This window comes from Convolutriloba macropyga, chromosome 5 (assembly GCF_964194025.1).
Source record: "Convolutriloba macropyga chromosome 5, txConMacr16.3, whole genome shotgun sequence".
Lineage (NCBI taxonomy): Eukaryota > Metazoa > Xenacoelomorpha > Acoela > Convolutidae > Convolutriloba > Convolutriloba macropyga.
Genome location: NC_134472.1, coordinates 55,449,261 through 55,593,439, shown reverse-complemented (window position 1 = coordinate 55,593,439; position 144,179 = coordinate 55,449,261). Strand labels below are relative to the sequence as shown.

The following is a 144,179-nucleotide window of genomic DNA, read 5'->3' as shown; positions in this document are numbered from 1 at the left end:
CAAAAATGCCTGGCCAAAGGTCCAAAACGATGAGTTGGAGTCATTTAAACTTTTAAAGATAGTTGTGTATTTTTCAGGTCTCTTCGGTCTGGCTGCAGGTTACTTTTCTTTGGGCTCAAAGTCTTTTCCATCTGCTTCTTACGAAGTTTTGGTCCGTTATACAGGATATTTTAACAAAAATTTCAATCTTTTGTTATCCAACCCGGCTATATAAAGCTATATATTTTTTCTGCAGAATGAAAGCATTCAAAGGAATGGAGAATAATGAATCCTTGCCTGGCTTGGTTTTCGGATTTCTTGAATCATCAGTTTCGTCAAATTTAAACCCCACTTTATTCCCAGTCAAGGTTCCCATTCCTAATCGACTTCTCATCAGTCCCAAGTCATTTTACCCAACTGGACTGACGCGACCGAGCAAACATACAAACTATCAAAGTCATCTCAGTATAGGATCCTAGCGTGAAATTTGAAAACATGGATGTTCATGTGACATGTTTAGAATGTAGGGTGGAACAGATACACAAGCTCAGTGATACAGGAGAACATCAGAAACAGACTATTGACGGATGTGACTCAAGTGGACTGGAAGAATGGATACAGTCTCATTGTACCATGGGTAGCTCTAATCCCAGCAGTACTAGCTATCCCCAATGCAGTCATTCTATGTGCCAGAGGGGAGAGGAAATCGGGTTCTGTTCCTCCTCCACAAACAGAAGTGCCTCAATGTCATTAATAAATAATAATGATCAAATTGTAAAAGAAGTAAAAAATAATTTTGATTCATCATTTTTGTTCATGGAGTTCAGAACTCATCAAGTTTTGATAATTACAGATAATTGAGTTATCTTGATAAAATTAGCTTGTGCTTTCAGGACCTTTCGTATCAAAATCCTGTGTTTTCTTTCGGATATGGGAATTTTGAAAGCACAAATGTTGTCGTACTTTTTTTTGCGAATGGTAAATGGAGAATTTAATCCAAATCCTTGGGACAGCGATTAGCGACAATTATTTGGAGTGAAGTCTGTCGAGCTATAGGAAAGATGTCGTCTTGTGGGGAAAATTTAATTTACTAGGAAAATTCTTTTTTGAGATTTTAAGCCAATTTGGGACAGGAATGACAATATTCCGTTAGTATAATTAAATTTACCTCAAGTTTTTCGTTGACTATGAGCGGCATTTACATAAGTTATTATTAACGGTATATTAATAAATACAGTTTTCCAAAATGGTATAGCTAAATTCTGCGTAATAAAAGCATACAGGCCTGAAGAACAGCCGGGTAATCTTGATCCCCTATTTGATGAAAAACCAAACACTGTGATTTTCATATTTGTTACATATTTTTTCATCTAAAAAACTTGCTAATAGAGCAAAGGTTTAGGTGGGCGAGCCAAGCCAGCTCTGATCAGACCATTTAGGGTGGAGCACGGGGGAATTAGACCAACTAGACTGAAATTTTCTCCAACTTTGGTAGCAACTTGGGTAGCACTTGGGTAGCACTTGGGGTTCCCAGACCTACTTGAATCACGCAGTGTGGGTAACCAGGTTAAAATTTTAATCATTGAAGTAGCAATGACAATTAGTATAAGGTATTTTATGTAGAAAAATTGAAATTAGTCTCGCTGTATGTTTTTAGAGTTCGCCATAAACATTTTTTCATTATAAAGAAAGATGTTCAACTCAACAACAGAAAACAATACTTGGTTTTAGCATATTTTTTTAAAAAAAAATCAATGGTTTCCAAAAGCAGTCCACTTGGCAGCTATTTAATACTTCTGTTTTGGGAGACTGGTTTTTTGTGTGGTTCGAACCGTTGGTTCCAATCAGACTATTCAGACTCTGGAATAAGTTGAGATCAGATCGTACAAGTTCTGGAAAAGCGCTGTTCAGATTATCGAGACCACATTCTTGTCTCTGCTCTGATCGAACCCTGCAGACTCTGAATTGAGCCCTGAACGGATTTTCAGACCGTCTGCGGATTTTCAGATGCTGCAGAGTCTGGATGCGGTCCTGATCAGACTTCAGAGAACCAAGACTACCTACTGGATTCTTTCGCCGGGTTGCTCTTTAATCCCATGGGCGCGACCCAAATTGATCTGCTCAAAACTGGCTTGGGTTCCGAACCTCAATTATAGGGTTTTTGTGGTAGTTGGAAAAACTGCTCTGAAACAATTCGCTCTGTTTATTGGCCTCGAAACTAATCAAATTCATTTCCACAATGAGTGAAAACGGAAAAGCGCGTTTGTGCATAAAGCATTTTGCGTAATGATGAAAACCTCCGGGGTTGGAAGAAAGAAAAAAAATGAAAAGAAACTAAAAATTTTGAGAGAATATTTTCTCATTTTTGTCAAAGAAATGTTCGATACAACAGTAGAACTTCAAACAAGTGAGAATTGAGCATTATTTAGCTGAACGTTTAATTAAAATGTAAAATTGAAAACGTAGATGATTTTTTGAATTATAAAAGCATTGTCAAATTGAAGCCCAATAAAAGCCGATTAAAAGTCAAAAGCATTGCAAACCTATGAAAAAATTTAATTGTAAACAAAATATCAACGGCAACCCTTAGAAGCTTGGATCAAACTTAAATATTGTTCTAACACCATTTGTCTGCTTCAAGAAAAATCTCTAAAAGCATTCACCTGGATACAGGGTATTGTATTTTGGCTTGCATTGGAAAGTTTAAAACCGAGACGTGTTGTTTTTACTTTCCTAAATCTGGAAAATTGTTTCCTGTGGAACACAAATATTATGGCTGAAGAAACAGAAAACAGAGCTCAGAAAATTTTTTGGGGTGATTTTGAGGCATTTGAGGCATTTCAGTCATGAACAGTACTGAAACTAGGTATTTTGAGAATAAAAAGTGAATAATAAATTTTTCATAACAATTTTCAACCGTTTCAGTTTTTTAAAACAGTTTTTTCTTCAGAAACAGTGATTACCAATTGTTGAATAGAGATCTGAAAAAAATGAATTGCAAAAGTCCAGTTGGCTTGACAAAACAAAATATACAACTTTTAGAAAATATTTTTAGAAACTATGTATTAGAGCTTCATATCAGGGAGTATACACAGCAATTGTATGTTTAGACATTTCAACTTCAATCACAAAGACAATCAATTTTTTCCTATGTTGAGAGCCTTTACTTCCAAGTATGAGAGTTGTTAGTTTTTTATGGATATTAAAGCTTGAGGGTTTTTGTCGTAGGTACCAGAGTTTGCCATTTTCTCATCGGAAATTTTTTTAAAGAAAAGATAATTAGAGAAAAATACAAAGAAAGAACTGAAATTTTCAAACGAAAATAAGAAAAACTATTGTTTTTCTGATCAAATACAACTCACAAGCAGATAAAATCAGTTTTCAAACAGTGAAAAAAGCAGATATTGTAATTACACAGTTCAACATCTGCAGTTTCTATTACTTATTTCTAAAATTGTTTAGTTTGTGTTTCTAAAACTACTTTTTATAAAAATAAATGATGAGGCGACAAAAGATTTTAAAATTTTATAGTTTGAAATCACTTTAGTCAGCTGTGAAAGCTTTGAAATTTGACATAATGTAGCTAACATTTAGAAACGATATCAGGCATCGGAGAGTTTGGTGAGATCTTCCAAATTGATTGGTCCGTCGGCCACTGTTTTGTGCGAAATTTTGGAAACCGTCAATTCATAGAACCTTTCATGGGAGTTTGAAAAAATTATAATGATTCTTAAAGGTGCAGGAACGTTTTTATCCTATATGGGGGGGTAATCAAATATTTCTTATTTCAACGCATTTTGACAATAAAAAACTAATGAAAAAATAAAATTCTGTCCCGCAGCCTTTCGACTTTTAGATCTCTGTAAAAACCCGACGACAATTAAAACTGTCTGTTTTGACAATTAAAATTGACTGTTAGATTGACGAAAAATCCACCTTCAGCTAATAAAAAAATTCATCGTCTTCGTTTTGCGGCCCTCAAAACTTCCCAAACACTACGCTTGTTTCGTTATCTCACCTATGGTTTTATGTGGTCACGATCACACTTTCTTGTTTCAATCTTTCTTTTTCGATATCTAGTTACCTCGATACCAAGCATAAATTCAGTTTTACACAATGGCTTCATTTAAAAAGATTGTTTATCAATGCAAAAATGTTGACGCCCGGTACGAAGAAAATTGAAACGCAGTAAATAGCGTCGGCTAGTCAACGAATCACTCAGTCTGTCTTATTTTTGCGGAGAAAATTTGTGAAGAAGATTTGAACTTTTTTCGTTCAAAGGCGTTGATATTAAATTAATTAGGAGTTTCTAAGAGTAGATTTTTAGAAATTTTTGTCGTTTCCATTCTCAGATTTTTCATACTTTTGCATTTCCAAGCGTGGAAATTACATATTTTTTGCCTTTGTAAAAACAGTGTCCTATAGGTCTGGAGATTTTAATTTTATATTGAATTATACATAGTGATTGAGTGCTATTGTATTATTTTGGACACGTGACGTATTTCCATTTATCAACCAATAACTTTGTTCCTATATGCATCGTTTAGCGTCGAGAAAGTAATTGTCCATTCTATGTGTAAATCAGTTTCTTATAAATTCAATGTATTCTTTTAATTCCTAAAAATAAAAATAGCGCCTTGCGTTTCAAACGAAGTCTTCGGACACTGTACTCGATCAAGCTAGGGAACGAACATTGGAATTTAAATAAAATTTCTTGAGCTGCAACTCATTGAAAAAGATTTTTGTAATACTATTATTCATTTCCTCACGTCTGTCCTATTTAACGTACCAGATGGCGCTGTCAAACAAAAAAAAAAGAAAAAAAACTGTCAATTTTCAATTTTCAACAATATTTTGTAGCAGTCGAAACACTGGATGTACAACTTCAACCAATCAGCGAATGAGAAGACACTGTTCTCTTTTTATAGCACTATCTGCACTGACCACAGTCAGTCTTTTGAGCAGTTGCATCGTGTGTATACTTCTGACTCCGGTGTAATATTATATTGCCTCAGTATTAATAGAAGTTTATCTTCTCTCTTTCGATTAGTCTGAGAGAATTAGGTAAGCCTACTTTGCGCGTACGAATAAGTAGCCCTACAAGTTTAAACCATAAGGCTGCAAAAAAAGGACCACTTCGTGTCTGCCTTAACTGGGGCGACCAGCGAGGTAACAAACGCTAACCCTAAAAAGAACCCATATAAAACATAAATTTTTCTCTTAAAGAGAAACTTAGAGCTAGCAATTCATAACCTCATATTCTTATATACACCTAATTTTAGGAAAAAAGGAAAATCAGTACCAACAAAATAACTAAATCAAAAATAAGTCACTAATAAAACACTAATTTACTTTAACCAAAATGAGCAACCACAATGAAAAACATCATCTCAGTTGGACACACATTCCGATTAACGTCAGTTGTCTCTTCTCATGCAACAACACAAACATTTAAATGTAGATCTCAAGCCTTTTGAAATCACAAAATTTTGGAATGCGGATGAATTAGGTTTACTTATGAACAGAATACTCCGATTGAAACAGAAACTAATTTAGTATTGAACAACAGCCTCTTCGGTAAGCAACTATTCGGTAAGCAACTCATGAAAGGCACCATTCTTTTTATTTTTGATCCCATCACAGACAGATATAACTCGCTAATTTACGAAACTTTATTTCACCCGTTATCAGGCACACTATTTGATGCCTTAAGAGGGCTGTACGCAGAATTACACATTACTGACCGTTGATGTGCATTTAGGAAATATTCAGTTGAAATCCTAAAACGACTAGCATCAGCAATAAACACTGCTACACCATCAAGAGAACAAAGCGTACACAAAATAGCTAGGCAACAAATATAAGGTTTCAACCACGTCAATGAACACAATTTTACGCGCTGCTCAAGATGCAGACTCACCAGAAGGTGAAAAATTAGATTTTCTTACGCTCTTTATACATCCTTTCTGGAAAAACTTTGTAAGACATTTTTTCTGGCCATAACATCCACAGCAGAATAACCTCAACATTTGATTAATAAACTAACGGAAGTACTCCAATAAGCTTACGATTCAAATTCGATTCCGGAAGATTTTATAGCCATTACAGAAGTAACGTAAAAATTTATACAACGAATCAAAATGGACGATTCGCAAATTGCACTGCGAAATCATAACGCTGAAAACGAAACCTTCTTGTTTATGAATACCACAGAGATGAACAAAAACCCGTCTCTAGAAGCATCATCAACTGAACAAAATTTAGACACAATAAAACACTCACAACCAATGCATACAAATCCAACTTAGATCACTGAAACCGATTATTTTTCAACATTACTAAGTGATGAAACACTATTTCCATCACAAACAATAAACACATTAACACTAACAAACTTCGAAAACAAAAACAAAAATACAATAATAATTATGAAAATTAACAGAATCATCAACCAATTAATTCAAATTAACTAAAACAAATTTAAAACCAACTAAACACTATCCCTCTAATTTTACCTAACTTAAACACTGCTTTACGTTTACTGTAAAGACAAAATCCTTAAATTTCACTACTGAGCAATAACTTAAAAAAATGTACTCAATATTGATTAACAAACAATCAAAATATCCAACTAACGCCACAACATTTATTGTGATGCAAAACTAACGCCACAACTTTGTGATGCAAAACTTTAACTCACAAAAGAATCAACAAATAACAAATGCCCTCGACGAGCCAATAACTTAAAAAAAAATTCACTATTGAGCCGATAACTTAAAAAAATCGACTCAACATTGATTGACAAACAATCAAAATATCCAAATAACGCTACAACATTTATTAAACTTTGTGTTGCAAAACTTTAACTCACAAAATAATCAACAAATAACAAATGCCCTCGACGCCATACAAATAACAAATGCCCGCGTTGCCATACTTTTGTGAACTCACAAAAGAATCAACAAATAACAATTGCCCTCGACGAGCCAATAACTTAAAAAAAATTCACTACTGAGCCAATAACTTAAAAAAAATCTACTCAACATTGATTGACAAACAATCAAAATATCCAACTAACGCTACAACATTTATTAAACATAGTGATGCAAAACTTTAACTCACACAAGAATCAACAAATAACAAATGCCCTCGACACCAAAATTCACAAACAGCGTCAAGACAAACTTGTGTTGATTCACAAGCAGCGTCAACACAAATATCTTCTCCGGCTGTGAGAAGATACTCACAAACAATACATCCTTACTTAGGAGGTTCAGTACCTATGCAACAATCTTTGCGACTGTTTGATGGTACTAACCCAAAATATAATACGGATGAGTTCCTCAATGCTATCACAGCAAATATTGTCATGACAGCATGACCATAGCAAAACGATTCACCATATTTTGAAGCATGGATTCCAAAACAATTCGCTATGATACTAACAGCTTTAATAGGCCCTACAAAACAATGATATTCACACATTCCACTCAAAATTAAAAAAAACTGGCAAAATCTCTGTCGGGAATTCCAAAAACATTTGATTACGAACAATAACAAACTCAAGCAAAATTAGTCTTACAAAGCCTTACACGTCCTTTAAGAGAACACATTAAAACACTAGCACTTTCAATCGAACAAATGGGTAGAAAAGCATATGCTAATAATGCTACTGACATGCGAAATGAACAAATAAAAGACGCACTGATTAGAGCTTTAGATACAAAATTTACACGAATCGCTTTGAAAAAAATAGTTAATGACAAATCGACAGCATTGAAACCACAACTTTTATTCGCACATTTAATAGAAAAGATACAACACGTGGATATCATAAGAACACGTATTGATTGATACAAAATTAGAACAATATCTACCCTTTCATCATCAATTATTAATATGTCCACAGAAATAGATAACCACACAGGAGATTTTATCCAAACTAGGGAACAAAACATAGCTTATGGCAACAATGTAGTACGTCACAAGCATTCAAATGATCCAAACGTTAAGAGAAAACCACTGTTCTTAAAGACTTGCAAAAATGTTCACAATCAGGACACAGTGTATATACTTGCCTGATTTCCAAAAACAGACATTCATTCAAGCAATGAAGGGAAATCAAAATCTCCTAGTTAAACAAATGTCATCAATTAGTTTGACTGGTAAACCGTTACCACTCAACTATCACTCAAAGAGCAGTAGTAGAGATAGCGACTCATATTCCAGCCGCAACTCAAAACCATATTATGGAATTTATAACTTTAAACCACCAAGCAGATCGAAATCACCATACCCCAAAACACAAATTGTTCGAAACAATAAACCAAGATATAATAATAAATACACATGTAACTCCAGAACGCGATTACTTATTTATAGCAGAGGTTCTCAAGAAATTGCATAAAAATTGTGCGAATTTTGATTAACACACTTTAGATCAAGAAAAATTAGACGATAACACGTCTAATGCAAGAGACAATGCAACTCAAAGTGTTTCAGAAGAAGAACTATTAGAACAGCAGTTCAAATATTTAATTTTAGAATTAAATCAAGATACACAAGATGAACAATTTTACTGCCAAGAAGAATGTAATACTGTCGTTGAATAATATATTTTTTCGACCTCATGTAAAAGTACTATTTGAGTGCTACCCTTTACAATATAAACACAACAGTCTGGTTAACATATTGGTACAATATCCCCACCACACGTTGAACTAGACATTCTAGTTGATTCTGGAGCGACACTGAATGTACTGAGCAATGATACTTATTGCAATATTAGAGAATATCACAAATTTCAATTAAAAACACCGACGTCTTTTCTTTCTGCAGCAAAAAAAAAAACTAAATTATCACCGCACGGAGCAGTAAAATTTTATCTATACCCAAATATAATAGAACAACATAAAAGAAATGTTCACATTACCTTTCCATGTTTCGAACACAAATTTTAATTTTCTATGAACACCATTCCCAAAAAATATGTTGAATCGTTAAAATGTCCATCTCATGCACAAGAGACTAACCAAGAATGAAATACGATTTTTGAAATTTTAAGACTCATCGACAAAACGACCTCCATTTTATTCATGGTTATTTCCAGTCCTTGGAGAACACTCTCTATAATTTTAACCATTTGAACCCCGCATTTTAACTTATTCTCTTACGGCCTACGAATGTAAAAGCAGCTATGCAAAGGGACAACCGCTATTTAAAAGAGACTTATCAATTACACCACTACACATGAGTATGTTCCTTTCCATTATGGACATTAATAATCTGGAAAACTCATTTTTAATTTCTCACAAAACTTCTAATCTAACCCAAAATCCTCTAAATCATCTATTTACTCCCAAAAAAGGCCTGATTGTATATGCACAGCAAGATATTTCACTAACTGGTTATCAGACCACAAAACACGGTATCAATGAAAGTATTGAAATCAAGATGCTTTCAATGCAAACTACATAACTTATGCTACGTCTGAAACACTTAAAAGTTATACTGTTTAAGTTTAACAGAATAACAGGAAAGACTAAACAAAGCAAAGCAAAAAACAGTTCAGATAACATTCAAATCATCTAAGCTCACAAAAATAGAGAAAAATATCTTTCTTCAGATGTTTAAATTTGAACACACGAAATTAAACCAAGAACAATTCGAACAATTCGCTCATCTTCTAAAACACTATAAAAGTTGATATGCCACTTCTAAAATTGATGTAGGCAAAATCAAAGTGAAATTAAATCTGCCTCTGACGGCTATAGCAGTCTTCAAGAAACAACGTGGCATACGTATTTCTCTACATCTAATAGAAAGAGTACATTACCTACTCGATGTTCTTACATTTTTCAGTATTATCGCTCCTGTGGACAAAAATCCACTCTCTACGATGCACACATTTATTGACCCTGTAATAACACTTAAAAAGGGGAATCATGAAAAATTACACTACGTGCTCATCATATGATCACTATGAGAGACGAAACAAAATTTAGCCAATAGAATAGCATGTAAAAAGTATATATTACCCCGAATTAAGGGACTGGTTTTCTCAATATTCGATATGAACAGCGCATATAACCAAATGTCACTAGGTAAATCCTAACAAAGGTGAACGAATTGCGTTATTGCAGGACAACAGTACTGCTTTAACGCTTTTTCCATGGTATTTCTATCGACCCAACCGCATTTTCCTCATTTATGAGTAGTGTATTTATTTCTCACTTATGCCAAAATAAAACCATTCCTACAAACTCTTCATAAATATCACCAAAATTTGAAAACCGAAAATATTAAAGCTAGATACATTGTATTTCTTCCTCGGATCAGTAAAATTCTCAAAACACCAAATAAAAAACAACCACATATATCCACTTATTTATTAAAGTGACGGATTTTTAAAACTTCAACAACCAAAACAAAAAGAGATTCAAAATTATGTTAGATTTTCACATTTATCTCCAAAATCATCTATCATTTACAAGTAACTTTACGACCATTCAATCTTCAACTTAAAGAAGCGGTCGATTTCAAATGGACACCGGAATCACAACAAACCCTTGACGAAGTCAAAGAGGAAATAACAGGCGGCACACTACGTCCTGCAATCCATAACGCAGAGAATCCATTTTATATCCTATACAATGTTTCAAACTATCGAATAGGCGCTGCATTACTCCAGAAAGATCAGTTTGAGAAAAAGAAAAAAATATCAGCAAACTCCCGCATTTTCTCAGCAGCAGAATCTCCAATCTGCACTATTTTACAAGAACGCTCTGAAATAATTGATGCACTTTCACAAGAAGAGTTTCTCGTACAAGGGTCACGCCACTCTATCATACTATACTCAGACTACAAACCAATTCTTTTTTTATATAAACATAAAAAAGCAATCACAGATTTTTAAAATTTCAAATTCTTTTAATAAAGTTTCCGAACCTACACGTCGTTTGGGCACAGGCCAAAATTTTTTCACTTCCAGGTTGAATAAGTCGTTCACTGACATCAGCCACACAAAATGAACTTCGCCTATAAGCAATAGAATTGCCAAAATCAATAAAAAATTCCTTGTAACATAACAATAAACCCCCGCCAACACAATAATGCTGTCTCAAAAGAAGACATTACAAGCATCACTACAGAATAAGCGGTGGAATCACCACAATTTCCACAATATATCTGCAAAAAACAGATAATTAATTTAAAGTACAACTTGATAATGAAATCTAAGTTTCTTTCTCTTACACTGAATACCTAACAAAATCACAACCCTTGCAACACGTCCAACGAACTAAACAATCTCAACAAAAGTAACTTTATGCGGAAAAATACCCAAAAAAACAAACCATACAGATATCACGTTAAATAAAAACAAAACAGAACCAATTACGGCTCTTTCACAAATTTCCCGATTTTGCAGAAATAATAAATAGCATAAAGTTCTAACTTCCAGCAATTGAAGATTTTTTAACTAAATCAGCAGAAGTATATGGTTATTTTTACACAGAGAAAACAAGAATAACTGAATTGTTTTCAAGTGAAACACAAAAGGACCCAGTTTAAAGACAAACATTCTCCCGAAACGATATAAAAATCGCCCTTTTACCCCCACACCAGCAATCAGAGCCAACAAGGGACTCTACATTTTTGTAGCTGTTTCAAAAATTTATGTATAAACGAAGCAAATCCATTACTAAACTAGATTCAAGAAACAAGATCACCCAAAGTTTTTCTTCCATTTTCCTTACTTTGGGAAATCTTTTATAAAGGTCACACACATTTCAGGTCACCCGGCCCATGAAAATACTAACGCCACAATCACAGAAGACTAATTTTTTCCTAATATTAGAACGTAGATGGCCATTCTTACATAAGATTGCTTGTACTGTCTGACATGCCAATTCATGCCAAACCTCATAAGGGCCCCTTAACAACCGTTCTTATAAGGTTCACCACACTTCAATGACAGTATCTCAATGAAAACTAAAAGACCTATTAGACCATCCTCAGATAGAAACTCAAACATTCACGTTTTTCTTTTCACACAATGTAATTCTCTACCCTTCACCACGAAATGACGCAGTAAAGGCACAAAACGTATTATTTGACCACTGGATTGTTAAATTTCGAAATCCTTGTGTTTTATCCCCAGAAAAATGAAGTGATTATTTTAACAGTGATTTCACACATTTTTTTTCGCGTATACAACGCTCAATTTGAACTACGTACCTTTTGTGAACCACTGTCAAACGGCCTGGTAGATAATAATAAAAGACAATTAAACAGATTTCGTCTTACTTTGTTGGGCACTCAATATGATACGTGGTCGCAAAATAATTCATCTATCACAATAGAGAATAGTAAAGATTGTAAAGCCACACAACAATATCAGTGCAGTTCTTTACCAAAACAAACCCATACGTATCACTATGGTCATCATTCAGAGATTGAAAAATTACAGAAAATTTTATTTGCGCATTGGTTCATCACTAGAGAAAAAACACACTCAGATGTCTATGACGAATTAGATAACTATTTAAACTAAAAAACACTCCCGATTATTTAACAATCGCCGTTATGGTAAGGCTCATCACTCATTTTATTAGTTGTTTTAATGTATTACTCAATGTATTAGTTGTATATGAAACTCCAGAAGTAGGCGTTTTGAAAAAATACAACAACAAAAAATTGGACAATACAAAATAAAAGATTCTTCTACAACGGTAACACATAGACTGGAATAATTTTCAGGCAATCCAATAGTTTTCCATCGCAGTAATATAGTAATATTTTTTGAAAAATCCCAAAAAAAATTGCACAAGAACAGTTGGAGAAATATTTCTCCGCAACTCTCTCATACGACCTAACCCACAGAAACCAACTCTCACTAGGTCGAATTCGGTCTTGTTTAACCTCGACAAACCAAATCTACCATCAGACACAATTTAAGCCTCCCCAATCATTAAATAATCAGTCTAGACTACCCGATACTTATTAAGAGAACTACAATACTAGAAATGTCCGCTTACAAAAACAGCCTTCAAACGATTAAAGAGTCCTAATACCACAGTCTAAAATATGGGCATCAAGACCAACAAACTAATAATTTATATATACACCACTACAAATGCTTTCAATTTTTCGTCTCTCGCTTTACTTAGTGATATCTATCTTAACATATTTCACAAATTACGCCATAAATATAAACTACACAAAAATTCCGAAGAATACTTCTCCATAACGAGAGGGAAATTTTGGATTGTTCCTTCACCCCTCTCCCTCTCAAAAGAATTACTTATACTGGGAACCTTTAGAAAGCAATTACAGCACAATACCTCTACCCCAGTACTGCTTTTTCACCTGCTACTTTAGAATAAGCACAAAACCCCTTCCATCAGGATATTGAAAGGATGGAAGAACAGGACATTCATCACAGTTACAAAAGAAAGTAAATTAATCATAATTTAAGTTGACAACCAACCCACTGATTAATCAGGGAAAACCCCCAATATCGTTAATTTAACAAGATATGGTTTTTTCTTTGCTAAGAGAAGTTGCAATCAGCCCAAAAAGTATTCACTAAAATCACTTCACAGTCTTTCTTGCTCGACATTCAGTTGTTTCTCATTTCTCTCAAAATCTTATTTGCTCCTGATATAGACAAAAACCTGCAATGCTATCATGTCCACAACCTCTCTCCTTCTCTCAAATTCTTTCAACTCCTTCACAATGTTTTTTAGTGTTTCCCCTAAAATAAACTCATATCACTCTATTCAATTCAAAAACTGTCTCACTTTACAGTCGTTTCTATTTCTACCATGAGTTCATTTTCTGACAAGCATGGTCTCATCCGCCTCCAAACTTGAGCCAACTCTCTCACAATTCTTTTTCAAAGCTGAGTCCTCTTGCTCACAATAGCAATCAACAGAGAACAGTCTGAGAAAAACAAGCAGCTCACAGCAGCCCCTTCTCTACTAAAAAAACTTTTTGAAGTTCACTGCACTGAAGGTTTTCTTTTCCAAAACTTTAACCGGTATGCACATAACGATATTTGTTATACAAAAATTAGGGTTCCATAATGTTTTCTCTAATGTTGAACTCATCTTCTACTCAAACACATGTTGTGAATGGGGTTTATACAAAAGAGATTACAATAATCATCACAGCTCTGTTTTATCTTCCGATCTTTCCATCACAAACAACACCAGAAATCTCAGAGTTACTCTATACTGACATAGTATACAAAATAACGTTGGTTGCTATCCCAGCATAGCTTCCTATGATATTAAATACATCAGAGACCAACTAAAATTTTGTGCAAAACAACAATTCTCAAAACACAGCTGAATACCCTCATACTATGTACTCTTTTTGTAGAAAACGCTAGACAATAGAAGAACTATTAACAATTTTTCCTGCTGATTTTTGTAGTTACCCTCTGCCAACATAATGTTCTTCTACCAGAATCACCCTTTGCAACAATCAGATTCGTATACCCAAATTAAATCTTGTAATAATAGTAATTCCTTCTTTTACTCTTTATAAAAAATTCTGTTGTGATAATTGTCCTACTATGGGACAAAAGTTAACTTCACAATTGCATCCCTTAACTTAAAATCCAACAAAAAAACCAAGTGCTCACCTGGTTACAGAATCAACAAGCTGTTTCTATAGTGACGCTACTAAAAACCCCGAATCATCACATAAACTTTTTAATAAAAAACCACAAGCACACAAGAAACTGAGGAGAACACTTACTCGGTCATTACTACTGCCAAATCTACAGATAGACCTCGTCCTACTGATAATTCCCACCGCTTTTCCCCACAGTCATTAATACTGCACGCAACTACCAGAGTCAAACGCAAGTACACCAAACGCAAACAAAAGAGCCACAAGTTGGCACACAAAATCTATTGCCTTATTCAGGTTTTTTTCCCAATACAGTTTTGCCAAAAACAAAACTCATGCTGTCTCCGCTGCAAGCACCATAGCCAGAACTATTAAAGTAGTCTGGCTAACCACATTCTTCAACTCAACTATTAAATTTTGCAAACACAAGCAAAACTCAAAGCTGAGAACTCCCACAACCTGAGAGGGAAACGCGTGGACACTTAACGCAGTAAAGCAAAATGTATCAAAAGACAGCCTATTTTATGTCAAAAGTCATTAAATCCTAACTGCAACTGCTCGCATCCCCACTCCCGAAAGCTTAGTCACATGAAGTATCAGTGTAATTAACCTCATTATATACAAGCGAAGAATGTAAAAAACAAAAGGTGGACAAGCGCTTCAAACATCAGAGACAACTGATCATATTTTATATATTGGTGAGCGAAAAAAATCAACTTTTGAAGTTTTTGAAACCTATAAGAAAACAATCGCTTAATTTAAAAATCTTAATTGACAATATGCATGCCAGACCTTAATTTCATAATCAGGCAATCTTTTTCAAAGGAAAACACCAGAAGGAAAATGCATGTCCCTGAGCACATCTAGGTGGGTTCAAATGCTGGAAAGATATTTGTGGATTTCAATGAAGCTTCTGGTGCAAGAGACATTGACCTCAAGTTCTTTTCAATTTCCATCTACAGCCCTTTTCTATCTCTTTCTCTAGTCATTCGGTTGTATGAGTTAAATCTGTCCAATTCCGTTTACTTTTTTTCGTAGGGTTAAGATTCTGTTCCTTATTGTCCTTCGGTCCTCGCCATTGTTGATAAGTTCTCTCCACCATTTCAGCAGTCCGTTTTATTTTGAGACTTCAGCGTAGATATGTTCTCTGCTCAAAAAGAATGAATTCCCCTTTCACATATAGTCTCTCAGGCAATGAGCAGACTTGAGGACCAATTCGCTATCAATGGCTTTGTCAGGATCAATGGGTATTGTTCCTGGATTTTTGTTGATGGCTTGTTGTGACATAGTCGCCTTTTTCTGTAAAATTCCAGTTATATGGTTGCTTTTGGTTGTTCGGAGTTTACCTTAAATGTCGGGTGCCCTACCAAATTGCGTGCACTTTGTAAGGTTCGCCTTTACATTTAGGGAGTTTAGTTTTTCTTTATCAGAAGATCTATCATGTTCAAGAGGATTCCTTAGGTCCAACGACACCGCAGACTCGGATACCTGTTTTTAATCTGATTTGTGCTGGAGCTCATGGAGAGAAGGTTTTCTGGCCTGGAGTTTTACCAAAATTGACTTGCATAAGATTTAAGTTGATCTTTTTCATTTCAATGTGTCTGTTTCCCATTACTAGCTTAGATTTCTTTACTTCTTCTTGAACTTTCAGTACTTTGGAGTCAAGCTGCTCAAGTTTTTGAATGATATTCAATTGCTGCATTAGGTCTGGCTGTTCGTCTGTGGAATCATGGCGAACCACATATCTTCGGTTTTTTGCAGTCTGATAAGAACGGCTATTTCCGTTGACAAAAATCCTGTGCATTCTTCGCTCGAATGCAGTTTAGCAGGCAAACATATCAACCGTTACACGCTATATACATGTTTTACAATGCTTTTGCATGCTCCGGTGTTGGTTTATGAGGTTGGATAATTTCATTGGGTTCAACTCAAGTTAGTAAGCCTGATAATATGTGAAGAACTGATTACGAGAAGAACTAATTTCCAGAAGAACCGAATACACGCTCTATCTCTAAGACTCCCATTCAACTATTCTAGAGAGATACAATTTGCAGTCAACCTAATTCCCAAACCAGTCACCCAAGAATTCTGCTGGAAACAAGCTGAGCGCCCCAAAACAAACAATGTTACTTCTACTAATGAATTTTGCGCTTGTTCTTGTGTCCCGGTGCTGCTTTTGGAGCTGTCTTTTTTTGTCATTGAGTTGTCGCCATTTTTGGCGCACAAAACAAACAGCTTGGTCCTATTGTAGCTCCAGATAACGATTAATCAATACCGGGTCTTTTTCTTTTTTGTCCGATAACAAAAGATTTAAGATATGGATCGTCAGGAAATTTTTGCTGAGTTCCTTGAATGTGCTAGGGGCTCCATGCCGTTGGCGTTACACTATTGATCGAACTCTGCAAGACAGCTTCTAGATTTCTTTTAAGAGTTGTTTGGAACTTAAAGGATTTTTTCCTTGAGGAATGATGATTGCGTTGTGCTGAATAATTATCTCGAGGTCGTTTGCTTTCTTCAATTTCTTCAAGAGTTGTACCTGATATTGAATTGTTTTGGTTGCGGAAATTGGTGCTACTCTCAACCAGATATAACCCAGGGATAACCTTAAAGTATTTTCCTTTTTTTTTGAATAGTCATCGTCGAAGCTTTTTCTTTGAATGTGATAGAACTAGCTGCCGAAATAGGTATCATTGGAAAAGGGCCACTACGGCTGCCCTTAACTTCTCAGATTTTTGATACTAAAAAATTTAAGTTGACTTTTTTTCATTTCAATGTGCTTGTTTTTTTATAGCTAGCATAGATTTCTTTACTTCTTCTTGAACTTTCAGTACTTTGTATTCAAGCTGATTGACTTTTTGAGTAAAATTCAATTGCTGAATTAAGGCAGTCTGTTCGTCTGCGCAATCAGGGCGAACATAACTTACATTTTTTTTTGCAGTTTATTGAGAACGGTTATCTCCGTTGACAAAATCTTGGGCAATCTTCGCTTATTGGAGTTTTTGCTGCAAATACACCAGGCAAACATCAACCTTTACACGCTTTATACATGTTTTACAATGCCTTCTCATGCACGGATGTTAGTTCATGCGGTTTAATCATCGTTTGCAACTCAAATTAGTAAACCTCCGAATTTGCGAAGAATTGATTAAGAGAAGAACAAATTTTCAGAAGAACTGGCTACACGCTCTATCTCTAAGACTCCCATTCAATTATTCTAGAGAGATACAATTTGCAGTCAACCTAATTCCCAAACCAGTCACCCAAGAAGTCTGCTGGAAACAAGCTGAGAGCCGGAAACAAACAATGCTACTTCTACTAATGAACTTTGCGCTTGTTCTTGTGTCCCGTTGCTGCTTCTGGAGCTGTCTTTTTTTTTCACGGAGTTGTCGCCTTCTGTTTTTGCGCCCAAAACAAACAGCGTGCTCCTATTGTAGCTCCAGATAACGATTAATCAATGCCGGGTCTTTTTCTTTTCTGTCCGATAACAAAAGATTTAATATATAGATCGTCAGGAAATTTTTGCTGAGTTCCTTGAATGTGCTAGGGGCTCAATGCCGTTTGCGGTAAACTATTGATCGAACTCTGTATTTACTCAGTAACATCTTTTAGCCCGGAAGAAGATTTTGGGATGATTGGACGATGTGCGTACGAGTGCGGAGCGAGGCCGCTGTTGGAACCATACCGGAGCTCGTAAATCCGAGCCGTAGGATAGTTACACTTATGATTGCTCTCTTCAACTATCCAAACTCATTTACTGACCATAAGGAGCTGCCCGGCGGGCGTCTGCCACTTTGATCTACGGTTCAGAGCAGGTAAATACTCCCTGAGCCAACCTAACCAAATCGCATTGGTGTAGTAGTGTGCGCGAATGTACCGTTTAGGATGCTCGAATTCGTCAACATCAATGATTGACGGAGATCCGGTTGGTTGGTTACCAAGTATAAATTGATTGGGTGCTATTGCATCGGGTTGACGCTTACTAGCATTAGCAGACGTGCGTTTAGTGGATATTCAAAAGTAGCTTTCGAAATCTCATCTAAGGAGTTGCATATACCGAGAATTGTATAAAGTAGTCTCTTAAAAGTAAGAAACAACCTATCCCAGATGCCACCTTGATGTTGCCCTCTGGACGAATTGAGCTTCCACTCAAAGCCTTTAAGCAAAATTTCAGTGACAAAATTGAGCGTGTTCCATTCTTCAATGCTTTCGAGGAGCTCTTTCACTGCACCGACGAAGTTCGTACAATTGTCTGACCAAATGATAGCAAGCGTTCTCATGCGTAAGACAAACTGCTCGATTCGCATTACACAGGGACTAGTGTCAATGGACGGAACGACTTCAACATGGACAACACGAGTAGTCAGACTAATGAAGAGAAATCCCCAACTTTTTTCGGTAGTTCAACGAACAGTGACGTAGTATGGTCCAGAGTAATCAACCCCGGTGTTGGTGAAAGGAGGAGACTGGTATGCGAGGTTTTTTGTGAGAAATGTCCTGATTGGTTTAACGGTTGCCGCATGGAATTTCTGAACAAGACGCAATTTGAAGTGATGGTACGCAGTGAAGAACGTAGTTTAAGGATGACATAACGTCAAGGTACCTTTGACCTTAAATAATCATTGCCCTGACTGTGTTTTTTGAGTTAGTCTGCTGCAGGAACAGCTTAAAAATTTCTGATGCGCATCCAGCACGGTAAAATGTTTACTGTGAAAAGCAATTTCCACTAACTTTCGGAGTCAAACAGAAAAACGAATGACACAAAAACGCCCTAGAAGTTGTGTAAACTGAGCAATTCGGTGGCTCTTCTTGACGGATTTGTTGTCAAAAAGATCCTCTTTTTCCGTACTAAAAGACTCTTCTTGAACAAAGGAATGAAGATGACGCCCGGCATCCTCAAGTTCAGCAGGATTCGTTATGATGTCGTCTATGGTACAATATGAGATGGTAGAAGACCGAGTATGTATACCGTAACACAAAGTTGTTTTTTTTTGAATTTATCGAACGATATATGATTAGTGCTTTGTTCCCTTAACGGGCTTGGTTGCTTGTTTCGTGGTTACGACGCCGAGCTTGATCTTATCGACGACGTCAGTGTTTGGCAGCTTCTAGATTTCTTTTAATAGTTGTTTGGAACTAAAAGGATTTTTTTCCTTGACGAATGATGATTGCATTGTGCTCAATAATTATCTCGAGGTCATTTGCTTTCTACAATTTCTTCAAGAGTTGAACCTGATGTTGAACTGTTTTGTTGGGGAGGTTGGCGCTACTCTCTACAAAATGTAACCCACGGAGAGTCCTGAGATTTTTCTTTTTTAAATAAACTTTATCGCACTCCTTGTTGATAGTAGATTTTGCCTCACTGACATTTACGTCGCCCGCCAAGGACTAGTTTTGCATCACAAGAGATTAGGCAGGCAGTCTGCGCTACATCCATCCTTAATGGCTTCCATCCTTAATGGAATTCCTTTGTTTGGATTATATATCGAATATTTTAGGAGTAAAGTGTTATTGCCAGTGACATTAACTGGCTGAAATCCCTCCCCAGGTCGAGGTGGCCAGACCGAAGTGACCCCTGATCAGACGAGTTTCGAGCGCACACATGTTCCCGGTGCGCTCGAATTACATGGTCTGGAAAAGAGTTCGAGCGCACTTTTGACTGGACAATGGTCTGGAACTTGCCAGATCAGAGGCCACTTTGTTCTGGGACGGTCTGATCAGAGGTCACTTTGGTCTGGGACGGTCTGATCAGAGGTCACTTTTGTCTGGGACGGTCTGATCAGAGGCAGTTTCAAGCGCACACAAGTCTGATCAGAGGCCGATTCGAGCGCACACAGTCTGACCAGAGACCAATTCGAGCGACATTTTTTTTCAAGTTTTTTTTTGTTTTCTTACTGACTTTTGTTGTCTCGGGTAAGAGACAACAATAAAACAGCATTCTGATCTCAACTTCATCTGAAAATCTGATGGGTTTGATCAGAACCAAGGGGTCCAGCTGATAACAACTGCCGGTTCCCTCAAGAAAAGATTTTGAATCAAAGTAAATCAAGACGTTTTGATGCAGAGCTGTCTAAGTTCATTTTTTCAGTTAAAAGCATAAAAAAAGGCATACTCAGTAATTTTTTTTGATCATTTTTTTCGATTTACTTTTATTACAATACTTTCAGGATTGGTTTTTTGTTAGTTGAATATAAGATTGATAAAATGATAGATGAAATGAATATATTATAACGATATTGAGAGATTTGTTCATGTTTAAAATCATTCTCTGATCAGACTATTTCGAACGCACTTTAGTCTGGACAATGGTCTGGAACTCGTCTGGACAATGGTCTGGAACTTGTCTGATCAGGGGTCACTTCGGTCTGGAACTCGGCTGATCAGAGGTGGCTTCGAGCGCACTTCGAGCGCACAATGATCTTCGAGCGCATTCTCGTCTGATCAGAGGTCACTTCGGTCTGGGACGGTCTGATCAGAGGTCCCACTTGTCTGGGACGGTCTGATCAGAGGCGATTTCGAGCGCGACCTCAACCTGGGTCCTAAACTGTCCTTATATGAGTTCTTCACTCTCTAGACTTTTCTTTACCGCAACTAAGGCTTCATTGCGTTTCGATCGGTGATTTTTTTCTCGCAACTCTGTTCTTCCAGTAAGTGTTGTACATGGGTTGTAAAAAGGGCTTCTTTTGCTATGGCATCTGCAAGCCAGATTTTGACATAACATAGTTTGTCCTAACTAAGTACAAGCGGGCAGATAGATCGAAGATTTTGGCGTTTGTGGTCCAGTAAACTTTGCAGCTTAGAAGAAAGAAATTTATATGTTATCACTTTCTCTAGTCATCCAGCTGTATGTATAGCTGATAAAACGAGAAAATAATCATTTTATATATTCTTTATTTGTCTTTTTGAGATAAGGCAATTGTAAGCAACGTAAAATTAAAGCAAGAGATCTGTCTGTAAAACTTAGAGAAAAACCAACTGCCCAAAATCCGGCAAATCAATGAGCATTTTTTGACAGGTCTTAATGTAAGATCGATCACCGAGAAATTTTTGTAACCTAAAATTATTAAGCCTAAAATCAGAGCAATTGATTTCTTATACTATTAGCTTGAACAAAAATTATGTTCGTATTTTTTCTGAATTTTTTAGGTATAATAGAACGGATATAAGGTTTTCATGATTAACAAATGACGTAAAAAAACGTTCTCGCTGCTCTTTTATTTAGATAGCGCAATAATCTTTTATTTACTCAGTAACATCTTCTAGCCCAGAAGCAGATATTGGGATGATTGGACGATGTGCGTACGAGTGCGGAGCGAGGCCGCTGTTGGAACCATACCGGAGCTCGTAAACCCGAGCCGTAGGATAGTTACACTTATGATTGCTCTCTTCAACTATCCAAACTCATTTACTGACCATAAGGAGCTGCCCGGCGGGCGTCTGCCACTTTGATCTACGGTTCAGAGCAGGTAAATACTCCCTGAGCCAACCTAACCAAATCGCATTGGTGTAGTAGTGTGCGCGAATGTACCGTTTAGGATGCTCGAATTCGTCAACATCAATGATTGACGGAGATCCGGTTGGTTGGTTACCAAGTATAAATTGATTGGGTGCTATTGCATCGGGTTGACGCTTACTAGCATTAGCAGACGTGCGTTTAGTGGATATTCAAAAGTAGCTTTCGAAATCTCATCTAAGGAGTTGCATATACCGAGAATTATATAAAGTAGTCTCTTAAAAGTAAGAAACAACCTATCCCAGATGCCACCTTGATGTTGCGCTCTGGACAAATTGAGCTTCCACTCAATGCCTTTATGCAAAATTTCAGTGACAAAATTGAGCGTGTTCCATTCTTCAATGCTTTCGAGGAGCTCTTTCACTGCACCGACGAAGTTCGTACAATTGTCTGACCAAATGATAGCAAGCGTTCTCATGCGTAAGACAAACTGCTCGATTCCCATTACAGAGGAACTATTGTCAATGGACGGAACGACTTCAACATGGACAACACGAGTAGTCAGACTAATGAAGAGAAATCCCCAACTTTTTTCGGTAGTTCAACGAACAGTGACGTAGTATGGTCCAGAGTAATCAAACCCGGTGTTGGTGAAAGGAGGAGACTGGTATGCGAGGTTTTTTGTGAGAAATGTCCTGATTGGTTTAACGGTTGCCGCATGGAATTTCTGAACAAGACGCAATTTGAAGTGATGGTACGCAGTGAAGAACGTAGTTTAAGGATGACATAACGTCAAGGTACCTTTGACCTTAAATAATCATTGCCCTGACTGTGTTTTTTGAGTTAGTCTGCTGCAGGAACAGCTTAAAAACTTCTGATGCGCATCCAGCACGGTAAAATGTTTACTGTGAAAAGCAATTTCCACTAACTTTCGGAGTCAAACAGAATAACGAATGACACAATAACGCCCTAGAAGTTGTGTAAACTGAGCAATTCGGTGGCTCTTCTTGACGGATTTGTTGTCAAAAAGATCCTCTTTTTCCGTACTAAAAGACTCTTCTTGAACAAAGGAATGAAGATGACGCCCGGCATCCTCAAGTTCAGCAGGATTCGTTATGATGTCGTCTATGGTACAATATGAGATGGTAGAAGACCGAGTATGTACACCGTAACACAAAGTTGTTTTTTTGAATTTATCGAACGATATATGATTAGTGCTTTGTTCCCTTAACGGGCTTGGTTGCTTGTTTCGTGGTTACGACGCCGAGCTTGATCTTATCGACGACGTCAGTGTTTGGCGCAAAAGGGAATTGATAAGTTCTCAAGAAGTCAGGACGCCTCACACGGTTATCTGACTGCAAACCCTCAGCGGACATACAACGCGTGCTGGCATCTGCCGGGTTAGTGAAATTGGCGACGTGGTCTCATTGGTTGACGCTGGTGTACTCCAGGATTTAGGGTACATGATTTGCAATGAAGATTGAGTGTTTATTGGTTGAGTTTACTGACTTGGTGTTTATCTGTACATATAAACACGTTATTCAGAGTAATGTTTGGTGCCCGACAGATTCTCATTTTTAGACTTGCGGCGAGGAGAGCGGCTTGCAGTTCCAAATTGGAAGCGATCATCACCTTCATCGGTGCCAAGCGGGCTTTGCCCATGACGAATGCAAGCTCTTTTTTTATGTCTCTGGAAGTGCAAGTTACCTGCGCCCAAAAAAACCAGCGGCACTGAAATTTTATTTACGAGTTATCGCCAAACATGCCGAGTTCAAGATGCTGAAAGATGCTGAAATGTAAATTTTTGATATAGTGATCTTAGCCAACTGCGGCAGTTCGATACATCATTTAAGGAATCTAACAACATTGGTTTTTATTAAATCGTCATCCTATTTTTGACCATTTACCTGCCAAATGTCTTCAAAATAAAACGAGCATCTACAGTAAACGGCGCAACAAGACCAACTGGGTCGTATACCTTTGACAGAAAACTTAAGACCTAGCGGTGTGTTAAACTTTTTGCGGTGGTGCTATTAGTGTACCTGCTCACAACCAAAGTGTCATTGTTGTGATCTCATTTGAAACCCGAGCACTTGCATTTGTTTCCCCGTTGATGGAAGATGACCTTCGAATCAGTAGGTTGAGGGGGACACAGCAGTTCGGTCAGGCAGTTCTGGCTTACTGCTTATAAACTTAGTGAGCTTGAAACCACCAAGATGGAGAGGATTCACAAATTCCTTCAACCGAACGGGGGCCGTCTGAGAGATGCAAAGTAGTCGTCCATGTAAAAATTCTCACGGAAAGCTTCTAAGGCTTCCGGATATTGTTTAGCATTATCACGTGCCATGCAGTGTAGTGCATAGTTAGCGCAGGTGGGCGAGTCTTTTGCCCCAAAGATGTGGCCTGTCAAGTGATGTACCACAACATTTGATGTTCAGTTCTCCAGCTACAAATACTGCAACAATGGCGATCAAATAGTAAAACTCCGACTTGAAGGAATATTCACAGGATGTCAGCTGATACGGCAAATGGATCTTGCCTGAACCGTAGGATTACACAGATTAGATTTGTAGTACATCAGGTCCGCTGAATAACGTCTTATTAAGAGATGTTACATGGAACTTTGAAGCCTCATTTAGTGCCCTACGATCATTTCCCGGCTTGTTCGATTTACCAACAGGATGTTGCGGTAGGTACCAATCAAATTCCGAGCAACTTTCTACCCTGTGGGCATCTTTGACCCTAACTACCAAGCCTTTCTCTTAGTTTTCGTCGAACGGTTTCAAACATTTTTCACCTAGAAGCTGGTTTTTTGTTAGCCGCACTTCCAAAGATTTTAATTGGACCAGCGCTGAGAAGTAACTATTGGGCAATTGGATGTTATGTTCAGCTCATATCATTCCAACATCGTGTTTTTCTCCATTATGAACTGTGGTGTTTTCAAGAATTTCTCGCACACGTCCATCAGCGGCAGATCGTGGGTCTAATTGCACAAGTGCACCATACGTCTCCATATCGTACCCAGATTTTACTTGAACAAGAAAATCAAATTTTTGTCACATATTAGCTTTGAAACAACTCGAGATTAAACCTGAAGAACACGTTAAATGCTGCTACTGGCCTGCGAACTGCGAAAGGAAGCACTTCTTGTCGGCTGCAATGTACCCTATTGGACGTATGGCATGATACACATCCTGGCCAGGTATCATCTCAATGTTTCCATTGCAAAATAAAACCATTTCTAGAACTGCTAGGTGCGGATATGTTTCTTGAAGTGCATTAATAGTGATTACTTGGCTCTTACGATCAAATTTCTCTTCACGTAAGGACCTACTAGAAAAAGTTAGAATATTTGTTATTGCGTGGTTTTACAGTCATTTCAACCAATTCGGTCTCAATAACCTTCTCTGTTTTTATACTCTTGACCGTTAGTTTCATTGCTTTGACCTGCCAACCAAGCTCATTTGCAAGACTATTGGACACCCAAGAGATACTGCAGGCGGTATCGCACAAAACCAAGGCCGTGGTATCTTTACCTGATGAATTAGCCAATTACTATACCGTCACCCGAAGGAGACCTTTCACATTACTCACATTTGACATTTAAGTGGTCTTATTCGATGATTGCCCACTAGGATTACTTTGACTTGCTCCAACATTACTAACCTTTTTGCTAATTGAAGGGGAAATTGATGGATCAACCCTCTCAGCTCCATGGAGAAGTGTGTTATGGGAGCTGCTGCAGCCGTCTTTCCTGCGTTTCCCGGAATTTGGGTTCTGCCGGAACACTTGCTTCTCCCTTTAACACGAGAAGCAAAGTTCAAGTTCTGCTTCGGTCATTAAGTTGACTCGCTAATGAGAGACTTTCCCCTTTAATACCCAACGTTTCCAGTTGCGTTGGTTTAATTTATAAACAAGGCAGCAAGTACGGTTGGTATGTGCTTTTTTGCCGTGTGTTGGCAGCCAATATCATTGAGGCGGTCTTGGTCTTCGTTACTAAGTTGGTGTTATCCTCAGTTTTTCCTTTATTGATGTTGGTTTTTTTGAGTCATGTGCTTCGGCTTTTTGTTTCCACCAATCGCTGCAATCCAGGAATATTGGCTTCACCCGATGCTTCTGGACCGTAAATAGTGACCATGACTCATACATATTTGGCGGCAATTTTTGTACTGCTGTTTTAAGTAGCCTGGCGCTTCTCAAGTTAACCTCGTATGAACATTACTTAAAGATACCGACAAGACTTGAAATGTTTGGAGAATAGTTTATAATGTTATCACTATTGTGCATCTTCAGTGGTAGAAAGGAGCTGAGGTCGTCTAAATTTGCGGTGACAACTGCCTCTGGCTGGCGAAGTTTACGTTTAAGTCTCCTAAGTAGATCTTCGGACAGTATTCCGCAGTATGCAAACTCACCGGTAGTGGTCCGTGGTGTTCCAGTTACTACAGTTTTTAAGTAAATCAACTTGACGTCATCAGTCAGTGACTTTGAATCTATGGCGCTTTTAATTTGCCCAAACCATTCTTCCCACTGCAGGGGTCAATTTTGTACTGTGACAGCTTCACTCGAGCAACCGATCGTTCTTCTTATTAGTGTTTGTGTCCACCAACTGTTTCAGTAAATCCCCGGAGTCCAAAGAAGAGGCCGAAGGAGTGGGATGCAGTCGACCACCTCAACACAACGGGTTAGGAACGGTAGCTCCATGCGTTGGAGGAACGATGGGAGACAAATAATTGGACGGTACAAGTGGAAAAACTAAAAAACATGCAGTTGCTTGAAGTTTGATACTACGTTGGTTTGGTATCTTGCTGATGCATGCACATGAAGGGAGGAGCGGAGCGATGTAGAGACAAGAAAGTTGTATAACGTGGCCAGTGGTACTTTGAATAAGTTTGCTAGTGTACCAACAAATAGGATCGAAGAAGCTGGAACGGAAGCCGGGGAGCGCCAGACGATTGGATCCGACAGAGTGAGAACTTTATGATTTGAGGAGACAAAAATTAGGCAGAAATGAGATATTTTAAGCTTGAAACTTTTAATTAATTTTAAAAATTTTCGATTATCGGAAATAATGCCTACTAAAATGACCAAAAAATGGAGAGCGCAAAATGATGAGTGTAGAGGTGCTAATGACTGTGAAGGGGAAGAGGATGGAGATTGTCTGAGACGAACTGCGCCTGAAAAAAAGCCGATGGTACGATTCAGTTCGCAAATTGTGATTTCAGATTTCTAATCTACATGAGTGGATTTCGCGAAAGATGACATATTGAAAGAACAGAATTAACATCTACCCGATGGAGATAAGGAAATTTTTGCTGCCCTAATGAAGTGCGTGCATGACATTACACACCAGATCTAGCCTCAGATTCACAATATGACATACTAAATGATTCTAGAAGACTCGCTCGAATGAATCCTCTAAAGATGCGCATGTTGCCTAAAATGGAATAGTGTCTATAGAGTTTTTGGCTTACAGCGCATTACGTTGAGCCGTTTGACTCAACCAGGGAGAGGTACCATGCTCACACCTTTAGAATGGGAGAAAAATTGACCACCGAATGTACTGATCATACAAATCCACGTGGTACTGATCATACAAATCATGCAAATCCACTTGAATCAACCTCTGCAAAACTGTTTCCCAACTTGCAATCAGAATTGCGATCTAAGATGTAACTTTCTTGAATTATTATAACGCTTGTCGTCTGATTGCAATAGATAGATGCTTTGGGGTTCGACGTTTTTAATAGCTTGAATAGAGATCTGGCTCGAAAACATCAGAAAGTTTTGTCTTCTGTTTGTTACAGCAACCAGAAACTCTTATAGGACCACATCAGACGTTTTATTTGATAAAAAGAATGAAATCTCATTAAGGAACAGCACAGCTTCATCCAATAGCAATGTAAATGTACGGACCGGCCACACTTCCTCTCATGGACATGCTTGAAGATCAAAATTTGACATATAAATGATACGCAGATGACGGTAATGTGACCTGTAGCCTCGATTATTCAGAAAACCAACAGTTTTTTTGGGATAAGATGTTGATGTTCTGAAGGTCAACGAGTTTTGGTTCAGTTATTGGTTCTGATAAAACTTCAACAACTTTCTGAAAGAAAAGTCAATCAACTAATCAAGCATGCTTAAGAAGCTCGCCAAACATAGTAAGGTGTCCCCTCATAACGTTTAGAAATCATTTACAAACGGACTGCAACATAAATTTACTTTGTTTGCTACGACTACTCCAAATTCGGACAGTCCCATGAGGGAAGCCGAAAATAAAAATGATAAAAAATCTTGTATCTTCAATATTGAACCATCTCTTGTAGAATGACAGATACCGGAAAGTTTTTTTCTCTTTCGATTGAAGACTGTGGCCTAAGCATTCTTCATCTTGAAGACAGGGCTGATATATATTAAAGATCTATTTGGATTTGTGAGCCGTTGCAGAACCATAACGCTATAGAGGCAGAGTTTCATCAAGAAAAAATACTTCCGAAAATCAGAAAAAAAACAGGAGCCCCCTCTAGCGAAAACGTTGGCAATCGAAGATCTCATCATGCAAAAGAGATGCATATTCTCTAGATTTGTTTACGGGAAACGTTGTATCAAGCTGGCTAAATTCATTTCCATTGAAAAGATATCATTTTGATTTAACAGAGGGAAAGTTTTGAGATCGAATTGCTCTAGATTTGGATGAGATCCCGTAACTTTGCCATCAACATACAAACGTGGATAAAAATTTTAAATGTAGTTTATGCTCTTCTTTGTCCAAAAGGCGGCTATACGCACAGAAGACAAAAAGATATCCGCGACTTTTTTGCTCAATGAGGCCTGCGATGATGTCGAAGCTGAGTACTGTCTTCAGACGTGGCAAGGGGAAACATTCGCAGTTAGAACTACGACTACTGATGAAAACGCCCGATTAGATATCAAAGCTATTGGCTTCTTCGATTCACTTTTCAGCAGAGCGTTTTTGATGTGAAACTGTTTAATCCGTATGTAAAGCATTGAGCAAGAAGCAAACCTGATTATTACAAATAGCATGAGTCCATCAGGATGCTGAAATACGAGCAAAAGAAAATTGAATTTGAGAAAGCCTCCACTAATCTTCGCATGTACAGGAGCATCTGGTCCGTCAGCATCAAAAGCCATACAGATATTGGCTTCCAGGATCAGCGATAACAAAGAAGCCTCAAGTCTAGCATTGATAAGGATCTCAAATCCCACGTGGTTTATGAACTCAGTTGTAATGGATGCAAATCCATCTAAGTAGGACAGACATGCCGACATATTACCACAAGGGTTGCAGAGCATGCCAAGGAGGACTCAACGATTGGAGTATATGCAATCGGGTGCAACGGTGATAAAACAGCTTTCCAGTGGAAGATATTAGACCAATGCAGCAACCAATCTAAGTTGATGACACTAGAGGCGCTCTATATAAGAACATTAAAACCAGCCATCAACACGCGCGACGAATACCGAACAAGAGAATTCAAACTGAAAGCTTAGTTTGGAGATGAAAATCCAACTTGAAAGACACGTTAAGAAGTGAAAATTTCAACTTTAAATTGAACAAAACCAAAGTAAGTTTAAAGCAGTATATGTAGGTTTTTCAATAAAAAAAACATGTCGATATGCATCTGCTACATCAAGTCGAAAATGTATTTTTACTCAGATGTAAATATTTTGTAGATACGATTGTAGATATGTAAAAATTCTGTTTAAATTTCCTTGAATGATTGATTTTGGTGATTTGCATTTTGTTTTCTGGCTTTTCATTTCAGCATTTTGTATTGTTTATAACCTGACGATAAACTCAGAGTTCGAAAACGTTCGTAAGTTGACAATCCTTTTTTAAATCTATAACAAAGAAGAATCATATTTGGAAGTAAGTGATCACGTACATAGGACAAAAATAATTTTCGCTCTTTTGCGTAGCTCCTTACTCTGCCTGAGTGGCGCACGCTCCATGCGCCGGCGCTATGCAGTAGAAGCGTCATTAGGAAGGAACCATTGCAGAGGAAGGGAGACTGTTATCCCAATTGTTTTTTATATTTTTTCTAATCTTGATTCAAAATCACTTTACCACATACTTTACCACAGACAAATGTAAATACATATTCATTTTATCTTTTAACAATTTGTAAAACAGTTTTAACCTGACGATGAACGTAAAGTTCGAAAACGTTTGTTTTAAGTATTGGAAGTAATTTTAATTTGACAAATTGGTTTCTTTTACATTATTTACTTTGTCAAATATTTTGAAAACAAGGCCTATAGAGGGGCTCATTACATAATACTTTGAGAAGTTTTCACTGTTTTAGTGTTTTAGCGAGTATGAATTTTATAGATTTACCGAGATGGTGCATATTTTGGCTGCAAGTTCGCTTCATCACGCCGTAAATAGTCTCCCATATTCAAGCAAGAAACAGTTTTTAGGGAAAGTAACATCAGTTCCCGGATTCTCCTTCAACAGAAATTCCAGAAACTGGTTCAAGAACGCGAGAAATCTCCTTCAGAAGGGTCATCTGAGCAAGAGGAAGGACTTGGTAGTATGGCACGACCTGGTAAACAACACAATCTCACGTCACAAGTCAAACAACTACCAACCCTGCAGCGTGCCGGAGTTGACATCGTTTCTTAGAACGAACAAAGACCGCTTCTGTGCTATTGTATACTGTCGACGTATAGGCACAGAGGATATTTTTCAGGAGCTGCTGAAGTCCGAGGTACTGGTGCTAAGCGTAACCAAGCACCTGATTTCGAAGAGAAAAAGGAAGACGCAGCCAGGAAAGTATTCTCAGCTGCATCAGGAAGCTGGGCTGTAGATTAAGACCTTGGATACAGTATTACGCCATCAATACAATTTAAGAGGGCTGCTCAAGAACGGAAAAGGCAAGAACTTGGGCAAAAGGCAGAGGAAAGTGAGAGCCAAGGCAAGGAAGGTGCAACAGACACAGACTGAGGAGGAGCTCCTGAACAATCGGGCTTCGTTGCCCCCTGTCCTTGAGCTTCTTTGAGGTATGTGGTTGCTGCTACCGAAGACGTGAATCAGGTATATCAAACTGTTTCAAACTTTATCTTGATTACTTGAAATCTTTAAATAAGGTCACTAGCTGCAATTACCGAATTGAATTTCTAAAACAATGCCTTAACAATGATATAATTCCGGATTTTTTGAGGTTTCGCGCTCCTAAAAATGAAATTTTTTCTGAACAAGCGGTGCACAGTTTTCAATTAAAGCTCCTAAAACAAGAAATAAACCGTGCGGAGAAAGGCCGTAAAGTGTTCAGGGAAAAACTTGAGACAGATAGGAGTAGTTTTAGGGAGAAGTTGAGAGCAGAACTGATGCCATCCGTTGTTAGCTGCATTAAGCGTGAAATGAGGGGTCACTCCGCAATGGTTCAGAACAGACTTAATGGAAAACTTGATAAACTGTCAGAGAGACAGGATAGACCACTGCGGAATGGCTCCCACAGTAATGTTGTGATAATGGATGGCCCGGAACTTCCAAAGTTTGTACTTGACATCCTATCGTTGGGACCTAAACACCCAGTGAGAGACAAGTTTAATGAGGTGCACTTTCTCGCAGATGTAGACAAACTTGTACGTGAGTTACGCGAGAATAACACTGAGGGTGAGAAACTTTGTGAAATTGAGGCGTCCGCAAAATGGTATGCAAAAAATGTACGTGAAACCCCATTGGATAGAGGGGTCAAAAAAGTGCATGATTACCTAAAAGCCAATGATTTGCTGGCGGTACCATTTGACAAAGGTTGCGGGTTCTGTGTGATGAAGAAGTCAACGTACAGGGAAAAACTTGATGAGGTACTGAACTCAGATCAATTTCAAAAAATCGAAGTAGCTAAAGATGAAATTGTGATCAAAAATGAAAAACAGATCAATAACAGCCTGCAAAATTTAATGAAGCAAGGGAAAATTAGTGACAAAATTTATCAAAGACTCAGGTCAACAGGTTCACAACCAGCGAGGCTTTATGGCCTGGCAAAGGTACATAAAAAAGATACACCTCTCCGACCTGTTCTTTCAATACCGGGTAGCAGCTACGAAAACTTGAACAGATTTTTGACACCATTTTTCCAGAAACTACCGGGCGCAAACATTGAAACCAACACGCAAGATGCTAGAAAAGCCTTAGAGTCTCTCACTCTTGAAGATGACGAGCAGATAGTATCTCTTGACGTAAAAAGTTTGTACACCAACGTTCCAGTTGGAGAGGCTATAGAAATTGCTCTAAGAGATCTCTATTCAAGCAACCTAGCTCCAGATATCCCAAGGTCCGCCATGAAAAGTTTGCTAAAGCTTGCGGTGACGAATGTTCATTTCAAATGTAATGGGATCTGGTATGTACAATCAGAGGGACTGGCTATGGGTGCATCACTAGCTGTAATACTAGCAAATGTGTGGATGAAATCGTTTGAGGCATCACTTCAAAAACCAGAGCTCAGTAAAAACTTTTCCAGATGCGACCAAAACGGGAATTGCAAAGACTGTAACCGGAGAGTGACCTACCGAGGAAAAGGAGTGGAATGTGAGTCATGCAAAAACTGGTTTCATGCAAGATGCCAAAAAATATCGAATGAGGAATACGCCAACATGCAGGATGTGGTTTGGATTTGTACTTATTGCAGCAACCAACAGACAGTGGGACACGATAAGGAGATGAAATTGTTTAAAAGGTATGTGGATGATATTATCTGCACGGTTCGTGGTGACCCGGATTAGTATTTAAAATTTGCAAATTCATTACACAACAACCTGCAATTTACCTTAGAAAAAGTGAACATGGATGGGGGTTTGGCTTTTCTTGACATTAACGTAAATGTGAGCAGCAAAAATAATATCACCTGTCATTGGTATCAAAAACCAACTGACACTGGAATAATACTGAATTTTCGCAGCTGTGCACCGCTTCAACATAAGAAAAATGTGATTCAAGGGACGGTTCACAGGGTTTTTAATGCAACCTCTAATTGGTTGGCCTTCGATCAGGCTCTTGAAAAGAACAAATCTTGCTTGACCAAAAATCAATATCCAGAGGAATGGTCTTCAAAAATTGTGAATCAGACTCTAGAAAAAATAATAAGTGGCGGTAAAGACCAATTAAGAACAACACCAAAAGAGCATCAAAAAAGCAAGGTTAAATCTAATGATAAGCCAACTTTTTTTCTACAATACAGAGGCAACCTCACTCAAAACTTCGCAAGCAAATTGAAGAAACTATGCGAATTGCAAGTAGTTTTTACAACGCGAAAATTAAGATCGTGCCTCCCCACCCTGAAATCATCCTTTGATAGAGATCTGAAATCCCACGTGGTATATGAAATTAAATGTAATGGATGCGGATCCATCTATGTTGGGCAAACAAGCCGGCATGTTACCACAAGGATAACAGAACATCAAAAGAAGGATTCACAGGTGGGTCAACATCTAGTTGAATGTCGTGGCGCCACGAATGACATTGAATGGAGAGTTCTGGACGCCTGTCGGTCAGTAGAAAAACTAATGATCATCGAAGCTATATATATCAGCAAGCTGAAGCCGGCACTAAACACACGCGACGAATATAGGGGGAGGGAACTCACGCTAAAATATTAGTTCAAATCATAATTTTGACTAAATGTGAATGCATAGGGCAAAAAACATTTTGTGCATGACAAAACGAAATTTGCAAAACCTCCACAAGAGGGATACTTATGGTTAGGGCAAATTCGGAATAACCCTAAAAATACAAGAACATGGACAAAATCGAAAAATCCGGAATAGGAATATTTTTAAGTAAATTGATAACAGATGTAAATATGTGTTGTAAATAGGCTAAATATTGTATATAAGGAAAAATTTTCGATTGAATTTTTTAGAATGTTTCCTAGAATTGTTTTAATTGTCATCTCAGACAAATGTAAATACATATTCATTTTATCTTTTAACAATTTGTAAAACAGTTTTAACCTGACGATGAACGTAAAGTTCGAAAACGTTTGTTTTAAGTATTGGAAGTAATTTTAATTTGACAAATTGGTTTCTTTTACATATCTATTTTGATTATAATTCTAATGAGTTAATTTCTCTAGGCTTTGCATCTGATGCTTTAATTTCTGACTACTTTGAGGAATTATAAATACACATAGGAGTGTACTTGCTGCCCCCGAGTTGACCGACTACCCTTTTTGGTGAGGGGCTTTCTGGTTATTGACCTTTTCTTAGACAAAAAAATGATAATGCATGCAATTGTTGCTCGGTTGAAATAAAGTTCTGTGTCTTCCTTTTGAAACGTCGTCCTTTTGATCGGCCCCCAGCTGAGCATTTTATGATGTCAGAAAAACGATTTGGTGCTCTACATTTTGTCTTAGGTCCTTATTTTAAGGTCGCGCGTAATTGTCTAGTCTTTAATAGAATTGATGAAGAAGGTCGTTGGTTTAATTATCTACATGTACCTTTTCCTAATTTACCATATTGATCATTTTTGCTGTCCGTTCTTTACCTTTAATACTCTTCATAGATTTCATGATTAAAGTTGGCATTATTTAGATGAATTTAGAAAATGCTTAATGTAACGTAGGGCTAAGAAGACCTCGGATCACCCAATATTCGACCAGTGTTGGGGAGGGGAGTTTTTAATTTTGGCTTTCTTGAATGAGTTAGTTGCGTAGTCAAGAGTTTACATTGCAACTGAAACTACGTGAAACTGTTGATACTTCAATAGTTGTGGAAGAATGGAAGCTGTTAGTTTCACTCTGGTGCCTTGGAGTATATTTACTGTTCATCCGTTACCTCTGTGCATTCTTTTTTAGTTTGTTTAATATGTTCTTTATTGATAAGTTTGAAAGTATGTCAAATGTTTTGAAGATGTAGAGCTGGGAGGACTCCGGACCTGCAACTATTCACCCAATGATGCGGAGGGTGTTTCTTAATTTATTGAGTCTTTTTATTCAGCTTACGTTTTACCTGCGATAAGATTATTTAGGTTTCGTTTACTGATATGATTATTGTTTACTGTTATGGGTATATTCATCGTCTATCCATCCCAGATAGAAAACATACATTTCGCAAATTGCCTTAATGCACCAATTTTTTTTCTAAAATTTCGACAATTAGTTAATTTTGTAATAAGTTCATCCACAGTGTTGGTAAGACTCTGGGGGTGGAAGCTGCAAGCTTTCATATCGGGGCGGCTGCATATAAGCAAATAAATTTGAAATATAGTGTCACTAATTTCATTTGATCTTTTTGTTAGTTGTCATTGGCAAACAAATTAATGAATCGATCAATCGGTTTAACTCTACGTCTTTAGTGTTTGAAGCATGAGTTTTTGGTGCCTCGGTGTCTGAATGTTTAACTAATATTTCAGTCTAGATGTCCTGACTGTCTTCAATACCAATGTAAATTGAAGCTCGTGCTACAGCGATGGAAGGAGAAGATCCCACATTTCAAGAAGTTTACGACCTCGGAAATGTTATTGGAAGGTTTGCAATTACCTTTACCATTTGCCACGGATTTTGCTGGAAAACCAAAGTACGCTTGAATAAGGTTAAACAAAGAGTTTTTATTTTTAGTGGAACTTTCTGCGAAGTTCGTCAATGTGTGCATATAGATTCCGGCCAGTTGTTTTCTGTCAAAATAGTTGATTACGAAAAACTATCAGCAGTGTCATCTTTTAGTTATGAAGGTTTGTAATCATAATCTTTTGCTCAAAAATGACAGCTTCTGCAGTTTGATGCGATTTCAGAATTACGTCGCATATCCAGCCTGTCGCACATGCTCAAACACCCGCACATTGTTGAGCTTCTTGAAACTTACAGCTCTGGGGGAATATTCTACATGGTGTATGAACAGTAAGTTCAACTCAATTACGGAATTATGCTGGTCGGCTCTCTAAAAGTTAACTATGGTTTTTTCAGCATGGGAGGATCTGACTTGTGTCAAGAAATTGTTATTCGAGCTGATGCTGGCTTTGTATATAGTGAAACAGTTATCAGGTTGCGTTTCATTTTCGTGTACTGTATGTTTTTATTTTTTAACCAATTATTAAAATGTAAATGCGTTTTAGCCATTACATGAAACAGATCCTGGAAGCCATCCAATATTGCCATGACTCAAACATCATTCACAGAGACCTCAAAGTGCGCATGAAGTTATTTGTCAATATTTGCCATTTTTTCTGTAGAAGCTTAGAAGCTTCATTCTCGTTGCGTTTTAGCCTCAATGTATTTTACTGGCTTCCAAAGAAAACTCAGCTCCTGTCAAAATTTGTGGCTTCCACGTTGCAACGATGCTACCAGATGCAAGTTTAATCAAAACAGGTACTATTTTCAAGAAAATTCTTCAGTGAATACGTGCACTTTCAAGATTTTGCACCTGCGGTGCTAGAAGCTATTGAATTTTGATTGACATGGCTTTGCAAATATTTGAAGTTTTAAAAAATTGGAATTTAGTTCAGCTACCTAACATACTCACGCAGTGAATTGCCAATATGGTGTATAAAACTTTCAGAACAAGTCGGGACACCTTCCTGTATGTCACCAGAAGTCACAAACGGAGACCTTTATGGAAAGCCATGTGATTTGTGGGGCTGTGGAATTATCCTTTTCACCCTGATTGCGGGGTCGCTGCCTTTCAATGGACCAAAACACAGAGTTACAGAATCTGTCCTATCAGGACGTTACAACATGCGAACGCCTTCCTGGGAAGGCGTGTCATCAGAAGCTGTCGATCTCTGCACAAAGCTATTAAATGTTGAGCAGAGCGTCAGAGTCACAGTTGAAGAAGCTTTGCAGCATCCGTGGATTAAGGTCAGTCCAAATAAATTTTCTTCCCTGTACAACGATAACGCTAGACCTTCGCTTGACCGCGAGGAGCACACGACTCGCGTTTGTTTTGTTTTTTTTTGGTTGTTTTGCATTGCTAACTTGTATGGTGATAACTTTGGTGTCTCACTCTTTTCCAGAAGGTAGCAACTTGGTGTTTAAACGAGGAAATTCCTTAGGATGATGTGTCATGATAGTCAATTTCATTAAATGCTTAGCTGATCTCGCGCGTTTTCCTGCTGTTAAATGGACCCTGCTTCAAGCGTAAGGAAGCTTCTACATTACTGAATTTGCTCTCATTCGATGCTGAGTCATTTGAAATGTAGTTTTTTTTTTGAAATTTTTACCTTTCATCGGCCCTTTGAATTTCAGTTTTTGTGTTAGCTTTTTAATTGTTCTCACACGAAGTTAGTGGCCCCCCTTGTCACCCTCTTCCCCATGCCAGACTTTAGTCGGTTATGCTTATGTCCTTTTGTACAAATTTCATTCATTAAAACTTATGTTATCCGAAAATTAAGATAGATGTAAGAAATATGAGTATGTGGGGAAATGTTTCGGAGATAAGCTTTTATACTTGAAGGTTATCATTCGGAGATAAGCTTTTATACTTGAAGGTTATCATTGAAAGCATTTACAAGTGTCGGCAGCTGAAATCAAGTGGCAGCAGTTGGTACTAAAAGTCAAATGAAAATCGCGCCAAGATTGGAGGTTTCTACTTAGTTTTGTCAGTGGTTGTTGTGGTTTATTATAAGTCTGTAATGAAGTCATTTGAAGCCCTCTTAGGGATTTTAGTACCCCCAACTGAAGCAGACTGCAATGCATTCGAGCTCCCAATAGTAGTTAGAGAGCAATTCTTCCGAAGTTAGTCGGGTATGTTTAACGTTTTTTTTTCGTTTTCTGCTGTTGCTTGTTCCTTGTTCAATGGGCCTTAAATTGATGCTCGTAGATTTTCTTTGATACTGTCAGATGTATCCTGAGATATTTGTATTGGTAATATAACTCAAATAAAAGAATTGTAGTTTTTTTTTGAAAATGCTTGCCATTTTTCCAAGTTTGAAATAATTTTTGTAAAAGCGTACAAGCAATTCTATACAAAATTTTCCCTGGACGTTTTGGTTCTAGAACATCCTTTCGATTTCACTTCTTGACTAAGTTTTTCATGCTTGACTTCTTGGTTTTTGAATGACCTAAATTGCTCTTATTCGGAGACCGATTGTAAGATAAGCTATCACAAGGCCGAGTGGTTAGTGCTTTGGTCTATGAGGCTGTTGTTTGGGTTTTGGTCCCCTCCTTGGTCGGAGATTTTTTGCACTCATAAAAAGCTGTTTTAGTTATTGCCCCTCTGAATTAAAGTGCCCCGCTTGTCATTTGAGAGCAATATGCCCGACATTAATCGGCTTGTTTCTACTTTTAGGGACAATGGAAGATTTCGAAACTTTTACGTGATTTAATGTGTAGATTTTAGCGGCATTTTTTTTTCTAAGGACATTAGCTTGAAGAACTTTCGAATATTTGTAATTTTTGTTTAAGTTTTTGTTTTGTCTCGTGTTTTTTTTAACCGAGTCAGAGACAATTTAAATTTTTATTTTTGAGAAGTTTATTAATTAAAATGTCTTCCTATTTCGCTTTGCATAAAAACCATTATTTTTCAATTTTACATGTTCTGTTATCATGCCTTTTGACATTTTCTTGTTTCATAATAGAATTTTTTTCTTCATGCAGAATCAAAATTGAACTGATTGTCTTCAAGTTTTAAATAGGAAATATCATGATTAGATATCCATGAATTTTTTTTTGCATCGAATCTTTAGTATCTGGTTTTCAAAATGGAAAAAAAATAGTTTTCGTTTTGCATAATTGCTACAAGTTTCAAGTTGCAAGTTTTGTGTAGTATTACATACAATTTTATTGAGCTCGTATGAAAGACCTTCGAAAGCTCGAAAGACAGATTGGTTGCCTGTCAACAATTGCTTTTTGGGTATTTGCTTTGGTTTAAGTGTTTGGTCGGAACCGGCTTTGATCGGTTTTTGGCTGTTCTTTAAGTGCACTGTTCATCAAAACTTACCATATAATTTCAGGTTGAAAATTCCAATTTCGGACCTCTTAATTTCTTTTGTTTCAACGCTAGCCTAGCAGTGCGTGCTTTGCAAAGTTTAAGCTAACGAAAGCCAATGCTGACCCGAGTTTGTTTTTACAATATAAAACATACTGATCATCAGTTAGGGCTGACGTTTGCTGGCAATTTTTTAACCTTGCTGTGAAATTGATCTTTATTTTATGTAAGAAATGTCTGAGTCTGAAAGAGCGGGATTTGAAAAATTAAAATGGTATCATAAAAAAATTTTGAAAGCTGTTTCTTCGAAATTATTGCCTTTTTGCTTAACTTTGAACTAGCTAGACTATTGTGGCCTCTTAGTTCAAACTAAGTTTGATGCTTTGGCTTTTTCATACGTATCGCATATCTTGTGGACACATTTAAACCGGGGCCGTGTCAAAAGCATGACAATATCAAGTAAAGAATACTTTTTTAATATCACTTAATGTTGAGTTATCGATTCTACACTTGGATCTTTTTAGCCTTAGAGCCTTTTTGATCGATTTATTTTCTTTGGAAAATTGGTATTCTGCTATAAATTGGTTGTAGATTACTTTTACTTGGATTGAGCTTTGATGTCGCGGTTTTTAATCAATCTATGAGGTTCTTTAAACTCAAAGTTGATATTTCAAAATATAAACATCGATCTCCAATTTCTGGCCGGTGAATACTCACTCAAAAAGTGGAATCAAAGTTAAAGCTCCAAAACTTGGAGAAATTTTTGATGACAGACCATGTTAAGTTTTGGATTCTCTACGGTTTATTGGACATAATCCGAATGTATATTATCCAAATGTATATTAACTTCGATCGAAATCAGCTAAACGCGAGCTTTATTGTTCCCATTTTTTTGAAAAAAAAAAATTGGCAAAACTTTATGCTAGACCCACTTTTTTTGTTCAGATAATTTTTGATTTTTTAGGGCATCCCAGGATAGCAAATGTGGTAAAACTTTAAAGTTCTTTGCGTGTAGAATTTCACTTCGAAGAGAAGTTTTAGGAATTTTTTTTACCATTTTCTACCGTACAATTTCAGGCAATTTAGACTAATTTTTGATCAGATTTAGCTTAAGTTTCGGTTACAATTCAATTATTTACTGCAACTAGCAGTTTTATCCAAGGTATCTTTGAAAAACAAGAACAATATCGGGTTGAGAATGCCTCAATATTGCACAAAAATAAAGATGTTTTTCAGCCAATTTTTAGACGTTTTTGTAAATTTTTTATCCGTCGCACACCTGCGTTGACCTAACTTTTCATCCAATGTTCAGTTTTTTTAAATCTTAGGGTGAAAATCATTCGAGATCTGTCTATTAATGTTTGATTGTTGGAAAAATTTAGTGGGAAAATTAAAAAAGTTGTTCTCAGCTAACCTAAAATCTAAGAGATTATTTCAGTTATAGTGATAGCATGTGTTGACCTAACACCTGTGTTGACCTAACACCTGTTTTGACCTAACTTTTCATCCAATGTTCAGTTTTTTAATCTTAGGGTGAAAATCATTCTAGATCTGTCTATTATTGGTTGATTGTGGGAAAAATTTAGTGGGAAAATAAAAAGATTTTTCTCAGCTAACCTAAAATCTAAGAGATAATTTCAGTTTAAGCGATAGCATGTCCTTTTTGCGCCTGAAAAATTGACTACACCAATCAGCATTGACTCATTCCGCTTTTTTACGTTTGGACTGTACTGAGAATTGAGAAGAATTCAAATACTATTTTGACACTTTTTTCAAGAAAATTTAATCACCTTTTTTGCCACCAGGATTTTCCGTATTTGTTATTCAATAAAACAAAAACGTTAGAATTATTGATGACAGATCAAATTTTGGATTCTCTACGGTTTATTGGATACAATCCGAATGTATATTATCCAGATGTATTTTAACTTCGATCGAAATCAGCTAAAATCGAGCTTTATTGTTCCCATTTTTTGAAAAAAAATGGGAAAACTTTATGCTAGCCCCACTTTTTTTGTTCAGATAATTTTTGATTTTTTGAGGGCATCCCAAGATAGCAAATGTGGTAAAACTTTAAAGTTCTTTGCGTGTAGAATTTCACTTCGAAGAGAAGTTTTAGGAATTTTTTTTACCATTTTCTACCGTACAATTTCAGGCAATTTAGACTAATATTTGATCAGATTTAGCTTAAGTTTTGGTCACAAATCAATCATTGACCGCAACTAGCAGTTTTGTCCAAGGTATCTTTGAAAAACAAGAACAATATCGGTTTGAGAATGCCTCAATATTGCACAAAAATAAACAAATGTGTTTTTAAGCCAATTTTAAGACGTTTTTTGTAATTTTTTTATCCGTCTCACACCTGTGTTGACCTAACGTTTCATCCAATGTTCAGTTTTTTTAAATCTTAGGCTAAAAATCATTTGAGATCTGTCTTTTAATGGTTGATTGTTGGAAAAATTTGGTGGGAAAATAAAAAACATTGTTCTCAGGTAACCTAAAATCTAAGAGATAATTTCAGTTAAAGTGATAGCATGTGTTGACCGAACACCTGTGTTGACCTAACACCTGTGTTGACCTAACTTTTCATCCAATGTTCAGTATTTTTATATCTTAGGGTGAAAATCATTCGAGATCTGTCTATTAATGTTTGATTGTTGGAAAAATTTAGTGGGAAAATGAAAAAGTTGTTCTCAGCTAACCTAAAATCTAAGAGATTATTTCAGTTATAGTGATAGCATGTGTTGACCTAACACCCGTGTTGACCTAACACCTGTGTTGACCTAACTTTTCATCCAATGTTCAGTTTTTTTAAATCTTAGGGTGAAAATCATTCGAGATCTGTCTATTAATGTTTGATTGTTGGAAAAATTTAGTGGGAAAATAAAAAAGATTGTTCTCAGCTAACCTAAAATCTAAGAGATAATTTCAGTTGTAGTGATAGCATGTGTTGACCTAACACCTGTGTTGACCTAACACCTGTGTTGACCTAACTTTTCATCCAATGTTCAGTTTTTTTATATCTTAGGGTGAAAATCATTCGAGATCTGTCTATTAATGTTTGATTGTCGGAAAAATTTAGTGGGAAAATAAAAAAAGTTGTTCTCAGCTAACCTAAAATCTAAGAGATTATTTCAGTTATAGTGATAGCATGTGTTGACCTAACAGCCGTGTTGACCTAACACCTGTGTTGACCTAACTTTTCATCCAATGTTCAGTTTTTTTAATTTTAGGGTGAAAATCATTCGAGATCTGTCTTTTAATGGTTGATTGTTGGAAAAATTTAGTGGGAAAATAAAAAAACATTGTTCTCAGGTTACCTAAAATCTGAGAGATAATTTCAGTTAAAGTGATAGCATGTGTTGACCTAACACCTGTGTTGACCTAACACCTGTGTTGACCTAATACCTGTGTTGACCTTACACCTGTGTTGACCTAATTTTTCATCCAATGTTCAGTTTTTTTTAAATCTTAGGTTGAAAATCTTTCGAGATCTGTCTATTAATGATTGATTGTTGGAAAAATTTAGTGGGAAAATAAAAAAAGATTTTTCTCAGTTAACCTAAAATCTAAGAGATAATTTTAGGTTTAGTGATAGCATGTCCTTTTTGCGCCTGAAAAATTGACTGCACCAATCAGCATTGACTCATTCTTCATTTTGTACGTTTGGACTATACTGAGAATTGAGAAGAAATCAAATACTTTTTCGGACACTTTTTTTTAAAAAAATTTAATCACCTTTTATGCCACCAGTATTTTTTCCGTGTTTGTGTTATTCAATAATACAAAAAGGTTAGAATTAGTTCCATGTTTTCAGTCTGCTTTTCTTGAGTTCCAACTTCATCTAATTTAGTTTGTTTTTGGGTGCTTTCTTTTTTAAGGAACTGATAATTTTTGAAGATTTTGAGGTCAATTGGAAGTCAATTTTGAAGGTGCAAATCAAGTAGCACAACGGCTGATAACACTGAGGCAGCACAAGTAACAAAAATTATTAAGCTTGAGGAGGTGAAAGGCTATTTCTGAGATGAAAGAGAAATCAGGTTTTTGCGAATCTTTGTTGACTTGCCCTGCTGACTGGTGCTTTTAGTTTTAACCCCTTTTTAGTATCAGATTTCTTCACGACTGTTGTTAAAGTAATAAGTTAATTGTATAAGTGATTTATTACAACTGTGGCAATCACTTTTGATAATTCATTTGATATTATTACAATTTTGATATTATTAATTATTATCCTTATTACAATTCGTATTGAAAAGATTCCTTTTTTTTGCATTCAGACTGATTTCTACTCATGAAGATTACCTGCTTAGAAACTACAGTTTTTTAAAACAACATTTTACTTTGAATTTTTTCTGACATTTTTTCTCCATATTTTTCTGTTTTCCTTGTTGTTGACAGCGTTTATTTAGATTAAAAAATATAAATTAATTGAGACTGCAGTTCTTTTGTCTCTCTATTTTATAATTTAAACGTCGTTTTGTTCGGGAATTAAGTTTAACAACTATTTTCAAAAATTTTCAAAAGCTTTTTTGAATTCAGTTATGTAAGCTACCAAAACTTTTTTTCAGTGTTGTCGGAAAGCTGAGTCCTTCCTTCTTTTAATTGTCTGCTGACAGCTACTTTCTCAAAATTAAGCTTATATGCATTTTTATTCTTTGTTTTTCGTTCTTTTTAAAGCTATCAAAATTAGCACGTTTTGGATTAAGTAAGAAGCCTCCTGTTTTGAAAAGCCGAACAAATTTTAGCCCGCTCTTTTGCTCTCCTTTTTTTGTAACTAGTTTATCAAGTGGTGTGGGTGCGTCATTAGAGTTCTTAGCTCAGCCTGTGTATTAACATGATTTTGATCACTTTTAAGCCACAGCTTCCTTTTTTATATTTAATCTTTCTTCCTCAATTGTGTAACCGCATTCGCAGAACAAGTCAATTGTCATGAAATTAAGCAGGTAGTCTGAATTGGCTTTCGTTGGCTGCATTTGATTAAGGGTTTCTCCTGCTACTTTTTATTGAATTCTACAAGCTTTTTAGTTTCGTCATTTACCAAAGCTGAGCATAGGGAATTGTAGAAATAACTTGAGAAAATTGTGAAAATGTTTTCACGCTGATAATGTAATCCACATAATCGAAATAGTTATGCCATTATTTAAAAAAAAAATATTGTTTCCAGTTTTTTCCATTTCTCAAATGAATTGTTGCGGGTACGAAAAACTTGCGGGTACGAATCAGAAGGTTTTAGCTAAGTAAACATGAGGCTGAGCTGCGCTTTTCTTAATTATTTTTCGGTTCGTTTTCGATTATCTGGATAAAACATGAAAACCGTTTTGTTTTATTAAAAGTGTTGCATTTTCTACAGCTACATTAACCAATTTTCTTTTACCAAAACGTTCTCGCCGAAAAAATTATAGAGTATGGAAAACAGTAATATACCCGACATTAGTCAGCTTGTTTCTACTTTTAGGGAAAATGGAAGCTTCCGGAAACTTTTACGTGATTTCATGTGTAGATTGTAGCGGCATCTTTTTTCTAAGGACATTAGCTTAAAGATTTTTTGAAAATTTATAATTTTTGTTTAAGTTTTTTTTTATCTCTCGGTTTTCTTACCGAATTTTGCTAAAGTTCGTCGCTTTGTAGATCTTCGCTATTAAATCAGAACACAAAATCAAAATAAATTGAATCCTGAATAAAACTATTTTGAGTTGTAGGCTGCGTTCATACTTAGATTTTGGCATTAAGGTTTTGGTTCTAAGAACTTTGAGAACAAGAAAAGAAAACGAGTACTGACTATTTTTTCCTATTTTTCTATAGGAAAACCTATTTTCCTTTACTTTTATAACTGTTTCTTTGTGTGTTTGGTTTGTAATGTTCTATTAGTTGGTCAGTTCAGAGACAATTTAGTTTTTTCATTTTTGGGAGGTTTATAAATTAAAATATTTTCCTATTTCGCTTTGCATATAAACCATTATTTTTCAATTTTACATGTTCTGCTGTTATCATGACTTTTGACATTTCCTTGTTTCATAATAGAATTTTTTTCTTCATGCAGAATCAAAAGATCTTGATCATCAGTTAGGGCTGAACTGTGCTGGCAATTTTTAACCTTGCTGTGAATTTGATCTTTGTTTTATGTAGGAAATGTCTGAGTATGAAAGAGCGGGATTAGAAAATTAAAATTGTATCCTAAAAAAAATTGAAAGCTGTTTTTTCGAAATTTTGCCTTTTTATTTAACTTTCAACTAGCTTGACTATTGTGGCTTCTTTGTTTAAACTAAGTTTGATGCTTTTTCATACGTGTCGCATATCTTGTGAACAAATTTAAACCGAGGCAGTGTCAAAAGCATGACTAAATCAAGTAAAAATACATATTTAATATCACTTCATGTTGAGTTATCGATGCTACACTTGGATCTTTTTAGCCTTAGAGCCTTTTTGATTGATTTATTTTCTTTGGAAAATTGTATTCTGCTATAAATTGGTTGTAGATTACTTTTACTTGGATTGAGTTTTGATGTCACGGTTTTTAATCAATCTATGAGGTTCTTTAAACTCAAAGTTGATATTCCAAAATATAAACATCGATGTCCAATTTCTGGCCGGTGTATACTCTCAAAAAGTGGAATCAAAGTTAAAGCTCCAATACTTGGAGAATTTTTTGATGACAGACCATGTTAAGTTTTGGGTTCTCTACGGTTTATTGGACACAATCCGAATGTATATTATCCAAATGTATATTAACTTCGATCGAAATCAGCTAAACGCGAGCTTTATTGTTCCCATTTTTTTGAAAAAAATGGGAAAACTTTATGCTAGCCCCACTTTTTTTGTTCAGACAATTTTTTTTGAGTTTTTTGAGGGCATCCCAGGATAGCATATGTTGTAAAACTTTAAAGTTCTTTGCGTGTAGAATGTCACTTCGAAGAGAAGTTTTAGGAATTTTTTTTTTCAACCATTTTCTACCGTACAATTTCAGGCAATTTAGACTAAGTTTTGATCAGATTTAGCTTAAGTTTCGGTCACAAATCAATCATGATTTGTTGACTTGCCCTGCTGACTGGTGGTTTTAGTTTTAACCCCTTTTTAGTATCAGATTTCTTCACGACTGTTGTTAAAGTAATAAGTTAATTGTATAAGTGATTTATTACAACTGTGGCAATCACTTTTGATAATTCATTTGATATTATTACAATTTTGATATTATTAATTATTATCCTTATTACAATTCGTATTGAAAAGATTCCTTTTTTTTGCATTCAGACTGATTTCTACTCATGAAGATTACCTGCTTAGAAACTACAGTTTTTTAAAACAACATTTTACTTTGAATTTTTTCTGACATTTTTTCTCCATATTTTTCTGTTTTCCTTGTTGTTGACAGCGTTTATTTAGATTAAAAAATATAAATTAATTGAGACTGCAGTTCTTTTGTCTCTCTATTTTATAATTTAAACGTCGTTTTGTTCGGGAATTAAGTTTAACAACTATTTTCAAAAATTTTCAAAAGCTTTTTTGAATTCAGTTATGTAAGCTACCAAAACTTTTTTTCAGTGTTGTCGGAAAGCTGAGTCCTTCCTTCTTTGAATTGTCTGCTGACAGCTACTTTCTCAAAATTAAGCTTATATGCATTTTTATTCTTTGTTTTTCGTTCTTTTTAAAGCTATCAAAATTAGCACGTTTTGGATTAAGTAAGAAGCCTCCTGTTTTGAAAAGCCGAACAAATTTTAGCCCGCTCTTTTGCTCTCCTTTTTTTGTAACTAGTTTATCAAGTGGTGTGGGTGCGTCATTAGAGTTCTTAGCTCAGCCTGTGTATTAACATGATTTTGATCACTTTTAAGCCACAGCTTCCATTTTTATATTTAATCTTTCTTCCTCAATTGTGTAACCGCATTCGCAGAACAAGTCAATTGTCATGAAATTAAGCAGGTAGTCTGAATTGGCTTTCGTTGGCTGCATTTGATTAAGGGTTTCTCCTGCTACTTTTTATTGAATTCTACAAGCTTTTTAGTTTCGTCATTTACCAAAGCTGAGCATAGGGATTTGTAGAAATAACTTGAGAAAATTGTGAAAATGTTTTCACGCTGATAATGTAATCCACATAATCGAAATAGTTATGCCATTATTTAAAAAAAAATATTGTTTCCAGTTTTTTCCATTTCTCAAATGAATTGTTGCGGGTACGAAAAACTTGCGGGTACGAATTAGAGTATGGAAAACAGTAATATACCCGACATTAGTCAGCTTGTTTCTACTTTTAGGGAAAATGGAAGCTTCCGGAAACTTTTACGTGATTTCATGTGTAGATTGTAGCGGCATCTTTTTTCTAAGGACATTAGCTTAAAGATTTTTTGAAAATTTATAATTTTTGTTTAAGTTTTTTTTTATCTCTCGGTTTTCTTACCGAATTTTGCTAAAGTTCGTCGCTTTGTAGATCTTCGCTATTAAATCAGAACACAAAATCAAAATAAATTGAATCCTGAATAAAACTATTTTGAGTTGTAGGCTGCGTTCATACTTAGATTTTGGCATTAAGGTTTTGGTTCTAAGAACTTTGAGAACAAGAAAAGAAAACGAGTACTGACTATTTTTTCCTATTTTTCTATAGGAAAACCTATTTTCCTTTACTTTTATAACTGTTTCTTTGTGTGTTTGGTTTGTAATGTTCTATTAGTTGGTCAGTTCAGAGACAATTTAGTTTTTTCATTTTTGGGAGGTTTATAAATTAAAATATTTTCCTATTTCGCTTTGCATATAAACCATTATTTTTCAATTTTACATGTTCTGCTGTTATCATGACTTTTGACATTTCCTTGTTTCATAATAGAATTTTTTTCTTCATGCAGAATCAAAAGATCTTGATCATCAGTTAGGGCTGAACTGTGCTGGCAATTTTTAACCTTGCTGTGAATTTGATCTTTATTTTATGTAAGAAATGTCTGAGTATGAAAGAGCGGGATTAGAAAATTAAAATTGTATCCTAAAAAAAATTGAAAGCTGTTTTTTCGAAATTTTTGCCTTTTTATTTAACTTTCAACTAGCTTGACTATTGTGGCTTCTTTGTTTAAACTAAGTTTGATGCTTTTTCATACGTGTCGCATATCTTGTGAACAAATTTAAACCGAGGCAGTGTCAAAAGCATGACTAAATCAAGTAAAAATACATATTTAATATCACTTCATGTTGAGTTATCGATGCTACACTTGGATCTTTTTAGCCTTAGAGCCTTTTTGATTGATTTATTTTCTTTGGAAAATTGTATTCTGCTATAAATTGGTTGTAGATTACTTTTACTTGGATTGAGTTTTGATGTCACGGTTTTTAATCAATCTATGAGGTTCTTTAAACTCAAAGTTGATATTCCAAAATATAAACATCGATGTCCAATTTCTGGCCGGTGTATACTCTCAAAAAGTGGAATCAAAGTTAAAGCTCCAATACTTGGAGAATTTTTTGATGACAGACCATGTTAAGTTTTGGTTCTCTACGGTTTATTGGACACAATCCGAATGTATATTATCCAAATGTATATTAACTTCGATCGAAATCAGCTAAACGCGAGCTTTATTGTTCCCATTTTTTTGAAAAAAATGGGAAAACTTTATGCTAGCCCCACTTTTTTTGTTCAGACAATTTTTTTTGAGTTTTTTGAGGGCATCCCAGGATAGCATATGTTGTAAAACTTTAAAGTTCTTTGCGTGTAGAATGTCACTTCGAAGAGAAGTTTTAGGAATTTTTTTTTCAACCATTTTCTACCGTACAATTTCAGGCAATTTAGACTAATTTTTGATCAGATTTAGCTTAAGTTTCGGTCACAATTCAATCGTTTACTGCAACTAGCAGTTTTATCCAAGGTATCTTTGAAAAACAAGAACAATATCGGTTTGAGAATGCCTCAATATTGCACAAAAATAAAGATGTTTTTCAGCCAATTTTTAGACGTTTTTGTAAATTTTTTATCCGTCGCACACCTGCGTTGACCTAACTTTTCATCCAATGTTCAGTTTTTTTTAATCTTAGAGTGAAAATCATTCGGGATCTGTCTTTTAATGGTTGATTGTTGGAAAAATTTAGTGGGAAAATAAAAAACATTGTTCTCAGGTAACCTAAAATCTAAGAGATAATTTCAGTTAAAGTGATAGCATGTGTTGACCTAACACCTGTGTTGACCTAACACCTGTGTTGACCTAATACCTGTGTTGACCTTACACCTGTGTTGACCTAATTTTTCATCCAATGTTCAGTTTTTTTTAAATCATAGGTTGAAAATCTTTCGAGATCTGTCTATTAATGATTGATTGTTGGAAAAATTTAGTGGGAAAATAAAAAAAGATTTTTCTCAGTTAACCTAAAATCTAAGAGATAATTTTAGGTTTAGTGACAGCACCAATCAGCATTGACTCATTCTTCATTTTGTACGTTTGGACTATACTGAGAATTGAGAAGAAATCAAATACTTTTTCGGACTTTTTTTTAAAAAAATTTAATCACCTTTTATGCCACCAGTATTTTTTCCGTGTTTTTGTTATTCAATAATACAAAAAGGTTAGAATTAGTTCCATGTTTCCAGTCTGCTTTTCTTGAGTTCCAACTTCATCTAATTTAGTTTGTTTTTGGGTGCATTCTTTTTTAAGGAACTGATAATTTTTGAAGATTTTGAGGTCAATTGGAAGTCAATTTTGAAGGTGCAAATCAAGTAGCACAACGGCTGATAACACTGAGGCAGCACAAGTAACAAAAATTATTAAGCTTGAGGAGGTGAAAGGCTATTTCTGAGATGAAAGAGAAATCAGGTTTTTGCGAATCTTTGTTGACTTGCCCTGCTGACTGGTGCTTTTAGTTTTAACCCCTTTTTAGTATCAGATTTCACGACTGTTGTTAAAGTAATAAGTTAATTGTATAAGTGATTTATTACAACTGTGGCAATCACTTTTGATAATTCATTTGATATTATTACAATTTTGATATTATTAATTATTATCCTTATTACAATTCGTATTAAAAAGATTCCTTTTTTTGCATTCAGACTGATTTCTACTCATGAAGATTACCCGCTTAGAAACTACAGTTTTTTAAAACATTTTACTTTGAATTTTTTCTGACATTTTATCTCCATATTTTTCTGTTTTCCTTGTTGTTGACAGCGTTTATTTAGATTAAAAAATATAAATTAATTGAGACTGCAGTTCTTTTGTCTCTCTATTTTATAATTTAAACGTTGTTTTGTTCGGGAATTAAGTTTAACAACTATTTTCAAAAATTTTAACTTAAGTCACATTTGATGAACGTTTCGTATTTCTGTCCTAAACAAAATCAATTAAGGGGTCTGAAATGCTCCCTAATAACTTATACTACCGTCCACATGATCCTTCTTTTATGCTGCCTATGGGTCTATCAAAAGTCATATTATTTTTTAATGTTTTAAAACCCAAACTATAGCATAAAACTTAATATTTTTTTCATTTGGCTCAAAAGGAGCTTTTTTGAATTCAGTTATGTAAGCTACCAAAACTTTTTTTCAGTGTTGTCGGAAAGCTGAGTCCTTCCTTCTTTGAATTGCCTGCTGACAGCTACTTTCTCAAAATTAAGCTTATATGCATTTTTATTCTTTGTTTTTCGTTCTTTTTAAAGCTATCAAAATTAGCACGTTTTGGATTAAGTAAGAAGCCTCCTGTTTTGAAAAGCCGAACAAATTTTAGCCCGCTCTTTTGCTCTCCTTTTTTTGTAACTAGTTTATCAAGTGGTGTGGGTGCGTCATTAGAGTTCTTAGCTCAGCCTGTGTATTAACATGATTTTGATCACTTTTAAGCCACAGCTTCCATTTTTTATATTTAATCTTTCTTCCTCAATTGTGTAACCGCATTCGCAGAACAAGTCAATTGTCATGAAATTAAGCAGGTAGTCTGAATTGACTTTCGTTTGCTGCATTTGAGTAGGGGTTTCTCTTGCTACTTTTTATTGAATTCTACAAGCTTTTTAGTTTCGTCATTTACCAACGCTGAGCATAGGGAATTGTAGAAATAACTTGAGAAAATTGTGAAAATGTTTTCACGCTGATAATGTAATCCACATAATCGAAATAGTTATGCCATTATTTAAAAAAAATATTGTTTCCAGTTTTTTCCATTTCTCAAATGAATTGTTGCGGGTACGAAAAACTTGCGGGTACGAATGAGAAGGTTTTAGCTAAGTAAACATGAGGCTGAGCTGCGCTTTTCTTAATTATTTTTCGGTTCGTTTTCGATTATCTGGATAAAACATGAAAACCGTTTTGTTTTATTAAAAGTGTTGCATTTTCTACAGCTACATTAACCAATTTTCTTTTACCAAAACGTTCTCGCCGAAAAAATTATAGAGTATGGAAAACAGTAATATACCCGACATTAGTCAGCTTGTTTCTACTTTTAGGGAAAATGGAAGATTCCGGAAACTTTTACGTGATTTCATGTGTAGATTGTAGCGGCATCTTTTTTCTAAGGACATTAGCTTAAAGAATTTTTGAAAATTTATAATTTTTGTTTAAGTTTTTGTTTTATCTCTCGGTTTTCTTACCGAATTTTGCTAAAGTTCGTCGCTTTGTAGATCTTCGCTATTAAATCAGAACACAAAATCAAAATAAATTGAATCCTGAATAAAACTATTTTGAGTTGTAGGCTGCGTTCATACTTAGATTTTGGCATTAAGGTTTTGGTTCTAAGAACTTTGAGAACAAGAAAAGAAAACGAGTACTGACTATTTTTTCCTATTTTTCTACAGGAAAACCTATTTTCCTTTACTTTTATAACTGTTTCTTTGTGTGTTTGGTTTGTAATGTTCTATTAGTTGGTCAGTTCAGAGACAATTTAGTTTTTCATTTTTGGGAGGTTTATAAATTAAGATATTTTCCTATTTCGCTTTGCATATAAACCATTATTTTTCAATTTTACATGTTCTGCTGTTATCATGCCTTTTGACATTTCCTTGTTTCATAATAGAATTTTTTTCTTCATGCAGAATCAAAAGATCTTGATCATCAGTTAGGGCTGAACTGTGCTGGCAATTTTTAACCTTGCTGTGAATTTGATCTTTGTTTTATGTAGGAAATGTCTGAGTATGAAAGAGCGGGATTAGAAAATTAAAATTGTATCCTAAAAAAAATTGAAAGCTGTTTCTTCGAAATTTTTGCCTTTTTATTTAACTTTCAACTAGCTTGACTATTGTGGCTTCTTTGTTTAAACTAAGTTTGATGCTTTGACTTTTTCATACGTGTCGCATATCTTGTGAACAAATTTAAACCGAGGCAGTGTCAAAAGCATGACTAAATCAAGTAAAAATACATATTTAATATCACTTCATGTTGAGTTATCGATGCTACACTTGGATCTTTTTAGCCTTAGAGCCTTTTTGATTGATTTATTTTCTTTGGAAAATTGTATTCTGCTATAAATTGGTTGTAGATTACTTTTACTTGGATTGAGTTTTGATGTCACGGTTTTTAATCAATCTATGAGGTTCTTTAAACTCAAAGTTGATATTCCAAAATATAAACATCGATGTCCAATTTCTGGCCGGTGTATACTCTCAAAAAGTGGAATCAAAGTTAATGCTCCAATACTTGGAGAAATTTTTGATGACAGACCATGTTCAGTTTTGGGTTCTCTACGGTTTATTGGACACAATCCGAATGTATATTATCCAAATTTATATTAACTTCGATCGAAATCAGCTAAACGCGAGCTTTATTGTTCCCATTTTTTTGAAAAAAAAATTGGCAAAACTTTATGCTAGACCAACTTTTTTTGTTCAGATAATTTTTGATTTTTTTAGGGCATCCCAGGATAGCAAATGTGGTAAAACTTTAAAGTTCTTCGCGTGTAGAATTTCACTTCGAAGAGAAGTTTTTGGGAATTTTGTTTTTTAAAACCATTTTCTACCATTAACAATATCGGTTTGAGAACGCTTCCATATTGCACAAAAATAAACATGTTTTTCAGCCAATTTTTAGACGTTTTGGTAAATTTTTTATCCGTCGCACACTTGTGTTGACCTAACTTTTCATCCAATGTTCAGTTTTTTTTTAAATCTTAGGGTGAAAATCATTCGAGATCTGTCTATTAATGTTTGATTGTTGGAAAAATTTAGTGGGAAAATAAAAAAGATTGTTCTCAGCTAACCTAAAATCTAAGAGATAATTTCAGTTATAGTGATAGCATGTGTTGACCTAACACCTGTGTTGACCTAACACCTGTGTTGACCTAACACCTGTGTTGACCTAACACCTGTGTTGACCTAACTTTTCATCCAATGTTCAGTTTTTTTTATATCTTAGGGTGAAAATCATTCGAGATCTGTCTATTAATGTTTGAGTGTTGGAAAAATTTAGTGGGAAAATAAAAAAAGTTGTTCTCAGCTAACCTAAAATCTAAGAGATTATTTCAGTTATAGTGATAGCATGTGTTGACCTAACACCCGTGTTGACCTAACACCTGTGTTGACCTAACTTTTCATCCAATGTTTAGTTTTTTTCAATCTTAGGGTGAAAATCATTCGAGATCTGTCTATTATTGGTTGATTGTTGAAAAAATTTAATGGGAAAATAAAAAAAAGATTTTTCTCAGCTAACCTAAAATCTAAGAGATAATTTCAGTTTTAGTGATAGCATGTCCTTTTTGCGCCTGAAAAATTGACTACACCAATCAGCATTGACTCATTCTTCATTTTTTACTTTTGGACTATACTGAGAATTAAGAAGATATCAAATACTTTTTTGGACACTTTTTTTCAAAAAAATTTAAGCACCTTTTATGCCACCAGTATTTTTTCCGTGTTTGTTTTATTCAATAAAACAAAAAGGTTAGAATTAGCGCCATGTTTTCAGTCTGCTTTTATTGAGTTCCAGCTGATCTAGTTTAGTTTGTTTGTGGGTGCATTCTTTTTTAAGGAACTGATAATTTTTGAAGATTTTGAGGTCAATTGGAAGTCAATTTTGTAGGTGCAAATCAAGTAGCACAACGGCTGATAACACTGAGGCAGCACAAGTAACAAAAATCATTAAGCTTGAGGAGGTGAAAGGCTATTTCTGAGATGAAAGAGAAATCAGGTTTTTGCGAATCTTTGTTGACTTGCCATGCTGACTGGTGCTTTTAGTTTTAACCCCCTTTTCAGCATCAGATTTCTTCACGACTGTTGTTAAAGTAATAAGTTAATTGTATGAGTGTTAATTGTAATAAGTGATTTTTTGCAACTGTGGCAATCACTTTTGATAATTCTGATAATTTTTGTGACTTAGAGAATAAAAGAATTGCCTACATTATTTTGAAAAAATTGCCTACATTATTTAATAATAGTTTTATTCATAGTCCTTTTTGGGGGCTTGCCTTATTATCATTTATTATCTTTATTACAATTCGTATTGAAAAGATTCCTTTTTTTTGCATTCAGATTGATTTCTTCTCATGAAGATTACATGCTTAGAAACTACAGTTTTTTAAAACTACTTTTTACTTTGAACTTTTTCTGACATTTTTTCTCCCTATTTTTCTCTGTTTTCCTTGTTGTTGACAGCGTTTATTTTTAGATTAAACAATATAAATTAATTGAGACTGCAATTCTTTCGTCTCTCTATTTTGTAATTTTAACGTCGTTTTGTTCGGGAATTAAGTTTAACAACTATTTTCAAAAATTTTAACTTTTTAATTCACATTTGATGAACGTTTCGTATTTCTGTCCCAAACAAAATCAATTAAGGGGTCTGAAATGAACGGGGTCCCCAATAACTTATATTTCCGTCGACATGATCCTTTTTTTACGCTGCCTATGGGTCTATCAAAAGTCATATTATTTTTTAATGTTTTAAAACCCAAACTATAGCATAAAACTTAATATTTTTTTCATGTGGCAACCCAAACTATAGCATAAAACTTAATATTTTTTTCATGTGGCAACCCAAACTATAGCATAAAAGTTAATATTTTTTTCATGTGGCTCAAAAGGAGCTTTTTTAATTTCAGTTATGTAAGCTACCAAAACTTTTTTTTAGTGTTGTCGGAAAGCTGAGCCCATCTTTCTTTGAATTGCCTGCTGACAGCTACTTTCTGAAAATTAAGCTTATATGCATTTTTATGCTTTGTTTTTCGTTCTTTTTAAAGCTATCAAAATTAGCACGTTTTGGATTAAGTAAGAAGCCTCCTGTTCTGATAAGCCGAACCAATTTTAGCCCGCTCTTTTGCTCTCCTTCTTTGTAACTAGTTTATCAAGTGTGGGTGCGTCATTAGAGTTCTTAGCTCAGCCTGTGTTTTAACATGATTTTGATCACTTTTATGCCACAGCTTCCATTTTTTATATTTAACCTTTCTTCCTCAATTGTGTAACCGCATTCGCAGAACAAGTCAATAGTCATGAAATTAAGCAGGTAGTCTGAATTGGCTTTCGTTGGCTGCATTTGATTAAGGGTTTCTCCTGCTACTTTTTATTGAATTCTACAAGCTTTTTAGTTTCGTCATTTACCAAAGCTGAGCATAGGGAATTTTTGAAATAACTTGAGAAAATTGTGAAAATGTTTTCACGCTGATAATGTAATCCACATAATCGAAATAGTTATGCCATTATTTTAAAAAAATATTGTTTCCAGTTTTTTCCATTTCTCGAATGAATTGTCGCGGGTACGAAAAACTTGCGGGTACGAATGAGAAGGTTTTAGCTGAGTAAACATGAGGCTGAGCTGCGCTTTTCTTAATTATTTTTCGGTTCGTTTTCGATTATCTGGATAAAACATGAAAACCGTTTTGTTTTATTAAAAGTGTTGCACTTTCTACAGCTACATTAACCAATTTTTTTTACCAAAACGTTCTCGCCGAAAAAATTATAGAGTATGGAAAACAGTAATATACCCGACATTAGTCAGCTTGTTTCTACTTTTAGGGAAAATGGAAGCTTTCGGAAACTTTTACGTGATTTCATGTGTAGATTGTAGCGGCATCTTTTTTCTAAGGACATTAGCTTAAAGAATTTTTGAAAATTTATAATTTTTGTTTAAGTTTTTGTTTTATCTCTTGGTTTTCTTACCGTGTTTTGCTAAAGTTCGTCGCTTTGTAGATCTTCGCTATTAAATCAGAACACAAAATCAAAATAAATTGAATCCTGAATAAAACTTTTTTGAGTTGTAGGCTGCGTTCATACTTAGATTTTGGCATTAAGGTTTTGGTTCTAAGAACTTTGTCAACAAGAAAAGAAAACGAGTACTGACTATTTTTTCCTATTTTTCTATAGGAAAACCTATTTTCCTTTACTTTTATAACTGTTTCTTTTTGTGTTTGGTTTGTAATGTTCTATTAGTTGGTCAGGTCAGAGACAATTTAGTTTTTCATTTTTGGGAGGTTTATAAATTAAAATATTTTCCTATTTCGCTTTGCATATAAACCATTATTTTTCAATTTTACATGTTCTGCTGTTATGCCTTTTGACATTTCCTTGTTTCATAATAGAATTTTTTTCTTCATGCAGAATCAAAATTGAACTGATTATCTTCAAGTTTAAATAGGAAATATCATGATTAGATATCCATGAAATTTTTTTTTGCATCGAATCTTTAGTATCTGGTTTTCAAAATGGAAAAAAATTGTTTTCGTTTTGCATAGCTGCTACAAGTTGCAAGTTTTGTGTAGTACTACATACGATTTTGTTGAGTTCGTATGAAAGACCTTCGAAAGCTCGAAAGACAGGTTGGTATTCTGTCAATAATTGCTTTTTGGGTATCAGCTTTGGTTTAAGTATTTGGTCGGAACCGGCTTTGATCGGTTTTTGGCTGGTCTTTAAGTGCACTGTTCATCAAAACTTACCATATAATTTCAGGTTGAAAATTCCAAGTTTGGACCCGATTTTGTTGGCAATACGTCAGAAGATAGTTGGTTTTTACAATATAAAACATACTGATCATCAGTTAGGGCTGAACTATGCTGGCAATTTTTAACCTTGCTGTGAAATTGATCTTTATTCTATGTAAGAAATGTCTGAGTATGAAAGAGCGGGATTAGAAAATTAAAATGGTATCCTAAAGAAATTTTGAAAGCTGTTTCTTCGAAATTATTGCCTTTTTATTTAACTTTGAACTAGCTTGACTATTGTTGCTTCTTTGTTTAAACTAAGTTTGATGCTTTGACTTTTTCATACGTGTCGCATATCTTGTGAACAAATTTAAACCGAGGCAGTGTCAAAATCATGACTGAATCAAGTAAAAATACATATTTAATATCACTTCATGTTGAGTTATCGATGCTACACTTGGATCTTTTTAGCCTTAGAGCCTTTTTGATTGATTTATTTTCTTTGGAAAATTGTATTCTACTATAAATTGGTTGTAGATTACTTTTACTTGGATTGAGTTTTGATGTCACGGTTTTTAATCAATCTATGAGGTTCTTTAAACTCAAAGTTGATATTCCAAAATATAAACATCGATGTCCAATTTCTGGCCGGTGTATACTCTCAAAAAGTGGAATCAAAGTTAAAGCTCCAATACTTGGAGAATTTTTTAATGACAGACCATGTTAAGTTTTGGGTTCTCTACGGTTTATTGGACACAATCCGAATGTATATTATCCAAATGTATATTAACTTCGATCGAAATCAGCTAAACGCGAGCTTTATTGTTCCCATTTTTTTGAAAAAAATGGGAAAACTTTATGCTAGCCCCACTTTTTTTGTTCAGACAATTTTTTTTGCGTTTTTTGAGGGCATCCCAGGATAGCATATGTTGTAAAACTTTAAAGTTCTTTGCGTGTAGAATGTCACTTCGAAGAGAAGTTTTAGGAATTTTGTTTTTTTTAACCATTTTCTACCGTACAATTTCAGGCAATTTAGACTAATTTTTGATCAGATTTAGCTTAAGTTTCGGTCACAATTCAATCGTTTACTGCAACTAGCAGTTTTATCCAAGGTATCTTTGAAAAACAAGAACAATATCGGTTTGAGAATGCCTCAATATTGCACAAAAATAAAGATGTTTTTCAGCCAATTTTTAGACGTTTTTGTAAATTTTTTATCCGTCGCACACCTGCGTTGACCTAACTTATCATCCAATGTTCAGTTTTTTTAATTCTTAGGGTGAAAATCATTCGAGATCTGTCTATTAATGTTTGATTGTTGGAAAAATTTAGTGGGAAAATAAAAAAAGTTGTCCTCAGCTAACCTAAAATCTAAGAGATTATTTCAGTTATAGTGATAGCATGTGTTGACCTAACACCTGTGTTGACCTAACACCTGTGTTGACCTAACTTTTCATCCAATGTTCAGTTTTTTTAATCTTAGGTTGAAAATCATTCGAGATCTGTCTATTATTGGTTGATTATTGGAAAAATTTAGTGGGGAAAATAAAAAAAGATTTTTCTCAGCTAACCTAAAATCTAAGAGATAATTTCAGTTTTAGTGATAGCATGTTCTTTTTGCGCCTGAAAAATTGACTACACCAATCAGCATTGACTCATTCTGCATTTTGTACTTTTGGACTATACTGAGAATTAAGAAGATATCAAATACTTTTTTGGACACTTTTTTTCAAAAAAATTTAAGCACCTTTTATGCCACCAGTATTTTTTTCCGTGTTTGTGTTATTCAATAAAACAAAAAGGTTAGAATTAGCGCCATGTTTTCAGTCTGCTTTTATTGAGTTCCAGCTGATCTAGTTTTGTTTGTTTGTGGGTGCATTCTTTTTTAAGGGACTGATAATTTTTGAAGATTTCGAGGTCAATTTTGAGGTTGCAAATCAAGTAGCACAACGGCTGATAACACTGAGGCGGCACAGGTAACAAAATGCATTAAGCTTGAGGGGGTGAACGTCTATTTCTGAGATGAAAGAGAAGTCAGGTTTTTTACGAATCTTTGTTGACTTGCCATGCTGACTGGTGCTTTTATTTTTAACCCCCTTTTTAGTATCAGATTTCTTCACGACTGTTGTTAAAGTAATAAGTTAATTGTATAAGTGATTTGTTTCAACTGTAGCAATCACTTTTGATAACTCTGATATTTTTTTTGTTTTAGAGAATAAAATAATTGCCTACATTATGTTTTGAAAAAATTGCCTACATTATTTAATAATAGTTTTATTCAGTCCTTTTGGAGGCTTGCCTTATCATCATTTATTATCCTTATTACAATTCGTATTGAAAAGATTCCTTTTTTGCGTTCAGATTGATTTCTACTCATGAAGATTACCTGCTTAGAAACTACAGTTTTTTAAAACAACATTTTACTTTGAATTTTTTTCTGACATTTTTTCTGCCTATTTTTCTCTGTTTTCCTTGTTGTTGACAGCGTTTATTTTCAAATTAAAAAATATAAAGTTCTTGAGACTGCAATTGTTTCGTCTCTCTGTTTTAATAATTTGAACGTCGTTTTGTTCGGGAATTAATTTTAACAACTATGTTTCTCAAAAATTTTTAATTTTCAAAACTTTTTAATTCACATTTGATGAACGTTTCGTATTTCTGTCCTAAACAAAATCAATTAAGGGGTCTGAATTGCTCCCTAATAACTTATATTGCCGTCCACTTGATCCTTCTTTTGCGCTGCCTATGGGTCTATCAAAAGTCATTTTATTTTTTAATGTTTTGAAAACCCAAGCAATAGCATAAAACTTAATATTTTTTTTCAGGTGGCTCAAAAGGAGCTTTTTTTGAATTCACAGTTATGTATGCTACCAAAATTTTTTTCAGTGTTGTCGGAAAGTTGAGCCCTTCTTTGAATTGCCTGCTCACTGCTACTTTCTCAAAATTAAGCTTATATGCATTTTTATGCTTTGTTTTTCGTTCTTTTTAAAGATTTCAAAATTAGCACGTTTTGGATTAAGTAAGAAGCCTCCTGTTTTGAAAAGCCGAACCAATTTTGCCCGCTCTTTCGCTCTCCTTTTTTGGTAACTAGTTTACCAAGTGGTGTGGGTGCGTCATTAGAGTTCTTAGCTCAGCCTGTGTATTAACATGATTTTGATCACTTTTAAGCCACAGCTTCCATTTTTTATATTTAACCTTTCTTCCTCAATCGTGTAACCCCATTCGCAGAACAAGTCAATAGTCATGAAATTAAGCAGGTAGTCTGAATTGACTTTCGTTTGCTGCATTTGATTAAGGGTTTCTCTTGCTACTTTTTTTTTGAATTCTACAAGCTTTTTAGTTTCGTCATTTACCAAAGCTGAGCATAGGGAATTTTAGAAATAACTTGAGAAAATTGTGAAAATGTTTTCATGCTGATAATGTAATCCACATAATCGAAATAGTTATGACCATTATTTAAAAGAAATTATTGTTTCCAGTATTTTGCATTTCTCAAATGAATTGTTGCGGGTACGCAAAACTTGAAATGAGAAGGTTTTAGCTGAGTAAACATGAGGCGGAGCCGCGCTTTCCTTAAATATTTTTCGGTTCGTTTTCGATTATCTAAATAAAATATGAAAACCTTATTGTTTTATTAAAAGTTGCATTTTCTACAGCTACATTTACTAATTTTTTTAATCAAAACGTTCTCGCCGAAAAAATTATAGAGTACGGAAAACAGTTGAGTTAGAATCAAAAGTAATCGATTTGGCTGTTGTACTGTTATAAAAATCTTATTTCTCTTATTAAAATTCTAGAAGAGTTATAGAAAAAGACTGAAAATTTGTCAGTAATGCAAAGGAATTCAACATAATGGCGTCCGTGTCTAATTACAACACGGTTTAGGAAAACTTTTTTGATATTGTTTATCAAAAATTAGTGCAACTAAAACAACTAAGTTTTTCGTAATTGAAAGCTACTCAGTTCTGTTTTCCTTAAAACTCAAGTATTTCCCTATTTTTCCTTTCGAACGTGTGCTGATTAACTTCAGTTTTTCGTAATAGAGTTATAAAATAATGTTTGGTGCTAAAACAACCGTTTCTGAAATATCATTTTGGATAAAATGATAAATGTTTTGCTTGAAACATGTGATGTAGGAACATTCTGTGCCACGTACAGAAAAAAGCCAGACATGTTTATCTCTACCATTCCCATAAGTTTGGCAGAATAATTCCTACCGTTAATTTCTTATTTTCCAATAAGATATTTAGAATCCGCATTGAGTTCTTTTTCTTTTGGATGGCAGAACAAGAGAAAGGAAAGTTTTTATCTGACTTTATTGTATAATTTGGAAAATGAGAGTATATACTTGATTTACTCTAAAAATTGATTTACTCTTAAGAGGCAGGAAAGTTCACTACTTCTTCATTGGTCACATAAGAATTCTTGACCTCGAGATAACAAGTATTCAGAAAAATTATTACATTAATGTTTTATACATGTGCTTCTCAGCCGGCTATTATAGCGCTACTATTTTTTACAATTCAAAGAATTTGAATTGTATTTGGGCGCTGTATTCTCTTTAAGATCTGTTCACACATTTTCATGAGTTTCGAAGTTAAATTGGATTATTGATTTCAGCTAAAGCCGAAACTGGAAGTGGAGCGAAAAAGCGAGTGGCTTTGCGGCGTAAAAATTTTTCACTCTAATTTTTAAGTAGATTGAGAAAACGGTGTTTGAACAAAAATTCACTTTCTCGCTAGTGATTTTTTGTTCACATGCGGCAATTTCATATTGATTTTCACTGATTTTTTAGTTTTGTGAATAGGAGTTTTTCGTTTGAACCAAGTGATTTTTTTGTTGACATTCGGAATTTTTGCTTCGGTTTTCTGTTTTTTTAAACTTTTGATCTGTTTTTTTTGGAACTGGTTTTCCCAATTCACTCTTAGACCGTTCTATGTCTAGTCATTTGTTCAGTCAATGGAAATTCTTTGAATTGTACGTCAGGACATGTCCTGCTATGTTCATTTACTTCGTTTAATAAAAATTTTTTCGCTTTACCTTAGTTCACAACTTGTGCAACATTTTGCGTGAAATCTTTTTGACTGCTCTAGGCTAGTTTCACTCATCTCTCATTCTGCTAAAGGTGTTTCTATACAGCAGACCAAAAGGTTGCAGCTAAATAGGGCAATAGGCGAAAATAATCGGGATTGGTGGTTCGGACCTATGGCATTCAAACGAGGGTTTGTGTTCGAGCCCAGGTTGGGGTGAAAAGAACTCCTAAATTCATTTAAACCTCCTATTCTGCTAAATGATTTTCTTGCAATGTGTTCAGGGGCCTGCTAGTTTTCATGACTTTTGAAGTTAAGTTGGAGTAGTGATTTCAGTCACGCCGAAACAGGAAGTGGAGGGAACAAGCGAGTGGTTTTTCGGCGGGAAATTTTTTCAATCTAATTTTAAAGTAGAGTGAGAAATCGGTGTTTGAACAAAAATTTTGCTTTCTCGCTGATTTTTTGTTCCGATGCAACGATTTCACTTTGATTTTTACTGTTTTTCAATTTTTTGGATCGGATTTTTTCTTGATGGTTTGTGCAATCAAGTCATAGCGCATTCAAGGTGCAATTTTTTTTAGTCAATGAAAATTCTTTCAATTGAAGACCAGGACTTGTTCTGCAATGTTTTTTTTTACTTCGTACTAAATTTTTTTCGCTTTTCCTTAGTTCACGGCTTTTTCATCATTTTGCGCAAAATCTTTTTGACTTCTCTAGGCTAGTTTCAATCTTCTCTCATTCTGCTAAAAGTGTTTTTTGGCAGCAGTTGCTCAGCAAAGCAATTCAAATTGAACAGAGTCATTATCTAAAAACGAAATCAGAAATAGAAACTGGATAAACCCATAAATCCCAATTTTAGATGCCCGTTACTGAATTTTTGTTCTTAGTTACCATCTCTGTTGCTTATTGGTATTGATGCTAGCCCCTGTGTCGTCTCACTTCGAAACAGGAGTAGGTTCAGCTCCCAAATGACATCAAAATAGTTCGCACTTTAAAATTGAATTTTTTTGTACAAAAATCATTTTTTTCATTAGTTTTCCTCTTCTTTCAATCCCAATCTTGGTTATGGGACTCAACGGCGGCTATTTTCCGGCAATCTGCCGGGTGTTGTTTCTCAAGTGAACATTTTTTAAAAAGCTCTGCGCCTCCATATCTCTTCGGGGAAAAATTTCAATCGATTCAGATTTCCCTTAAATGGATCTCTCCTTTTTGCTTCTTGAGTTTGGCACAGCAATATATGCATTTATTGTGTAGCATCAATCTGAAGCAATCAGTTTCTCCTTTCGCTATTTTTTTTAATTAGTCAGCTTTGTTCATTGGCCAAGAAAACGTTCCTTTCGTTTAACTCATGAAGTTCATTTCTGATTGCAGTGGTTTTACATTGGTTGAGCTAGAGGATATACCTTTATTAGTGATTGTAGGCACCACTGTGATTGTTAGAAAATGGTAGCATTTCCGAAGTTGAGTTGACCCTTTTAGGGGATTAAATGTAGGATTACTGAAAGTGTCCAAATTAAGCCTAGATATGCTTAGTGGTGGCTGTTTGCACAATGAAAGCAGAGTATATTATGTCTGAGATTAAAGCAGGGGGTTACAGGAATAAGTTTTCGATAGCTCTGATTAGAAATTGACAGCGTCTGCATGCCTGTCTTCATCCGAGGATTTTTCACTGCTTGAGATTATGAACCATCAAATTTGTTCAATTAATGCTCTATTTGACTTCTTATTACAATCGAGCATTTGAGAGCTCTGGTGCGCAAATGTTAATGAGGCTTCAACTTTCCCCATTTTTGAAAGAAATCTCTCAGTATTAAGGCTACATTTCTATCGATGATTAGTTTTTGTAAATGTGCAAAATTTATCTTTGCAGCGATCACATTTTGTCCTCTAGAAAAAAATTTGCGCCAATTATTGAGTTCAACAATATTTTTCGGCCGGTTGAAATTTGTGGAATTTGATGTTAGCTGAAAAAACACCATTGCTGTAGATGCTTGTCTGAAATATCCGTTTAGTGAAAAGCCTCGTAATTTTTATTTTCAAAACTTACGAGTTGATAATATATTCTAAAATGTTTCTGCAGTTTTTATATTTGGAAAGAGGGCTGTAAATTGACACTAGGGTTTATTTGTATAATGAGTGGCTTAATTAGAGTGTATCGGAGGCAGTTAAGAAATCAAGCAGCGATGGTTGATGTTTGCTTGTCTTTGTCCCCCTGAGCTGCATTGATATGCAAGGGTAGTAAGGAGGAGGAGGAGGAGGAGGAGAAGGGATAATATATGGAAAGAAACATCTGCGTGTCTGAATTGTTGTTGAATCTATTCTCTCTCTAACTCGAGAATTCAATTAGCTTGCAGCGCTCTTTGAATTTGTGTGTGCGTGCTGAAAAACGCTGCTTTTGTGCTTGCAAAACCCGGTCTCCTCCTAGGCTACTATTTGTTACAGCACCCCCCCCCCCCCCACCCCTCAGTCCCTGAACGTCTCACCTTCCCCGTGGTGCCCTTGTAGGGTAGAGGTTGGAGTGTCATGAGAAGTCAGTTGACGTCTGTCATTTTCAATCCCCAGTGTGCTCTCTTGTTTTGTGTTCTATTTTGGTCTCAAGTGCTCTTCACGAGGTTAAAGCTGATGAACTGTGTAGAACAATGTTATTTACCCAACAGAAGCAAACACATGCGTAAAAACTCTTTGACCTCATATTGGGCTGAGTCTATTTTGTGGTCCAAATTAAATATTTAAGTTAATTTATGGTGGGCGTATTTGATGGTTTTTTGCAAATAGAGAATAGGAAATTTGCCTGGTTTGCAGGACAGAAAATTTTACTTCGATTTTTTTGGATAAATCAATATTTCTCTCTGCTATTTTCAGCCAGATCAGTCGTTTTCACCGCTCTATAGGGTATTTTGCGAATGATAATTCTTACTTCATTTAATTCATAACCGATTTTATCCCTTCATCAACCCCACGAAATCATAGCGCCTCTCCTTAATGTATGCTTGCAGTAATTGTAGGCTGGTGTATTCCCTATGCCCACAAAGCGAGGGGATCTAATGTATAATGAGAAAGACCCGTTTTTTCTATAGCCCCAAGAGCGGTCTCTAATTGCTCATGTTAACGTTACAAATTTCTAACTAACATGAATGTTCTAATAAGGCCGCTCCATGAAAAACAGATGAAATTTGCTGACAGACATAGGAATACCACGGGGAAACAAAACCATTTATGAAAAATAATTGCTGGTCTAATTAAAGAAGCCAGAAATTAGAAAAGTAACATGATCTGACATCGAATATGCTTTTTCAGTTCTGACTGTTTCTCTGCTTTCATAGTCCTTCTAAATAACGGGCCAGTTTTGGGCATTACTCTTTAAAACTGTCAATTGAGTCTGGGCCAATAGCTGGGGAGTGATGAAACAGGGAAGCTCCTCTTAATATGACGGATATTAAATCGCAGCTTCACCCTTCCTTTTATACCACTTTCAGAAGGGACTGCGTACCCATAAATTATGCACCCTAAACTGGGAGCACCACCACTACCAAGAGGACAACTGTGTCCTTAGCTACGACTGAATTTGATCTAACCCTTGTTCTCAACTTGGCCAATGCAGCATCATTTCAACTCTTTTGGTGGCAGTGTGAATTAGCAAAAAAGCGAAATGTTGGGTAAAAAATATGAGAATGGTTTTTAAGGGAATGGGTTATTAGCGTGTGAAAAATGGGGGAAATATCTAGTTGGGTAGGCTGGGATGTGTTAACTGGCTTTGTGCGTGTTCAGATGTGGTTACATAATTTTCCAAATTGGCATTGCCGGTTACGTAATTTGATCCCAGCGTTATGCCTTACGCATATACTTCATATTAGTGATTTTCAGTAATTCGAATGTGCGTATGGTTGTTTAAATGAAAAAATATAAACAAATTTTTCAGTAAGTCGTCTTGAAAAGATTGTCGAAACTTTCTCCCTCACTATTCTTTTCATACACACGAGTGACACAAAGCAATGCCCAATTTTGCACTGATTATGATTTACATGGCCTGATAAGAATTGGGATTAAGCGAATACAAGTGCATACCATTAAAAGATGTAAGCATGGCAAATATGACGGGCTACATTTTACGGGAGAATAAGAAACTTAACGATTTGTCATTCGCAATTTTATTGTCGAAAAAAGTGATATTTACATAATATCGCGATGTTTCATTACAGGCCAGCTTTCCTGGCCAACTAGTTGACATAATTCTTCTGCTAAATGCGCAGTTGGGTTTGAATATGTCCAAAGGTTTTTCGACTGGTTTCTCTCTCTCTCTCTCTCTCTCTCTCTCTCTCTCTCTCTTTACTAGGTCCGACCCATTTGTTTAATTTTCAACCACAATTTAGTTGCACCGTTGATCAACTTACACTAGGCTCTATACACATGTGGGATCTGCATATTAGTGTGTGCGTGTGAGGTATTGAGCTTGCTTGCCCTGGTTACTCGCAACACCACAACCGGCACTAGTGGTATTGTTAGTGCGGGAAGAGGTAAAGAGGGCAGTTGGGTGAGGTGAGCTGAGCTGGCAAACCGGCTCTACTTCCATTATCCAATTTTTCACCCTCCATTGTGCCCCTACCTGCCTGCCTGTATGAATGAATGAATGGCCAGCCTTCTAACCCAACATCACTCTCTCTGAATAAGGCATTCGTAACCGTGTGGACACGGTAGAACTCTTTTTGCATGCATCCTTTTCTCTCAGACAGAAGGCGGGTCTTAGATGACGCGTGATGCCTCAAGACATTGTTGACTGTTAGCGCCTCGGCTGGTGTTGTTCAGAGAACTAAGTGTTAAAAATTCTAAGAAATCTTATAGCTCGAAGTCAAGTTCAATCTGTAACTAAGAATGTCTTCTTTTTCAGAGCATGTCCCTAATAGTAGACAAAGCCGGAAAATAAAATCAGGAAATCGTTCAACCCAAACCTGAAAATCATTTGTATTCAAAAAGCCTTTTCTCGTGCAACCTTTTTGGAACCTTTACCCGATAGGCACCGGTTTTATTGAAAAAATGGGGGTGGGATTTAAGGATAAAACTACTTAACTAAAGTATTTAACTTTTTTAAGGAGAGACCCACATAATGTGGTTTGAAATCTGTTGTTTGCGATCTAAAGAATAATGTATAGTGTTGGTTCGATTATCACACGACTATTTAGCAACTGAAAATTTCACATGACTATTTCCATAATTGCAAAAAAGTTCCAATTCTCGAAGATTTGAGTAAACGTTTTGAAAAAATGAGCTGCATGCTCCAATAAGTTTTTTTATTAGTTCGTCCTAATTAAATTGAAATTGATATTAGACAGCTGTGATCATTATTTAGGCAGCTAGTTCATATCCAAATTATCTTTATGAACTTATTAGAGTATCCAGTCTTGCTAATTGGCCGCAGTAGTGTTTTTTAAATTAGGTCTGGTTGAGATTTTCTCGTTTTTTGAATATTCGGACTCTATAGATTTCATGCTGATAGTGCAGTTTTTTTGTAGTGAAGTTTTTTGAATATTCGGACTCCCTATAGACTTCATGCTGATAGTGCAGTTTTTTTGTAGTGGTAAATAGGTTTGATTAGAATAAGTCAGTATATCTGGGGTGATATACTTCTTGGTTTATTTAAAATATGATTAAATGCTCTCAAACGAAGTTTGTATAAATTGTATTAGTCTTGCTGGTCTTTTTCATGCGATTTGTATCAATTTTTCTTCTGGTCGTTTTTTTGTCTGACTATTTGACTTTTCTACTTCAAAAACGGGATAAACATGTAAGAGCCCGGAGGGAATTAACTTCTCTGAGAGCATTGCGGCTCACTAGTCGATAATTATGCGATTCGGGGAAAATGTTAAAGAGGCATAATGGTGCTTCTTATAGTTTGACCCTAAGGGCGGTTCTTTGAGTTTGAGCTCCCCGGTCTCACTACTTCACCCCCATCAAAATATGACGGTTGTTTCTGGCAATAGTCAGTTATGTTTTACTGAGTGCCTTTTTATCAGCCGGTCATATAGAATTGATTATTAGAGTTGAGTAGATCAAGAAAAACTGCAGCCTATTTAATTACAAATGTGTGGTAGTAACAAGAATCCTTTTGTTCAATTGAATACGTTTGCTATTTGTGTTATTTATTGGTGTAGAATTGATTTTTGTAGAAATTATGTTCTTCATGCTGGGATGATTTTTTGTCTGCAACCAATTAATAAACCGATAAGGCCAGAGAGTTATCAATTCAAGCCTAACTGCGCATAATTTATCGTGTAAAATGGCGTTTGAATTTTTTAATTGCTCTTAAACGAAGTTTGTAGCAATTATATTTGTCCTGTCGGTCTTTCTTTTATGCGATTTTTCGCTTGACCAATTTTTCTTCTGACTATTTGACTGTTCTACTTCAAAAATGGGATAAACATGTAAGAGCCCGGAGGGAATTAACTTCTCTGAGAGCATTGCGGCTCACTAGTCGATAAGTATGCGATTCGGGGAAAATGTTAAAGAGGCATAATGGTGCTTCTTAGAGTTTGACCCTAAGGGCGGTTCTTTGAGTTTGAGCTCCTCCGGCCTCACTACTTCACCCCCATCAAAATATGACGGTTGTTTCTGGCAATAGTCAGTTATGTTTTACTGAGTGCCTTTTTATCAGGGGGTCATATAGAATTGATTATTAGAGTTGAGTAGATCAAGAAAAACAGCAGCTTATTTAATCACAAATGTGTGGTAGTAACAAGAATCCTTTTGTTTAATTGAATACGTTTTTTATTTGTGTTATTTATTGGTGTAGAATTGATTTTTGTAGAAATTATGTTCATGCTGGGATGATTTTTTGTCTGCAGCCAATTAGTAAACCGATAAGGCCAGAGAGTTATCAATTCAAGCCTAATTGCGCATAATTTATCGTGTAAAATGGCGTTTGAGTTTTTTAATTGCTCTCAAATGAAGTTTGTAGCAAGTATATTAGTCCTGTCGGTCTTTCTTTTATGCGATTTTTTGCTTGACCAATTTTTCATCTGACGCATTTGACTTTTCGTCCTCAAAAACGGGATAAAAAGGTAGCGCGCAGCGGGCATTAAGTGCTCTTAGAGTCTTTCAGCTCTCAGTTCAAACAGTTTTGGAGGCTCCTACATATGGTGTGAAGGGCGGTTCTTAAAGGTTGAGGACCCCTCAACTGTTGACCCCCCCCCCACTTGCCACACCCCCCCTTGCCACCCCCCCCCCCCCCAACGCATAAGTCAACAAGTTTTAATTCAAAATATGACATCTCAGCCGTTATTTGGAAAAAAATGAAGCTTCTTGCCGTCGGTTTTTTCATATTTTGGAGGCTGTGGTTCTAAGAAGCTTTTGCAGCATTTTTCTTGAAATCTGCCTGCTATGTTGTTAAATGTGAAGTGTTTTAATATGTCACGAGATTTTTTTCTTCTGGCCTTACTTTTTCTTCACTGTCGGAAGCATTCATTTATTTTTCGACCACTATTGATTCATCGTTGGTTAGCTTTCACTAGGTTATATAATATATGGGGTTCGCACATTTGTGTTTGTGGATGTTGGAAGTTCTCAAAGACATTTTTTTTAAAAAAAAGTAATTTGTATCTTTTTTCTTTTGGTCTCTTGATATCCCCATTTCTTTGAATCTGAGCGTGACCCACTAATTGATGTCGAATGAAGTATGAAGCATTTTAATGGTGTAGGTGTCTATTTAAATGTTTGAATGACAATTTCTTTATCCACATCTTCAAAAAGATCACTCCGATTGCTCCCAGTCAAATCAAAATGCGAAAAAGTTGGCATTCTTTCAATTATATCGCTGGTGTTAATAATAAGCATCATAACGTTATTTGATTCCTCTTAGTGAAATTATTACCCTGTCCTTGCTAAAGCAGGCTGCAAAAGAATTATCCCCGCCTGGTTTTTAAGTGTAGTTCATCTAATGTTTGTCGATTATGGATTTTCATTGATTTTGATTTCAAAAATTTTTGCACTCTTTTTGGTTGCATTTGTACGCACCTGATAAATTTTACATGAGATAGTTTTTTTGGAATGAACGGATTCTCATTTTAAGTCTTAATTATTTGGTGTTATGTACCTTAAAGACCTCGTTTGCTTTAGTGTGATCATAAGCTCTGGGTGTAACCAACTAATTCTTCAACACTTCATATATTTAAAAAACATTAAAACTCATCATAGGGAAAATCCTTCTCCGCCCAACAAATGAGATTTTCGACAACATGGTAGAAGGAATGGTTTTGCAATGTCCTTAGTTGAACTTTATTGAGAGCATACTTCGATGCAAGTTTTTGTCTGGGGTAGTTTATCATTTTTGTGGTAAAAGACGGCGGCTTTGTCAATTGTAGCACTTCATGTACCACTCTGACATTATTGTTTTGTTTAAAGGAAAGAAACTATAGTTGCCGCAAAATCAAAAACTGTCTCCAAGTAATGTAACGTACATGTAGTGATAGTAAGCAGTAGTGGAGTCCTAAGTGGGATCGTGGCTTGATTTGCGTGTGGTGCTAGAACGAGTACAGGATTTTATGCCTTTGATCTTTCTCAATTATGGAAAGAGTGTGGAAAATTTAACCAGCTATCAAAGAGGGATTGGGAAACGCCTGATTGCGTATTGCGCTATTGACAAGTGCCTGCTTGAGTGAATAAAGTTAATCAAAACATAACAGCGGCTTAATTATTTTTACGACGCTTCTCGAAAAGACTTGCTTTAAGAGCAACTTAAATGGCTGAAATCATGATTGTAGGCAAATATCCTTAAAGCATGTATAAACGTTATTTTTGGTAAATAATTTTATACAATCCCAGATTCCGCTCTGATGGATTAGTCACGTTGACCTACAATTTCACGGCAAGTATGGAGTGTAAATGAAATGTGGGTTTCTATTTTGACCTTTTTATTATTTGTAATGAAATGCGCAGTGACAAAAGAAGTATTCACTTTGCGTGTGTTAATTGTGCTTGGAATTTATATTCAGTGAAAATATTGAGCAAAAATAGTACCTGGCTTGTTTCCATCGAACTTTGCTCTATAGTACTTTTCGTGTCCTATAGCGCAGACTGATTGAAAATTACTCAGAAACGAGATTTAAGACTTAAATTTAAGTAAGAGCCATGCCGGCGTGATCTTTAAAAATTTGGGATGCTTCGAGAATTTGGAATTCAGAGCTCACAATTCGGCAACAAAGCTAGTGTTTAAATTTGTATCATTTATTTGAAATCATATTTAAACAAAGAATGTAAATTGATTAAGCATTCTGGATATAAGATATCATTTTCCTTTTTATATGTTAGACCATAAAATTTTCGAACGATAATGTGCAGACTTAAATGTTTTCAATCGGTTAATTTAAAAATCCTGCTTCAATTTCTGAGCAAAAATTTTTCCGCTAAGATTGATTTCTTGTTACCAGATTTAAGGGCTAAAATGTCTTCTACTGTCAGATTCTCTATATACTCATGTTTTCTCGATTATATCATTTATTTGTTCTTAACACATTTCTTTAGACTAGTCAGTTTTTAAATTGAACGCTAAACCAACTATAGTAATACAGTGCATTCACAGTAAGCATGAAATTTTCGCGAAGCGATAGAACATTTTTGAGAACTGGTAATGTTTTTATATTGGAGCTCTAGGTGAGTTTAAAAATAAACGCATTCTGAAAAGCCGCAGCTGTGAAAAACGGCCAAAAATGCAATTTGTATTTCGTTGAGAAATTTAAATTATTTACAATTTAAAAACTACGGATTGAGAATACGTGTTACTCTGAAGGATCCAGGCAAAGTTGCGAGAACCGATTGATCATTCAAGTTACAGCGCTGATTCAAAACTAGTTTGAGTAGAAAATTTGATGAGGTGGAAATCTAATGTATGGGGAGCAAATCACGCTGAACATTGGTAACATGGACCTGCATTGGAACCAAACCGGCATATTTGGACTTGCAGTTCTTTTTTGCGTACCATTATATCAACTGTTTTTAATATCTCAAATTTGGGTTTTTTGGCATTAACCAGTCCAACTTGGGTTTTAGCATTAGCCAGTCCAACTTGGGTTTTTAGCATTACTAAACGCTTCGTCCTTTCACTTAACATCATTGTTTCTTCCTTATGATTTTTTGGACATTTGAGTTGTGATAAAATTCATCTTGCTTTATCTATCATTTGTTGAATTTAAGAGCAAATTTTCATTTTTCTCATTGTTCCGAGATTTAATTTTTCTAATCGTGAATTTTGATTTGATTACGCCTTTTCTAGGAACAACGACGGTTTTCATTTTCTCACCATCATTGTTTTTGCGTTTCTAAGTGTTTGCACTAATGCGGGTATATTTAATTTCTTTAATTGCCCTCCAACGAAGTTTGAAGCAATTATATTTCTTTTGTGGGTTTCTTATTCGAGCCTAGAGGGCGTTAGGGTTTATATGGGCCTTACGACTTACTAGCTATTCACCAAAACTGTCTGAGGGACATTTTCATGGTGTGAAGGGCAGTTCTTAATCTTAAAAGATTGACGCAAGACCTGGCTGACTAATAACGAAGCTGAATGCTCGCCTGTCGTTTGAGAGCAATTTGCTCGACCTTAGATATTTACGTTTTTCTCCGGATAGCTACAGAAAATTCTCTTAAAATGGAGCGCTTTGCATCGATGCGATCATGTTTTGGTTAGAAGTTCATCATTTGCACATAGCGTTACAGTGGGCTTAATTTTGAATGCATCTGAGGTATTTTGTTTTTTTTTTTACATTTGCACTCACGCTTTCAGCTTCCAATCTTCAAACTTTTGTCATACAATTAATTTAAATTTTTTATCAGTTGCCATAAACATATTTCCTCATAGGAATTGAACTAGCGTATATGTTAACTGGCTCTCCTGGCTTGCTGCATTAATACACCAACTAGTCTTAATATCTCGAAGAGGTATTTTTAGTGGCTCTTTTGAAGCAATTATTGCACACCTGTGTCTTTTTTCGATATGAAAAATATTTGCTTGACCGTAATTTTTCAGCTAGAATATGTCGAACATTCTTGTTCTCGCTTGAATAATTTAAGTTTAGTTGATAAACAGGCAAAGCTCGAGGGTATTAAGTCTCAGCAGCTTGCAGCTCTCTTTACTGAGCTCAAAGTGTACGGTTCAGCGAAGCTTCTAAGGAATGCTTGAAAAAATAGATATTCGTGGTTCAAAGGGCTGTTGCTTCTCTCCATTTTTAATCCCCCTCACTTTGATAGCAACCCCCCCCCCCGCGAGTTTGTGCTAGCCTCTTCGCTTAAGTTAACTGAAACCAAAGCCAAACCCTCGCCTGTCGTTCGAGGGCAACTCGTCTGACGCTATTCGGCTATGTGTAACCATTTCTGTGTTTCGACACATTCTGTTCGTCAACGCTTCATATTCTGGCCAAATATTCTTTTCACACGCGCGCGAACAGCTTCCCTTTTAAATTATCTATTTTGAACCACAGTGACAACCGCGAGTATCTTAATTCAGTAAATGTACCTACGAAAAAGCCCTGAGTCGTCGGTCGAAGTTAATTAAATGATATTAAACGTCAATTTAGGGCTTCCTGTTATGGCTCTTATGTTCAGCAGAACTCTATATCTTGAAGGATTTATTGTACAAGTTTTAACTAAGGTAAAAAAATCCTAAGTTTACTTTATTGCGAAAGCTAATTATTGTACAAGTTTTAACTAAGGTAAAAAAATCCTAAGTTTACTTTATTGCGAAAGCTAATTAAGTGTGCGCATAGTTTTCTTGACAGTTTTTTTTTCTATCAAACATTAGACCTTAGCTCAAAAGATAGAATACTATGAATGAACAATTGGGTTCTACTTCTTTTCACCCTGATTATGAAATATTTTGACATATCGTTTTTACCCCACATTTTTTTGACCCCCAAAACCCTTTTTTTATCAAACCTCACGAATCTCTAATTTCGAGTGTTCATTATTAAATCGTTTACCCAAAACCTATATATAGTTTATTTTGAAGGCTAACTGTCCAATTATCTAAGTAATTAAAATCGGAGTGAAATGAGGTGGGATAAATGATATTGGGAAATTAATTAGGGATAAAAAGGAGAAAATTGTACAATTTTAGGACAATTAATATCAGATAAACTCCCGTTAAGGTTTCCGTTCTCTCTCTCTCTATTGGCGAAAGTTACTTGATGAATTTTACATTTAGGTGAATATGAAATCCAAAAGTTAATAGTTGACTACTACTGATATTTGGTCATAAACCATCTATTTTGCGACATTTGTCCTACAATCTGCCAGCTGTAGTTCTCTTTCACATTTCTCCATCTTCAAAAGTTATGGAGTTCCTTGAAAAATAATGTGTGTGTATAATTTCTTTTAAATAATGTGTGTGAAATTTTTTGCTACATTTTTAAACCTATAAGCGAGTTTTTGTGTGATTGAACTTCAACATTAGTATTCTCAGTTTCCAAAGCTTATTGGTATAAGTTTTGGAGATTTAGAATTGCTGAGGGAATATTCCCAGCGTTTCGTAACTAAACGTTGAATGAAATTTCAGGGAAAGTTTTTAAGAAGTGGTCTCAACAGTGGTTACGATTCAACACTATGGCAGCAGGTACAGCTGTTTCATGTGTGTGATGTTTTGTGTGGAACTACTCTAGAATGGTGAAGATAAAGCGTGTCTGCACTTTTACTCTCTTTAAAATTATAAACTGCTTTTCAAATGGAAGTTTTCTCAGGTTTCTAGTCAGTTTAATTAGTCCAGTTTAAGCAAAGATTGTTCGAAATAACCGCGACGCAGACAATTTAATGGCCCTTGGCACAATCACGGGTTAAAAATAGAAAATATTCTTGAAGGAAAGGGAAGTTTGGCTTGTTTTGTTTATTCAAAGTATCTGATATATATCTGTAAGGCCTCCCACTACACGCATTGTCAACAATTTTGTTCCAATTTTCATGACTTTGAATTCAACGTGCACTATTTGCACTCACTTAACCTGTATTCGAATCTCCTAAATTTGAGCCATGTGACAAGATTGTCGACCGTGCTTAACCGGGAATCAACTTATTGTGGCTGTTTTCCGCCTAATTGCCACTGTAACCTATAAATCAGAACAGATTTAAAGAAAATGATAGCTATAACTTGATTCGAATTAGAAGTTATTCGGCTATTTAGATCAGTACATTCTATTTGGCTAACGGTTATCTTCAAATTAGTGCACAATCAAGCTGTTTTGGAAGACTGTCTAAAAGCCAGCTTGACACAATTTTTGGGTCTGTTGACCACGTTTGCAGTCTGGAGCCAAATAAATGGATTGTATACGCTGAATAGCTAGCTCCTGACATTTATTTGCAACCCACTTAAAGACCCGTTTTCATGCGCTGCTTTGAATTGATTACGCAGGAGTGTCCTGAAATGTTCTATAATGAGAACTTTATCTGATTTTTTAATAGCCGCGAAGCGTTAGCGGCTATTATTGGGGACATCGTGGTTTTTACAATCCAAGAACTGGATTGTATTGGTGCTCTGTCTTTTTTTGTAAGATGTTTTTAGACATTTTTTCATTACTTTAAGATTTCAAAACTGAATTTTTCGTGTTTTTGTTCGAATTTTTTGTTGAACCAGTCTAAAATTGAGGTTTGTAAGAGTTGATGGAAGTCTTTTGCAAGACATAATTACTTTTTCGACCATTGAATTTTTTCAGCCCTAAGTGTCAAAAAACCTCCTCTAGGGTGTGATAATGGGTTACTGAATAGTTTCTAACGGTATTGGAATGGTTTTCAACATTTTAATATCACAATTTTTAGCAATTTTTTTTTATAAGACTAGCAAATTTTTTCATCTTTTTTAGCATTTGTTTAATTCAAGTTTTTCGGGCCCCATTTGCCTGGAAACCTCCTATTTTTATCTGATAATGGGCTACTGAAAAATTTTTATTGGCCATTGAATGGTTTTCAACATTTTAATATCACATATTTTTTTAGCAGCAATTTTTTTTGATAAAATTGAAATTTTGTCCATGTTTTTGATTTTCCTTTTTTTTTCGGTTTCTCCAGCCTCAGTGCCCAAGTAACCTCCTCTAGTGTTTGATAATAGGTTACTGCATAGTTTCTAGTGGCAATGAAAGAGTTTTCAGCTTTAATATCACGAATTTTAAACCAGCGAGTTTTTCCGGCAGCTTGGGCCCAGAAACCTCCTCCAGGAATTGACAATAATAGCCAAGGAACCTCCTATAGGGTTTGCCAGTATGTTACTGCATAGTTTCTAGTGGTAATAAATTAGTTTTTGTTTTTTATCGCAAATTAAAGTTGTTTTGTTGTTTTTAGAAAGTTTGCAATTTTGGCAAAGTTTTTTGAAAGTGTTCGAAATTTTTCTGGCACCAGGGGACCAGAAACCTCCTGCGTGTCCTGATAATAAGTTACTGCATGGTTGCTAGAGGCAATTGATTGGTTATAAATATTTTACTAACCCAAATTTTAGCAATTTTTAGATAAAATTTAAAATTTTGTTTGTTCTGAAAATTATTGTTGTTCCTAATTCATCAAGCTTTATTAGCCGATGAAACTATTTGAGGCTTGAAACTGGGATACTAGATAGTCTCTGGAGACATTGAAATGGTTCTGAAGCTAATAATGTCACGAATTTTGGCTAGATTTTGTTAAAATTTGTTTCAATTTTTTTCAAATTTGTTGTTATTTTCTCATCTTAACGATCTTCACTGGCCTGCAAAACTTTTTCAAGTCTTGCTGATGCGTTGCATGACAGAACTCCAGAGACAAAAAATGTTTTAAACATTTTTTGAGAGTTAAAAAACTTCGTTAACTTTTGCACTTTTCAGTTTTTTTGAAGCATTTGTCATATTTGTACCTACATATTTCTGTCAGTTTACCTACCTATAGTGGATAATAAATCTCTTTCAAGGCTTGTGCGTGAGTTATTGAGTAAATTGAATCGTATCATAGTTGCCCTTGAGGCTAAAAGTTTCAAGAGTTTTAACAATAATGTTTTTGTTTAGTTTGTTTGATTTTTTTAGTTTCTCATCTTTTATCGAGATTTTGGCTTTTTTGCTGGTACTCTTCAAGTGATCTGCTGGTCAGGTACATTAGTTCCCAGTTTTTCATTCCATTCTTTGGATTGTATTTCAGGATTGTATTTCACTTATAAAAATGACACTCCGAATCTAACTCAAAAATTCTAGTGGTCTCTTAAAGGACTGGTTGGCAATCTCTCTATCTTATTTCTTCAGTTGTTTCAATTCCATGGAAGGCCACAAGCGGATATTTTCCGGCAATCTGCCGGCTATGTTTGAAATACTTGGAAACCTTATTGGAAAAATTTTTGTCGAGTTGGATTGCTTAAATCCTTGGGAGTAAAGACCTCACACGGTATATAACTGAAATTAAATTTTATGCTGTCCCTGCCGTTTTAATTTGGCCAAAACTTTTTTCTTTCGAACATCTAGAGACTAAGAGGATAATCGACTTGATTTGCAGATTTTAACTCCGGCAAATCAGAAGTTTAAACTTAATGCAATCTTCTACTCAAAGTGATAAGTACGTTTGTTACAGGTATGAGCGTTCTCAAGATTTGTTAACTGTCAGCGCTTGCTATTTTTTGGCAGGTAAGTTTTCTGTTTTTTCGTACAACTTCTCTTGTTTGGAGATTTTCCGCTGAGAATGATTTTTCGTCAAGATCTAGACTATAACATAGCAGGTAAACAAAGTCAGTTTTGAGTTGGCAATATTTCTTAATTGATGTGCTCATTTCACGATGCGGGTAAGATTTTGAATTGAAGACATGTCCTCGTAAGCGTAAGCATGCCAGACATTTTCATCGATTGATGTCTAGCAGGGAACTCATTTCACAGAGCGACTGACTGTTATAGAGATATTGAAGTTATCTTGGCTGTTTGTGACGTAGGCAAGTCATCGAATTCGATTAGATGTAGTCTTTTCAATATTTATTTGTATGTTTGTACGTGTGGTTGTATACATCGAGAGAGCGGGAAGCCCCTTGGGATGTAATAAAAGTAGATCTGACATAACACTAAAGGTAGGAGAAAATATACGACGCCATCATATCCTTTTTCTCAATGATGACACAAGGTATCACCAATACCACCCGCCGCCGCAGACGTCTTCGACCTAATATCCAACTAATACTGGGACTGGACAGTAAATCGAAAGGACAGTTCATCGAAAGTAGTAAAATTCGATAAGATAATGACGAAGCTCTATTCTGATTAACTGAAATGCAAGCCCCATTTACGCGCGTCATAATTTTTAAACATGCGAGTAGCTGATGTGGCCATATGTCAGCAGAGTGTGGGACTTGATGAAGCTGTCATAACCAAAAATTACACGACTGAACAATTAGTGCAACCTATTAACGAAATTTCATTTTCATTTTACTGTCACAATGCCATACTTTCGATTTTACAGTCTTTCGATTAATTGCCCTGTCCCCACTAATACCACTGCTGTGCCTAACTACCGTCGTATGGATGAATATCTTTAGCCTCTCTCGCTCTTACCCTCTCTTTCTCTTTGAGGCTGACTAGCTTCCCTACGTGACATAATTGGAATTATTGTATGAAGCGGTCTTTTTGATATTCCGCCATCCTCATATTAGACTTTGACGTCATCAACGGAAAAAGTTCTTGTAAGAAGAGAGGGAGTAAAAATTGCGCAATAGTATGTATGGTGATGTGATGGAAAGGGAAGGGGAGATGGTTTTAATTAAGAGAAAATGAGGGAATGAATTCCAGCGGACAATGAAAGAGGAGGTAATTGAAGTAGAGGTACATCACACATCCACACAGAGCTGGTTTCAGTTGTTTGTACTTGACAACAACAGTAAAGTAAACTTCTCTTCGTCTTGAAAAACTTTTTACACTTTGGTCTGTTGGAGGCCAGAGTTATTGGAAATTTGATTCTATGCTGAAATTTGATTTTAAAGCTGCCCTGCTCCTGAAATTAACTTCTGCCAGAGAAGAAATGGTACGAAGTATTGAGCTTTCTATTTTCTTAGAAATTCGAATATAGAATTTGGACAAGTTATTGCGAGATTGTGTGATTGGAATTATCTGTAATTTTCCTTTTGTGGTAGTGTTTAGAACAATATTGCTTAAGGCAATTTAGAAGGTGTTGTCTCATTTTAGAAGTTTCTCTTTGACTTCCAGACCCAGACAATGTTCCTAAATTGTAAAATTTTACCAGCATTAATAATCAATACACAAGTGTCTCGAAAATGACAAGATAGTCCCAAACAACTACAAGATATTGAATTAATGCAGTTTTAAGCAAAATATAATTGTTCCGACCCACTTTTGTGGGGGAGGAACTATAAACGCAACTTTTTTAGTCAATTTTCGCCGGTCGATATATTCATCGTACATGATTGTGAGTGGTATCATTAGGAAGCTTGTCAAGCGTAGAATTTCAAAATTAAAAAGATTTTTTTTTGAATTTTCGCTTAAATGTTAATCAATTTCTGCTAAAATATGATAAAATTGTTAAAAAATAGTCTCGTTGAATTTACATGTAAAGATAGAAGAGAGTTGATGAATAGTTTGAACCAACTGTTTTGGCAAAATTTTCAGCTAAGTTTTTGAAAACTCAGCGTTTTTTATTAAAAATGGCATCAACTATGCCTATATGTGGTGCAGACATCAAAACTGCGGACATAATATTTTATTCAGATATGTGTTAATTTTGCCTCCGGTTGCTTAGAAAGTTTTCTGGAAATAACGGTTTTGCGGTCTTTTTGCCAAAAATGTATAGTTTATTTTTTGATATACTCAGATTTTGTTTTGCCAAAAAATTTATAACGCAATTTTGTAGAACAAGTGAGTTTTTTAACAGCCGCGCAGCGATAGAAATCTCATTATTGTTTTTTCTCAGTGATAAAAGATTCTAATTGTATTTTGGGTCTGTCAATTTTGAAATATTTTTTCATTTTCATCTCAAAGTTTTTTTTCGTTTCAAGGTGCAATTAGAAAGAGGTTCTTTTATGTTCCAGTAAAGTCCGATGAAAAAATATTGTGTTTTATTAGTAAAGCTCATGGTATCTATGGCTTATTGTTTTTATAAATTTGTTGTTGATTCTTGAGTTTTTCCAGCATTTAATGTTTTTTTCAGTCTTTTGAACTAGTCTAGTTAATCAAATGTCTTATTTGGTATCGAAGGAGCTTTTAAGAAAACTGTCTTATAGCATTGACACAATGTTTTTTTTGGTAATATAACTCAAGTATCAAAAATTCATCCTTTGTTTTTGATAATGCCTTTGTGGTCAAATTTGCTGTTTCGGTAACATTTGGAACAATTTTACTGTACTGGAGAATTAGCAAGAGCAGGACCAGTTTTGGTCTAGTTGTAGAGTTTTATAGTTCAAAAACGAATCGAATTGTAATGGGGCCCTGTATATTTTTTTGAAATACTTTTGCTTTTTGTTTTCCTTTGTTAGATACAGACCAGAATGATTTCAAAGCAAACCTCAATTATTGACAGATCGAATGTACGTACATGGGAAGGCCAATACGTACATGGGAAGGCCAATAAACGTACAATATATTTTCAGCGCAAAGAGTGTTTTTTTTGGCAGCAACACCATCTGCATAAAATTGTTCGTGAAATTTTGAGTTCTTCCTCTATTCAGTGTTAGTGTGTAGTGTGTTGGCTTAGTCTCGCCAGTGACATGCACAATTGGTTCCCTAAGCAGTAAAAAGTTAAATATTTTACCATATTTGAACTGGAAGCTTAAGGTTGTTATGCCTTACGCTTTTAAAACATTTTTTTTTCAAAAAATAATGGCCATTTGAGATTTGAAAATTTCAATCTTTTCCGCGTAGTCTCTGCATAGAGAGAAGTCGCTTTCTTTTTCAAGTGAGTTGTAACGTAGTCTTCTTTGCTGTTTTTTTTTAACGTTGATACTACGAGTTTTCATAAATTATATATTTTTTTGACATTTTCCAATTTTGAGGTTCTATTTTGCTGTCTTGTCCCATCATGACATTATTGACAAGTCGCTAATCAAATTAAGGGTGCTGAAATAAGGCGCAATTGGTTTAATTTAATGTTTTATTGAATAGATTTTTATCTTATAGGCTTTGGAACCGTTTCCTCTTAAATTTGAAGTGACTCTTCGATTTTTGCCTTTATTTGCTCGTTTTGTAGTATGACATTCTGATAAGTGATGCTCGTTGTTTTTATTCAATTTTGTTGTTTGTCTTGTCTCTTACTCTACTTAATGGCAGGTATCTTTGGCACTCTAATGAGTTATTTTTTAATTTGTGTAGTGGAGAGAGCTTAAAGCAATTTTTTAAATGGATACACCAATTATTTTCGAACAGTAAATGATATTTTGAATGTTTTCTGTCTCTTCCTCATTTGGTAGACAATCAAGTCAAAAACTTGATTGAGCGGTGTCGGAACATTATGTGCAGACGCACATTACCGAGACTCCTTGTTTAAGCATATAAAAATTAATTTACTGAAGCAGTTTACTTCAACGCAAAACTGGGTTCTAAATAGAGTAGCAACTCTTATTCTAGTTGACCTTTATATCAAAGAGTCCCTCGTGATGGGTGCCATCAAATGAGCACAATTGTTATTCTGGGCTTTTCATTTTAATATCAAGAAAACAGAACATGAATTTTTGAGTCCCCTGGTTATCTGAGGCAACGCCGATGGCTCATCATACTGGCAGTATTTTTTAAGAATTGGAATATTAGTTTTCGATATCGTATGGAACAAATTGAATTTATCGTAGCCTTTTACCAGATCCAGTTGACATTAATTAAAAAACAAAAATTTTGCCAACCAATGTAAGAGAAAGCATCAGTGACCGATGAAACACGTTGAAACAACCCATGCTGAACAGAGCTTGACAGTAAAATAATCAGCTGGAGTAACCCATCGCCCTTAAAATAATGGCATATTTCTGGCAGCTTTGAAATCTCATAATTAGCTCACACTTTTTGATTGCGCTACAGAAAATAAGAAGACAGAAATTGAGCGTTGCAACCCTACCCTAACCCTGTCTACTGAAATTGAACTACTGGAGCTAGCAAATTATTGGCTCTGCGATGCGACATTTTCAACAGCACCAAACCTGTTTTCATATGTACACAATATAATTCAAGCGCTTGTTGATGGCATCTACTTCCGCCTCGTCTGTTAATGCTATTTCCTGATGGTTAGAGATATCGGGAATTTCAGTTCGCTGCACGAAATAGCAACAAAACGAGTTAATTAATTTTAGTAGAAGAAAATTTTCGCTTGCGACTGTATCCCTTGATTGAATTCCACAGATGAAACAGGAACCAATAGCTGCAATTTAACGTCTGAACTAACGCAAGAGCATTAGTAGGAAAAAAGCAGTGGTAGGTTGATTATATTTTTGTAAAGTTTTTTTGTGAAAAAATGGTGCCACTTAGTTCAATTTGTCGTTTGTTTTTAATTGCCATCGAACGAAGTTTGAAGCCATTATTGTAAACATGTTCTTTTTTATGCTTAATTTGTCGCTTGGGCGTTTTTTGCTTTTGTTCTAATACATTCTTTGACTTCTTGAGTGACTTTTCACAACTTTTGCTTCATTTTTGAGTGATCCAACTTGCTCTCGTCCCGAAGTCAAGTCCGTCTGTTAAAGCGATTGTGAGTGAACGCAAATCAGAGCCATTGTAGCTGAGTGATTAAGATGTCAGATTGTCAACCTAGAGGCGTGGGGTTCGAACCCCTGTGGGGTCGTTATTTGCACCCATAAAAAATTTTCTAAGCTACACCCTTCTAAATTAAATTGCCCCCGCTTGTCGTTAGAGAGAAGATCATCCGACGTTAGTCGGTCTATGTTTCATTATTTTCGGTAAACTTCTTTCATAGAGAGAGCTACATCCTTTTTAAGATCCAGTGAATTTGGGTTGTAATAGCACTTTTGCTTTGTTCATGTTCAGCGATTCGTTTGCTTTTCATTTGTGTTTTTCTTTTCAATTGCTCTTAAACGAAGTTCATAGAAATTATTGTAAACGTATTGGTCTTTTTTATGCAATTTTTTTTGCTTGAACATTTGCGCTTTTCTTCTAGAACATTCTTTGACTTCTCAAGTTACTTTTTCACGCTTTCGTTCTTTATTTTTGAGTGATCTCTATTGCTCTCAATCCGAAGTAAAGCCTGTTGCTAATATAAAGTCGGTTACAGCATAGCAAAAAACAAGATCTCATGGACGAGTGATCAGTCCATGTGGTTATGGATCGGGAGGTCAGTGGTTCCAATCTCGGCGGGGTCAAATGTTTTTCTACCCGCCTGTCGCTCGAGAGCAGTTCTTTCAACATTAGTCGGTTTATGTTTCTTAATGTTCATAAAGGTTTTTAATGATGGCCATATGCTCACTTCCTTAAATTTGAATTACCCGTTATACGTTTTACGGACAAATTTAGGTTTTGCTTTTTTATGAGATTATGAAAAGAGCGTATAATTTCAATTGTTCGATGATTTCTTGATCAATTTTTCGCGGACGTTTTTTTTAATTATTCATTTTATTAGCTGAATGAAAAGTTGTTAACTTCTAAGCAAAAATAGCGTGATTGGTTTAGAAGTTTCACTTCAGAGACAAGGCTTGTTAATTGCTCCCGAAGTGAAGCAATTATTGTAAACGTGTGTGTCTTTTTTCATGCAAAATTTTCTCTTGACCTTTTTTTGACTTTTCGAGTGACTTTTACGCCCTTGACTTTCTGCATTTTGCGTGATCTAAAGCTCTCTCATTGACAATTTCAGGTAGCTGAACCCAATTGGCGGCAATTTAATACTAGAACTTAAATTTAAATCTTAATAGTGGTATATATTGACCTCTAATGAGGTTATTTGAAGCCGCCTAGTGATTTTCTTAGTCCCATTCAGGCTATCGCCCCCACTGAAGCAGGCTGCAATTGATTAGAGCTCCCACTAGTCGTTGGAGAGCAATCGGTTATTTTTTATTGGAAATGTAGTTATTTTTCTAATATTTGACAATTTTTAAATTTTTTTCCTACGTTCTGTTGTTTTTTGAGGCTAATGCTGGGTATTGAGCTTTTTGTTTTACAGCTGCATTCTATTCTTGTTGATTTAATGAATTTGATTACATTAATGAATATGCGTTGATTTTTGGAGCAGCTTAAATCATAGTTAACTAAAGTTAATCAAAGGTTAGTTTTTAAGATAATCAGAAAGAGCTGATAAAGTGCCGCCTTCATTTTGCCAATTGTCGTTCTAGCTAAATTCAATGCGCTGCAGAAAGTCAGAAAGCTCTCTGAATACATGAAATTTTACCTTGATATTTTTCTCATTCTTCACTCTTTTCAAAATTTGAAGTTCGGTTTGATCTTTCGATTTTATTGGTCTTTTTTGTCTCTTTAGTTTTATTGCCCCTGATGTTTAGGGTCAACGTTTATGAGTTTCAATGACTCTTCTGGTGTTGGTCTGTTTAAATTCTGATTATAATAGGTAATGTCAGGTATCCGAGTTCCAAAATTCTTTGTATAGAATTTCAGGACTCTTCCGGCTATTTTTAATAGCTCTCGAGCAAATTTTGAAGCAGCTATTGTAAATATAGACGTCTTTATTGTGTAAAATTTTTTCTTGAACGTTTTGTTATATAATGGTTTTGCGCAATTGAGTGACATCATTTTTTCGGGAAGGAGGCTAGAATTCTATAATTCAATGGAGCCCCCGCCTATCATGATTTAGTTGGTTTGTTTAATAGCCGCCGTCAGCCATTCAAACGGATTTTATTTAGGCGCTATCTTTTTTTTGCAATTCAAGGAATTTGAATTGTATTGCGGAGCTGTCTTTTTTACGACTCGAAGAGGAGTATTTATGAAGTCCTTTTTTTAAATCAATTTTATTGGAGTGAACTTTGAAGCAGGAAATGTAACAAGTAAAAAAATTTGGAGTGATTTTGTTGCTGAAAAAAATGAAGAGTTGAGGGAAAAGAGAATGGTTTTTTTGTTCATATCGCTGTTTTCTAGAGAGCGAGAAATTGATATGAGAAAAAGAAAATTTTGTAAGGGAGCGAAATTTTTTGTTCACGTGCGGCATTTTAAAGCAGTTTTTTTTCGTTTTTTTTTGGTTGAGAGGTTTTGTTATGATTTTGTTTTAATTTTAGGCTGTTTTCGTTAGTGATTTGAAGGTTTCTGGAAATTTATATGAGTTTTATGCTATTTCGGAGGTTTTTAATGTATTTTGCTGATTTTCGGGCTAATTTTTGCGTTTTTTTTACGATTTTTTTTACTTTACTGCCTCAAATGAGTATTGAAAAGACGCCTATGACTTGAGCAAGTTTTGTCAATATGAAGCATTTTTTTGTTGACAAATATGACAAAAAATGTCGAAAATTGAAAGTATTTAATTTGTTTTTTGCAGTTTTTTTCCGGTTTTTAGACAAGTTTATTAGCTTATTATGACTTGCCTATTGTCCCTGACCGAAAGTTGTTGCACCATAAAAGTTTCTCTGGCCTATGCCGCCTTCAACATTGTTTGTCTAGCCAGCCGATCGAGAGCAATTCGTCCGACATTAGTTGGTTCATATTCATTTTTTTTCAAATAAAGAGACGTTGTTTAAGCCTATTACGACTTGCCTATTTTTTTTCAATCATTGATTGATACCATGTGCACGAAAATTTTTTTAATATTTTTTGCTCATTATTTTATTAGGAAATGATGAATTTCTTTATTCTACTGGCCGCTTTTTTGGGAGACAAATCTTGGGGTTGTTTCTGGAATACGTTCAGCATGTTTTTACTCAAATTTTTTGGCTCAATATTTGTCCTATTGTTCCCTTTTTTTCTCTATTGGGAACTGAATATACACTTTATGCCTCTAGCTGGCCGTTTTAATTACCAGCTCATTGCAGTTTTAGTGTTATAGTTTGAGTGTTTATCGAGAATGAATCCCAAATTTTGAAATATTTAAAAATTTTTGTCAGTTTCTTAAGTTTTATTTTATTAATTGCTCCCGAACATGTGTCTTTGTAACATAAATTTTTTGCTTGACCGTTTTTTGTCTAGAAGTTTTTATTCCTCTGGTTGAGTGACTTTCACGCTTGACTTTTGATTTTTGAGTGATTCGAATTTCGCGCATTCAGGAACTATGTTTGTCGCTAAAATAAAAGCTTTTGTGAGAGATCACCGTGCATAGCCCGTTTATCTTATGAGGTTGATGTTGCAGGCTTTTGTCCGAGAGGTTGCGGATTTGAACTCCTTCCCTGACAGACGTTTTTGCACCGTAAAAGTTTTTCTGGCCTATGCCGCCTTCAAAATTGTTTCCCTAGCCAGCCGTTCGAGAGCAATTCGTCCGACATTAGTTGGTTTATGTTCATTTTTTCAAATGAATTTGCTCTGCAGTGCAATCTAAAGGGAACGAGAAGTGAAATCGCAAATGGAAACGGTGTAAACCCATAAAGCCAAGTTTTAGATTCCCCGTGTTTGAGGTTTGTGTTAATTACAAGGTCTAATATTTATTGGTATGGATTCAAATCACTGTATCCATTTTTCACAGTAACCAATTTCTGTTCGGCTTTTTCAATTCCAAGGGGGTTATGGGAATCAGTGACGGCTATTTGCCGGCAATCTGCCGGGTATGTTCAATTGTTGTACGTCCGTATAGTTATGTCGTGCTGTATTATAGGAGCGCGACAAGTGTGCGTCGAAGAGCCATCTCTCCAACTCCGTGGAAGAGCTGAGAAAGTTCAACTCCAGGTGCAAACTAAAGACCAAAAAGTCTACTTCACAAGTTAGTACAACACTACCGCTACTCTTTTTCCCCGTTAAATGTCATTTATTTCTGTTCCACTCATTTTAAATCGAACCCTCAAACGTTCGATTATGTGTTAAAAGCGGGAATTCTGAGACGATGTGGAAATATACCATGGGCACCTAAATTTTCAATCTTTATTATTCTTAATCAAGAGTCTCCTCATGATTACGTCTCAGCGTTTATTTCAACTTTTGTGACTAATATGTTACTCATCACTACTGCTTACTACTGTTGATTCTATTCTTGCTAAAAATTCGCCTGAATGTCTCCATCCTATGTTTACGCTTAGTCTATTCGGCACTTTTAATTTCTTGGCCTCTGAAGCTAAGAGCCGCAAGTTGCCTATATTGACTTTGCTTTGTTCTGAATGCTGAGTTTGATTGCTTAGTCGATTGAGGAGCAGGGCGGACATCGTTTTTATAGGTTGAGAAGATAATTGGCAACAGTTTCCAACTTCTGTTTCAATACTTATGGCACTCTTTTTGTTGGTATTCTTGTTCATAGCACTAATGAAGCCTGTTTTGGTCTTTTGATTGGTCTTTCTCTCCCATTTTAAGTTCAATTGCTGACCAGCTAGACTTTTCAGTTAACTTTTTTTACATCGACTCCCCGTGATCGATAGTGTTCTCATTGAGATAGTTAAGCAACTGAATTCAATTGGCAGCAGTCAAATTCTAAATGTCAAATGAAAATTGCGGCAAATGGAGTTCATTTTCAATCAATCTTATCATGTCCATATTAAGCTTTAATAACCGTATTTTTGTTCTACTTGTTTTCTACCCGATTCATTTAATCAAACATATTGAACCTGTTCAAGCGACACTTTTAAGCCCCGCGGGCATTTTTTTTACCATCACTAAAGCTCACTTCATTACAGCCTCAAAACAGACTGTCGTTGGAGCAATTAGCCGGACGTTAATCGATTGTGTTGACTTGCTGTCTTCAGCTCCTCGCAGATTGCAAGCATTTAATTTTGCTCTTTTTATCATTTGAGAAAAGTTTACCAACTAAAATGAAGCTAGCCGATGTAACACCAATTTTCAAAAAAGGTGATAAATTGGATAGTACAAACTATCGACAATTTCTGTAAATCCGAGTTTTGCAAAAAAAATTTGAGCGCCTCCTTCTGACTCAGATGATGGATTTCATTGATAAGCATAAAGTTATAATAAAGAGCAATTCGGGTTTCAGAAAAAAAGTCAGCAACCGATGCAGTTTTACAACTGGTTGGAACAGTTTTATCTTATTTTGATCAAAGCAAAGAAAATGTGGCTATTTTTCTAGATCTTGCAAAAGCTGTTAATTCCATTTCGCATAACGTTTTTCATTTAAAAAATGAAAAGTATGGGTTTTCCAAGGAAGCGAAAGAATTGCTGTTTTCATTTCTTGCCAACCGCAGACAAAAAGTAAAATTTAATGGCATGTTCTCTGATTGTGAAATTGTGAATCACGATGAGCCATAGAGAACTGTTTTAGGACCTCTCAATTTTGTTTTATATGTGAACGATTTTCATATCTATTATAAACACTACGGAGAAAGTAATTCAATTCGCAGATGACACCGGTATTGTCTGTTGTGGAAAGGAAAATAGCTTACATGGAAAAGTCAAGGAAGTTTTTACAAGAAACAGAAGAATTTGTTGAGATGAACAAACTAACTTTGAATACAAAGAAAAATTTGATTTGGGATCTATTTTTAAAACTTTAGTCTCACAGCACTAAAATGTTGCAGATACCTTTGTATTCAAATTGACAGGAACCTTAATTTCGATGAGCAGCTGAATAAAACCATAAAAAAGATGGCTCATGCTATAAGATCAATATGACTAATAAGGCCTCAAATTCCACTAAACGCGCGCCTTCATCTTCTTAAATCACTTGTTTTCACACATCGTTTTCGGCATTCTTTTTCAAAATTTATCTGCAAAAAACTTAAAACGCCTCAATCGGCAGATTAACTGGGTTATAAAGTGTGCTTTCTACGCAAAACGTATGATAAAGCGAGTGAGCTGCTAATAAAGGAAAAGTGCCTACCAGCTGGGCTAATAATGTCGCCAATCAAATTTCATTGATATAGCCAGGCCAGAAAATTCTGAAATTTTTCACGGGTGTCTGAGTCTTCGTCAAAACACCAGAATTATGTCTTCATCAGAATTATGTTTGGGAAGTTCTGTTCACACATTTTAATGTTTTTTGAAGTGAAATTGAAGTAGTGATTTTGGTCATCGAAAGAGGAAGTGGAGCGAAAAAGCGGGTATTTTTTCGGCGCGACATTTTTTGCTTTAATTTTATAATTGAGCGAGAAAATGGTGTATGAATAAAAAGTTTATTTCTCGCTAGTGGTTTTTTGTTCACATGCGTCATTTTTGCTTTGATTTTTGCTATTTTTTCAATTTGTTTGCTGAGATTTATTCTACGGTTTTCCCAATCAGGCAATAGTACTTTCTATGTCTAGTTTTTTGTTTTGTCTATAAAAATTCTTTGAGTTGTAGGTCAGGACTTGTCCTATGATTTTTTTGGAAAATTTTTTCGACAAATTCTGTTAATTTCTATCGCCTATTTTTTGTTTCAATCCCAATTTGCGTCAAGCGGGTCAACGGCGCCTTTTTTGCGGCAATTTGTTGGCTATGTTTATAAGTTGCAGCTATCGGTTTAATTTTGTAATAGCGTTAAACCGTGGACAGCTATATTGCGTTGGCTTATTGCTTGATTTTTTCAACTCAACGAAGTGTATTAGGATGAATTTTTAGATTAATTTACACTGTTAAATTGCTCTTGAGCGAAGTTGGGAAATAGTTATTATAGTCGTGAATGTATACCGTTTAATGTATTTCTTTGCTCAATTTTTGTTTTTTGTTAATAGTCGCTTCAGCCGGCTGTTATAGCGGTCCTTATTTTTTACTTCGTCGTACTAATTTTTTGCTCTACCTTAGTTCGCAGATTGTTCAACATTTTGCGTGAGATCTTTTTGACTTCTCTAAGAGAACTTTAACAGTATCCCGTTTCTCAAGAAGAAAAATGTATTCAAATAAGCAACAGAAAATTCTGGAAATCTAGACTAGTTTCACTCTTCTCTCATTCTGCTAACAGTGTTTTTAGACAGTAGTTGTTCAGCAAAGCAGATCAAAATGAACAGAGTCAGTATTAAAAAAAAACGAAATCAGAAATAGAAACGGGAAATAGAAACCGATAAAGCCCAACTATGGTTGCCATCTCTAATGCTTATTCGTATTGATACTAGCCCTTGTGTCGTCTCACTATGAAACAGGAGTTTGCTCAACTCCAAAATGACGTCAAAAAAATTCGCGCTTTAAAATTGTTTGTGTACAAAAATCGTTTTATTTTTTTAAATCCCAATCTTGGTTATGGGAATCTACAGCGTCTATTTTCCGGCAATCTGCGGGGTAGATTTCCAGAATTTTCTGTTGCTTATTTGAATACATTTTTCTTCTTGAGAAACGGGATACTGTTAAAGTTCTCTTAGAGTTGAGTTCACCAGATTCATTTTATCTTAACGAAATTGTGAACGAAATTGGTATACTTTTTTTTACTTTTAAAAAAAAATCAAGCTGTCTTCAATTTTGTCTGTTTTGATCTCTTTCAATCCCAGCGTCGGTCCCATTGGGTCAACGGTGACTACTTTCCGGCAATTTGCCAGCCATCTTAATAACTCGGTTTAATTTATTCACGTTAACGATATCAACAGCGTACGAGAGAATGGCGTCGCATCCAGTTCCTCGAAGATATTCTTGAGTCTTTAGTCGGTTATGTCATGATTAATTGCTCTCGAACGAATTATTGAATAATTGGTCTAATATGAATGAGATTGTTAGCTGTTGAGTCTCAAAGCCGTTGTAGCTTTTTGTTTAAGATATTTGACGGCTATCCTGGAGGTCTCGGGTTCAAACCTCTATGAGGTCAGAGTTTTTGCACCCATAAAAGAATATTTAAAGTACACCCCTAAATTAAATAGCCTCCCCCGCCTGTCGTTCTATAGCAATTCATCCGACGTCAGTCTGTTTAAGTTTCTAGTCCTTGTTACTTTATTCATTTATTTTCAGCAAGAAACGCGGCCTCTCCGATTTTGAATCGACTGGCTATTTAACGGCAATTTGATATGTTTTGCCATCCGATTTTTCGTTTGGCAAATTTTTTGTCTGAATCTTTTGACTTTTTGCCCTCAAAAACAGGATGAACAAGTCAATCCCAGGGGAATTAAAATGCTTAGCAACTTTTTGAATTTTTAGTTTTGCTTTTATTTGTTGTACTTATTACTTTTTTTCAATAATGACAGGTAATACAGATTGCTAATGAAGATAATTTTCATGTAAATAATTCTTTCAGTTCATAGCTAAGGCTTTCGTTGATTTTTATACTGTTATTATAAGTCAGCTCTTCAGTTTTTGAGAAAATTGATTTATTGTCTTTTTTAGTCTGATTTTTGACATGTTTCATTAGTTGTTAATGAGAAAAAAAGGGAATCTAATTTGTCAAAGTTTATAGCAGTTATTTTTTTGAAAGTTGATTTTTCAGTCATTTTGTTTTGTTTTTTCCTGTGTTCTTGTCACTCACTCAAAATGCGGTTTTCATCGGCTTTGTAGTGCAGCGCGATATTGGTCACTTTTGAGTCAGTTCTCTTAGCAAACGTTTTTGAGATACCGTTAGTTTTTGAATTGTATAAATAAATTTATCTTGCCTTCATTTTTTGTTGTTTTCTTTTTGGGCCATTGGAACTGCTAACTTATACTTTTGAACATCTAAAGTTTTTGGTTCTCTGTGATTCAGGATTCTAGAGTGTAGTGTTTTGCTTATTTTTGAGTCCATTGATTTTCAAAATTTTCAAATTTCAATTTCTATCTTTTTTTTGCCTTGTCATTGTTTCCCTTGTATTGTGTAATCGCAGTGGTGTATTGTGTAATCGATCTAAGGATGCATGTAGTCAATACTTTCATAACGTGAAATCTTTATGACTATCGCGTGTTATTATTATGGCGCATTTCTCAAAATACTAGATCTTGGAAAGCGAAATTTTCAAATTGTTTCTAGATTTTCTTGTTTTTGCGCATATAGTGTTGAGAGGTTTTTTTTTGCCTGTTTTAGTTTGATGGTGTTGTAGAAATTTTCAATGTCAGGTCGTTAGAGTTTGCAATTCCGTGAGTTGTCATTCAAGAAATGTCCTGCTTTGTTTTTTAATTCGCGTTACCTTTTCATTATGTTTTCGTTTTACATAATTTACAATTTTCACTTTTGACCAGTGACTTGCCTGACTCTGTTTCAACTGACTGTTTTTTATTCTTTTTCAAGCATTGTATTAGTGAATTGCTAGCTGACATTAGTACTAAATTCAGTAGCTTTTAGTTTAGGAGCTGAATTAATTGTAATTTTGGCATATAACTGAAACGGCACACCGAATTAGAACACGTTTTGAAACTTTGGAAAAATTCTGTTAATTTCTATCTCAGGGGGCATTAAAATGCTAAGCAGCTTTCTTAGAGCGTGACGGCTTACTAGTATCCAATTATGGGATTTACCGAAACTGTTTGAAGGTTTGACTCCCAGCAGTTACCCTCCTCTAATTCAACCCCTGGCTGGCTGCTACTGAAGCCAACCGCTCGCCGGTAGTTTGAGATCAATTCGCCGTACGTCAGTCGGTTATGTTTACACGTTCCGTTTTGATCATGTCCGCACAGGCAGGTGATGCATGGCCATGACTCGCGAGACATTGCCAAATGCGCAGTCCTTTCGTTTAAGCTCGCCAACAGAGCTTAGTTGCAGCCAAGAAAAACAATGGGAAATTTTTGATCTTTTGCTACTTGATGGATATTACTTTCTTATTGATAAGTAGTTGAACTCAATAGGCGGCTGTTTACTACTATAAGTCAGTAGAAAAGTACGCTGAAATGGGTTTCATTGTCTTAAATGATTTCAGTGGTTTATAGAAAGCTCTAATCATGGGTGAAATAACGGCAATAAAATTGAACCCTGCCTGTCTTTCCAAAGCCATTTTCTGACATCAATCGGCGATGTTTTGATATACTTCTGCTAAATATGATGGTTTGATGAAGCTTTTCGTCATCATTAATTTTTGTCATTCTTTTTCTATTATATAAAGTTTATATTGTAATTAATTGCTCTCAAACGAAGTTTGTAGCAATTATATTAGTCCTGTCGGTCTTTTTTTTATGCGATTTTTCGCTTGACCAATTTTTCGTCTGACGCTTTTGACTTTTCGTCCTAGAAAACGGGATAAACAGGTAGCGCCCAGCGGGCATGAAGTGCTCTTAGAGCATTTTAGCTCTGTTTCAGCTCAAACAGTTTTGGAGTCTTATACTTATGGTGTGAACAGCGGTTCTTAGAGTTTGAAGACCACCCCCCCCACTGCTGACCCCCCCACTATTGCCCCCCCACCGCCCTGTTGCCCCACCCACCCCCCCCCCACCCGACTGTCGCCACCCCCATCGGCACCCCCGTGCACCCTCCCCCCACCCGTGGATAGCTACTGACGAACAACCGCTAGCTAAAAAATGCAAATTTATACTAATTTTCACAATTTTTTTCAAGATTTTTGAAAATTTTTGTCAGTTTTTTAAGTTTTTTCAGCCCTAGCAGCCCTAGGTGTCACGGAATCCACTCTAGGATTTGATAATAGATTATTGAATAGTTTCTAGTGGTAATAGAATGGTTTCAACATTTCAACACTGCGAATTTTTTGCAATTTTTTTGATAAATTTTGCAAATTTTTTCAATGTTTTTGAAAGTTTTTGTCGTTTTTTAGGTTTATCCAGCCTCAAGAGCCAAGGAACTTCCTCGAGGGTTTAATAATAGGTTACTATGTAGTTTCTTGAAGTAATGGAATCTTTTTCAAGATTTAAACATCACGAATTTTAGCATTTTTTTGACAAAAATTGCTATATTTTTAAAATTTTTTGACATATATTTTCATTATTCAAGATTTTTCAGCCTCAGGGTTCAGACAACCTCCTGAAGGGTTTGATAATACGTTGCTGCATAGTTTCTAGTGGTAATAGAATGTTTTTCAACATTTGAACATCACGATTTTTAGCAATTGTTGGATAAAACTTGAATTTTTTTTCAAATTTTTCGAAGTTTGTCATTATCTAAGTTCTTCCAGCCCCAAGAAACCTCGTATAGGCTTTGATGATAGGTTACTGAACAATTTTTATTGCGATAGAATAGTTTTGAACTTTTTAATATTACAAATTTTATCGATTTTTTAATAAAACTTATGATTTTTTCAATTTTTTTTTTTGAAATTTTTGTCATTTTATTTGCAGTTTTTGAGTCCTTTTTAGAGTTTAACGATTAACACTGGCCAACGAAGCTTTTTAAGTCTTGCAGATGGGTTACATGACAAAAATCCAGAGGCAAAAAATGTTCTTTGAACATTTTCGTCACTGCGAAATGTGGAAAGTTTTCTTCTGAATTTGGCACTTTCAGTTTTTTATATGATTTAGTTACTAACAAGGCTAGAATCTCATCGAAAAAATTTCTAGCTGTCTCCCTTTCTCTCTGTGTGTGTTGGTTGACGTTTCTTTCCTTCTCTTTCTCGCTCACGTTTTACCTCGCACTCTCTCTCTCTCTCCTTAACTCTTTTGTTGACTTCAGCGGCTGTTATGTGGCGTGATAATATCGTCTATTACCCTAGCCTCACGCCTCTTCAATCAAGCGAAAGCTAACCTCACTAAACAGTGGCTAGGTGCTGACAACCGCCCGCCGGTCGTTTAAGAGCAATTCGCCCGACGTTAGTCGGTTATGTTTTATATAAAATAATTGCAATATAAACCAATTGAGAGCTTCAGTATCGGTAGATGATTTACGATGTAACTTTTTTGCTATCTACTCTTCAAGTATACAGCTATGCATTTTGGCAACTTCATCTTTGTTTGATGGACAAGCTGAATTGTTTGCAGGTTATTTTGGTAAAATCTTGTTATTTACTGAAACGTAAGTTATTCTGAGAATAAATTTTTGTAAGCTATACATTACATATTTTCCTAAACAGTATTTTTGTGACGGATTTTCGTCTGGAAAAATTGAATAAACTTGTAGAGATGAGGGCTTTTTGTTAGGAGCTATGTTATAGCTTTACTATTCTCTCAGTTTACATGGCAGTGATATAGTGTAAAATCATAGCGTAGATGGCAATATTTCGGGTTTTTGATCATCCTCCCTCCCCTCCAATTTTTTCGCCCTCCCGTTCTGGCTCGTTTTTTAACGTTTAAGCTGGCTACTGTTAAAGCCAGTGCCCGCAAGTATCATGAGAGCTATTCGTCCGACGGTAGTGGGTCATATTTATCCTATTTTGTCCTTGTTGTTCAGAACTCCTAAACAAAAGCATCAGGACTATAAAATGAAACGAATGGGGTTTTCGAGCTCCTAAATATTTTGCTGAGTTCAACTTTTTTGTTAATTTTAAGGCGCTTTAGTCAGTTTTTTGATTATTTGATTTTGTCGGCACGTAGTCGGGCACAAAACAATGTCAGTCTCTCCTATTAGATTTTGCTATCTCTATTGTAAAGTTTTTAATTTTTTTGAACGTCGAAAAAAATCACAAATTCTGAAAACTAAAATCGAACTTTAAAAACAAATAAAACTTTGGTGTTTTGAAGATGAAGCGGTAAAATTGACTGAACAGCTACCAAAACCAAAACAATGGTTGGGTATAAAAAACTCGTTTTGCAACATGGATTTAAGAAATGTCTTGTAAGTAAAGTCATACAAAAAACATTTTTTGAGATATGTTTGTTTGATTATTTTTTTAAAATTGACTTATTTTTGTTAAACTTTGAAATTTGTTAATTTAGTGTAAAAAGCAAGATTGTGTTGAGAATTATCTACACAAATAATTTTTAATTTTAATTTTTAATAGCCGCCCTCATCTTCTCAGCTGGCTATTATAGTGCTCCTATTTTGTTTTTTACAATTCAAAGAATTTGAATTGTATTGGTGCGCCGTGTTTTTTTTTCAAGATGTGTTCACACATTTTTCAATGACTTTGATCTTTCAAAACGGGATAAACAGGTAACGCCCAGCGGGCATTAAGTTTCATTAGAGCCCCAAAGTGGGCTTTAGTAGTCTTTCAAGTGCTTATGGTGGTGCAGCTACTGGGATGGCCTTAATTTAAGGTTAAAAGGTCATTTTGAGGAGTTTTTGGGCTCAAAATGGTGTAATTTTTCATGTTTGAGTTTTTTGTTTGATTAGTCTTAGGTTGAAGTTTTTAAAAATTGATGAAGGCCTTTTGTGAAACAAAATTGCCTGTTATGACCATTTTATGAGTTATATGTTCTAGTACTACAAACACAAACACACAAAATGATACTAATTTTTTGCAATTTTTTTCAGGTTTTTTGAAAATGTTTGTCATTTTTTGAGTTTTTTTAGCCCTAGGTGTCACGATACCTTCTCTATAATTTAATAAAGGGTTTGATGATAGATTATTGCACAGTTTCTAGTGGTAATGGATCGGTTTTCAACTTTTTGACATCGTGAATTTTAGCATTTTTTTGACAAAGCTTGCAATTTTTTCATATTTTTTTGACATTTATTGTCATTATTCAAGTTGTTTGAGTCCCAGGGGCCAGAAAACCTCATTAGCGGTTGGATGATAAGTTAATGAAAAATTTTTAGTTGCAATGGAATAGGTTTCAACTTTTGAATATCACAAATTTTAGCATTTTTTTTGACAAAATTCGCATTTTTTTGTTTTTGAAAATTTTCATCATTTTTTCGGTTTTTCCAGCTTCAGGGACCAGGTAATCTCCTTTGAGGTTTGTTAATAGGTTACTGCATAGTTTCTAGTAACAACAGAATGGTTTTTAAGATTTTAATTTCTCGAATTTTAGCTTTTTTTGGATAAAATCTGCAATTTTTTAAGGTTTCCTAAAGTTTTTGTCAGTTTTTGATATTCGACCATTCTCAAGTGAATGAAAACCTGTTCCACGTTGTGATAAAAAGTTACTGCATGGTTTTTAGTTTCAATGGATTTGTTTTCAACAATTTAACTTTTCGACTTTTAGAAGTTTTTTGATAGAATTTACAATTTTTTTCATGTTTTTTAAAACATTTATTTCATTTATTTTTTTCATGCCTCAGTAGCTGCGTAACCTCATCCAGGGTTTGATAGTATGTTATTAAATAGTTGCTAGGGAGCTATTGAATGGCTGTCAACAATTAAATAGATCCAATTTCTATTTTTTGAAGTTTGAAATTTCTAAAAAATATTTCCTATTGATCTATGAGCCAATGAGTTTTTAAAGCTTGGAATTGGGTTACTGGATAGTCTCTAGAGGCACAGAAATGATTCTGAAGATGTTTATATCACGATTTTCAGTAGCATTTCCTTATAGTTTGAAGTTGATTTCTTTTTTTTTAAATTTTTGGTCAATTTCGAGTTAATCGATCTTCAAGGGCCAAGAATATTTTTGAGGTCTTGCAGATACAAAATTTCAGACACAAAATTTGGTTTTGAACATATTTTTGAAATAGGTATTTTTAAAGGGAGAAAATTTTACCTTAGGTTTAAAAGCTTCAAGAGTTTTAGCAATGAGTATGTTTTTGTTTAGTTTTGATTCTTTTAGTTTTTCAATTTTTTGAGATAATTTGTGTTCTGGCTGGCATTGTTCAATTGATCGGCTGGTCAGGTAGAGTACGTCTGAGTTTTCCATTCATTTCTTTGAATTGTATTTCAGGACTTGTCCTGCTATGTTTTTTTTACTTCGTCGAATAAAAAAATGTTTCGCTTTACCTCATTTCGCCGCTTTTTCAACATTTTGCGTGATATCTTTTTGACTTCTCTTGGCTAGTTTCTCTCTTCTCTCATTCTGCTCAAAGTCCTTTTAAACAGCAGCTGCTCAGCAAAGCAATTCAAAATGAAGATAGTCATTATAAAAAAAATCAAAGCCCATTTTTAGATGCCCGGTACTTGAACTTTGTTCTCATAAGTTTTATTTACTATCTATAATGCTTATTGGTATTGATACTAGACCCCGTAGCCTCTCACTGAGAGACAGGAGTATGTTCAATTACGAAATGACATCAAAATAAATCACACTTAAAATGTTTTTATACAAAAGTCAATTTTTGTTGATATTTTGTTCTCTTTCAATCCCAATAGAGTTATGGGAATGAACGGCGGCTATTTTCCGGCAATCTGCCGGGTATGTTTTATAAAAGTTTTTATAAAATTTTTTATAAAAGCTTTGATAAATTTAATTTTGATTGTTTTAAATTTTTTTTAACCCTCTTCTTGTTTGCAGATCTTCACATATTTTGATTTAATGTTTTGAAAGAGACTTTATTGGAAAGAGTACTATTAATTTAAAAGAGTATTTTTCTCAATCTTGCTTGGACATTTAAAAGTTTTGTTTTAGTTGAAAGATTACTAAAAAGTTATCGATAAATTATTCATTGCCATTTATTTTAATTGCTCTTGAACGAAGTTCATAGCAATTATTGTAAACGTGTGTGTGTGTTTTTTATGCAAATTTTGACTTATCAAGTGACTTTTTTTACGTTTTCGTTCATCATTTTTGAGTGATCTCTATTGCTCTCACCGAAGTAAAGCTTGTTGCTAATATATAATCGGTTGCAGTTTGGGAAAACAAGTAAATTATTGCGCAGTGGTTAGTGTGGGTGGATATGGATCGGAAGGTCAAAGGTTCGAATCCCGGTGGGGGCAAGGTTTTTTGCACGCATAAAGAAAAATTGATTTAGGCTACAGACCCTTAATGAAATTGCCTCGCCGGTCGTTCAGGAACAATTCTTCCGACATTTGTCGGTTTATGTTCGCTTTCGTTGCTTTTCGAGAGTCTCCATGAATAGAAACCTCAGTTTTTTCTGTTTTTTTTGTGTATTGTGAATAATTTTGACACATCGACCGCTGAACTATGCAGCTAGTAAAATCTTTTTTTGTTTTTCAAATTGTTTTTGGCAGTGCGAGGTGTTTTAGAATGAATTTTTTAATTTGACCGATGTTTTTTGAGCGGCATTTGTTTCGTTTTAAGGATTGCTTTTATTTGATGCTATACCTGAGCGGAGCTTCTCCGTGTTCTGTTTCTTGATATCCGATATTTTTTCAGTTTTCATTCATTCATTTAGTTCTTAGACTTTTTTGTGCGGGACATCCATTTTCACTCCTATTGAGGATAGTATTTTGTACTTGCGATAAATGATTAAATTCAGTGAATAAATGTTTGGTCTGATATTACTGACTTCCCTCTCAATTTTGTGGATAGCTATATTTTCACGTATATTGTAAATGTCTTGTTTTACGCAGATTTTTCGCGTGACCTTTTTTGCGCTTTTCTTCTAGAATAGTCTTTGACTTCTGATGTCTTTTTCACGCACCTCTTCTTGATTTTTGAGTGATTTCAATTGCTCTCACTCCGAAATAAAGTTTGTTCAAACAACACCGATTGTTATAGAGACGATGACAAGGCTGTGATAGCCGAGTGGCAAATACCTCAGCCGAGGTGACGGAATTGAACTCAGGAGCTCGGGGTTAGAACCCTACCTTCGGCTGATGCTTTCGCACCTATAAAGAAAAATTGATCTAGCCTGCAGTCCCTGAATTAAGTTGCCCCGCCTGTCATTCAAGAGCAATTTTCCCGACCATAGTTGGTTTATGTTTTTACTTGTGTTTGAGTGATCTTTAATCGTTTTTTAATGGTGATCCACATACATTACTAGTCTGTTTTGGTCGAGTTTTTTATTTAGTCAATAAAAGTTGGGCAAATGATATTTCACGTCTTTTTGTTTCCTACTGCTTTAAATAAATTGTTATTATATGTTTTTGCCACGTTTTCGACGTTTTGCTTGAAATCTTACAGTCCTTTGGCTCAACCTTTTTAAACAACCGATTGTCAGTAAAGTCCAGTTTTTGTGAGTTCAAACCAATACATATTTTTGAAAACTTTCAATTTACATCATTTGATTGTTTTAAATACGAATTAGATTTGAATTGGAGCTAATGTGTGGCGAGCTGGTTTTTATACTACTGAGTATCTATAAAATGTTTCACGTTTCAAGAAAGTTTGTATTTCGGAATATTTTTTTCGATCATATTTTTATTTGCTTTCAGGTGGCTGAAAAGTTTTAAAGAATTTGTAAAACTTGTGTTCTGAAAACTAAATGCTGTGCAATATCTGCTGGTGGTTCTTATCTGCTTGCATATTGCCTCTTTTTGCTCAAAAATGTTAAATGCACGTTCGGTGTGAAATTGTGATAGTGACAAAAGTGAAATTATTTCCTCTTCTGAAACTTTGAGTTACAGTAGAGTTAATTTTTTTCTAAATGCTCTCAAATAGTGTATGTAATAATTACTTCAGGCGGTTCTGTCTTTTCTATTTGTAGCAATTATTTTAGGTGCTGCAGTCTTTTTAATGCAATTTTTCGCTTGACCGGTTTTTCGTCTGACTTTAAACTTTTTGTCCCAAAACGGGATTAACAGGTAAAACACGGAGGGTCTTAAGTAGCTGAGAAACTTTCTTAGAGCCTGACGCATTACTAGTCTCAAAGTATGCGATTCATTGAAACTTTTTTGACGAGACATTAGTTCATGGTGAGAATAGTGGTTCTTAAGCGAGTTTGACCAACCTCAGTCCCCCAACACCCACGCATCCAGTCTCGTCTACTTGACAGCTTGACTCCCCCTTTCGTTCCGTCCATCATCCCCATGAGAAGTCCTCTCCACTGACCCATAATGCTAGCATCCCTAAGTCGCAGCTGGCAATTACTGACGCCAACTGATCGCTAGTCGTTTTAAAAGTGATTCGCCCGATGTTAGTCGGTTATGTTCTTTGTTTTTCGTGTATTTTTGGAAATAGGAGCCCATAAATTGATAATATGGCAATGATATGGTTCAACTACTATAAGCTTAATCAATTTTTGGGTAGTGAATTTGAAAGTTTTTGGCTATGCTATTGAAATCTGCAGCTAAATGGAAACATTGATGGTTGGTTTTTAAAAATCCAGGTGTATAAATGGTTCAAGCTGAGTTATATTTAATTACAAAAGTGAATTTGAAAATTTTTGGGTATTTTTGGGAAATGAGGTAAAGGTTCCGGTCTAATATGTAAAATTCTTAAAAATAATTTTACTACATCGGAAATGACCAAATGAGAAGCGTTCAAACCCTTCAACTCATGGCAAAAATACTTTTCCGGTGCAATAAGTCAAATCATTTTATGAGGAGCTAATGGAAATGCAGAGAAGCCCTCATTTGTGCCTAGATGGCATTTTTGACATCAAAGTTTTTTCTTAATTTGCTCCTCACAGCTTGGAGGGCCATTTTTTGTGGTCATGTCATCGATGAGAATCGAAATTCTAGCACTCAGACATCAAATTCCCACTTTTTTTGAATTTCTCGATAAATTGGTCAACACTCAGCCAGGAGAAAAATGTTGTTTCTGTCCCCATAGATTTTTCGGTTCATTGTTTTAAATAGAGGGATGCAGAAATGTTTAACCTGAATAGACAAAAAATGACTGCTGCAAGTATTTCCAACGTACGTTTCCCATTTTAGCAATTTACGGCCGGTTCATCTATGGACCGTCTTTCTACAATTATCTGGTGCATCATTTTTTGCATTAAAAAATTGTGAAAGTATTTGGTATCATCTTATTGGTTCAAACGGTGTGAGCAAAAGTAAAACGTTGCTACGACCCAAGCTTGATAACGCCAATGCGAAGCTTTGCAAATTCTTTGAGGAGTGCCACGGTTAACCAAAGCAGTTAAATTTATTTATGTTTGTCACTATTTATTTCCAAAATCATTAATCCAAAATTAATCTGTTTAATGACGTCAACTGTTTTCACCATCTCCGAAATTGAAATTTTTGCCATTTTTGTCATTTTGAAAACTTTTTACAAAAATTTTCCTTCAAAAATATTTTAGAATAATTGCTAACGGTCAGCCGAAATGCTGGTTGTGTTTGAAATCTTATTGAACTTTGGCTCAGCGTTTTTAAAGAGCTGATTCTCTGTAAAGTCCATTTTTAGTGAGTCAGAAAATACATGCTTTTGCAAACTTTCAATTTACATCATTTGATTGTTTTAAATACCCATTAGGTTTCAATCGCAGCTATTATACTGCGGGCTGGTTAGTTTTTACTTCTATGTTTTTTCGTAAGTTATTTTTCGTAAATAGTACTAACTATGTTTCGTAAATAATTTATAATGTTCGTATTTTGGAATATTTTTATCACATTTTTATTTTCATTTGCTTTTAGGCCCCTGAAAAGTTTTTGAAGAATTCCTAAATCTTATGTTTTGAAAACTAAAGGCTGTACAATTTCTGCTGGTGGTTCTCATCTGCTTGCATATTGCCTCTTTTTGAGAGAGGAGCTCAAAAAAGTTAAATACATTCGGTTTTCAATTGCCAAAGGTGAAATTATTCCCTCTTCTGAAACTTTGAATGTTACAGTAGAAATAGTTTTTTCAACTGCTCTCGAATAATTTTTGTAGCCTTTTTTAGGAAATGCTGTTTTTTCTGCTCTCAAACAATGTGGCAATTGTTTTAGGTGCTGCGGTCTTGCTATGCAATTTTTTGTTTGACCGGTTTTTCGTTTGACTTTAAAAATTTTGTATCAAAAACGGCATGAACAGGTGAAGCCTGAAGGGCCTTAAGTAGCTGAGCAGCTTCCTTGGAGACTGACGCATTACAAGTCTCTAAGTATTTGATTCACTGAAACTTTTTTGACGAGATATTAATTCATGGTGTGATTGGGGGTTCTAAACGAGTTTGATCACCCTCAGTCACCCCTTCACCTATCCCTTCCAGCCTTGTCCACTTGATTATTTGACTCTCCTTTCGTCCGGCCCATCACCCCCATGAGAACTTCACTTCACTCGCCCCCTAAAGCTAGCATCCCTAAGCCGCAGTTGTCTACTACCGAAGCCAATTGATTGCTAGTCGTTTGAAATTGAGTCGCCTGATAGTGGATTGTTCTTTGTTTTTCCTCTGTATTTTGGAAAATAAGAGCCCTTAAACCGATAGTATGGCACTGAATTTGTTCAACTACTATAAGCTCAATCAACTTTTGGATATAGAAATTGAATTTTTCGGCTAATGAAATCTGCAGTTAATTTAAAACTGTGCGGTGTTCCGCCTTCAGTTAGTATTGAATTTATGGTATTCGTGGTGCAGTGACCGGACGTCAGAGAATCGAGCTACTCAGCTTGCTTTACTGACGCCACTGTTGGTGGTGTTTCAAAAAGACCCTTGAGTTATATTTCCTTTGATACGATATGCCTGGATTACCCTTTGCCTCCTGGTACAAAAACTTTGATGGTTGGTTTTTAAAATTTAGGTGTATAACTGGTTCAAGCTGGCTGTTCTTTTTAAGTACAAAGTGAATTTGAAAAGTTTTGGGCCAGTAGGTAAGAGGTTTGAACTTTTCTTGTTCTTTCGTCATTTGCTGTTTAATTTGTAAAATTCCTAAAAATGATTTTATACGCCGGAAATGACCAAATGAGAAGCGTTCAAACCCTTCAACTCTTGGCAAAAATAATCTTTTCCGGTGTATTATGTCAATTTTTTTATGAGGCGCTAAATGAAATGCAGCGTAGTCCTCACTTGTGCCAACATGGCATTTTTGGCATCAAAGTTTTTTCTAAATTGGCTCCTCAGATCTAGGAGGGCCATTTTTGCGGCCATGTCACATGAGAATCGAAATTCTAGCACTCAGACATCAAATTCCCGCTTTTTAAATTTCTCGAAAAATCGGTTACAACTCAGCTAGGAGAATATTTTGTAGCTTCTGTCCCCATAGATTTTTTGGATCATTTTTTAAATAGAGGGATGCAGAAATTTTTAACTTGAAGAATAGACGGAAAATGACTGCTGCAAGTATTTCCCAACGTACGTTTTACATTTTAGCAATTTACGGCCAGTCCGTTTATGGGTCGTCTTTCTACTAGTATTTGGTGAATCAGTTCTTTGCATTAATTAAGTGTGAAAGTAATTGGGATCACGGATTGATACCAACGATGTGAGCAAAGATTTTAAAAAGTTGCTCCAACCCAAGCTTGTTACCGCCAATGCGAAGCTTCGCGAATTCGCTGTTGAAGAGTGTGCAACGGTTGACCAACGCAGTTAAATTTTGTTAAATGTTTGTCGCTATTTGTTTCCAAAATCATTAATCTAAAATTAATCTGTTTAATTGTCAACTGTTTTCACCATCTACGACGTTGAAATCGCAGATTTTTGAAAACTTTTGAAAACCATTTTGAAAACTTTTTACGAAGATTTTCCTGCAAAAAATTTTTGAAATAAGTGCTAACAGTCAGCCGAAATGCTGGTTGTGCTTGAAATTTTATAGAGCTTTGGCCCAGCGTTTTTAAAGAGCCGATTCTCTGTAAAGTTACATTTTTAGTCAGTCCAAACTAATACATACTTCTGCAAACTTTCAATTTACATCATTTGATTGTTTTAAATGGTGTCCCGTTTTTTCACCCTTATTCATTTAACGCCCAATCATTTAACCCCGATTTATTCACCCCTGTATCATTTAACCCCTCCATCTTTTAACCCCACTATCATTTCACCCCGATTTTAATCTTTCTATTAAATAAGTATTATTAAGTTAGCAATATAATCATTTGGCCATGCCTCGCGGGCCATGGTCATGCCTCAGCGGCCCATGGGACTTGATATGAAACTATCACAACCGAACGTGGGATTAATTTATCCACTTAATTATGACAAAACATCACTTTAATGTCGACTGGTTATGTTTTACTACTGAGTATTTTTAAATTGTTTCTGGTTGTTATGCAGGTAATTATTTCGTAACAACGAACTTGATTTCCAAACTTGGGCAATCTTTTCATATTGTCAAGCCCCTTGTTTAATTTGTAGAATGACTTTTGCACATTGCGAGTCTAGAGTAAAAAAGAATAAGAAAGAGGTGATATTATTTCACAGTAAAATGGCAAATCACCGAAAAAAATGTAAAATTCTGAAAAAAAACTATCAAATTGAAAGAGACATCTGTGATGGCCAAGTTGGGCATTTCATTTTTCACTATTTATGGTATGAAGGTTATGTTTAGACAGTTTGTAAATAACCCGGGAGAGGGTTTATTTATAGATATATCCTAAGATCCATTAGTTTGAACTCAGCTAACTCCAACCAGTGTGGCTTTGAAATCCAATGACGGAATTATTTGACAAATTAGTTATGGGCAGTTATTATTAAAGATCAGTGAAGGTTGTAAAGGGAGTAGTTCTTCTTTATATTGACTTTATAAGGGAGTTATCAAAATAACGAAGATAATCGCATGCATTTATAAATTTGTTCTGACCTCAAGGTGGCCCTACATCGTCCGGTCAATATTTGAACGATGTCGAATGACAAAAGCAGAATTTGCATAACAAATATGCCTAGCAACATAGCCTCACGCTCTGCTTACTTTCATATGATACGAGATATCATGTTGCATTGCAATTAGCCGAAAAGTTGCTTTAAATTTTAGTGGTAGTTGGGGATTGAAAACGCGTTTGGTTGGTTTTTATTAAGCACGTGTCGGTTAAATTCAACGTTACTTCTTGTGTGAGAATCGAACGATTGAGAGAAATTTGATTGGTGAAAGTTTGAAGTCAACAGATCACTTATCTAAACTACAAAGTAAATAATAACAAATTCTGATTCATTCATAAATTAAACGACCGGCACGCCATGTGCTTACTATAAGCAATTTAAAACCAGCCAACATAAGCTAAAGCTTTTTCAAATATTAGAAGTTGGTTTTAGTCTAGTTTCAGAAATATGTCTTCTTTTATTCCTAATCTGTTTGTTTTCTCTCTATTCTTTGGTTCTGTATTGCCAATTCAACCCAAGTGTCCTATAAATGAGGACATAGTTTACTCCGCAAATGTGCAATTGGGCCCTAGGCCTTTCTACCTAGTTAATGATATGAAACCTAGCCCTTTGAAGGATACCTTAGCCGAATGCGCTCGAACCCGAACTACCTATCAGCGTAGCGATCAATCAATCGGACATAGAGGATCCTGTCTCTTCTTTCCAGAACATTCTAAGCAAAGTTACGAAGGTGCCGCCAATTTGGGAGCAGGTGTGATTGAATGTGACGTCACGTTTACTAAAGATAAGGAACTGGTGTGCAGACATTCGCAGTGCGACTTGCATAGTACAACGGACATACTCCTACGAGAAGATTTAGCGCCATTATGTTCGCAACCTTTTGTTCCAGCTACGTTTGGATTTACTGGCGATCGTCTAACGTCGGCATCGGCAATGTGCTGCACTACGGATATAACACTTGCACAGTTTAAAACACTTCGAGCCAAAATGGATGGTGTCAATGATGGAGCTACGAATGTAACCCAGTACGTATGGGGCGGTGTCCCTACTTGGAGAACGGATTTATTCGAATCTAATGGCACAATTATGAGTCACTTGGATTCCATTCATTTGTTGAAACAACTAGGAGTAAAAATGATACCCGAATTGAAGAAGCCTTTAGTGCCAATGCCTTTCGACGGTTTCACACTTGAAGACTTCGCTCAAAAAATAATTGACGAGTATGTTATGAATGAAGTTACGGCTGACATGGTATATCCCCAATCGTTGCTGCCTGAAGTCATTTACTACTGGTTGGAAAATGCTCAAGATTTTGGAAGGAACGCTTTGTATCTCTGGGAGCCGGTCGATAAAAAGGATTTCAGAAATCCAGCTCTCTGGCCTGACTTTGGAGAGATAAAAAGCAAAGGGGTATCCACGTTTTCACCGCCTATGTACACACTTATTGATTTGGACAACAGTTCGCAGTTGATCATTTCTGACATGGCACAAAGAGTAAAAGATGCGGGGTTGATAATAAAGACCTGGACATTGGAGAGATCGGGATCTCTTTACAACGGAGGAGGAATGTACTACCAGTCAGTGAATGGTCAGAACCCAGCCAAAGGAGAGACAGTTCACGGTATCATTTCTCGTGATGGCGATGTTTTCACAATTCTCGATTTCCTCTTCCAGGATGTCGGCATTGAAGCTATGTTCAGCGATTGGCCGTCAACTGTGACTTTTTACACAAATTGCATGCCACAAGAGACTCATAATCATTTGAACGAAATTTTTTATACGTAGTATTTGAGAAAATGGGTCTTTATTAGTTAGCTTATTTATTTCCGCGAATATTTTAAACAACAATTGATGGTCTGGATACGTTTAGTTCTGACAACTGGATTTGGTCAAAATAGTTTGTTTTAATCAACTTTATATGCAGGTTTAGCTTTCAAAAACAGTTCTCAATAAGATTTATAAGATATAAGTCTTATGCGAGAAACCAATGAACCGAAAGAATATAGATGGCGTTAAACGAGAGATCAAAAGCGTTTGCCACGAACTGTTTGCGCCGATGCTTAGTTTCATGGTGCAAAGGTCAATTTTGGTATCCTTGTACACACAACACCTAGCCACACTCTGTACATATAAAGTAAGACTAGCTTCCAAGCATGAATTGACTACAACGAAAGCGAGTCCAACCACAGTAGTTTCAGTAATCATTCAAAAAAAATTAACTTGCAGCACGTTATTCTGTTGTCTTTTTTTCAAGATGATGCGACCTGATGACAATGAGTTCCCCCGAATTTGTTGCGTTGCAGAGATTAAATGCATATTTTAATGAGCACTGACGTACTAATAAAGTTCCCGCTTGGAATTTTTTTGCCCGCGTGAAACTTAATTGCTCTGGTACGTGGAGTAAATACTGCTCTTCATTTCGAGATTTTAGAGCCCCTGCAATTAATGCTCATCAATGAATGAGACAAAATTGCCCATCGGAGCTAAGTATCAAAAAAGTGAATGCCGTTGTGAGGACATTTCATCTTCTGCTTTGGCGTAAGTTTCTGTAACAACTAATTTCTGATACATTTAGTAATATTTAGTTCGGAGCGTTTTCTTCATAGCGATTACCGGCAAATTCTGCTTCAACTTCTGCTTTTCGGGCATTCTCGTTTCTAATTTGCCCGAGGATTTTCGGTTTTCCGATTAACATCTCTTGGAATTGTGCCTTTCTAGATCCTCGCTCATTGTTTATTTGAACAGAGTTCAGATTTACTATCAAAAAATGAATTCGCTATTAAAATTTTGTATGCTAAAAAAATAAAGGTAAACGATTAATGATAAAGCCTATACTATTATAAAATTTAATTTTGATGGTCTTCGTTAGCCTCAAAAAGTTTTCTTTTCAAAGACGCGAGTTTTGTTTAATAGCCACCCTCATCTTCTCAGCAGCTGGCTATTAATGTGGGTCTATTTTTACGACTCGAAGAGGCGCTATAGTTAACACTGGAAGAGGTGTTATGGTTTTCTGTTTCTTTTTTTTTAATAAGTGAGCGAGCAAAACCGGAAGTTCAGAGAGTCAATGAAGTTTGAAAAAGTTGTTTTGGAGAACAAAAGCGAAGAGCGGAGGTTGGGAGAGGAGGCAGTTATTTTGTTCAACCGTCTTTAGAAACAGCGAGAAAGATAGGTTAAAAAATTTTCCTGTGCGATCTATTTCTCTTACGCGCGGCTTTTTCAAGCTAATATTTTAGTTTGAAAGTCTTTGTGTTGACTATAAGGTTATTTTAGGCTAAAGTAATAATATTTCGGTTGTTTTGAGTTTTTCCAGGTTTTTGGTAACTAATGGGAATTTAACGCTATTTTAATGGTCTTTAGCTTTTCTGCAAATTTTTAGGCTACTTTAGCGATTTTTGGCCACTAGTTTCCTTTCTTTGCATTTATTGGAAAAAAGTCTCAATTATACTTCATTGAGGCTTTTTTCGGGCAAGATTTTCCCAAAAACTTTCACAGAAAAGGAGAAATTTGCTCTGATAATTTTTGATTTCTTCGTTTTCTCAATTTTGTCAAACCTTAAGTTGTATGTGAGCTTATTATGGCGGGCCAAATTTTGCGAGCAATTTTGTCGTCTCAGTAGCATGAAACTAGGTTTTTGTTTTTAGTAAACTGTTGTTGTCTTGCTTATCGAATTTTTTTCATTAGACTTTTGGCTGTTTACCATTTTGCCTTGTTGATGATTTTTTTTTGGTTTTGGAATTTGTTATAGCATTTGGGGAGTTTTATGGTTTAAATCAGTTGTTTGAAATGATTTCGTTCGATGTAATTACAGATGTTTTAATTAAAGAAATTTGAATAAATTCATGCAAATTTTGACTGATTTTCCTTTTTTCAAGTTTTTTTGCCTAGTACCTACTTTTTTTCTTCCATTTTTAGCTTGTCTATAGGTGTTGCTTCAGCGATGCGACATTTGGAGGCAAGACAGGGGCAGTTTTCACCGAAATAATTGATACAATTTTTGCATGTTTTCGCATTTTAAATTGCTGTTCAATAAATCTCGGATAGTTTTCGAGTGAATGACTTATCAAGTAATTAAAATTCTGGTCCAAAATAATAGCTGGGAAGTAGCTGTCTAGCATTCTATAGAGAATTTCGTCCTCCATTATCTTTCTTTTGCAATGACCTTCCAAGTGAATTTCTGTTTAATTGCTCTCAAACGAATTTTTCAGCAATTATTAGTCCTGTTGGTCTTTTTATGCGATTTTTCGCTTGACCGACTTTTCGTCTGACCCATTTGACTTTTCGTCCTCAAAAACAGGATAAATAGTGGGCATTAAGTTCTCTTAGCGCCTTCCAGCTCACTAGTCTCCAAGTATGTGATTCACAGAAACTATTTTGGAGGCTTGTACTTATGGTGTGAAAGGCGGTTCCTAGAGGTTGACCATCCCCCCACAACAGCCCCCTCCCACACATCAGCCCCCTCACTTCACACCACCAATCCCCATCCCTGCACATCATTGAGGCCGTAAGGGGCCGTGCAGCCAAAGACTCCCCTACCACCGTCTCCCCCCCCCCCCACCCCCCGCACACTGTTGCCCATAACCCCCCCCCCCCCCTCCCACTCCGCTCACCTCACGCCCCTTCAGTTAAGCTATAAAGCTGGCCTCACTAAACCGCGGCTGGCTACTGACAAAGCCAGCCGCTCGCCGGTCGTTTGAGAGCAATTCGTCCGACGTTAGTCGGTTATGTTTTTGTTGGCGTTTCTGTCAATCGACGGTTCCGTATCGAGTGAAAACTAGCTGTCTCACAAGGTATTTTGCTTATAGTTGTGTCGGAGTGGCTTCTTGTGAAAGAATTTTATCAAACATTATAGCTGAGAAGCTGTAAGCTGAGTTCCTGGCTTTTTTGTTTGTTCGCCTGACGCACTTTCGTTTTACGTATGCTCACACAGCTGATGTGTGTAATAAAGGGTCATATTAAAGAGACGTCTTTTTGGAGTCAAGATTAGCAAGCCCTATTAATTTATTGCTGAATACTTTTTATTTTTTTGAACGGAATCGATACTTTTTGCAACTTATATCTCTATCCGTTTCCGTCTGTATTATACGGCACGGAAGTGTTTTTCGCAGCTATTCCGCAATCTATAGACTGGGTGTCTAGTTTTTGTTCTCTGATGCCTTTATCACGTAAACTTTCCTATTATTGTTGCATTACCTCCGTGAAGGTGGTCGATCGGCAATGTTTATACATAAATTCTCTGGAATGAAATTGATGTAGCAACCAGAAGGTTTGAAAAACGTTGTTTTAACTCAGATTAATTGTGGAGACCTGAGCAAAAATAGTGGTTTCTCGTTCATGCCGCTAGTTTAAGAAGAGCCAGAAGTTGCTAGAATTTTTTAAAGTCATTTTGCATTTACATGCTTTTATTGGTTTCAACTGTTATTTTCTGATTTGTATTGGCTCTGAAGGTATATATTGGCTTAAGTAATAATTTTGCGTAGCTTTCAATGCGATTTGTTGAGAGATTTTTTTTATATTTTAAAATTTTTTTGGTTTTAGCAATTTTTGTCCTATTCTGTTTATCTTAATCTATTGGGAATTGAAAATGCTGGTAGTTCTTTTAGGCTTTTTTTTTACAGTTTTGATGTTATAGATAAAATATTTTTGAGAATTACAAAAAAATTGAAATTTTGGGTTTTTTGTAACAATCTTTCGCTTTTGTTAGCGGATAGTGCCACCAAAACAACAGCTGCTCAATTACATCCCCGCACAATAAATTGAAAATAAAAAAAAACGATATTTTACAACCGATTACTCTTGACTCAAAACCAAAACAATAGAAATGGAAAAATTCCAATTTGAAGGAAAAATCAAAATATTGTATTATCTCAGAGCAGTATGTATAAATCGGGTACACATAACATTTCAGCAAACGATACCTACATTGAAAAGAAAGTTTTTCGTTACACAGAATACCTCTCAGCTGCTGGAATGCTGCCTTGGCTTGCGGGCTTCTGATGGTTGCTTTCTTGTCGTGTCTACAATCCCAGGAAATCGTGCAGCCTAGGTTTTTGAAATAATCAATTCTTTTCAAGGTTTCGTCCCCCACTCTCTCGTTTTTTTTTGAGATGAGCATCACTTCAGTTTTTTTGTGTTCATTTCCATTCCAACTTTTTGCTAACATAGTGGAGTTGTGTCACCAGGATTTGCAAGTCTTCTGTGCATGTGGCTATTAACACCGGGTCATCGACGTATCTCAAGTTGTTGATGTTGACGCCCCCAACGACCAGGCCAGGGAGATGCTTCATAGTTCTCATCAAATACTCGCTCGTCATGCATTTGAGTTTCTAAAATAATTGAAGCCAATTAGCAGAGAAGACTTTGACATTTTTGCATCTTCAACAAAAAGCGATACAATGATTTAATTAGTTAATCCGACAATAATTGTGGGCAAGACACCCACTATAGTTCTTATGTCTGAAAAGAAGTACATTCAAGATACTGTTAAAACCTATCTACTGCAGATTTGACCTGAAGCTTTGCCGTGAACTTTTATTAGGATTTTAGTGGGGCTAACATTGTTCCCGAGTTTTTCGTTACTCAGACGTTAAAGTTGCAATACAATATGAGGATATGCTAAATTGCAATGACTCCTCTAGAGAGACATCACGGCATGGGCCCTAGTTAAAAACATAGCCATGCTTAACATTTTCTGTTAAAGGGTGAGGTTTTTACTTAAACAAGTGAGGTGACTCGCGATATAAATATTACAGTGTGCTTTTTTCAAGAAACGGTATTTTGGCTATTTTTGATTCTGTTCAAAGTGTTCGAATCAATCAATAATAGATACATATTTGCTGTAATATAAAAGATGGTTCTCTTTGGTTCCCTATTCTATTTCTAAGATGCTATTTATTAAGTTTGCTGTTGGTGCAATACTGTGTGTGGGCAAGAGAGTGGAGTGTGCTGTGATGATGCTGAGAGCTATTTCATTCTCATGTGAAGTGATATTGTTTGGGTGCCATGGTATGCTGTTGGTATTTGTGGTAGTAGTAGTAGTAGTAGTATTAGTAGGGGTTGTAGTGGTAGAAATAGTAGTGTTGGTAGTGAGTGAGTATATCAAAGTTGATTTGAAAGCTACCTTTCGCCTCCCCTTTCTGTCCTTTCCAGACAATTTCACAATTCAATTACGCGCCTTGCCTCTCCCCTAACCACCCACCACAACCAATACCACCTTAGCTAGTGCTCCTACTATCACAACTACACGTCTACCACCACCACCACCTCCTCTCGCTCCAACTATTCAACGCATTAATTGCTATTCTATCCCACACCTCCCCTTCTCATTCTATATTCCACCGTCGCCACTACCACCACCTTTCAATTTTTCACTCAACAAATTTAAGTTTTACCCCTACTCCAAATTTCACTTGCCTGCTTTTGAAAGACTACAACTACTACCGCGACGATGTCTCTCTCTCTCGTGTGCAACGCTGATTTCTTTTCTTGACTGATTGTATTTTGCATGCTCAAGCAGAGAGGGAAGAAAAGGTACTTGCTTTTCTCTGCTGCTTAGTCTTCGTCACTGTCAAGTGGCAGGAAATTTTAGCAGAGCGTGACAGTGGTGTTGCGTTTGAATATTTTATGATGGACGGATTGAATGGAGATGTTAAATGTTATTATGCCTCTATTTTTGTAACTGCTCCTCAACCGCAGCTATGTCTTTTTAAATTTATAATTCCTCTTGTGGAAGTAAAAGGGCTTTGAAGTACTCTTCCATGCTATTACTTTAAGATTTGATGTTGAGTCGTGCTGAAACGAAAATCCAGAATGAGACATGTTTCAAATTGGCAAATGACAGATGGCTTCAAAAGCGCATTGCTTTTGTTTTTTCGATTTATCTTGTTTAGGATTTTTCCGCTATGTCTATTACTAATGGTTTCAGTAAATACCTGAAAACGCAACTCTTACTGTCTAAATACAGAGATAGTTTGAAAACTGCGTTCCAACTATTTTAGGTCCTCATGAAATCTGTTGGAGGCATTTTTGATGTACAGACCTGTTTTTTTTCTCTTATTTTTGAAATCGTTTTCAAAAGAGATTGTATATTCAACTATCTTAGCAGGAGGCCTTCAGATAAAACGAAGAAAATTGAATAGTTGAAGATGCCAACCTCATGAGACTAAAAATTATTGCGACCAACAATGCAATGGAGTTTTGTTTCTGAGATCCCTAATGTAGTGTCCTTATATCAGTATCCTGACAACCTCATATTCATTCTCATAACCTGCTCATTTTATCCGAAGGCGCTTTTAATTTCGCTCAAGCAATAGCATGCGAGCCGCAAAGCGCCAAAAGAATTGAATTTTAGTAACCACTGAATTATTGATGGTTTGAAGAAATTCAACATTTTTATTGTTTAAAAGTGATTGTTGAGTTAAACAAGTCTGTTCCTGTTGTTGTTTGTCCATTGTTCTTGTTCAAGTTTGTGGTGGTGTATTGCGTAGATAATCACTTGGGTGAAGTCAATTGGATGACGAGACAATTTTAGTGATGTTAAAGCCGCTAACTTGTGCAGCGTACTTTTTAACTGATGATGCAGCATAAAATTAAAGGGAAATGAGATCTGAGGCGAAACCAATTTTTTTAGCCATTAGGCAAAACGTGTTGTGGAAATTACAGTAAAATCAACAAGGAGGCTCGGTAACGTGCGTCTGCACATAATGTTCCGACCAAAACAGGGAGAGATAGAAAACTTTCAAAAATACATTGATCGAAAATTGGTTTACCCATTTAAAAGATCGCTTTAAGCTCTAACCAATATACAAATAGACAATTACTCATTAGAGAGCCGATGATAACTGTCATTAAGAGAGTAAGAGACAAGACAAACAAAAAAATCAATTGAAAACAACAAGCATTACTCAAGCATTACTAGAAGCACAACTCAATGTCTATCCATTTTTAAAATACTTTATGAAAAAGTCAAACTAGCATCGAATTTAAATTAAACTAAATCAAATGTCTTTCATTTTACCAGAAAAGATATGGGAACTGTCTTTAAGAGTTATTAACAAGTAGACTGAAAACAAAAAGGGCAAAGTCAGAAAATACATTTACACTTTTTCAAAACAAAATTCAATGTCATGAAAGCAAACATCTCTCACCTGAAATCGTTCAATGGCTTGATTTTTACCTTCATGTAAAACCATTGAGACCTGTTATTATCCAGATTGTCATAAGACTACAAAAAGGAAAAATTGAGGCAAAAATCAAGAAGTCATTTCAATTTTGCGAGGAAACGGTGTTCAAGCCTGTAAGATCAAAATATATTCACTAAAAATATTGAATATTTTCAATTTCGCCTTATTTTAACGCCATTAATGTGACAAGTTTCTTGTTAATAGCCGCACAGCGATAGCTGGGGCTATTATTGGCCTTCTCTTGGTTTTTTTTATTTCGTCGTCACGATTTTTGTTACGACCATATGACGTCACAAGCACTTCAAATCTGCTTTTTGTTCATTCGTTCATGCAATTTCAACTGAAGTGCGTGTGTGACGTCATTTTTCGCTCTTAGTGGAGCGACTTTTTTGTTCATTCGCGTGATTAATTTTTTGGTCACACTTGACTTTCCTCACTCTCAAAAATGACTTCCTCACTTTGAAATTGACTTTTATTTACTTCAATTCAAAGAGATAAGGTCAAATGGGTGTGTGTCACTCTAAATGAAGGTTATTTGAGAGCAGCTAATAGAGGCAGCAAAAACGTATACAAATTTTTAATCAAAATATAACATATCAGCCTTTTTTTTACTGTTTTTTTTTGAGACGGCATATCTACGAACCTATTGCGGCTATTTTCTGGCAATTTGCCAGCTATGTTCATTATTGTTCCATTAATATGATGATTCGACAAGACAGCAAAAGAGAACCTACAAAATTGGAAAGAGTCGAAAAATTTATGAAAACTCGTATATCAGCTCCAAAAATCAATTATTGATATAATAAAACAGCACTGAAGACTACATTATAATTCACTTGAAAAGTAATATTAGGAAGATCTCTCTTTTATGAGACTGCGCCTAATGATTGCAAAAATAATATTGAATTTGGCAATTTTCAAAAACTGTCAGACATAACAACCCGAGGTTTTCAACTGTAAAGTTTTAAACAGTTAAGTTTGTTAATGCTTAAGATGGCATTTATAGAAGTCTATAGTGAGACTAAGTCAAAGGACTACATATTAACACTTAATAAGGTAGAACGTAAATTTTGGCAAATATTTTTTTGCAAACTGTGCTGAAGCCTAAAAGCCATATGCTTTCCGATGAAATTATTTTGTATGTTCATTCCCCTCCCTTTTGCCTTTAACTTCGGGTTTTCGATATTTGAGGTTTTATTTGAAATCATTCTGGTCTGTAACTAACATTAAAAAACAAAAAATGGCAGTATTTCAAAGAAACATATACAGCGCGCCACTTAAATCCGATCAATTTTTGAACTACCAAATTCCACAACTAGACCGAAATTGATCTTCCTCCTGCTGCTTCTCCAATAAAACAAAAAATGGACCAAATGTTTCCGAAATGGTTAATTTGACCAAAAAGTCCATATCAAAAATATGATGCATTCTGGAAACTAATCGAGTTATATTACAAAAAAGCCTTGTCTCAAATGAAAGAATTAGATAATTTCTACAATAGCTCCCTGGACAATAATTAATTACTCACTCGTAAGGCTGCAATGAGAATATCAACTGCTTGCAAATCTCAAAAATTTAATAATTGATCTTGAACGATGTTCAAAGCAATTATTGTAAACGTGTTAGTCTTTTTCATGCAATAATTGCGCTTGACAGTTTTGCGTTTTTCTTCTAGAACATTATTTGACTTCTCAAGTGACTTTTTCATGCTTTGGTTCTTCATTTTTGAGATATCACTATTGCTCTCACTCCGAAGTAAAGCTTGTTGCAGCATAACAAATATAAAGTTGGTTGCAGCATAACAAAAATTAGGGCCTGATAGCCGAGTGGTTAATGCATTTGATTATGGATCTTGAGGTCAGTGGCTGAAACCTGGTGGGATGAAATGTTTTCCACCAGCCTGTTGTTCAAGATCAATGCTTCCGACATTAGTCGGTCTATGTTTAAAAATTTTTCAAAAATAAATTGTCGGAACCATAAAAACCATGAGATTTACTCATAAAACACAATATTGTTTCAGGTTGTATTGAAATGTAATGGTACCTCTTATTAATGGTTGTTCGAACATATTTCTTAATAGGTTTTTTGGCGGACCAAAATCTTAGTACATCAAAAATGAATTGCATTTTTATAAATATTGGTTTAATTTACCGAAAGACCGCAAAAGTGTCGTTTCAAGAAATTTTTCAAGAACTGGAGGCACATTTAGCCTATATCTTAGTAAATGAAGGTTGTGTCAGCAGTTCTTATGCCTGCACCACTGGTCAAACATCACAGGGGCTTGATAGCCAAGTGGTGAATGCTTCTGTTTAGGGGTTGTTTCCTAAACAGAAGCAAAAAAATCCCTGGTAGGATGTTTTTGCACCCACAAAGAAAAGTTTATCTAAGCTACAGCCCCTGAATTAAATTGCCCCACCTGTCGTTCAAGAAGAATTTGTCCGACGTCAGTCGGTTTATGCTTGCTTTGTCGAATTGAGTTAAAATAAAATGAAGTTTTTGAAAACGTGAACTGCTGACCAATTATGCAACTGAGATATTTTTTAAAAAAGTTCCTATTAAAAATATGCTTCAGGCGCTCATCGCCGACTCTGATCCGAGAGGTCGCGGGTTGGAAACCCCCCCCCCCCCCCCTGTCAAGTTTTTGCACCATAAAAAATTTCTCTAGCCTATGCCCTCTTATACGTTGTTTGCCTCGCCAATGGTTTGAGAGAGCTATTTGTCAGAGGTTAGTGGGTTTGTTTTTCTGGAGGTTTTCTCAGGTTGGTGATTTTTCATCAAACGATTAGGGATAAACTTCTAAAGCGCGAAGGAATTATGTCTAGGAGAAGCGCTCTCTGAACATTACTAAGATCTAAGTTCGTCTCCAAACATCCCAAATTTGCTGTCACTCCATGATTTTTTGGTTCCTTGAGAGAGGAGCACTCACCGAGGCAGAAAATCATGCCGTGGCGGGCAATTCGGGAGATTTGGTGGCCCCCTCGCATTCCCCCCAATAGTGGTATCCTCGCCCCACTGATATATTACCCTCCTAATTACACCCAAAGCAAATCCCTCGACAGTCATTCGAGATTAATTCTTTCTTTGGTAGTCGGGGTTTTGTTCTGAGCTTGCAAATGTGTTTAATTGCCCTCAAACAAAGTTTGTAGCAATTATATTAGTCCTGTGGACTTTTTATGCAATTTTTCGTCTGACCCTTCTAACTTTCGGTCCTCCAAAAAGGTATAAACTGGTAAATCCCGGAGGCCATTAAGTGTCTGAGCAGCTCTGTTAGAGCCTTAACGCCTTCTAGTCTCATATGTGAGCTATTCACCACCACTGTTTTGAGGAGACAATTTCATGGTGTGAAGGGCGGAAAGTGATCTTATAAGTTTAACCGCTCATTGACCGCCTACCCTCAGTCACCGCTAACCCTCAGTCACACCCCCTCCCAATCTCACCGGCGTTCACCCTCCTCCACCTAGCAATTGGACCCCTCTCGTCAACCTTCCTGTCCCATATCCCCATCGTTTAAGATAGTTCGTTTGATTAATTTCAGGCTTGCTAAAATTTGCTGTAGTTTTATTAGGAAATTTGTGGTTGTTGCATGGAAAGGCATAGAAAAGTTCCTAAAGCTGCCCAAACTTTTTTCCCGGTTTCGTAGATTTGACGCACTATTGATCAATAGCTGTTTTAAATTTAGTAAAGTGACTCTTTCTTATCAAATCTGCTTTTTGCATTGATGAACTTATGTTCTTTTCCTGCCATCATCTGATTCATCAGAATAAAGGCATGAATTGTCTGTATTGAATTTTCCGTTAAATGCGTCTTTGATTATTTAATGAAATTTACATTTAAGTCAAATTCACTTAGGTGAGAATGTGAGGTATGCGTGTGTCACAATTGATAGTAGTTTAACCACTAGCACAAAGTGGATTGTAAATAAGGAGAGGAGAGGAGAGATGAGAGAAGGGGAATCGAAAGTAGTGACTCCTAATGTGCAGCGAGTCTAGTCCAATATCCGTCAATCAATGTCTCATCATTACAACAGCCTTTACAATCTCCTCTCAATCTCTCTGCGCGCTTTACACCGTATACCTATAAATGAAATCTCATTTGTTCACGCATGATTGAAAAATTCACCCTTATGTTTTGCCGTCAGAAAATGCTGGGGAGTCTTCGCACTTCATAAGCTAAACAGTGCTAAAATTTAACCATGTCGCAGAAGAAAATTGATCATTACGAAGCCATGAACTGTTTGTTGCTGAACAATTTAGTACATAAAAACCCTCCAAAGCTTTCTTTGGGTGGTCCGTCCCAATGAGCATAAGCAAGTCACCCCATACTCTCAAGGTTCATATTGCAAAAATTCATCTCTGGTCACCTTTTGCGATGCAACACAGGTCTCATGGGGTTTCATTCTATGCAAAGTGAGTTAGGATGCGCTGAAATAGTAGAAGCTAGTTATTAAAGTCTTTTGAACTCTCCTCCGTTCTTCCCCTCAAATCCCTTGGCACGTCTTTGTTGTGGCTGTTATGATGTTGTTATTGTGTAATGTGGCGACTGCTGTCTATGATGTGCAAAGAGTAAGGAGATCTGATTAAACATATCGAATGTGTGACAAATGGTAGTCTCCTCTGAGTGACATGCAGCCAGACACCAGTTATTTTTTCTGTTCACAGTTAGGTAATATTTAAAGCAATGTTTCATGCAAAATATGTTGGCAATGATTGTAAACATGAAGCTTAAAAAACCTGTAAGCGTTTTCATCTCAAAATAAAGTCCATTTAGTTTTTACAAAAAAATCAAGTATTTTTTAAAAAATAGAAAATGAAGAAAGTGTTATTGCAAACTGTTCTACTGCGTCAATAATTCAGCTATATTCCATTTTGTTATGTAATTTTTTTTCGCTAATTATGGACTGCTAGATTTATTTTACACGGTGTTGTTTTGTTGGACAGCATTAAATAACAGGCGGGGATGAAATTCACTTGAAATGTGTACTTATTTTTGTTGCATGATCACAGTTAAAGGAAGTTCTGAAGAATGTTTTGGTAAGAGATTATTTGAAGTGAGGTGATATAATGAGACCTTCTGGAAGTGCTTTCTAGATGATTAATGAATTTAATATTAGTTTTCTGTTTTTGAATAGCGGGTAATTGTTCGTACCAATTACTCTAATTGAGCTGCATTTTGAAAAGAGCCCCTGCATTGTATTGTTTGTTATTTCTCAGCTTAAAAGAGATGCCTTAGCTGCGCGACTTCTCTTTGGATTCTGAAATTGTAGTTTTCTTCTCTGTAATTACATTCTTTACGTGCATCATTCTCAAATTTGTTTGAGCAGTTTCTCGTACCCCTTACCTTGGAGCGTATCTGGGGGAAAGTAAGCAATGCGTCTCTTTTTCGTGAATTATTAATCGTCATCTAAATCTGTTGCAAAACTAATTGCTGCGTTAAAATATAAGTGAAATGGTTTCAATTTTCATGTTTTCTAACTTTGCGGTACTAGTTATCACCTTGAAAAATCGAGTGTAAAAAGAATTTATCACTCATTTTTACGGATAGTGTGTCCAATTTCTTCAATAAAATTGCTACAAAATTCTTCGATTGGTCAAAAACTATTTTACTCAAATTTCTTGTGATTTCTCAAGACCTAATTTTTTAACGTTTAACTATGACCTTAACAGCCGTGATGCCGGTTGTCTTCTTAATCTGCAGTTAGTATTACCGGGGACGTTTTTGCAATTACTCGTCAGATAGGCTTTCTTCAATTTCCGTCTAATGGGCACATGAGTTAAACCTAGACAACAGTGACGAAATCTTTGACATTTGTTTTCACGACTGCTCAAGATAGACATTGTGGACAATGGGGACGGCTATTTCCAATTTTTAAGAAAATCATGATAGTTTTCCTTATTGTCACTGAATTTCTAACACACTTACAACCCTTACTGGTTGCTCTCAAACGGAATTCGTCGAAATTATATTAGTCTTGGTTTTTTTAATGCGATTTTTCGCCTGGCTGATTTCTTCTTTGACCCTTTTGACTTCAGCCTCAAAACGAGATAAAAAGGTGAAGCCCGGAGGGCGTTTAGAGGATGAGAGCAGCTCTCTTAGAGTTCTTCATACTTCTCCGGTTCTTTGTCGTAAGAATATGACCACCCTGAGCCCCCTCTACCCCCCCCCCCCCACACACACACCCTTCCACTTCTCCAACCGGCAATTTAGACCTCCTCTCAGGTCTGACTCCACCCCAATGGCTGGACCCCCTCACTCCTACGCGTTACCCCACCTCCCGCTCAGCACCTCTCTAATTCTACCATTTTTTCTCCACAGCTGGCTACTACCAAAGCCAACCACTCACTGGTCGTTTGAGAGCATTCCACCCGACTTTAGTTGGTTATGTTATTGTTATGAAAATATGGGCCGTGATATTGGCTGTGTGTTTTGTGGCATAATGTTCCCTCTAGTGCCTCATTCGGACGGTATCTGAGGAAGGTAATTTTTTGAAGATTGGTCATATTAAGTCTGATTTTCGCAGTTTAACAATTAAGTTATTATTTGCCCAATTTTTGCCTATGTTGCATAGATTTCTGTCCTTCGATATATCTTGTAACAATTTTATTAATCTTTGAACTATTTTTTAACTAATTTTTCATATTTGATTTTTTCTCCCTAAAAGCTAAAATACCTTAGTTTGCTAAATTTCTAATCATCTCTTCGTAGTTTTAGTTGAAGCAGCTGGTGCTTTACTTTTAACTTCTTAATTACCCCGAGTAGAGTTGACAATTTTAAACCCAGCTCTGGGAGAACCTCATAATTTTATCAGAGAGCGAGCACAAAGATTACGTTTTTTTGCTATTTCTCACATACTATGCATTACCTGATTCTCAGCATCACAGAGAAAATGTGACGACAATCCATTCTCGCCAAATCACAAGAAGCGGAAAACAGAAAACCTAAGATCTATTATTCCGTAGGGCTTGATAAATGTTTCTGACGAGACTCTATAAGTAACTATTCATCAGCTTCTTTCGTTTTCTCGTTGTTTGTTCACTTCCGAAGCTAATGAAATGTGGGAAACTGAAGTTTTCAACGAGGATGTTTCTTGCCAGCGGCGTTACGATGCAGAGGTATACCCAAATCGTCACGGGCAGCTATGCCCGATGCGTGTATCTCGTGTTCGTTTTTACTATGTTAATACATTGAAAGTGGAACAATATTGCGGAAAATAGCTACTTTAGCAGAAACCGGCAAAATAGAAGAGAATATCGTATCCCGTGTTCGCAAAAGTGTCCTAATTTTAGCCGCGAAATACAAGTACAAACTTAATAACCTATTTTTCGCGCGAGTTGTATCACGCATCCGTTCCATTTATGTATCGATTTTTCGCACGCAATGTAGCTCGATTTCGCATATAATCCGCAATTAAGCCTAACTTAATTACTACCTATTTGATTAAGCCTAACTTATTACCACTAGTAGTACTTTATTACTACTTATAGTACTTTATTACTACTTATTTCTACTTATTAGTACTATTTATTACTACTTATAGTACTTTATTACTACTTATTTCTACTTATTAGTACTATTTATTACTACTTATTAAAATTGGCCAATCCCACATTGATATACAAAGTCTTTGATGTGCGAGGGATTTTTTGGAAGAAAATCAGTTTTTGTGGTTGCATGTATTTAAAGCACTTTAAAGCTTTGAAGGCTTCAATTAAATCTTTATTAAAGTGCTTATTGCATGCTCAAAATGCGCGCGAATAATAGATACCTAACATGAGCGGAAACGTGCTACAAGATTTGTTACCTAATTTTCGCACCGAATGTTCTTTTGTTTCGCAAAATTGGCGGAACCGCTTTGCGAAAAGTAAGATACAAAGGATGTCACCTAATTTCGTTCATTGTATGTAACTAATTTTCGAGCCAATTTTACTAAGGCGGAAATTTTGGGGTATACCTCTGCGTCGTAATGGGATTCATTTTGCGTTTCAGTAATTATTTTAATTAAGAGTCGTATACGACTATTCAGTTTCGACTGATTCAAAAGACAATAATTTGCTTGAGAAAAACCCTGTTGACTAACTTATCGCGAAGCGAAGGAAAGGGTTGTCCTGTGATACACAAGACAACCTGTGCTCGCCCTTTCTCAAGCAAATTGCTGAGATTTCTCGAACCTTCTAAAACTTTGTTTTGGACTCCTTACTTTAACTTTAAATTATCCCGATGTGTGCAAACTGCTTTCGTTCGTTATTCATCTCTGGTGATGTGCAATCGACAAAACAACCCGACAGCTTCTTTCCAAAAAATGTCAATCATTGCCGGTTCATGTTTTAATAATGAATTTTATAGTTACGTTAAGTTCACCTTACGCCGTCAAGTCGTGAAAAAATAGAATACTGTTTTTTATTTGAAGGGTGCAATACTAGCCGAGATGCACATAGTAACCCCGGAGGGCCAGCCAATGCATGTGCCCAACGGAGGAAGCATCGCAGTACCAAACGGGCCACACCCGAATAGTGCAATGTCAGCCACAGGAGGGGCAGGTACCCTCATTCCCAACGGGGCACCCCATCTGGACGGATACCCCCACAATGACACAGAGCCCCTCGGCATCTCTACCCTCAACTTTTCTACCTCGGGTCAGTGGAAATTTGTGTTTTGTTGTCAATTGTTGATCCAAGTTGTTGAACGAAATTTTTGTTGCTTGAAAGATTGTATGTAATGTGAATAGTTTTAGAGTAACTGTACTTGAGTTCAATATTTTACATTGCCCTGAATCGGAGGTTGTAGCAACCATTTAAGTCTGGTTGATGTTTTATGTTTGACCGACAAGTCACTTAGCAGGTCTGTAAAAGCCTTACTCGTCACTAAGTATGTGATTCACTCACCGAAACGGTTCGGGAGACATTGGTTCACGAAGTTGAGGGCAATTTTTTGGAGATGTGTTGGTGTTGTTGTTGTTGTTTTAATGTTATTGTAGCTGTATGTGATATATGTGTAGGTGCCCTGAGCTGCATAGTGGACGCACTGGACACTCCTGGCTATTATGAAGTGTTGGGGAGTGAGAAGAAGACGAAGCTCCTCTCCGACATATGCACTGACTTCTCCCTACACTCACTACTAGATGTAAGTCACACTCATATACTCCAATTCAATAGGTCTTACCTTTTTTTGGAAACATCACATGAGGCATATTATTAAGCTTTTTAACTGACGAATTAGATAAAACAATGGCCTTGGTAAATGATTTCATCGTCACTCTGTATTCATTCATCGAGGGCACAAGAAGTACAACGTGTATCAGTTTGATTGCAAAATATTAAAGTTGAAGTTCGAGTTCGAGGATTTGAGGCGTTTAGCATTGGAGCCTTTTTAAATCCAGTGTACGGAATATCTTAACTGGTCAAGTGATACAAGTGAACCACCTAACTGCCGATGAACAAATGTCAATGCACACCCTCCCCCTTGTTGAAATTGAATCAGTGACATTGAAGTTGATTGATTGATTGGGTTGAGGAAAAATACTGATTTTTTCCTAACCATCATCGCAATTGTCTGTGTTTATTTGCTCTCTATATATCAACGTAAGTATAAACATATGTATAATTGCTTTTGGTTGACAGTTATACGACTCGGTGTGCAATAAGAAGCCAATTCTGTCCTCAGTCAAGTCAGACGCAGCCGACTGTCTAACAGCAGCAGCAGCATCCGGTGATTACAACTCACCCACTGGTACGGGCCCTGGCGCAGACGGAAACATGGTCGAACCAGTGCTCCTAGTCTCCCTTTGTGAAGATGTCTTCCAAGTAAGATAGCTCATATTTGAGACTATTCGCTGTTTGATTGCTCTCAAACGAAGTTTGCAGCAATTATATTAGTCCTTTCGGTCTTTTTTGTGCGATTTTTCGCTTGACCGATTTTTCGTCTGACGCTTTTGACTTTTCGTCCTCAAAAACGGGATTAACAGGTAGCGCCCAGCGGGCACCAAGTGCGCTTAGAGCTTTTCAGCTCGGTTGCCGCTCAAACTGTTTTGGAGACTTATACTTATGGTGTGAAGGGCAGTTCTCAGAAAAAAGTTTTTTGGCCATGGATTAGTTTTCATTTTTTATTATCACAAATTTTTGCAGTTTTTTATGCAATTTTTAATTTTTGGCTGGTTTCTCCAGCCTAAAGAGCCACATAACCTCCTCTAGGGTTTGTTTACTGGTTACTGCATAGCTTTTAGATGTCATGGAATGTTTTTCAAGATTTTAATATCTGCAACTTTTATATATCAGTTTTCAGAGTTAATGGAATGGTTATCAATACTTAATGACTCCGGCTTTAGCAGTTTTTTGATAATTTTTGTTAATTTTCGGAAAATTATTACCATGTTTCAAGTTTATGGATCCTTATGAGCCAGTGAAACTATTTAAAGCTGGAAATAGGGATACTGGATGGTCTCTTGAGGCAATGAAAAGGTTTTGAAGATTTTAATATCTTGAATTTTAGCACGATTTTGTTAAAATTTGCTATTGTTTTCAATTTTGTATATTTTTGTCATTTTCTGAATTTAACGATCATTACTGGCCAAAGAAGCTTTTCAAGTCTTGCTGATGGGTTACTTGACATAACTCCAGAGATAAAAAATAGTTTTCAGCATTTTCACTGCGAAATTTGAAAGCTTTTCTTCTAAATTTTGAAATTTTTTGTAAATTTTTAAAATATCAGTGTTTTATTTGATTTATTTACAAGGCTTTTTAGAAAACTAAAAGTTGAATCAAGCTAAAGCTAGCCCCACTAAACCTTGGCTAGCTACTGACGAACCCAACCGATCGCCGGTCGTTTAAGAGCAATTCGCACGACGTTAGTCGGTTATGTGAATTCGGTTGCCGCGTATTTTTAGGTGAGGGCCATACGTTTTGCCCAAAAGAAACCTTTTCCTTGATTCCTGAAGTAGTGATTTAAGTAATTACGTGGAAACTGCATAGTTAACAAAGGGATCATTCGTTTATTTGCTTTTTAAGAGCCGCGATGTGATAGCGGCTATTATTGGGGACAATGTGTTTTTACAATCTAAAGGATTTTGATTGTATTGGTGAGCTGTCTTAAGATCTGTTCACAGGTCTTTTTTAAGATCTGTTTAAGATCAAATTAGAGTGGTGGTTTTAGTCATGCTGAAGTACTAAAGGGAACGAAAATAAGAGTAGGTTTAAGGCGTCATTTTTTTCAAACTACCTTCAAGGTGGAGTCAGAAATTGGTGTTCGTTTTGAGAACAAATTTTCGTTTTGAGAGGGAGTCTTTTGTTTCGCTTGCGTCAATTTGACTTACGTTTTCAGAGTTATTTTCCTTGAGTGCTTTTAGTATGAAGCATATGTGAACTATCATCGCCTAGTTAAAATTGCTAGAGTTCATCAAGGGGGAAGCTGAAACACTTTTATGACCTGAACACTTTTTTGTCAAAAAACATTAAAGAATATTTGATTTTGCCGGCTTTAAAAATTATTTCTGTTGTTTTATCACTTAGTATCGTCAATGACAGGTCTCATTGGTTATTAATGAGGCACAAAAAACCTAATTAATGGCTCTCAAACAAAGTTTGTAGAAATTATATGTGATTTTTTCGCCTGACCGATTTTTCGTCTGACGTTTCGTCCTTAAAAACGGACAAACAGGTAGCGCCCAGCGGGCATTAAGTTTCATTGGGGGCCCTTAGCGGCGTTTAATAGTCCTTCAAGTGCTTAATGTGGTGAAGCTTCTGGGAAGGCCATAGTTTAAGGTTGAAAGGCCATTTTTAGGAGTTTTCGGGACAAAATGTTGCGATTTTTCGTGTTTTAGCGTCATTTTTCTGATTTTTCGTCGGAGCAGTCTAATATTGAGGCTGATTAAAGTTGGTGAAGGTTTTTTGCAAGACATAGGAACATTTTATGACCATTATTTATGAGATATATGTTTTCGTAATCCGAACAAAAACACGCAAATTTATACTAACTTTCACAATTTTTTAAGCTTTTTTGAAAATTTTTTGTCATTTTTTGAGTTTTTTTTAGCCCTAGGTGTCATGGAACCTTATTTATGGTTTGATAATAGGTTACTACTTATTTTCTACGGGTAATGGAATGGTTTTGACATCACGAATTTTAACATTGTTTTGACAAAACTTGCAATTTTTTTTACATTTATTATTGTTTTTTGCAGACGAAAGGGCCAAAAAACGTCCTTAAGGGTTTGGTAATGAGTTACTGAAAAGATTTCATTTACCTTGGAATGGCTTTCATTTTTTTAATATGACAAATTTTAACAATTTTTTGATAAAACTTGCATTTTTTGTTCCAGTGCTTTTTGAAAATTTTGTCGGTTTTTTAGGCTTCTCCAGCCTCAAGAGCTGAGGAACCTCCTCCAGAGTTTGACAATAGGTTACTGTATAGTTTCTAAATGCAATAGAATGTTTTCCAAGATTTCAACACCACGAATTTTAGCATTTTTTTCAGAATACTTGCAATTTTTTCTTTTCTTTTGACATTGTCATTATTCAGATTTTTCAGTGTAACAAAAAATTTGCATTAGGTTTGATAAGTTACCAGAAAAAGTTTGTGGGCCATGGATTAGTTTTGAACTTTTATTAAAATAAAGTTTAGCAGTTTTTTATGCAATTTGCAATTTTCTTTCCAAGTTTTTTGAATCTTTTTTCATTGTTTCCGGCAACTAAGTCCTAGGGACCTCCTCCTGTAGCATAGTTTCTAGAGTTAATGGAATGGTAAACAATACTTTAACAATTTCAGCTTCAACAATTTTTTGATAATTTTTTTTCAAATTTGGAAAATTATTACGTTTCAAACGTATGGATCTTTATGAGCCAGTGAAACTATTTAAAGCTTGAAATAGGGATACTGGATTGAAATAGGGATACAGTCAATGGAATGGTTTGAAGATTTTAATATCTTTTTGTATATTTTTGCGTTTTTTTTGTATACTATTGTCATTTTCTGATTTTAACGGTCATTACTGGCCAACGAAGCTTTTCAAGCCGTACAGATCGGTTACCTGACATAACTCCAGAGAAGCACTTTTTTATGCAACTTGCAATTTTTTCAAGTTCTTCAAAAATTTTTTTGTCATTTTAAGTTTTCGCAGCCTCAAGAGCCAGTGAACCTCTTCTAGTGTTTGATAATAGGTTACTGCATGATTTCTAGATGTAATGGAATGTTTTCCAAGATTTTAATATCACGAATTGTTGCATTTTTTAGTAAAAATATTCGCAATTTCAAGTTTTTCGAATATTCGAATTTTTGTTCCAGGGGCACCAGGGGCTCAGGGACCTCCTCCGAGGTTTGATAATAAGATGCTGCCTAGTTTAGAGTTGATGGAATGGTGATCAGTATTTTAATGACTCAATGTTTCGCAATTTTTGATAAAAAATTTATTATTTGAATTTTTGGAATTTTATTTATGTTTCAAGTTTATGGATCTTTGAGCCCGTGAAACTTTTTAAGGCTTGATATAGGGATACTGGATAGTCTCTTGACACAATGAAATGGTTCTGAAGATATTTATATCAGCAGTTTTGCCAAGATTTTGCTGTTGTTTTAAAAAACTTTGATTATCTGTTCTATTCTGAGTTTAACGTTCATTACTTTTAAGTCTTTGTTTTGAACATTTTTTTTTCACTGCGAAATTTTTGCAGTTTTCAGTGTTCTATATGATATCAATACTAACAAGTCTAGAAAACTTGAAATTGCAGAGTCGAATCCCATCTAGGAAAACCTAGCTCTCTCTCACTGTTGGTTGGGGATTCCTTCCTCTTTCTCTCCTTAACTCTTTTGTTGATGCCGCACTTCAACTGCCTGTTTTTAGGTGGCGTTATGTCATCATATATAACCCCCATTACCGCTGATTTATTGTTAAAATGTTCTATCATAAATGACTTAACTAGCACTATCAAGGAAATCATTGTTAATTGATCTCAATCGAATTTTGTACCAATTATGTTAATCATGTTGTTTTTTATGCGATTTTTCGTTAGACCCTTTTAACTTTTTGTTCTCAGAAACGGCGCAAAGAGTGGGCATTAAGTTATCATAGAGCGTTTCAGCTTACTTGTCTCAACGTGTGCGATTCACAGAGACTGTTTTGGAGACTTATATTTATGGTGTGAAGGCCGGTGTGAATAGCTTATAGTTTTATGACGTTGACAGTACTCAAAAGTTTGAGTTATTTTTTGAGTTTTGTTTTTACTTCTGTAATTTTTGTCGTCTTATCCTTTATTCGCACTAAAAACAGGCCGCATATTTTGCTAATTGGGGTTATTTTAGTCGATTATTTTGTTACTGTTGAAGGCTGTTGCCTTCTATAACTTGTTTTCAATTGTTTGTTATAACATCAATTGTTTTCAAGAAATATAGAATTTTTGTTTTTGTCGACTTTAGTATCTTATATTTTTGTCTCGTTACTTACCGTTTTCATGGTTTCTAAAAAAGTTTTTGTTAAAAATCTTTTCAATTCATAGCTATTGCTTTCCTTGACTTATACGCTGCCCGATTTAAAAAAACTATTAGCGAATTTCTGAGTTTTGCTAGTATTTAGTGAACTCATTGCTGTCTTATCACTTAATCTCATTAATGACAGGTTTCATTGGTTGATGATGAGAATCAAGGGAATTTAATTTGTGGAATGGGTTCTTAGAATTCTTTTAGTTTTTTTACCATGTCTTCAATGAATAGATCCGATTTTTTAGTCTTGTTTGTTTTTTTTGTTCTTGTAAAATTGCTTAATCTCAATGGTGTCAAACTATTTGTTCTAACACATTGGACATCTAACGGCTTGTTTTTTACAGGTCAAGTCTACATCAAATCTTGGATTGTAATTCAGGATATGTTCTGCTATGTTTTTTTAATTCGTCGTCTCCATCGATGATTCTTGCGACCCTCTTGTAATTGACTTTCAATTTCAGTGATTTTTACTGCTTTTCAGGTAAAAAGCTCAAAAGCTGATTTCTGAACTCCCCTAATGAACTTTAAGTTTTATGAACATTTACTGGTTAAAGGTCAATTGTGTGCATCTAAGTAGTGCCAAACGTATATGCCTCAATTCTCGAGTATTAGAGTCTTGTCTTGAGTTTTTGAATTGGGAATATTAATTTTGAAAAAGCTCCATTATGTCTTCTTCATTAGCGTATGTGTCTCATAAAAATGACAGTCCGAATGCAACCAAAAATTCTAGTGGTCTATTTAATGACTGGTGGTCAATCTGTCTATCTTATTTCTTAAGTGGTTTCAATTCATGGAAGGCCACAAGCTTCTATCGCGGCTATTTTCCGACAATCTGCCGGCTATGTTTTTGCCAACGCTAGAGACTACTTTTTCTCGACCCGCAGATTTTTAAATATCCTTGAATTGAGCTCGATTTTGTCTCTTTCGACTAAGCTGGCATGCTTAATTGCCTCATGTTTTTACCTTTAATGCGTCCATAGCTGATTCCAAATTTGCTAGTCGTAGCAAATAGTTCTACTTATTTTCATCTCGATGATTTTAACCCCCGCATATCTTGATATCATATCATTTCACCCCGGTAATTAGAAGTCGGAATTACAAGCTTGATTTATATTCGGAATTACAAGCTTGATTTATATTCGGTTCTGATAATTTCATACTAAAATCCCACGAACCACAGTCGTGGCAATGGACCGCGAGTGCAAATGTTAATAGTACCAATTATATAAACAATCAAAATCAGGGTGAAATGATAGGAGGTTAAACAAATAGGGGTGAAAAGACGGTATACCATTGCAAATGTATACAATTACAGAAAAGAATTGTACGATTATGGGCAATGATGGTGTTTTTTAGGAACTGGCGATGAGTGGCCAAACTGGTCCAGAAAGTGATGGTAGCAATGCCATGTCAGCCTCACAGTTGTCAGCGTCTCTGCACGAACTGCTATCAGCCCCATATCTTAGTGTTAGTTCACGTTCCTCATCACAGCTTTGGCCTCGTCAGCAATTTTGAACATTACTCAATATCACAGCGTTGAATCAAAGCATGAAGTGAATTTGAGCTGGATTTTGGTAGTAAAAACGGTTATTAACAGCCGCCACCATCTTCGCAAACGGCTATTATTTAGACCCTCTCCTTTTTACGACTCGAAGATGGTGATTAATTGCTCTCAAATGAAGTTTTTATCAATTATATTAGTCATGTTGGTCTTTTTTATGCGGTTTTTTGCTTGACCGATTTTTCGTCTGACCATTTGACTTTTCGTCCTTAAAAACGGGATAAGCAGGTAGCGACCAGCGGGCATTAAGTTCCATTAGAGGTCCTTAGAGGCGTTTAGTAGTCCTTCAAGTGCTTAGTGTGGTGAAACTACTGGGAAGGCCGTAGTTTAAGGTTAAAAGGTCATTTATAGGAGTTTTTGAGCCTAAAATGTTGCAATTTTTTGTTTTTTTTTCGTCATTTTTCGATTTATTTGTCGGACCAGTCTAAAATTGAGGCTGGTTAAACTTGATGAAGGTCTTTTGCAAGACATAAGTACTTCTTATGGCCATTTTAGGAGCTATATATTTTGTTAATGCAAACAAAAACCGCAAATTTATACTAATTTTCTCAATTTTCAGACTTTTTTCAGTCCTAGGTGTCAAGGAACCTCAAGGGTTTGATAATAGGTTACTGTAGTTTCTAGATGTAATGGAATGTTTTTCAAGATTTTAACATCACGAAATTTAACACTTTTTTGGCTAAACTTGCAATTTTTTTCAATTTCTTTGCCCTCGTCATTATTCAAGTTTTTTCGGCCTCAGGTGACGGAAAACCTTCGATAGGGTTGTTAATAAGTTACTGGAAAATTTTTATAGGCCATGGATTAGTTTTCAACTTTTTAATATCACAAATTAAATTTTGAATTTGCAAAGTTTTGAAATTCTTTTTGTGTAAATTTTGAGGTTTTTTTTGTAAATTTTGAAATTCTTTTTTTTTGAGGTTTCTCCAGCTTCACTAAGCAAGGAAACTCCTCTAGAATTTGATAATGGGTTCCTGCATAGTTTTTAGAAGTAATGGAATGTTATTCAAGAGTTTAATATCACGAATTTAAGCAATTTTAAAAATATTTGCAATTTTTTCAAGTTTTTTTCTCGAATTTTTTTTGTTCTGACGTCAGGGGCCCGGGGTCCTCCTGCAAGGTTTGATAATAAGATGCTTCATAGTTTATAGAGTTAGTGGAGTAGTTATCAATATTTTAATGACCCCAGTTTTAGCCATTTTTACTAAATTTTGAATTTCCAAAATTTCGGATAACTCCTCCAAGTTTTGATGATAAGCTGTCGCATATTAATGGAATGGTTATCAAAACTTTAATTATTTTGGCTCGAGCAATTTTTAGATATTTTTTTCAAATTTTTGGAAAATTATTATCATGATCCAAGTTTTTCGATCTTTATGAGCCGGTGAAACTATTTAAGGCTTGAAATAAGGACACTGGATAGTCTCTTCAGACAATGAAATGGTTCTGAAGATTATATTATCACGAATTTCTGCAAGATTTTTGTAAAATTTTGCAATTGTGTTTTTAATAGCCGCCCTCATCTTCTCAGCCGGCTATTATAGCGCTCCTAATTTTTTTTTTACTTCTTCGAACTTTTTTTCGCTTTACCATTTTGCCGATTTTTCAGCATTTTGCGTGAAATCTTTTTGACTTCTCTAGACTAGTTTCACTCTTCTGTCATTCTGCTAAAAGTGAATTTAAGCATCAGTTGCTCAGCAAAGCAATTCAAAATGAACATAGCCAGATTAAAAAACTGAAGTCAGAAATAGAAACGGGATAAACCCATAAAGCCCAATTTAGATGCCCGCTATTTGAACGTCGTTCCTATAAGTCTTAGTTACCATCTCTTATGCTTATTGGTATTGATAGTAGCCCCCTGTAGCCTCTCTCTAAGAAACAATAGTAAGTTCAACTACGAAATGCCATCAAAATTAATCGGACTTAAAAATGTTTTTGTACAAAAATCTTATTTTTTTCGATATCTTCTATTCTTTCAATCCCAATCATGCTTATTGGAATCAACGGCGGCTGTTTTCCGGCAATCTGCCGGGTATGTTTTTAATTTTTAGAAGATTTTTGTTCTTTTGTGAGTTTAACGATCATTACTGGCCAACGAAACATTTATGTCTTGCAGATGGGTTACATGACATAACTCAAGACAAAAAATGGTTTTGAACGTTTTTTTTTCACTGTGAAATCTGGAAACTTTTCTTTCAAAATACGCACTTTTCTTTTCTTTTATACGATTTAGTTTCTGACAAGGCTGGAAAACTAGAAGTTGCAGAGTCGAATCTCATTATGGAAAATGTTCCATTTGACTTTTCGTTGATAGAAACGGGATGAAGAGGTAGCACCCAGTGGGCATTAAGTTCTCTTGAGCCTTTCAGCTAACTAGTCTCCAAGTTTGTGGTTCACAGAAACTGTTTTGGAGACTTATATTTACTGTGTGAAGGGCGGTTCTTAGAGACCCCACACCCCACCCCGCCCCCGCATCAGCCCCCCAATCACCACCCTACACATCATTCAGGCCGTAAGGGCCCCGTGCTGTCAAAGATCCCACTCCCACCATTGCCCCCTCCCCCCACTGTTGCAAACCCCCTTCAAGTAAGCTAAAGCGAGCCTCACTAAAACGTGGCTAGCTGCTGACGAAGCTAACCACCCGCCAGTCTTTTGTGAGCAATTCGCCCGACGTTAGTCGGTTTTATTCATGTTCTTAGATTTTTACTACTCAAAGAGTAGTTTTGGTGGTCTTCTGTTTTTACTACTCGAAGAGGAGTCATTGTAATCTTCTGTTTTAACATGTCTACACATGTGTGTCTTTTTTTATGCGAAATTTTTGCTTAACCGTTTTTGCACTTCTGCTCAAGAACAAACTTTGCTTTCAAGTGACTTGGCGTGATCTCAGTTGCTGTCATTCTGAAATAAAGTTTGTTGCTAAAATAAAAGGGATTATGAGCGAATGATAATAAAACCGTTATAGCTAAATGGTTCAGAAGGCAGACTGCTATCCTAGAGTTTGCGGGTTGGAACGCTAATGGGTCGTTTTTTTTACACCCATAGAAAGTGCTTATGCTACACCTCTAAATTAAATCGCCCCCACCCGCCTGTTATTCACGAGAAAATTCTTCGACGTTAGTTGGTTCTTTTAATAGCCGCTGTCCAACGACTATTATTTAGTCGTTCTCCTTTTTTACAGATCAAACAACTTGAGTTGGATTGGTGCGCCGTCTTTAGATCTCGTCAGACTTCTGAGCTTTTATTGTCAATGAGAAGTCAAATTTCAGTAGTGCTTCTAGTCACGCTGTTGTAGTAAAAGGAGCAAAAATTAGGTAGTTGGAATTTGTGACATTTTTCAAAGTTTTTTGAAGTTTTAATGATGTTTAAACAGATTTGTGATTTTTGAGTGAATTGTTTTTTACGTGCGGCGATTTAATTTCTGTTTTTACTTTTTTCTTTTTATAAATAGCCGTGAAGCGATAGATGCTTTTTTGGAGACATTTGGGGACAAGAGTTGGATTGCATTGGTGCTCTGTCTTTTTTTGTAGGAGGTTTTCACACCTTTTTCCGCACTTTGAGCTTTCAAAAAGGGATAAACAAGTAAAGCCCAGCGGGCATCAAGTTTCACCAGAGGACCTTAGCGGCGTTTAGTAGTCCTCCAAGTGCTTAGAGGGGTGAAGTTAATGGGAAGGCCGTAATTCAAGGTTAAAAGGTCATTTTTAGGAGTTTTTGAGCCCAAAATGTTGCTTTCTTTTGTTGGACCAGTCTACAATTGTCTTTGTAAAAGTTGATAAAGGTCTTCTGCAAGGAGTAATTACTTTTTAGACCATTTTAAGAGCTATAAGTTTTGGTACTCCAAACATAAACACGCAAATTTATACTAATTTTTATAATTTTTTAGTTTTTTGAAGTTCTTTGTGATTTTTTCAGCCCTAAGTGTCAACGAACCTCCTCTGGGGTTTAATAATAGGTTACTACATAGTTTCTAGTGGCGATGGAATGGTTTTCAACACTTAGACATTTCAAATTTAAGTGAGAATTTGTCATTTTTAGGTTTTTCTGGCCTCGAAGGCAAAGGAAAAACTCTTCTAGGATTTGATAATAGGTTACTGCATAGTTTCTAGTGGTAATGAAGTTTGGAGATTTGAAGATTTTAATATCACAAATTTTAGTATTTCAAAAAATTCTGGAAATTTAGTGTTTTATTCCCCATTGGGCAGAGAACCTATAGGGTTTGCTAATATGTTACTGCATAGTTTCTGGGGACAATGAAATAGTTTTCAGTTTTTAGTATCACCTATTTTTTTAAAAAATAAAACTAGCTATTTTTTCAAGTTTTTCGAAAATGTTTTTCCGATACCAGGGGCCCAGGAACCTTCTGCAGTGTTTGATAATAAGTTACTGCATAGTTGCTAGAGGTAATGGAATGGTTATCAATATTTTGATAATACAAGTTAAAGCGATTTTTTGATAAAAAATTAAAGTTCTTAGGGTCTATTAAAGGACTGGTGTTCAATCTGTCTATCTTATTTCTGTAGTTGTTTCACAAGCGTCTATCGCGGCTATTTTGCGGCTATGTTTCGCTGTCAGAATACTTTTAAAAGTCAGTACGTGTGTTGTAGTAATGTTAAGTTGCACTTTCTAAGTGTTATTTTTCAGTTTCAATTTAAAAAATGATGTCTATGAGCTATATTCTGTCAATTTGTTTTTTTTTGTCAAACTAATTTTATAAGAAATGCGTTTGCGTTACCAGAATAAGTATTGCATGTGGGTGGTTTCAGTCGATGTTGAAGACGTATGACGTCGTCATCTCAGAGCTGAATCGTCCGCGAGGGGATACAACAGATGGAGGAGGAGCTGCAGCATCAGGAGTGGCAGCGGCAGCTGATGGAAGCGACACTTCCCTCTCAAATGGACCTCAGCCTGCAGGCGTAAATAGTAGTGGCCAAGGAGTGATGCCAGGTGTTGGGCAACAGGCGTTACAGCATCAACAGAGTCACCAGAGCATGAGCTCAGCCAGCTCAGCCGTGATCATGGACCAAACACAGACACCGCCAGGTTAGTACCGCAGGATATCACTGTATTCTTCACCAATGGCGCTCAAAGTATATCTGTGACTCATCTGCTTAATTTAGGTACGGAATGGATTACTTAACGAGAAATCTGGATCATTATATCGTGTAATATTTCGTTTTGAATGTATTGCAAAATAGTTTGATCTTTAATGTGAACATTTAATTTATTTAACTTTGAGATGCAATTTATCTGACTGAGTAATCATGATAGTTCTCTCATTTGATTTAAATCGGTCTGATCCATTAAATAAGAGATGACTTTATTTATTAATAGCCGCACAGCGATAGCTGGGGCTATTATTGGCCTTCTCTTGGTTTTTTACAATTCAAAGAATTTGAATTGTATTGGGGCGCTGTCTTTTTTTTTAAGATCTGTTCACACATTTTCATGATTTTTGAAGTCAAATTGGAGTAGTGATTTTGGTCACGCCGAAACAGGAAATGGAGCAAAAAAGCGAGTGGTTTTGCGGCGTGAATTTTTTTCGCTCTAATTTTAAAGTAGAGTGCGAAAATGGTGTTTGAACAAAAATTCGGTTTCTCGGTAGTGGTTTTTTGTTCACATGCGGCAATTTCACTCTGATTTTAAATGTTTTTTCGATTTTTTGGATCGGATTTTTTTTTCTAAATGGTTTTCACAATCCATTCACAGCTCATTCTAGGCCTAGTTTTTTGTTTGAATTAAAATTTCATTTCTCGATAGTGGTTTTTTCGTTCGTATGCGGCATTTTGACATTGATTTTGTTTTTTTTCGTATTTTTTGATCTGATTTTTTTTTAAAATGGTTTTCTCAATTCACTCATAGTCCATTCTAGGTCTAGTTTTTCTTTTTAGTCAATGAAAATTCTTTGAATTGTACGTCAGGACTTGTCTTGCTATGTTTTTTTATTTCGTCGTCATGATTTTTGTTACGACCATATGACGTCACAGCCACTTTTTGTTCATTCGTTCATGCAATTTCAGCTGAATTGCATGTGTGACGTCATTTTTCGCTCTTAGTGGAGCGAGTTTTTTGTTCATGCGCGTGATTAAATTTTTGGTCACACTTGACTTACCTCACTCTCAAAATTGACTTCCTCACTTTGAAATTGACTTTTATTTACTTTAATTCAAAGAGATAAGGTCAAATGGGTGTGTGTCACTCAAAATGAAGGTTATTTGAGATCAGCTAATAGAGGCAGCAATAACTTTACAGATTTTTAATCAAAATATAACAGATCAGCCTTCAATGAAAAGACGATTTTTTTTGGTCTGTCTCTTTTACTGTTTTTTTAGACTGCCGATCTACGAATCTATTGCGGCTATTTTCTGGCAATCTGCCAGCTATGTTTAGATGAATTGTAAGACCCGGTTTTTAATAGTTTTTGACAATGTTTTCGAGTAGCAATGATTTAAAGATTCAAACAGCATAAAACTATGATTTATAGATTCAAACAGCATTTAATGTCATTCAGGTATTTTTTTCTGTTAATCATGTTCTAATCCAAAACTCTCAATTTAGTGCTGGACCAAAATGGCGCTCCTCTTGGCAACGCGGTTATTCCCTACCCAGGAGTGCCCATTGGGGCAGCCCCGAACCAAGCAGGACCTCATACCGTCCGTCTGGTCCAGTTCCATCGAGGCAGCGATGAACCAATGGGCATTACGCTCAAGATGACAGATGCTGGCGAGTGTCTAGTTGCGAGGATTATGCACGGAGGCATGGTCCACAGACAGGCTGCATTACAGGTCTTTTGCCAGTTTTTTCTTGTTCTAGTGGGAAAATTTTTGCCATGGGCCGTTTCTGAAATGCCACAAAAGGACTGACATCAAAATTACAATGAGCTCAATAATGAACACAACTTTAGTCCTCAATGTCACAACTAATACGCTTCAATCCATCATTAGTAAAAATATACAAGGCAATGTCAAAGAAAACAGTAATTTTAAACTGTGAACTGTGAATTTGATTGCACCGAAAGATGTTTCTGGGAAATTTTGTCTTTACCGTTATTGTGTGTCAGGTTGGAGATCAAATCAAAGAGATCAATGGGACATCAGTGGCCAATCACAGTGTGGACACCCTGCAAGAGATGCTGAATCACTTGAGAGGCAGAATCACTTTCAAAATAGTCCCCAGTCAGCTCTCTGTGCCACCCCCTTGCGAGGTAACAAGTAATTTCCACTGTTTAAAATAAATTAATAATAATAAATTGTTTATGGTTCGTACAGATTCATTATCGTTAATTTTACAATGATTGCAAAAATAGAACACTATTGGGTAAATCAATGGCAATCGCACCAACCAAGAGCACATTATTAGGTCTCACTGACCTGTTTTCAAGTGCTTCTAGCGGAAAATAATTCACTATCAATGCCTATTCACTATGGGTAAAACAAATTGTTTATTAATAGCCGCACAGCGATAGCTGGAGCTATTTTTGGCCTTCTCGTGGTTTTTTTTATTTCGTCGTCGCGATTTTTATTCATTCGTTCATGCAATTTCAACTGAAGTGCGTGTGTGACGTCATTTTTCGCTCTTAGTGGAGCGAGTTTTTTGTTCATTCGCGTGATTAATTTTTGGTCACACTTGACTTTCCTCACTCTCAAAAATGACTTCCTCACTTTGAAATTGACTTTTATTTACTTCAATTCAAAGAGATAAGGTCAAATGGGTGTGTGTCACTCTAAATGAAGGTTATTTGAGAGCAGCTAATAGAGGCAGCACAAACTTATACAGATTTTAATCAAAATGTAACATAGCAGCCTTCAATCAAAAGACGAATATTTTGGCCGGTGTTGGTTACTTTTTTTAGACTGTAGATCTACGGCTATTTTCTGGCAATCTGCCAGCTATGTTTTTTAATTGCTCTTGAACGAAGTTCATAGCAATTATTGTAAACGTGTCTTTTTTATGCAGATTTTTTGCTTGACAGTTTTGCGCTTTTCTTCTAGAACATTCTTTGACTTCTCAAGTGACTTTTTCACGCTTTCGTTCATCATTTTTGAATGATCACCGAAGTTGCTACTATAAAATTGGTTGCAGCATTGCAAAATTAAGTGACTCGTAGCACAGTGGATAGTGCGGGTGGCCGTGGATCGAGAGGTCAGTGGTTCGAATCCCGGTGGGGTTAAAGTTTTTTGCACCCATAAAGGAATATTTATCCAGACTAAAGACCATGAATTAAATTGCCTCGTCTGTCGTTCAGGAGCAATTCTTCCGACATTTGTCGGTTTATGTTTAAAAAATTGAAAACAAAAGAGAAAAAAACAAATACCATAATCAGTTTTTTGTTTTGTTTATTAACTAAAAATTGCTTCCGTTAGTTGTTCATTTTCCAGTATGAAATTGTCTAAAAAGTTGTGTGCAAGTTTACGTAATTCGTTTTCTTTAAGGTTTTTTACTTTGTCTGCAAACATTGGTTCGATTATTAAAACTAGGTTTAATAACCTCCATAACCTTGTATACAAACAGTTTTCACGCATGAGCGTTTACTCGTTGAGATGTTTTTAGACTGACTGCTTGAAAGGTTTTCTAGATCCTGACCACTCAGCAATTTTGACAAAGATCCAATTTTGCATTCGCCCCGAAGGATATCAATCAGAGTTTTAAAAAGTTCATATATGTGAAGTTCCCTAACAGTATAGAGTTTATTTTTTTCTCTCAATGAGCCCAGCGATTCGAAACTCCGTTTGTGCAAAAATAATTTTAGTTAATCGTTTTGTATGTTTTACCAGATTTTTAAAGCACATTTTTGGAGGCTGAGCCGTAGATGAGAACTCCATATTGCAATATTGGCTTGATGTATGTTCTAAGAACTTGGATCATTTGACGAGATGTTAAAACTTTTCTGAGCCTGTGGAAATTAATCAGAGCCGCAAATTTTATCACTATTGTTAACTGACTATTTCGAATTCATTCAGAGAGTAAATGCGAATATTTGGTTCAATTTTATCTAATCATCAACTAATCATCAAAAATCAATCAACTGCAAAAGATATCGCAAATATGTTGAGGGCCACATTTTGACTCTATAAATCATGTGATGACAGAAGTGAAACAATATTGTTTTACATGGTTTTTTAGTGCTTTTACTTGACCGTCAACAACAGAAGTTCACAATACAAAATTGTTTGTTTCTACAACTCTATTTACTTTTGTGAGGTTTTAATCAAAATTTTCAGCTCTTCGTGCGAGCCTTGTTTGACTATGACCCTGCCAAAGACGACTCAATCCCATGTCCAGAGGCAGGAGTGCAGTTTTTTTGTGGAGAGATTCTCCAAATAATCTCCAAGGATGACCAGGCATGGTGGCAGGCCAGGAAGTACACTGACCCTGTTCATGTACCTGCAGGTACGTCTAGTTGCACTTATCCTTGAAGAGCACGATGTATTATTTTGAAAGAGAAAAACTGAGCAGTCGATCAATTTTTATTGTCAACACTAAGAGTTTGGAGATGCAGCAAACATTTAATCATCAAATTTCACCTCTGCGCGTATTTAAAATAAATTGTGATCACGCCATTGATTGATTTGCAGGCAAGCTGAAAGTTTTCTTTGACGAAGTTCAAATTTTTACGGCATATTGATTTAGGAATTGGATTTTAATAACGACTTGGCTCCATTGAATTCGTTAATCTTTTTCTAAAACAAATTTGTAAAGTTAGACTTAAATTTGTGCTAGTTCAGATTGTGTTGTTTCGTTAGGTCTGATTCCCTCTAGCGAGCTGCAGGAATGGAGAGCTACTTTGACCGAGAAGGAGAGGTACAGGAAGGAGAATAATCCCGCCTGTGGCTGGTTTGGCAAAAAGAAAACTAAAGTGAAACACAGTAACTCCACACGCGGATCCAACGCTCTACCGAGGCTACCCGGAGCCATAGGTAAATTAAATTAGAGATCTAGAATAATTTTCAGCGAAATACTAGAAAAAAATTGCTTGATTATCACAGGTGAGTTTTTTTCGGTGCTGTCCCTTCACGACGCAAAATAGTGGTCTCACTGATGAGCGAATTTGAAGAGCGGCGTGATTAGTTATTTTTTATGTCTCTATTTTTGAGAGAGCTAGAAATTAAACGTGTTGCATGGAGCTGAGTTGGATGTGTTTAGAAATAGTAACGTATGAAGAAGTGGTCAAGTTGCCAGCATTCATGAGGAAGACGCTTGTGTTGTTGGGAGCACATGGAGTGGGCAGACGCCACATCAAGAACTCACTAATTGCTGCACACCCGGACAGATTCGCATACCCTATACCACGTGAGCACTTTATCTTAATCGCTGTTTAAAACAGGTAACAATCTTTTCGGACAACGTTTCTCGAGGGTCCTAAATCAATTGACATTCAGAGCAAGATGTAAAACTGGCTACTCTGCTGAAAACTGCCATTAAGTGGCTCTGATTGTGTAGTGCATCTGTTTAATGCATTTTTAATGTCTCGATTGAAAAATGGAGACTGTGCATTGCCTTTCTAATTTTTGCTTGCGTTGTTCGCAAGTAAGTGGATTATTTTAAGTGACGATGAGCAATTGTCTTTTAACAGACACGTCACGTAAGCCAATGATGGATGAAGTGGATGGGAAGAACTACTACTTTGTGACACATGACGAGATGATGGCGGACATTGCTGCGAACCAATACCTGGAGTATGGCACACACGAGGATGCCATGTATGGCACCAAACTGGAGACCATCCGTAGGATACATGCCAGAGGACTCATTGCCATTCTGGACGTGGAACCACAGGCACTCAAGATCCTTAGGTGTGCTGAGTTCGCACCCTTCGTCGTTTTCATTGCCGCGCCCCAAATCACCACCGAAAATGCTTTCTCAAATGTAAGTCTAATTGAGCGTTCTGAAAATTTTGGTATCTTACTAATCGCGTGCTTTTTTCATCTAAGTAAAAAATCTTTTAGATATTGACCAAGATCAACTTTTATAAATGTCAAGATAGTGAAAAATGTTGAAAAATTGTTATATATAGACTGGAGCTTTTAGCTGATGAAAATGGTGCATTGTTTTACAGCAAGGAAGCTTGGAACGCCTAATGAAAGAATCTGATGTTTTGTACCGATCCTACAGACACCTATTCGACCTAATCAAAGTCAACGATGATATTGACGACACAATTAGAACTCTGGAGAAAGCAATTGACGATGTGTGCACGTCGCCACAGTGGGTACCTGCCAACTGGGTGTACTAAACATCACTAGTGATCACTGAAATCATATTTTGTTCAATGACCTCTAAAAATGGCCATGAAGCAGTAAGGTCACAGAAGACCGTTTTCGCGAGAGTGAGATTTATTTACATCTTAAGTTATGACATTAAATTTAAGAAGCTTCAGAATCATGACAACTCAAAAATTTGTGGACGCTTTTGATGAACTATGCAATCGATTCCTTCCGTTTCTCAAAAAGTGCGAACGGGTGTCAAATGGTTGACAAATGTCTTGGGGACATATTTGTGTACAACTGATGACCAAAACTATTTCCAAGAGGAGCAAATCTATTTTTCTATCCGACAACTATTTCTCTTTCTTCCTTTTCAGTCGCTCGATAATATTTATTGCTGTTGTTTTGCAAAGCCAACTTTATTAGCTAGCCCAAAAATTTGCTTTTGTCGGTTTTTCTAATTTGAATGCCTCCTAATTAACCTCAAGAATTATTACAAATCTTTGGACACAAATACACGAAATTTTTGTCCTTATTTCATTTTGTTCATAGATAATTATGGTTGATAGCCAGATGTGAAAAAAATATCGCCCCGGTTTCATCTTAATTTGAAAACCTTCATGCTACAAACGTTGCAATGATGCTTCCTTTAATGAATAGGACAGCACAATGAAATATTTGCCATGAAGATAGAGATAGCAGTAGATTAGTTGCATTACCATATATTTACAATCAGAGCTAGGCAAGAATTTGATCAACGGGCGGGACTCGGTAGTGAATAAAATGATTTGTTCTTTTAAAAGTACTGTTAATGCTTTGCTCTGGTTTAATATCATTTTGTTTGGAGCTGACTTCCATTAGTTTCAAGTGCAATCGATAAATTATTTCGGGTATGTTTAACAGAAGAGAACAAAATAATTAGTAATAGTCATAGATAAAATAAATTGCGAGGTATCCTAAAACATACCCTTCAGTCCATCACACTGCCTACGCTTGTACTAAGGAGAAGTTAGTCGTTTCTTGAGAAGATAGATATTTCATCTTTACACGGCTAAAGATATCCTTTACAAAAAACAAAAAAATATGGCTATAATGTTGATTTTGGACGTCGGCAGTGTAACCAATTTGCGGCGATTGTGTAAATATGTTGATTTATGGCCACTTTTTGTACAGATATTTGTATTCTCCGAGTCTCATCATTATAGCATACGTGATTTTATGAAATGAATATCCTTATTCTGAAATAGCCTATTACCCCTTATAGAATTGGGGCATTTTTTGAGTGGTGAACCTAAAAATGTTGTGAACATGATAGTAGTTTTTGAATGAAAAATTTTCAATTCATATTTTTAGCAGATAGATTTTTTAAAGCCACTATTTGTTGAGCGTGACACATAGGTCTGACTTTGCACTCAAAAAGAGCAAATTTGATTAATTGCTCTCAAACGAAGTTTGTAGCAATTATATTAGTCCTGTCGGTCTTTTTTTTATGCGATTTTTCGCTTGACCAATTTTTCGTCTGACGCTTTTGACTTTTCGTTCTCAAAAACGGGATTAACAGGTGGCGCCAAGTGGGCATGAAGTGCTCTTAGAGCCTTTCAGCTCTGTTTCAGCTCAAACTGTTTTGGAGACTTGTACTTAATGGTGTGAAGGGCGGTTCATAGAGGTTGAAGACCCCCCCCCCACTGCTGACCCCCCACTTTTGCCCCCCACCGCCCTGTTGCCCCCCACCCCCCCACCCGACTGTCGCCACCCCCATCGGCACCCCCGTGCACCCTCCCCCACCCGTGGCTAGCTACTGACGAACAACCGCTAGCTAAAAACGCAAATTTATACTAATTTTCACAATTTTTTTCAAGATTTTTGAAAATTTTTGTCAGTTTTTTAAGTTTTTTCAGCCCTAGCAGCCCTAGGTGTCTAGGAATCCACTCTAGGATTGATAATAGGTTATTGAATAGTTTCTAGTGGTAATAGAATGGTTTCAACATTTCAACACTGCGAATTTTTTGCATTTTTTTGATAAATTTTGCAAATTTTTTCAATGTTTTTGAAAGTTTTTGTCGTTTCTAGGTTTATCCAGCCTCAAGAGCCAAGGAAATTCCTCGAGGGTTTAATAATAGGTTACTATGTAGTTTCCAGAAGTAATGGAATCATTTTCAAGATTTAAACAACAAGAATTTTAGCATTTGTTGACAAAAATTGCTATATTTTTAAAATTTTTTGACATATATTTTCATTATTCAAGATTTTTCAGCCTCAGGGTTCAGACAACCTCCTGAAGGGTTTGATAATACGTTGCTGCATGGTTTCTAGTGGTAATTGAATGTTTTTCAACATTTGAACATCACGATTTTTAGCAATTGTTGGATAAAACTTGAATTTTTTTTTCAAATTTTTCAAAGTTTGTCATTATCTAAGTTCTTCCGGCCCCAAGAAACCTCGTATAGGCTTTGATATTAGGTTACTGAACAATTTTTATTGCGATAGAATAGTTTTGAACTTTTTAATATCACAAATTTTATCGACTTTTCAATAAAACTTATGATTTTTTCAATTTTTTTTTTGAAATTTTTGTCATTTTATTTGCAGTTTTTGAGTCCTTTTTTGAGTTTAACGATTAATTCTGGCCAACGAAGCTTTTTAAGTCTTGCAGATGGGTTACATGACAAAAATCCAGAGGCAAAAAATGTTCTTTGAACATTTTCGTCACTGCGAAATGTGGAAAGTTTTCTTCTGAATTTTGCACTTTTAGTTTTTTATATGATTTAGTTACTAACGAGGCTAGAATCTCATGGAAAAAATTTCTAGCTCTCTTTCTCTCTGTGTGTGTGTTGGTTGGCGTTTCTCTCCTTCTCTTTCTCGCTCACGTTTTACCTCGCACTCTCTCTCTCTCTCTCTCTCCTTAACTCTTTTG

The 144,179-nt window shown here is 35.7% G+C and overlaps 3 protein-coding genes across 6 annotated transcripts in view; all 3 read left to right on the top strand.

Annotated features, from left to right (window-relative positions):
• Positions 1-786, top strand: part of LOC142340108 (uncharacterized) — a 43,382-nt gene extending 42,596 nt beyond the window's left edge. For all 4 annotated transcript variants that reach the window (XM_075390542.1, XM_075390540.1, XM_075390543.1 and 1 more), the window contains exon 3: positions 500-786. In XM_075390542.1, the coding sequence (XP_075246657.1) occupies positions 500-733 (234 nt within the window). In that variant the 3' untranslated portion in view covers positions 734-786. The remainder of the gene's footprint in view (positions 1-499) is intronic.
• A 34,564-nt stretch (positions 787-35,350) lies between these two features.
• On the top strand, positions 35,351-142,624 carry LOC142339480 (peripheral plasma membrane protein CASK-like). The gene is made up of 20 exons (XM_075389524.1): positions 35,351-35,559; positions 35,650-35,762; positions 35,823-35,928; positions 35,995-36,072; positions 36,144-36,216; positions 36,294-36,396; positions 36,587-36,885; positions 86,400-86,504; positions 122,451-122,676; positions 123,039-123,163; positions 123,661-123,843; positions 129,863-129,973; positions 134,828-135,104; positions 136,620-136,846; positions 137,122-137,265; positions 139,283-139,451; positions 139,805-139,978; positions 140,205-140,351; positions 140,635-140,927; positions 141,118-142,624. Exons 1-20 carry the CDS (start codon positions 35,501-35,503, stop codon positions 141,292-141,294), a joined length of 3,189 nt encoding a protein of 1,062 aa, XP_075245639.1. The 5' UTR covers positions 35,351-35,500; the 3' UTR covers positions 141,295-142,624.
• LOC142339481 (uncharacterized) lies at positions 104,543-106,775 on the top strand. The gene has a single exon (XM_075389525.1). The coding sequence runs from the start codon at positions 105,315-105,317 to the stop codon at positions 106,650-106,652; it is 1,338 nt and encodes a 445-aa protein (XP_075245640.1). The 5' UTR covers positions 104,543-105,314; the 3' UTR covers positions 106,653-106,775.
• Positions 142,625-144,179: the final 1,555 nt, after the last annotated feature.

Coding starts and splice junctions, on each gene's coding strand:
- LOC142339480 (XM_075389524.1), top strand. CDS start 35,501: ATGGAAGGAGAAGATCCCACATTTCAAGAAGTTTACGACCTCGGAAAT. Junction 136,847..137,121: donor ACAGACAGGCTGCATTACAG/GTCTTTTGCCAG, acceptor ATTGTGTGTCAG/GTTGGAGATCAAATCAAAGA. Junction 140,352..140,634: donor ATTCGCATACCCTATACCAC/GTGAGCACTTTA, acceptor GTCTTTTAACAG/ACACGTCACGTAAGCCAATG.
- LOC142339481 (XM_075389525.1), top strand. CDS start 105,315: ATGTCTTCTTTTATTCCTAATCTGTTTGTTTTCTCTCTATTCTTTGGT.